Source organism: Canis lupus, chromosome 18, assembly GCF_003254725.2.
Source record: "Canis lupus dingo isolate Sandy chromosome 18, ASM325472v2, whole genome shotgun sequence".
Classification (NCBI taxonomy): Eukaryota; Metazoa; Chordata; class Mammalia; order Carnivora; family Canidae; genus Canis; species Canis lupus.
The window spans coordinates 4,343,750-4,487,928 of NC_064260.1; the positions used below are offsets into that span (position 1 = coordinate 4,343,750).

A 144,179-nucleotide genomic window follows, 5' to 3' on the forward strand; every position below is an offset into this window, starting at 1 on the left:
TGGAAGAGGAAAAGAGACCTGGCAAAGCTGAAGGATAAAGCACCAGAACAAACTAAATAAAGGTGATGCTGGATAAATCCATATGGAAAGTAGACATTGCCAAAAATAAAATCAGATACAGGAAAAGTAGGCCTTGTTAAAATCAGGAATAGGAAATAGAAAAGAAAAAGAAGCAACAGAGTAATTAGAGTAAACATGGAGGATATGAAAGGTGGACACAAATGATTCGTTTATCCTAAAGAGAAAGCAACAAAAGGGGAAAAAAAATCTAGTATCGTAAGTAAAACAAACAAAAAAATAGTGTTTTAAAAAAAATTCTGTAATTAATGTGTACACTCGTTTCTGATGTATCAATATTGAGGGATAAATTAGTGAAATTAGTATTAACAAATTTAAAAAAATAAATTAAAAGGAAAGAAAAATTCACTAAAATAAAAGCTTTGAGGAAAAAAATTAGACCTTTATCAAATTTCTTTAAAATAATATTCTATTTTAAATTATAATATAGCAATATCTACCCAATTCACTAGGTAAGAGAGTATGTTCCTTGTTAAACAAACAGCTTTGATAGGATATCTTTGGGGGAAAAATAAAAGTCTAAACTCAGAAGTTTATAAAACAAGCAACAATTTATGTTGGAAATAATATTGAAAGGGTCAAAATTCTATAAACAAGAGAAAGATGGCAGCAGAGTAAAAGGACCCGAGACTCACCTCATCCCACGAAGACAATTAGAGAAATATCACATCATCCTAAATACCCCTGAAATCAACCTGAAGGTTGGCAGAGAAAACTCCAAAACTAAAGGGAGAGAGGAGGCCACATTGAAGATGGTAGGAAGTGCAGAGACATGGTCTATGGAAGAAACCGATCCAGACTGCTATGGAGGGAAGGGAGCTGTGATTGCAGAGAGAGGTGAGAGAGAGAGGAGCATACAGGGGAATGCACAAGGAGAATGTTTCCCCATGGCCATTGGCTTAGAAATGGAAAGAATTCCATGAGTTCCTGTAACCAGCAGGGCTTAAAGTCTTTAAAGGTCAGTGGACTGGGTTGAGAGAGCCCTGAGGATGCTACACTATTCCTGGAGAAAAGGCAGGCAAACAACCCAGGAGCAGACAGCCTGAAAAATGCATGGGGCACACAGCAAGAGAGATCATTCACTTTTCTCAAAGCTTGTCCCTGAGAGACTTTCACTGCTTTCACAGAGACTACTCTACCTATAAAGAGGGAGCTGGCTAGTACGATTTCCCTCCCCCCCTTCAGCATAAACATAGAGCCACCTGTGGGAAGCAGCACCATGCCAACACTCTCTAACTTGCTTACACCAAGCCCCACGCCCCCGCACTCTGGCAGGATGGCCCTTCTCAGTCATGCTTGCCTCATCCCAGTGTGGCATGCCCCTACCCTAGAAGACCAGTACAAACCCCGACCCACACCAGGTTTCCTAACCAGAGATTTCTGCCGGGCCTCAATTCTGGTGGAGTTGGTATCAGGTCTCATATCACAAGCAGAAACATGGCACACTTGGCTAAAACTTGCACATTCAGGCCAGGGGCCAAACAGTGCCCATGGCAGGAAAGGAGACACTGCAGATGTCTGTCCTGAAGGATAAAATAGCCAAAACATAACAGCAGAGAGCACATAGCACACACCAGAGACTCCCTGAAGTGCCTCCCCCTGGGCAGTACATGACCTCTTCTTCAAAAGACCATTACTATAAGAAGGAGGGGACATAATAGGCTTTTACAACAAAGAGAAGAAGACAGAGACAAAGACTGTAATGAGAGACTTATATAAAAATGCCAAGGTGGAAGAATCATCCCAAATGAAAGAACAAGATAAGGTCATGGCCAGAGATCTAAGTGAAACAGATATAAGTGACATGCCTGATGGCAAATATAAATCAAAAATCATAAAGATACTGCTCACTGGGTGTGAGAAAAGAAGACATCTGTGAGACCCTTACCACAGAGATAAAAGAATTAAAAAGGATCAATGAGAGATGAAGGGTGCAATTAATTCAATTGGAAACAGGCTTGATGCAATGAACAGTAGGCTTGAAGATGGAGAGGAATGAATTAGTGATCTAGAAGACAAAATAATGTGACTGAACAAAAGAAAGAAAAAAAAATCACCCAACATGAGAAGAGACTTAGGGAACTCAGTGATTCTGTCAAATGTAATAACACTCAGATTATAGCAGTTCCAGAAGGAAAATGGGCAGAAAATTTATTTGAAGAAATAATAGCTGAAGACTTTCTAATCTGGGGAAGGAAACAGACATCCGGACTTAGGAGGCACAGAGAACTCCCATCAGAATAAAAAAAAAAAAAAAGCAGCCCAACACCAGGACATGATGCAATTACAGTCACAAAATATAATAACAAAGAAAAACCCTTAAAAGTAGAAAGGCAAAAGGAGTCAGTAACTAGCAAAGGAAAACCAATTAAGCTACCAGGAGACTTTTCCATAGAAACTTGGCAAGACAGAGGGAGTGGCATGATATATTCAAACTGCTGAATGGAAAAAAACCTACAGCAACAGATCACATATTAGCCCACACAGGCCTCAAAAAATTCAAGAATATCAGAGTCATACCATGAAACTTTTTAGATCACAATACTATGAAACTAGATATCAACCACAGGAAAGAAAAATCTGGAAAGAACACAAATACCTGGAGGTTAAATAACTTGCTACCAAATGATGAATGGGTTAACCATGAAGTAAAAGAAGAATTAAAAGAAAAAAAAAGTGGGGCAACCCCGGGGGCGCAGTGGTTGGCGGCTGGGGTGTGATCTTGGAGACCCGGGATTGAGTCCCGCTTCAGGCTCCCTGCATGGAGCCTGCTTCTCTCTCTGCCTGTGTCTCTGCCTCTCTTTCACTCTCTCTGAATGAATAAATAAATAAATATTTTTAAAAAAAGATTAAAAGAATAAAAAATTAAAAAAAGGTGCCTAGAAACAAATGAAAATGGAAACACAACTGTCCAAATCCTTTGGGATTCAGCAAAAGCAGTTCTAAGAAGGAAGCATATAGCAATACAGGACTACCTCAAGAAGCAAGAGAAATTTCAAATAAACAACCTGACGTTACACCTAAAGAAGCTAGAAAAAGGAAACAAATGAAGCCTAATGAAGGAAGAAAATAATAGATATTAAAGCAGAAAAAATGATACAGAAGCGAAAACAAAACAAACAAACAAAAAACAATAGAGCAGATCAGTGAATCTAGGACCTGACTCTGAAAAAATCAACCAAAGTGATAAACCTCTAGTCCATCTTATTTTTTTTAAAAGGGGAGAGAGAGAGAGAGAGAGATGGAGAAATGACTGAAATAAATAAAAATCACGAATTAGAGAGGAGGAATAGCAACTAACACCACAAAAAAAGCAAACAATTATAGAAAGATATGATGAGAAATAATATTCCAATTAATTGGACAATGTAGAAGAAATACATTCCTAGAAACATCAATTACTAAAATGGAAACATGAAGAAATAAAAAATTTGAACAGACCTATAACCAGCAAAGAAATTGAATCAGGGGATCCCTGGGTGGCGCAGCAGTTTAGCGCCTGCCTTTGGCCCAGGGCGCGCGATCCTGGAGCCCCGGGATCGAGTCCCAGGTCGGGATCCCAGTGCGTGGAGCCTGCTTCTCCCTCCTCCTGTGTCTCTGCCTCTCTCTCTCTCTGTTTCTCTCTCTCTCTCTCTCTCTCTCTATATATATATATATATATATATGTCTATCATAAATAAATAAATAAATAAATAAATAAATAAATAAATAAATAAATCTTAAAAAAAAGAAAAAAAAAAGAAATTGAATCAGTAGGAAAAAAAAAAAAAAAAAAAAAAAAAAACTCCCAAAAAACCAAAGTCCAGGGCCAGATGTCTTCAAAGACAGATTCTACCAAACACTTAAAAAAGAATTAGTATCGGGGATCCCTGGGTGGCGCAGCGGTTTAGCGCCTGCCTTTGGCCCAGGGCGCGATCCTGGAGACCTGGGATCGAATCCCATGTCGGGCTCCCGGTGCATGGAGCCTGCTTCTCTCTCTGCCTATGTCTCTGCCTCTCTCTCTCTCTCTCTCTCTCTCTCTCTCTCTCTCTGTGTGTGTGACTATCATAAATAAAATAAAATTAAAAAAAAAAAGAATTAGTATCATTAGTATCTACTCTTCTCAAACTATTGTAAAAAATAGAAAAAGAAGGAAAACTTTTAAATTCATTCTATGAGACCAGCATTACCCTGATACCAAAACCAGATAAATACATGGGGAAAAAAAAAAAAAAAAGACGAATATAGGCCAATATCCCTGATGTACATGGATGCAAAAATTCTCAACAAAATAATAGCAAATTGAATCCAACAATAAATTTAAAAAGTCATCCACAATGATAAAATGGGATTCATTACTGGGCTTCAAGGATGGTTCAGTATGGGCAAATCAGTCCTCATAATACATCAAATTAATAAAAGAAAAGATAAGAACCACATCTCATTTCATTAGATCAAAAAAAAAAAAGCATTTGACAAAGTACAACATCCATTCATGATAAAAACCATCAACAGAGTAGGTTTAGAAGGAGTATACTTCAACATATAAAAAAAAAAAATTCACAGCTAATATCATCTTCAAGGAGAAAAAACTGAGGGCTTTTCCTCAATGGTTAGGAAAAAGACGAGGATGCCCATTCTCACCACTTTCACTGAACTTAGTACTGGGAGTCTTAGCCACAGCATTCAGAACACAAAAAGAAATGAAGGCATCCAAGTAGGTAAAGAAGAACTAAAATTTTTACTATTTGCAGATATCATGATACTCTATGTAGAAAACCCAAAAGACTCCATGTAAAAACTGCTATAACTGATAGATTTCAGTAAAGTCACTGGATACAGAATCAACATACAGAAATCTGTGGCATTTCTACACACAGATAATGAAGCAGCAGAAAAATAAATTAAGGAATCAATCCCATTTACAATTGCACCAAAAACAATTAAATACCTAAGAATAAAATAACCAAGGAGGTTAAAGACATGTACTCTGAAAACTATAGATGGCCAACAGTCACATGAAAAGAGATGCTAGTCATCACTTACTATCAGGGAAATGCAAATCAAAGCTATAATGAGATGATGAAATATTCCTCACACCTGCCAGAATGGCTAAAGTGAACAACAGAGGAAACAACAGGCATTGGTGGAAATGTGGAGAAAAGGGAACCCTCTTGCACTGTTTGTAGGAATGCAAACTGGGTGCAGGCACTGTGGAAACTAGTATGGAGATTCCTCAAAAATTGGAAATAGAAATACCTTACAATCCAGCAATTGCACTGCTAGATATTTACCCAAAGAATACAAAAAGGTTCACTCAAAGGGGTACATACATCTTGATGTTTATAGCAGCATTATTTACAATAGCCAAATTATGGAAACAGCCCAAGTGTCCTTTGACCAATGAATAGATAAAGAAGATAATGGAACTATAACTATAAATGGAATTTTATATTTTTAATTTTAATTTTAATTTTATATTTTTATATTTTATATTTTTATAAAATTTTAATTTTAATTTTATATTTTTAACTATAAATGGAACTATAACTATAAATGGAATTTTAACTTAGCCATAAAACAGAATGAAATCTTGTCATTTGCAATAACATGGATGGAACTAGAGAGTATTTAGCTAAGTGAAATACAGAAAGACAAATATCATATGTGTTCACTCAGATATGGAATTTAAGAAAAAAAAATGATCAAAGAGAAAAAAAAAAAGGAGAAAAAAGCAAACCAAGAAATAAACTCAAGTATAGAGAACAAACTTGATGGTCACAGCAAAGGAGGAAGGTCAAAAAATGGCTTAAATAGATGATGGGAATTAATACTCTGTGATGAGCATTGGGTGATGTATGGAAATGTTGTATCACTCTATTGTGCATTTTAAAGTAATATTACACTCTGTATGTTAATAAACTCGAATTTAAATAAAAATGTAAAAAAAATAACATAGGAACAAATCATAGTACCTAAGTTGTAATTGTCCATAATGATTGAATTTAAGTACATACTTTTTTAAAAATGCTAAAGATTCTTTTAAGCAAAATAACTTTTAGATAATCATGAATTCAGATATATTTTATTGGATGCAAAATTGTCATTGTAAATACAGATTTTTTTTTGGTACAAAGACTTAACATGGCAGAGCTGGCATATCTCTCCAAATAAATCTAAAAAATTGATTATGCTTCAGGAAAATGACAGCAGATGCTTTTAATCTTGATAATTTTTTTCTAAAAGTCATATGAAAAATTAAGTGGTTGATACTGGCCAAGAACTTTCTGGAAAAAAATGATGACAGGATACTAACATCAATTATTGATATATATTAAAAATTACTAAAAGAACAACCAACACATTATGACTGGCATATTATTAGAGAAGCTGATCCTAGGAATATTATAGATATAAGAAATATAATAATTTAGTGTGCAATAAAAAAATCATCAGTGTCAAATATGTCATTAAGGAAACTAAATTTATTTTTTAAATTGATATAATTTTCAAACAGTAAAATTATTCTTTTTATTGTATAGTTCCATGAGTTTTAATGAATAGATACTGTCATGTAACCACAAACACAATTAAGACACAGACCAGACCCATCATCCTTTGTGCAATCAAACCCTCTTCCCATTCCCAGTTCCTGGCACCACTGACCTGTTTTTCATATCAATAGTTCTGACTTCCTCAGAGAATTCCCGTCTGTGAATAAAGCTTTATTTCTTCCTTTCTTTTTTTTTTTAATTTTTATTTATTTATGATAATCACAGAGAGAGAGAGAGAGAGAGAGAGAGAGGGGCAGAGACACAGGCAGAGGGAGAAGCAGGCTCCATGCACCGGGAGCCTGACGTGGGATTCGATCCCGAGTCTCCAGGATCGCACCCTGGGCCAAAGGCAGGCGCCAAACCGCTGCGCCACCCAGGGATCCCCTATTTCTTCCTTTCTAATCTATACATTCCTTATATTTCTTCTTTGCCTTTTTGTACTGGCTGGAATGTTGAATTCAATAAGGATGGTGATTGTGCACACACAACCCTGACTTGTCTCTCCTCTAGAGTTAATTCAGTCTCTCACCATTAGAGGCATTAATTGTAGGTTTTGCTAGTTTCCCTTTTCTAGTTGAGGGAATTCCCGGGGCTCCTGGGTACCTTGGTAGGTTAAACATCCGACTCTTGATTTTGTTTCATTCAGGTCATGATCTCAGGGCCATGAGTTGGGGCCTGGTTCAGGCTCCTAGTTCAGTGTCGAACTACTTTTCCCTGCCCTCCCTGCACTTGTGTGCATGTACTCACTTTCCCTAAAACAAACAAACAAACAAACAAACAAACAAACATACAAATATCTAGTTAAGGACATTGCCTCTGGTTCCAGTTTCCTGATAGTTTTTATCAAGACAAGATAGTGAATTTGGTAAAATATTTTATCTGTATCTAGTGAGATGATACTATGGATTTCTTTATTTTCATGGACAATTGCAATGATGAACTTTTAAAGTCTAATTGTACTTGCATTCCTGGAATATATTCCAGTTGGTCATATGTATTATCCTTTTTATATACTGCTGGAAGTAGTTTGCTAATATATTGCTATGGAGCATTTGTGTTTATTCATGAGGGGTATTTGTGTCTGGATTTATTTTCTTTTTTGAAAATAATCTTTTTTGGTGTTGGTTGCATAGGAATGTTATCCCTATAAAACAAATTGGGATATGTCTCCTCTCCTTTAATCTTCTGAAAGATTTTTTTTTTTTTTTTAGTTGGGATTCTTTCATTTTTTAAATATTTGATTGAATTTACCAAAAAATAAATCCAGTAATGGTGCTTTCTTTGTTGGAAGTAATTTAACTACAAATTCAAGTTATTTAAGAAAGATAGAAGTATTTAAATTATATAAATATTTCTTAAGTGATATTGGTAACTTGGGCCTTTAAAAAATTCATTTACTTACTAAGAGCTTATAAAAGGAAAGGAAATAATCAGAATATCTTATTCCTTACTTTTAATAGAAAATTATACTGTTAATATACTAGGTTCAAACCAGAAATGACTCAGAAAATTTGAGCTATTGTCAATATAGAAAACTTTAGTATATATGTATAAGACATGTAATTCATATCAACTTTATAAGTTGAAAGTATATTACATATTAATGGAATGCAAATAACATAAATTCTTGACACTTTAACAAAATTATAATTTGCTTATATCTAAAGAACTTTCCAAACCATTAAGAAATAGAGCAGAGCAATAGGGAATAGAAATAAGACACTAATATGAGTAGGAAAATGACTTAAAGAAAAGCATTGAATTCTACAAATATATGAAAAAGTGTTTAGTTTCTCTCTAAATTGAATAAAACATGTCGTATTAGTAAAGAGAAATTACTTTTCATATACCAGATAGGTAAAGTTTTTGTATCAGGTTTATTATTTTTACTTTGAAGATAATACACAATTCATGCCAGATTACAGGTACTATTCAATGTTATACATTATTCTTATACCACAATCAATTTGTACAAGTTGTACAATTTCTGTGTATGAAATTTAAATGACATATACTCTCTATATTAGTATAAATGACAAACTTCTGGAAGAATAAATGTACATTTTAATAGTGTATTATAGTTCAAAAAAGTAGGAAGTACTTTTGAAAAGTTTTATGTTTTATAGTTTTTTTCTATGGACATGCATAATATTCACAATAAAGAAACAATCCGTTGACATTAAGAAAATATATGCTCATTATAAAAGAACTAGAAGATAAAAAGACAGAGAAGAAAATGTAAATCATTCACAATTCAACTGGCTGGAACAGATCATAATCAATATTTCATTTTACTTTAACCAATCTTAACTCAAATTTTAAATTTTTATTTATTTAAAAAAATGTATTTCTTATATAGTTTAGAGATAGAGAGGAAAAGTAGGGGGAAGAGGTAGAGGGAGAGGGAGAGGGAAAGAATCTTAAGCAAGCTCCATGCCCAGCACAGAGCCAATGCAGAGCTAGAGCTCACAACTCTAAAATCATGACCTGAGCTGAAATCAAGTGTCAGATGCTTAACCAACTGAGCTGCTCACGTGCCCCTTTCATGGGCTTCGTATTCATAAATTTGCCTACCTGCTAATAATATTTATCTGTAATCCCAAAATCAATACTCTTGGAAACACTCTGAGTGGTGAAAAATTTGTCTCCAGACGCACACATTTCCAGCTGAGGTTGAACCTTGTGATTCTCTGCCTTCTTCTTCTTCTTCTTTTTTTTAGATTTATTTATTTATTTGAAAGAGATGAGAGAGAGAGAGAGAGAGAGAATGAGCACAAGCAGGGGGAAGGGCAGAGGGAGAGGGAGAGAAATCCTCAAGCAGACTCCCTGCTGATCATGAAGCCCAACATTGGCTCCATCCCAGGATCATGGCAGGGAGTGGAAATTTAGACCATCAACTGGGCTACCCAGGTGCCCTTTGACACTCTGCTTCTCATCTCAGCTTCTATACTGCAAACAAATGGTTTATTTAGTGTTATATTTTTTTGCATATTTTTGCTTTTCATTGCATATTTCATTGTTTAAAATGTCCTCGTTCCCCACCTAAGCATTGTGCTGAAGTGCTGTCCAGTATTCCTAAGTATGATAAGGCTAATGGGTACTTTTCAGAGAAAATATGTCTGTTAGAAAAGCTCTATTTATGCAAGAGTTATAGTGTTATAGGCCATGAGTTCCATGTTATTGAATCAACTATGAGTGTGTCCAAATAGTTTATGCATATGCATATATGTATATATATATATATATATATAGGGTATCTTTAAACAGATACACATAAAACATGGTTACACACAGCACACAGTTATATGCTGATCTATTGACAAAAATGTTGTGATTAGAGGCTTTTAGGAATCTAACTTTGTATTTTGTCTAGGAGCAATGATGTGGTACTCACTAATTCATTGTTTAGTATGACTTTATAGAACATAAAAACAAGAATTGACTATATGTTAAAGTTATATCTTGGAAGTGTCCATATACTGTTCCATATCGTTAAAAATAACATTTGTCTAAATAAAAATTCATGCTTGAAATACACTTGTTCAGATGTTTGCACAATGAGGTTGAACAATTTAGTGCTGCATCTTATTTTATTGTGTTTCTGTTGACACACTCAAGTATATGTATCCCCTTTAAAATATTCAAGGTGAATGAGTAACTAATAGAAAGGTCCAAAAAAAATGATTTAGAGGTTATGGCAGTTGTATTTTCAGTGTATTATCTCTGGCACTGGGTAATACTTTTTAATTATGAGATACCTTGTAGTGATGATAAGAATTTTGGCAAGAGACAAAATAGTTCAATATAAGAAAACTTTTAATGGTAAAAACATGTTGGCATTGGAGTCACAGCGAGCCTCAGTCTAGGTGGGTAGAGAATATCTACAGATGCTCTGTGTTGTATCCCCAACAACCTCAGGGTGAATGATTCACTAGAAGGACTCACAGGACTCAGAAATTGTGATACTAATGGTCACGGTTTATTACAGCAAAGGGACGCAGAGTGAAGTTAGCAAAGGGAAAAGGTTCATGGTATGACAACACAGACAAGATGTTGCCAATCAGGGGAACTTTCTTGAACCTTGATGTGTAAGGTTTTTACTAGGCAGGATTATAGCACCTCTGTGACCTCAGTTATTCAGTCTCGATACTTCCAGATTAAAACCAGATATTCATCACAAACTATTTGGACACTCTCATTTGGTATGGTTCAAACTGTCAGGCACTCAACCCTTAGCCAAAGAGCTCAGCCAACAGCCAGTTCTGAAAACAGACCTTTCTCATAAATGTTCAGCATTCGAGCAACCCTGGCCTGCAGAATTAACTTCCTCCTAAAATCGAGGTTCCCATGTTTCACTCTGAGTCTTCACCTACAAAGCACAAAGTTTCTCTTCTTTCCTTCTACTACTTCTCATATCATATTGTGTATCTCGCCACTGGCTTACCTGACAAGACATACATTCAAAAAGCTTGGGCATTGCACAAGCAGCCCTACACTTACACTTTTTAGAAATCTCCTACATTTTTCCATATGAATTAACATTTTGCATCAGACATATCACCTTGGAATAGTAAAAACTGTACTCACCAGAAAATATATTGTAAAAAACACTTGATCATCACCAGGATTGACCAAAGATGTGACTTAAAAGAGCAAGCCAGAGAATGAATACAAGATAGAGCAGGAGAAAATGAGTTTGTACACAGTCTTCTCCCATCTCCAGCTGCCTCTCTGCATAATTTTTCCTATTTGAAAACTTGTCTTTATAATTTGGATTATTTTATGTGAATGCTGCTTTTAAGTTTGGCACAAAACTATGCTGTGAAGTGAGCTGTAGGTATTGTATTTGGACTTAGGGACCTATGATTTAAAAATTATATTGATAATTTAATGTCTTCATTTTCAGCTCATATTTAATTACATATCCATGTTCAAAATCATTGAAAAATATATTTTTTAAATATAAAAATTTATAGGAACTTCTCATTTAAGTAAGAAACATAATTATTTTTCAGTGTCCATATAGAACTGAGATGGGCATTGCATTTGTAAATGTGTGGAAATATGTGTCTGATAATCTATTCATAACCTAAATTATCTGACATTTTCTAGAGAATAAATATAATTTTACTCTACATTAAAGTTCTCACAAAACTAGAACAAGTGCTATTCAAGATAGTTAATTCATAGCTAAATGAGCAACCATAGTTTGAAATAACTTTAATTAGGCTACAAGTTTTAATCAGAATGAAGTCTTTCATGATTCAAAATATATAAACCTTTCTGTAGTACTAATTCTGAATTCTGTAATATATATATATATTTATGTCTATATACATGCATATGTGTACATGCACCTATTAAGCATATATATATATATATTTTTTTTTCTTCTGGATTGCTCCTACCATTACTCAACAGTGGAGTCTTTTTCAATAGTCGCTAACTTCGTATTTTAAATTTTAATTCATTAATGCCGTGGTGCTTGTTTTTCAACAGTGAAGAAAATTATATAAAATTATAATAAGTAGACCAAATGAAGTACTAGTATTTTAACAATAGCAACAATCAGCATCTATTTATTAGAATTTAAAATATGTTTACCATCTTTAAGGAACATTCACAATTTCTCATAAAACAGAAGAGAGAATGTTTCCCCAAGTCACTCTACACTCTCTAGTGTTCTTATGGTAATTCAGGCATTCAGTTCCTTTTTAACTAGGAGAAAAGAAAAAGGCAAATTTGTTTCATGGCATATAAGAGAGAGTCATCTGTGTTCCCATCAATCAGTTGTACTCAATTTCTTCCAGAGACACTCACGTCTTCTCCCAGCCCAGGAGGAGGTGGAGGGAACGGCACAGCAGAATTACCATTCAGCTGTAGAGAATCAAAAACTAATAAATTTCCACCAATGCTCCTCTCAGTGCATCTTTTCCTCAACTGTTTTCCCTGTGGTATTAACTCTGAAATGAGCTGGCCTCACCTTAGACCCAAAAGTAAAGTGAGGGAGTTACAGCAACTTAAAGTGTCTGAAGAAAATATGATTTTTTTTTTTTTTTTTTTTTTTAGTATAGAAGGAGGTATAATGTGACTGTGAATGGGCAAATGCAGTATCCCATGCGAACATGAATTTTTTAAGAATGTAACTTTTCTTAAGGGAAATCACAACACAGGCATATCGACTTATATACTTTTTTTAAGTGTTGGGGTTTTTTGGTCAACACTACAGAAATATGTATACACGTACCCGTAGGCAGCACACACGGACTTTACCTTCTCTTCTGGGTAAGGGGTTAGTGTGTTCTGGTTCTACTCAGGATAGGCTTATGATCTTACTATATTCTTTAACTGGATTAACTTTATATATGTTATATGTTAACATATATGTTAACTTGACTTGGTCATAAGATGCTACACATATATGTGCAAAAAAATAGCCTGACTTTAGATTTAATGATCATTTTCCCTAGTTTCTGGTTTATTACACATCTCTGTGAAAGAATAGTCTGTTGGGGCACCTGGGTGGCTCAGTTGGTTCAGAATCTGCCTTGAACTCAAGTCATGATCTCAGGGTCCAGGGATCCAACCTCGTGTTAGGGAAACAAAGGGGAGCGGTGTTCCCATTCAGTGGGGAGTCTGCTTCTCCCTATCCCTGCCCCCTATAGGTGCTCTCTTTATCTCTCTCTTGCTATCTTTCAAATAAATAAATAAATAAAATCTTAAAAAAAAAAAAAGAATAGGCTGTTAAAGTCCCATGAAGAACTAGCATGTGCCCATTACCAACAATAACATGAGTCTAGTTTATTGTAGAAATATATTCATGGAATTGTATTTGTGATAATAATGTCTCAAAAGAAAAAAAAAAAAGGTGTCTCAAAAGAGATGTCTAGTACAGTCTCATTTTACCAAATTGCGTATGTGTGAATGCTTACAAAAGAGGAAAACAGTAAAAAGTTAACACTGAAATTGTTCTTCACTTGTAAGGGTTTATATAATCCTTTTGGACGGTATTTTGTTAATCTGTTATCTTATAAGAACATGTTGTTTCTCAGATTACTGAGTATTATAATCTGAAAGTAAAGGTTAACCATTTTTAAAGAAGCTGTTAAAAGATAAAATGAGGCATGCTAAATTTTTCAAAGGTTTACTTGGGTGTTCACTGATTTAAATCAGGAAGTGCCAACTAGCAGGCAGTTAGGACTGCTCCAACAACAGGGGCTCAGGGAGAGGAGATTATAGAGAAACCACCCAAGCAAGGTTCGGAAATAGTTTGGCTGTAGCCTAAAAAAATTACTTAGTTAGCCTAGTTTGTGATAGGTATTTCTTCCTAACTTCCAGACATTTTTTAAAAAAGATTTTATTTATTTATTTGATATAAACACGAGCAGGGGAAAGGGCAAAAGGAGAGAGAGAGAGAGAGAGAGAGAGATGCAGACTCCCGATGAGCAGGGACCTTGATGGGGGCTCGATCCCAGGACCCATGAACTGAGTGGAAAGCAGATGTTTAACCAACTGAGCCATCCAGGTGCTCTAACCTTCAGGTATGACAAGAGTGGACCCTGGTTTAGGTTTGAGTTGGCCTCCAGAGGCTAAGAAGGCATCAGAGCCACCACAGCCTGTTGGCCTCCTTGTTTAATTACATCGACAAGGGGAAAAGGCATCACACAAACGGAGGTCAAAGAATGAGTGTCATATTTATAGGTATGATTATATTATTTGTATATAAAGTATAAAATCCATCTCTTTATCTATGTACCGAGCTCTGATTTTTTTGGCCAGCATTGACAGAATGCATATTATTTTAAGTGTGCAGGAGACACTATTAAATTGACCCCAAATATGTCTCATATAAAGCCAAGTCTCTACAAACTTCAAAGAATGGAATTAATTCATTGTATTTTATTTGACCAGAGAGGGATTAAGCTAGAAATCAATAATCAGGGTAACTAGACAATCCTAGAACATTTCAATACTATTCAATATATTTATATTTTAAAATAACTCACAGGATGATTTTCAAAGTGCTGCTTGTCCAATCTCAGAACCAAAATAAAGTGCACTACATACTTGCTTTTGCTAAAAGACTTGAGAATGAGTAGATACAGTGGCCGGAAAAGATTTGCATCAAAGCAAAAGGGCACATTATTACTTTTTGTATAGTCAGGAGAAAGGTTCCATTCAAACTTAAAATTAATATTAAATAAAGAGAAAAAAAAACTTATTGTACCCAGATTTTTGTCCTCTTAATTTCTGTTTCTCAATGTTTAGAATCCTTGTTTCTGTTCCGGCCAAAATGGTTTCTGGAAAATGATAGTCTTCTTTTTTTTTTTTTAATTTTTATTTATTTATGATAGTAACAGAGAGACAGAGAGAGAGAGAGGCAGAGACACAGGCAGAGGGAGAAGCAGGCTCCATGTACCGGGAGCCCGACGTGGGATTCGATTCCGGGTCTCCAGGATCGCGCCCTGGGCCAAAGGCAGGCGCCAAACCGCTGCGCCACCCAGGGATCCCAATGATAGTCTTGTATACAATATACAGATATATATGCTTGGGTGTGTGTTTAAGGGCACATGAATGACACCCGGCTATTTATTTCACCCACACCAGATGAAATCATGGAATCACCCGAAACAGCAGTAGGTGAAACAACGTGCATATTTATGGAAATGTAATGGACCTTGAAATTAGGTATACAAATGAAGAAATATCTAAACATTTTAGAAGATTATTTGTGTTTATTTGTATGCTTGAATTGAGTTTCACAATGAGTCTCACTATTAATTATAGTAAAATATAGTATGTTTGTTATATAAAATACCCATACTTGACATATAAACACATGCATGCATATAAATACCTATGTGTGTGTATACATAATTCAAGAGAGCCAAAGGGTCATAGAATTTCATAGAATTTTAGTTCCAAAAGGGGAAGGAACATCTGACACGTAGACATGTGATTTAACTCATACCTTGGGAAGTATATGGTCTATACAACAAATACCTCACCAACGTCTCGTATTTACTATGTTTTTAAATAAAGCCCTCACTAAAAATGCATTGCTATGTTCAGTTAGATATTTAGAGAAAGCCTATTCTTAGGCTCTCTGTGATAGTTATTCCGTGTTTAGAGTCAGCATGCAAAGCATCATCTGTAGTTGTAACATCGATATGATATGTTTCAACTTATTTTTAAAAAGGATATGGCGATTCACCAGTCAGTAGTATAAAAAATTGGCCTACCAATTAAATTCAAGATAGCTTTAAGTCTATTTAATAGACACAATATAAATGAATTACTACCCAAATCTTAGAATATTATACCTTAAGTATGTGCTGACTAACCTTGCCAGGCAAAATTAATTCTTATGTAATTGAAGCCAACAGGAGTAAAACATTGGCTAAAAGTCAATTTCTGTGATAAAGAGGAAGCTAGGCAGTCCCAAGTGCTTTTAGTAAATCCTTTCTCACTTTTTTCTATCATTGCTGAAGCTAAATGAGCAAGAGATAAAAGTCAAATACATGCAAACTGTACTCTCCATGCCATTCTCTTATTTTGCAGAAACTAATAAATAGGACAGTGAGGAGTGCTTCTGAGGTGGCATCTCTACTTCTGAGAGTAAATGAAATAAAGAGATAGAAAGCCTCAAAGTTCACGCCAAGTTCCTCAGACAAGTAAGTGGCATTTTACTGATATTAATGTTTACCCAATGATTCAAATCTCCTGACCTGATCAATTTATTTATTAACATTATAGAAATTCATCTATCAAATTCACAACAAGTTGTGAATTGAAATGGCAATATATTGGGATAATTGAAAATTACTACTGGGGACACTTTGGGTCTGAAAATTCCCCATTGTAGGGGGCCGTCCTGCTCATCATAGAGGTGTAGACCCACTTCTGGTGTCTACCCACCAGATATCGAGAGCATCCCCCCCCCGCCCCACCCAAGTTGTGATGGTCCGAAACATCTCCAGATATTTTTGAGACGTCAACTGACATATTGTCAAATATGTCATGCCAATTTGACAGACTGTCAAATGTCCCTAAAGGGAAGATGCAAAATTGCTTCTGGTTGAAAACCACTGCTCCAGATGCGACCTTTGTCTGACTCACTATAAGCCTGGTCTTGTAATATTTTGAGGTGTGCCATTCCAGGATGGTGAAAGCACAATGGGCAGGACTTACAATGCCCATTCAACACAGTTCTCAGATGGTTTCCCCTAATTCCTTATGCACCCACCACTCCCAACCCCAGGCAATTTAATGTTGTTTGACACTTGGCACTCTTCTGGGAGGAAGGATACCTAATCTTCAGTGTCCAAGGACCTTCCTGACTATAACTGTTTGCCCCCATAATCATCAATGGTGCTGATAGAACCAGAAAATTTCTAAGGGATACCATGTATTAGAAGTACATTCTGTTCCAGTATCCATCAGAGTAATCACCTTTTGTTTACTTCTGGAGGACCAGTGAATAGTGAGCACAGCCTGAGACTTCTAGTCAGCTACAATGGTGCTCACCTGGAGGCAGCTTTGGCCTTCATCCTACCCCCAGGGCATGAGAGGCATACTCCCCAAATAGGACTGTGTCCAAGAGGCCTCTGCTGGAACTGGCAGGCTTCAGGCATGGTAGGGACAGATGCGACAGGTCTGAACTGTTGTTCAGGCTGTATGGGTTTCCACGGGCTGCCCAAGATCAACACAGCATGCGGTTGTCAGTATCTTTGTTTAAGTGAGTCCCTACAGCAGTAAGGTCAAACCACATTCATTTCAGGGTTATTCTTACAGTTGAATGGAACAGTCTTTTGGCTTTCCCAGCCCCCTTTGTGTCTTGAGTCTTTCCCACAGCCTATACTCATTCCTGGAATGAGTTTTCTCCAGCTCAGGAATGGTTTGCCCAACATCATAAATGTGTTGTGTCACACCTGTGTCAGCATGAGTACCAGCATCTCATACCAGGTTCTGGGGGAAGAACTGGGGAATCTTAACTTTCATTCTTGTAGTGAATATGGCTCCAATCAGGGCCTTTAAAAACAGGAGTCTGTCTCTTTCCCAGCTCCCTAAGAATTTATTGTTCTTCCTTTATGGATTTCCAGGGTCCCAAACATGAGGAGGTGCCCCTCATTAGGTGACATCTCCCTGCTGGATATAATAATAATCTATAAGGGAGTAATGCCATGCAGGCCTGCTGGCGGGAAGGTGGGTGGTGATGCAGCTTATTTTCTCTGCCTCCTATAGGGACAGAGAAAATTCACACACACCCACCCCCATGTGCCTTCATCATAATAACCACACCTGGATGCTTTTGCTGGAACTCGGCAGCTGTATCATGAGTATTTCTAGAACTGGTGTTGCCCCACTGGCTGAGGTTGCTGTGGTTGTGCTTTTGCTTTCCTTTGCAGTAGGGGGCAGGGGCCCAGGGATCTGCCTGTTTTACTCTTTCTTAGTCACTATGTGCCCTCTTCTTAGCTCTCCTCACTTTCACAGGGCTTCTTTCTTACCGTGCACTCAGGTCATCCTTTAAACAAGGGCACCAGAACACCCAGCATTTTCAGTATGTCTCCATACTCACACAAGGCTCTCCAAGCATCTACCACATGGGCCAGGCCACCTCTCCCCACCCAGAGGTCAACAGCCCCACTTGAGACTTCCCTGAAGACAACTCCTTTCCAAAGCCCATTTCTTTGGTCCCCTGACTGACTCATCAAGAATTGGTTCTCAACCTTGGGAGCTTCCCGGGTAAGATATGAAACTGGTCCCTAAGCAGAAGGCAGGGAGAGACAGGAGGAAAGGACAGAGCTCTTCAGACAGGCAGGTGACAGGTATAATAAACAATATAATACATATAGTATTATGTTACATAGAGTATTGTTGTAGGCACTGCAAGGTGAGCAGATCTCAGTCCCCATCCCTAAATCTTAAAGTTTCTATAGAAACCTTAATGGGGTTCAGTCACATGAGCCATCCAGATGGTCTCAGCACCATGCCACTAGTTCAAGAGACTGGGGGATCCCCAGTCCATTTCCATGGACTCAGGAAAAGCAGTGGGATACATATTGTAAGGATAAGGGAACGGCTGAGGAGCCCCTCATAGTTGCAGTCAGACTGGAGGGTCAGCAGGCAGTCACCTCCCCTCGATGGCCTTCCCCAGAATGAGGTTAGGGTTATCTCAGTTTTATGGCTTCATTTCATGCCTGGCCCGGCCTGTGACCAAACCTCACTTTGCCCTGCATAGTTTTTCTGCAGCCTACTGCCAAAGTCAGAATATTCATGCTCCTCGATTCCCCCTTCAGAGCCCTAATTTCTCCAGTATTTCACAGATCCTGTGAGCCTGCACTGATTGGGCTCTGCCGAGGACATGCATCCTGGTATGTCACGTGCATAGAGCATTTACCTGTGCCAAGCCCCAGAGTTCCTGTGGAGCCATCCATTTGTTCTTCTTCCATGTCTTGCAGCAGTAGGGCATGAAGTTTAGGCCTGAGTTTTACAAATTTTAGATTGTATCCACATCAGCAAGAGGGCTTATTGAAATACAGATTCCTGGACCTCAAGCCCAAATTTTCCAATTCGGTCTTGAGTGGGACTGAAAATGTGCATTTCTATTAAATGCTTAGGTAGTGTCCAGGGACCACCCTTTGAGAACCACTGGTTTAATCAAACCCTTGTGAAGAAGGTGGATGGCTTATTGCTCTTGATAGAGACCCACATGTCACTTTTGATAGATAGATCCTTCAATGACTAACCCTAGAGTAGAAGTTAAGTCTGAAATGGTACAGCTCCACTAATCTTGGTGAGGCTACCCAGATGCATATTTAAAGGAAAGTCCTTTCTTTAAAGAATCATAAAAGTTATATATTAGGCATTATATTAGCAATTACTATAAATTCCTTAATCTGAAGTTTGGGGACTCAAGTCTAGGCCTGGAAATGGCAGATACTACTCAGGGTGTCTCCTTGTGAAGTGGCATTTCCTGTGTCCACCGTGGAATTAGCATGCGTTTCAAAGTGCTGGGTCTGGTTGCTCCTGCTACTGTGACTGCACTTCTTACTGCTCAGGGGCACCGTAGAACTAATACTGTCAATATAACTTATTAACTATTTAAGAATAGTTACTGGGGGATCCCCCTGGTGGCTCAGCGGTTAGTGCTGCCTGCAGCCCAGGGCGTGATCCTGGAGACCCAGGATCGAGTCCCATGTGGGGCTCCCAGCATGGAGCCTGCTCCTCCCTCTGCCTGTGTCTCTGTCTCTCTCTCTGTGTCTCTCATGAATGAATAAATAAAATCTTCAAAAAAATCTTAAAAAAAAAAAGAATAGTTACTGCATGCCAGGAGCTTTGCACTTAGCTATTTTAACCACAAAATGTGGGAGACACATTGTCTAATAAATACTATTTTATTTGGAGGAAAAATAAATTTAGTTTAGAGAGGTTAGTCTGCACATACGCAACTCTGGTTATTGACTTAATTTCTAAAGAGGGATTTTTCTGTTTGTTTTTTGGTTTTTTTTGTAAATGATAATATTCTTTAGGAGACTATTCTGTTTAGAAACTGGCACTTTCAGGTTGCTAAAGGTCAGATAAAGTGTGAGGATAGGAGCTATCAGTGTTCTCTATGCTTATCTTATATTTCATGAAGTCTATGTAAAAATCAGTAAAATGAGGGTAACATTTTCGCAGAATATTCTAAATCACCCACTTTCCCAGCATCTTTGTAACCAAACATTTAGAGAGGAAATGAACTAAAAGGTTTCCCTCCAAACAATTTTCAAGTGTCTTTCCATATTGAAAGAGAGAGAAAAAAAAAGAGAAAACAAAAGTCAAGAGTGTGAGCAGCACCCAGAGAAAAAAAGAAAAAAACAAAAGTCAAGAGTGTGAGCAGCACCCACAGTTAGTCTGGTCACCTCGCTGTCCTCCCAGATAACACAGAAGACACACCTATTATATTCTTTTGACTCCCTTCCATGAGAGTGGCCCCAGTGGCATTTGGTTTACTGCCCCTTCTTCTTACCACCCATAACAGAACCCAAATCCTGTTTATTCCTCCTCAAGTCACAAAAGGAACCATGTATAGTTCATCTGTGTGAAATCTTAAGTTAAATATTCAGCACTATGGCAAGAATGGGGATGTGCGGGGTGAATGGTCTTTTGACCTTTGTGATATTTAACTCTGGTTATGGTGTCCTGACAAAGAAGTGAGTTGCAAACGCTTCTTCTTCTTCTCCTTCTCTCTCCTCCTCCTCCTCCTCCTCCTTCTCCTCCTCCTCCTCTTCCTCCTTCTTCTTCTTCTTCTTCTTCTTCTTCTTCTTCTTCTTCTTCTTCTTCTTCTTCTTCTTCTCCTTCTTCTTCTTCTTCTTCTTCGGCTATTATTTCACTCTATGTGTTGCTGATCATCTATGAAATAAACTCACATTGCCTTCCATAGCCAGGTGAATGTATCAGAGGAAAGAAACCAAGGAAATTGTTATGTTCATTCTGAAAACAAAGCTACTTAGTCATCCAGACAGATCATTGACAGGAAGGAAGTTTGAGACTAATCTGAAGTTCCGCACCCTGACACATTCTGAGCAGTGCAAAGATGATAAGCCAGATGGGAGAAATGCTGTGTGGGTGGCCTCACAGCATGTCACGCCAGAAAATATCTGAGCAGTCTGGAATCCCATTTCTACTTCTAATGTCCTTTTATTCTTCCTTTTCTTACTCCTGTCTATCTCACATGGATTCTATCTGGAAGGAGATTACAGTTTGGCAAGGCTGCAAGTGCAAGTGTGCAAGTGCAAGTGTGCAGCATTCAGAACAGAGCCAGCAGACTACCTGTGGACCCTGTTTGTGCCTCTACCTGACCAGCTTTAGGAGTTCTTGGGGGAAGCTGAGGCCTCCGGGAAATTCACCAGAAGTCTGCTAAGGCAAAACTATTTTCAGAATAATAAGATTTTATTTTTTTCTTTCTCTCACTCCCTTATAAGTGGGCAGTGGAATTTACCAGCGGTTAAAATAAATGACACTGAAACAGATTCACTTCTGACAAATGAGAGAATCAAATTATTGTTGAGGAAGCCAGATTTGCAAAGTATAAAGCAATGCTATTCTTCTCAATATATATATATTTTTTACTATGGACATATAGTTAATTTTCATAGTTTTGTTATTTTTGCTATCCTTTACTGACTTTATTATTATTTTAAAATGAATCATTTCAGGGATACTGTTGAAATTTCTCATTTTAATTTCTGATGTGGTTGACACTGATGGCTTTATCCATCTTTTCTGAGAGCAAAGGTTTTTTGACACCAAAATGTTTAAGTAAAACTGACATCTATGGCTTATGATTTAACTTCAAATTTTCATTATTATTTTTCCTCTTTTTTATTGAAGTATAATTAACATAGTTATATTAGTTTCAGGTGTACAGTATTTCAACAATTCTACATATTACTCAGTGATCATCAAGTTAAGTATGCTCTTAATCACCTTTATGTATTTCACTCATCCCCGCCTCATGTGCCCTCTGGCAACCGCCAGTTTGTTCTGTGTATTTAAGTCTGGTTTGTTTGCTTGTCTATTTTTTCTTTCTTAATTTTCACATGAGTGAAATATTAGTATTTGTTCTTCTCTGACTGACATATTTCACTTAGCATTATACCCTTTAGGTCTCTCTGTGTTGTTGGAAATGACAAAATCTCATTCTTTTTACGGCTGACTAAAATTCCATTGTGCGTGTGTGTGTGTGTGTCTGTGTGTGTGTGTGTGTGTGTGTGTGTATCTCACATCTTTATTCATTTATCTATGGATGGACACTTGGATTATTATAAATATCTTGGATATTATAAATAATGCTGCAAAAAACATAGAGTTATTCATATCTTTTCAAATTAGTGTTTTCATTTTCTTTGGGTAAATGCCTATAGTGGAATTACTTGGTAATTGTAGTTTTAATTTTTTGAGTAAATTTTATACTCTTCCACAGTGGCTGCACCAGTTTGCCTCCCCTCCAAAAGGGGTTCCCTTGTCTCCACCACATCCTTGCCCATACTTACTATAACTTGTATTTTTTATTTTAGCCATTCTGACAGATAATAGTAGGCTATTATCCCATTTCTAACATTCGCTGACATTGAGAATCTAGACAGTTGCATCTCAAAGGGTTAATCAGAAGGATGTATTACTTCCTAAACAGGTAAATGAGAACCTGTTACTCATCTGGAACTTTGAATGATGCTTGCAGAGACATCTCCCATCTGCTATTTCTTACACACAAATTTCTTGTTGGATATCTGACTCAGTTCCTTGATTTACGATTACCTGTAATTCCTTTTAAGAAATCCTCTGCACCTTGATATCAAGTTTCCATCCAACTTCTGTCCAACCTCACAATAGCAGAAAGCAGCTGTTGTCACAGGAAAAGCAATAAGCTCAGATGATGCCTTACCTCATACCTGCTAAAAAGTACTCTTGGCTTTCACAATGTACGGGGATTTCAGAGATGTCTTCAATGTCAAATACAGGAATAGAAGAAGTACACTCTTACTTGCTACCACAGATTGCTATGTTACAGAGTCTTGTTGAAATCTCAGAACACTTCTAAATCTTGGGTATTGTTACTGTTGTTGTTGTTGTTTTTGATCCCTAGTTTGAGACAAAATAAATTATGAAGCTCTGAAAGATGAAATAACTGAACTAAATTTTCTATCCTGGTAAGTGGTGAAATTAGAATTTGCATCTAGTTCTGATTCACTCCCAAATTTGTCTTCTTTCCATTATGCAAAGCTGTGATTATATTCAGAAATGAAACCAACTAATCAATGAGTAAATATCTCTCTAATAGTAGCTAAACAAATATTGTTTTGTATTAGTACAGAACATACAGGGTTTGTTGAATAATTCATTGTAAAGTGATTATCCATGTAACTACCATGGAGAGATCAAGAAATAGAATATTGCCATAGCCAAAAAGCTTTGTACATGCCTGACCCTTGTTAAGCTTTTCCTCAGATTAATGGCTACTCTACCTGCCTTTTTCATGATCATATTATTTATCTTTATAATTTCATCATCTATAAAACTATATTAAATGTGTTTATATCTTGCTTTTTTCACTTGAAATATAGCATTTTTAAAAAGATTTTATTTATTTATTCATAAGAAACACAGAGAGAAGCAGAGACATAGGAAGAGGGAGAAGCAGGCTCCATGCAGGGAGCCCAACGTGGCACTCGATCCCAGGTCTCCAGGATCACACACTGGGCTGAACTGCTGAGCCACTGGGGCTGCCCAAAATATAGCATTTTTCGTTGACATTGTTCTATTCTATTTTTATGAATAGACTGCAACTTATTCTCCTGCTGTGTTGATGGACATTGAATTGTATAACATTTCCAGTATTACAAAGAATATTGCTATAAATATGTATGTTAATGTTTTGCTATGAATATGTATCTTGTTGCACAGCTACATGAGTTTATCTAAGATGGCAGTTTTCAAACATTTTGGTCTTTGTACCCTTTTATGATTTAAAAATTATTAAAGACCTTGAATAGTTTCTGTTTACATAAGTTGTATAATCAACATTTGAATATTATAAATTAAAAATGATAATTTGAAATATTTATAAACTCACTTAAAATAATAATAATGAATTCATTATATGTTGATATACTATGATTATATTTTGCAGAGGAACAATCTAATTATTGAAAAATTGAAATTGTTTTACATTTTTGAAAATCTCTTTAATATAATTTTTTAAGATTTTTTTTTTTTTTATTCATGAGAGAGAGAGAGGCAGAGACACAGGCAGAGGGAGAAGTAGGCTCCTTGCAGGGAGTCCATTGCAGGACTTGGTTCCAGGACCCCAGGATCACACCCTGAGCAGAAGACAGATGCTTGACCACTGAACCACCCAGGCTTCCCTCTTTAATATTTGACATAATAAAAGATAGCTATATTCTGCTGTCTACTTTTAGATTAAATTTGTTATATTATGCTAATTGGTCAAAGGGAAAGAAAACATTTCTCACAGATCTGTAGCTGGCAAATGGAGAACTTTTTTACATACAATTATGGATACTATTCTTTGATATTACACTAAACTCAGCAAGTGGTAACTTACTGAAATTTGGTTGCAATGTAGAATTAGTGAATATTTCAGTCTTTGTCACATCAAAGTCCATCGATCTATCTTGAACCCGAATGGACTTATTACCCATTTATGGTCTTATAATTTCATACATTGGTCATTTGGAAAATATTGGTTCACCAAGTTATGCAGATCTCCCAAGTGTCATCCTTTATTGAAAAATATTTTTAAAAATAAAAAATTTTAATACTCCTACTATCTCATAACAAAAGTTTTTAAACATAGGGAAGTCATTAAACTCATGATGAGAGATCCATGAATTTAAAAATTCTAAGTATTACTTGAAAGCTCTCATTTTATCATGGCAACAAATACCATTAAATCCTTTCCTTGAAATGATTGGCTAACTGTATTAAGTTTTATGAAATATCTGCTAGGGCATTAATTTTCCTGTCAGTCATTCTTGAAAGTAAAAGTAATGTTCCATAAAAACATGGCTAGTTCAGCTTGCAACTCAAATAATCCCATTTTACACACAGGACATTAAAGGAACATAGTTAAAAGCTGAGATTTAATAGAATTAACTTTTTTTTTTTTTCTTTTTATCTTGGAAATTCTAAGTGAAATGGATTTTTTTCCAACTACTGTGTGGTGGTGAATAATATAACTACTAGTATAGATTGGTGACATTCCCTTCATTTTTGCTAAGGTACCAGCTGTGTTAATTATATTGCTTTTGCACCATCAAAGCAAATGTCAGCACAGAAAAAAAAAAAAAAAAAGTAAAATTAAATATCTTAGTACTAGTGTGGAAATAGCTCTGAAATCACTAACGCCATAAAAAAGTCTTAGGGTACATAAACCACAGAATGAAAACAAGTCCTTTAGAATTAGACTTGTAATTGTCCCTGATATTAAATAGGGAATGTATAATTTCAGATTTACAAAATTGTGCCAAATTGATTTTTTTCAGGGGTTATATTCCAATTTATTTAAACTTTGTTGTCCACATTTGTGATCATTTACAAGATAATAAACACTTAATTAGATGGTTTTGCAGTTCAAAAAAAAAAAACACATCCTTTTATATAGTTTTTTAAATGTTGCCAATCTTGGAAAATTGCAGTTCCAATATAAAGTTTTACCAGTAGTTTATGAAAGACTGATTCTCCGCATCCTCCCCATTACTATCTGTAATTAATCTTTTAAAAAATGTTCTGATTAAATAAGCAAAGAAGACCCTGATTTGTCTTTAACTTGTATTGCCTTGATCAGTGGAGAGGTGATGCAATTTATCTCACTTTGTCCATTGTGGTTTTTTCATGTGAATCGAATGACCCTTGTCCAATTTTCTTCTCCCTGAGGTTGTTTTTTTTTAATTATTATTACTAATTTCTAGGGCCTTTTAAAATATTATGGATGGTAATAGTTCCCATGTGTTTTTTTTTTCTACTGAAATACTTTCTTCTAATCTTTAAAATTTGTTCATAATTTCTTACTTCTAACATAAATTTAAAATTGCCACTAATTCTATTTCTCTTCCACCCTGTCTCTGGCTTCAGAAAACTCTGTTCATGCATGGTTTAAAACACAGGCCTCATATTTTTGCCTAACGCTGTCTGAAAATGACTTAGTCAATTTGAAATGCTAAATCTATGTTTTCTTATACCAAGAAAGAAAGGAAACACATAGGATAATTTCACAGATAGACAAAGAATATGAAAGAACCCAGTTGATTCAATAGCAAAAGCTTCCTTTTAGTGGATAATAAGATTTAGAAATTAAGAAATAGAGGCCTTAGGCATGTTGAATACTATGATATCTGATCTTATAGGTCCTTTAGATTAGCAGTGCAGGAAAATATATTTTTTAAAATCATAATTTGGTATTGATTTTGAAATTCAAATTTAATCATACAACTTTTCTAAAACTTGTGATTTTACATTTTCTAGATTTTTCTCTTATAGTGAGACCTTGATTTCTAACATCAGTAATACATTTACTTATGTGCTTTATCCTTTGAAGTACATAATTTGTAATACTAATATAACTCTTACCAATAGACCTTCTGAGTGAAATTTAAGGTTCTTTTGCAGCTCTTTTTATACTTGAAGCATATCTTCTAAGAATAGGCATTCCATTTCCTTGGGGTTATTCTTTTCTTTGGATAGGTATGTTGCCTATTTGATATACCATTAGACTCACTTGTTTCTGTTTTATTTTAGGATTTGCTCTTTCATATTTTTGAATGTGTCATTTATTTAATTTACAAGTTTAAAAGGCAAAAATCTATATAACTGGTCTTTATAATTCTAAATTAATTGCTATATTCAGAGTTGTGCTTATGTATCTTTTACCTCAATTCTATCCCAAGTATGTAATCATATCCCTCAGTTTTTTATAAAACTTCCAACATCTTTGACAAAAGTAAGAAAGATATGACTATTTTAATTTCCCATTGTTTCCTTTATTTAAAAAAATATATTTATTTATTTTAGAGATTGAGGGAGAAGGTGAGAGAGCAAGCAGTGGGGAGGAGCAGACTGAGAGGGAGAAGCAGACTCCCCTTTGAGTGAGGAGCCTGCCACAGGGCTTGATCCCAGGATCCTGATATTATGACCTGAGTCAAAATCAGAGTTAGTTGCTTAACCTACTAAGCCAACCAGGCATCCTGGTTTCCCATTGTTGTCTAATATAATTGTAAAATATTATCTACCCTTATTACATTATGCTTTTTGTATAATCCATTTAGTGATATATTTTGCATAGAAATATTTGTCATGCTTTTGAAGACTGCAAAGTACTCCATTGTAGAGATATGCATGCTTCATTCAATAGTCCCTTCTGGTTGGCCTTTGGCTTATTTTCAAATATTTGGTGTTACAAATAAACTTTGTCTCACAGTTGAATAGTATCCTAAGAATCCCTGATTCTTTTGCTCATCCCTGAGTCCCCATGTGACACCACTGAGAAGTCTCCCATGTTCTGTGTCACTTTCCAGCAGAAGTTTCTACCCCCCTTCTAAAGTAGGAGTCTGGCCTTATGACTAAAAACTTAATTTTAATCATCTCCAATGTAACTTGGTTTATCATAACTAAAGAGCTAGAATACAAAATAGACACTAGATATTACTATATCTTCTTAATTCTAACTTAAAATGTAAACACCTTCCTGACTCATATGAACACTTTTGGGTTGAGTTCAATTGGAAGTTACAAATCTCTGTTCCTTTATTAAAATAATCTAATCACACATTAGAAAATATCCTTATTAGATTTTATAGTAATAAGTCAACATCAGTTATTACTATAGCTTTCTCAGATTGTTTATATATGCATCCATTGTTCATTTACTCTTTAAAATGTGTTTACCCTCATTCATTTGAAATGGAATTACTCTGGGCTCGGATATGTTTACTGACCTATTCAACCTTGCCAATTCTATGAAAATGTAAATGTCTTCCTGATTATGAGAATTGTGCTCTATTCTCTTGCTATTTTCACTGCAGATTCATTTAAAAATATTTTTTGTGATTAGTGTGTGTCTCAAAAATGTGGCACATTTTAAAATACTTTTGTAGAGTTTTTCCTCATTTGTAAATATTAAGAATTATCCTAAGAGTTTGGAAGATAGACTATGAGAACTCGGGCTGTCAGCGAAAATTTCATTTTGTGGCTGTCTTTTGTTCAGTTTAGCTTTTATATATGAACAATTTTATATATGAACAATATATATATTCCAAGGATAAAGCATTATCGCTTTTTTCCATAGACTAGACAATGTTTGTAAAAAATGGAAAAAAAAAAGAAAATTTTTTGATAGTTGCTTTCTCAGAGTCCAGTTTTACAAATTCCCAAAGCAAGTGTTGCTCAAAATGATATTCCAAGAACTAAGTAAATAGCTCTAAAAAAAAGTCTGTTTTCAGAAGTTTGTGAAATGTTGCTGTTAATTCCAAGCATTCTCCAGTAAAGGCCTCTGCTTAACGTTGTTTAGCATTTCCTGCTTAAAACTGTGTGAGCAGAGTGCTTTCCTGCAAAACACCACTACTTAGATGCTTTATTTATTTATTTGAAATATACTTACAGTTATTATGTACACATTGTCTACCAGTGCTCTGGAAAATCAAAAGCAAACTGAAAATGAGTTTCATCTCTCAACCATACAGGACTTTCATTTCCTTCTTTCTCTCTTTGTCTTCAAATACAGACTTTTATTTATGTCAGTGTGGTATTTCATAGGAGAGCTAATAATAAAAGCAATAATAAACATACATATAGAAAATGGAATGCTTCCCAAATATTTGACCTTAAAAATTAGTTCAAAATATTTAACGTTTTAAAATTTTAATTATTGTAAGTTTAAAGTTAATCTTAGGATTTTCGTCAATGAAGAAGTTGTCTTTCCTCAACTCTTATATTAAAAGAAAAAAAACGACATTTTGTTTAGCTGATCATGAGGTTCAGTTTTATAATGGTAATGTTACTTTTCCAAGGGCTGTATATATTTCCTTCAGCTTCTGTGAAATCAAATATTGGCTAAGAGTTGAAGGGATTCTTTTCCTTGGCTTCCAGAAATCAGATTTTCCTCTTCTGCATTGCAAGAGAAAAAATATTGAAATATTCAAAGATTCTCCATGCTTCAAAGCTTTGAAAGGGTGAGATATTCCAAGCTGGTAGCTGTAAATTACCATATCAAAAATATTCAAAAACAAATTGTAGAGTCACTTTCTTCTTTCTTGCCTAAAGATAAAGAAGGAATTTTAAAGTAAAACTTAGATATTGTGATTTTTTATCCATTATTATTGATATTTCCCATTATGACCCAACTTTAGCCAGAGTTTCAAGAAAATAAATGAAAGAAAAAGAAATAATAATAGTGGAAGGATGGATATAGATTTCATAGTTAGAAACTCCTCTATGCAACAATGTGCCTTTTCTTCCTTATAACTAGATTGGGTGTCATAAGCTTCTTTTCTTTCTTACTTTTCTTTTTCTATTCTTTCTGAGTATCAAAATTGTGCTTGGTCTTCTCTAAGGATAGTCACTCAAATTCTGAGAATGCTCAGCTCTTCTAATCATCTGAGGGTATTCTTCCCATCTTTCATCTCTCTGGTGTTTAGCCACACATCACTTGACTACTTTTGGGAAGTCTCATCACTGCCTATTTAAGAGGTTTTAATCCTCTGCTACCTTACTTCTCTATATGGAAGCTATCCTGTATGGTCCTTACATGTATCACCCGTATCTATTGAGAGATACTTCAGGCATTGGAATAATGCATAATATCCCTCCTGGTTCAATGTCCCTTTGTCCAGGACAACAGACCATGTAAACAGTTCTGCCTCTGCTAATCTCTGAGCTGAAGTCAAGGGAGGGGATCTTCCAGTACCTTCTTGTATGAACTCATGACCACAAGTAATGAATGCCTCATAGGATAAGCCCTTTGGGGGAACTGCAAGTTAAAACAAGGAGATACCTTGTTTACCACTACACATGTATCAAGATTGTCAAAATCCCAAGCACTGATAACACTCAATGCTGCCAAGGATGTGGAACAATAGGAACTCTACTTCACTGCTGGTAGGAAAGCAAAATGTAGACACTTTGGAAGATCTAGATCACCATTTCTGCAATGTGTCTACACTGTTGTGAATAGGAGGGACATCTCTTTTTGAATTTCCATCTCCTGGGCCAAACCAATAAGTAAAACCTTCTCACACATTCCCAAACCCAAACACAGAGTGAGCTCTATGGCATGTATTTCCCTAGGAAGGACAAATGCCCAAGATTTCACTTTGTATGTACTTTTAGCTGCTTTTACATGTTCTCCTTGGTCTCTTCCCTAGCAGATACACTCATTTAGTTTAAAATTTTTGAAAGACAGTAATTATCTTTTATCATATGGTATCACAACTAGTCCTTAAGTTATTTTATTACACTAATATAGCCAAAGATTTAAGCCTCAAATATTCACATGCATTGCCTTTGTTTCCTGGGCACATTCTGTTATTTCCTATTGTGAGGTAAATGGTGACCCAGGGTTCCATGACCCAAGCTGGGTCCACATGAGGTGAAACAGTGCAGGTAGAAGGAAATAAAGTGCTTACCCACAAAATACAGCTTGGTCATCTACCTTCATTAGAATTTGATATTATGGAATTCTGTATTTTATTCTCGATTCTTCTATCTTCTAATGACATTTGGTGATTTATATGATATCAGCTTTAGATTTATTATGTATAATAGTAAGATTGTTCTTATGTACTAAGTATTTCGTCTTCTTCATGTCATTTAATACTGTCAAAAGCACATGATGGCTGCAATTGTCCTTATTTTGTAGGATTTACAAAATAATTCATATTAAGTGCTTTTGTTGCCACATACATAATAAAAGGGATAGATGTTAACGATTCAAAGATAGTGAGAAATAAAACTTGACTGGAGGTCAACCTCTTAAAGCACATTTATTTGGACAATGTTTATTTGCCTTGATAAATTCTAAGAGGATGATCTCTATTAAATTTATTTCTGAGTATCACTCTATAAATGAGCTATAACTTGCTCTTTCTTTTTTATTCTGTCTTCGTTCCTTCTTTTTAGGTGGTTGCAATTAAGAATTCATTAGTACAGAATTATATAATATACAGAATAGAAGGTAAATTCTTTAGGATTTCTCATTATTGGATTTCTTTTTTTTTTCATCATTGGATTTTTGCAATTTATTTTGGGAAACTTATATTTCCTAAGACCTCTTGGTGCAAAAGAAACTTATTTCTATATTTTCAACATATCTTCTCAAGCCTGAAGCCATAGACATTTGATGATCTATACCAGCATTCCCTTATTCACCTGTGTTAAGACTAATATAAATATTTAAGGTAGGCCCACATACAATATTCTAAAACCAGATGCAGATTTTTCTAGCGAATGAACCATTAACAGTGCCATGGTCAAGTTATGGAAGAAATGAGTAGGATATTGGAGTAGAGAACAGAGAAGCTACCTTCTAACTGAATGTATCCAAAATGTCATGAGAGCTGAAGGAGATGTAGTATCTGTAATTATGCATTAAATCAATGCCATATGGTGTGTCGGAAAACTGGAATATTCAGTGGAAACCAAAGAGGTCTGAAAGAAGTGACACCATCATTTGTGTGTTTAGAAGGAGTTTCCATGCTTCTCTCAAGGGTTCCTTCCTGATTACTGAAACAGCCAGTACAATGTGTAGAAGAGGTTAAGGAAATCCAGTTTAGGAAAGGGAGGAATCTGACAGAACCTTCACTTTTTGCTTTTTTTTTTTCTTCTTTTGGTGGGGAGGGGCAGAAGGAGAGGGTAAGAGAATCCCATGAAGGCTCTACATGGGGCTCAATCCCACAACTCTGAGATTATAACCAGAACCAAAATCAAGAATCCAATGCTTAAACCAACTGAGCCACCCAGGTGGCCCCCTCCTTTTTGGATTTTGTGAACGAATGAGCTTGAGGAAATAAGAATATAAGAGAAAGTTACAGTTTTTGATATTTCAAGTCTTTTTATTGCTATGTTTTTAGTCTCTCTGCTTCCTCTTAGAGACGATGCACTTGCAAACCTCATTGAGCAGCTGCATTTTGCCAGCTACCACCATCTATAGATGGAAAAAAGTAATTTCTTATTATCCTGGCATGATAATGTTGAAAGGTTGCATGGAAATAAAGTTAATTAGGCTGAGCCCCTTGTGCAGGTGCCTTGTAATGATTTCATTAGAATCCATACAAAAAAATCCAGCAAGTAATATTTCCAATATGAATTCCCAGTGCAGTGTCTTGAAAACTGACAGCACTAAGAGAAAAATATCAGCATATCATCCCAGTTTCAAAGTTTGGCTGAACTGGAGACATGGTTTTACTTTTCTTCTCTTTTCTCACACATGAATATAGACTTAATATTCCTGGCATCAACACAAACTCATAAAAGATAGTTGGGCAGCTAGTGATATTTCTAAATGTTTCAGTATGCACATGATATGCCCATATAAAGATTATATTCTATTTTTCAGATTCAAGATGTGAACTTTTTTTTTGGATTCTGATTTACTGGGAGACAATACTATTTGCTTATCAGTTGCATAAGGATAACATCAAATAATAACACCATTTTTATTATTTTTAGTTTGGAAATGGAACAAGTAAGCAAGAAGCAGCTACTATATGACTGAAGTCGGTTTCAAGTGAAGAAAATTAGTGAAGGATGCGGTTGAGTGTTAAATGGCTGATATTTTATTGGCAGCTCTAACTGAAAGTTCTACTTACATAAACAAGACTGCTTTGCTTCAGGTAGGAGAAGATGTTAGAAGAAGGCTAGCATTATGTAGACTATACCTCATTTCACTATTGTCACTCTACGGGTAGAAGAAAAAAAAAAGAAAAGATGAAAAACAATCCAAGAAATGATCAGGCAAAAAGTTTTTGAAAGAAAGGCATTGGATACCATTGTCTAGCCATAAGCCTAAGGTTTTCAAAAAATAGGTTGGTTCTTTCAAGATAATAGCAAAGCCAATAAATGAAGTAAAAAGCACTAGAATCTTGGAAAATGATCAAGCCAATGACCTTATGGATGAAAACAATAAATAATACATTTATTAGAGTTTCTGTTCAAGTCAAAACTTTGATGACAGGTAAAGGACAAACTATCTTAAATCTGAAATACTTGGATGTTCATACTTTTATAAACTGAAAATCTTTATCCACTCATAAAGCCAGGACATGACATGACATAAAGGCAGCTCGGGGGCTTGGCACATAGATAAGAGCGAAAATGACCTTGTCTGTCAAGAAAGAAGAATCAACAAGCAAACAAGTGGATAGGCATGATAGATATAATTTAAAAACCACTATTGTATCATTATAAGTGACTAAAGGGAATTGTTATTGATTTCAAAAGCATTATTTTAATTTTACATATGAAAAATAATTTACTTTATCTCCAAGAAGACTAATGGTAACTAATGCCGTACATTATTATATTCAAACTCCAAATTGCAAAATAAGCTATCTTGCCATTAAATTTGAAAAAAAAAATATATATGACCTCTAAACAGAATTTGATATGCCATACATACAAATCTAGATATATGAAATATATTAAAAAATATAAATGAAATTTAATTACATAGTATATGTTTCAATGGAGATAGATGTGATATCATAATTAATTGTATTTTATAATCTCTTTCTAGTGAAAGAACCAATGCATTAATGCATTTTTATATCACTGGGTTTTCCAATTTATAGATGATTTTTGTAGAGTATATATGAATGTTTATTGAGCTGTAAATATATTTTTCACATTAAATAGTTAACCTGTCACATAATGATCAATCAAAATAATTTGAAATTAATGCATATTACCATAATAAATGCTTACATTAAGATTAAGATCAGGTAATGTTCCCCAATTACTCTTAATTTATTTTGTAATGCAATATTTCTAAAAGGAGAGCAGTGATTTTTATTAAATCTACTTTTATCTTTGTTTACAGAGGGTGTCTAAAACGTAGAATAGCATGTCAACATTATCAAGTCGACTAGCTGGTGTTCTCATCCATCATTTTCAGTTCTGAGTAATAATGAGCACATTTTGAAAACAAAGCACACATATTGCAATGTAACTCTTCGGGAGGGGGATTAAGATTTTAAGAAATGCACAAGTCGTCCCAGAAATGAGGCTTAGCAAAGAGACTTTAAAAGTGTGGCCTAGGAGAACATTTACAGCATTGGTTCATCAAGCAGGGTGCAACAGAGATCACCGCCATGTCTGATTTTCTCATTTTTCATTAATATATTGGCTGAAGAGTTAGAAACATATTAATAAAACATGTCAGCACTTTACAAATTGATAAGAGACATGATATCACCCAGTCGTGGATTATGGAGAATTGATGTGCTCACCGTGGACCCGAGTGGCAAACACAAGTGGAAGAAGTCTCCACTTTTTCTGTGAAAATGCTCCCTACAGCTTGCAGCAACACAACTTTAAAAAGGTTCGTGACTTTCAACTTTCATAAGCCTGATGAATCTGAGAATCTAAAGCCCTGTCAATTTGATCTTTGCTCCTGTATTTTCCCACAGGAACATTTGATTTTCTCTGCCGCTGTTTATTCTTTTGATATTTTTGACCTGAGCAGGTTAATCAAAGGTTGTCCTGAAGTGAACACTTCCCTCAAGGGGCAAGTCCTAATCCATTAGTGTGGCTGCAGAAGACCAGGCTGAGCCCAGAAGTCACTCCTTAGAGCCAAAGGCCTCACTGATATTTGTCTGCTACATTTTTGCAGTAAACTGAATTTAACTTTTATATATACACACAAAAATTTTAGGTTCCACAAAGCTTATTCAACACTCCCCAAACAAGTTTAATACTTGTTTCTGAAAATATATTTTCTCATCTCCCCACCAGTTGAAGTAATTCTTTATAAGGTTCTCATTTTAGCCCTCTATTGAGCAGAAGCCCACTAAGAATATTTTAAAAATCCTGACTCTGAATTAGAATATCATATTTTAGTAACAAATAGCCCCCTTATTGCTGTTCAGTTATAGCAGGGACTCCAGAATTTTAAAATAAACAAAAGAATTTCAAAGATATCCTATAATGTGACTATTTAATAAAAACCAGGATCATGAATGGTTGCTAGAAAAAATCAATCACTCAAATTCAGGCAGAAAAACTCTGATATTCAAATTTCATGAGGAAAAATTTCCATTTCTTTAAATGTACTACCTGAAATTATTCATTTCAAAATGTTTAAATACTGATATAATTCAAAACTCTTTTTTAACCCATTCTAGGGTCACTGTTTATAGTTGTAATGGAGAAATATGCCATTTTTACTGAACTTGATTTTTAATATCACAATATATCTTATCAGTGCAAACAATTTCTCAGTGACAGTCACATGGAATTGTGTGTTTGTGTGTGTGCGCAGTTTGCTCTTTTACTTGGTCATTCACAAGCTCTACGACCTTGATCAAGACAAATGTTTCTTACTTTCTTAACTATGCAGTATGTTTACATTTATAAGCATAGAATATTTGAGTTAGTAATGACTGTACAGATATCTAGATATTTTATCTCTAATTTCTTTTAAAATTCTCATTTCTTCTCCAAATTCTTAAACTTACAGTATTACAAGACAGGTAATATGTGTAATATATGGACTTATTCGATACATTCTTTGGAGAACTGAATAGAAATTATGAAAACCATGAAGTTGTTACTTTCTTTTCCATTTTAAGCCAAAATAAACTGGAAATAAATAACTGGGTTGGATTTGTAAATAAAGAAAACAGAGAAACTCTAAGTTATTAAATGTTTTACTTAAGACATATAGAGTCTATCTCTTGTCATGAAAGGGAGCGGACATTAGGACTATGACTTACAGATTTTAATAATAAAAAATAAAATTTTATCTTTCTAAACTATAAACAAATTTAAAAGGCAAGGTCCCTAATTTTGTGGATATTGAAAAACTATTACTAAAGTTGATATGGAATAAAAATAGTCAGTGTTAAAAAAGAAGAAATATAAAGGAATTACACACTACTTATTGATACTTAATTGAAATTGAAAGTAGTTAAGACAGTGAAGTATAGGTACAGAACAGATAAGTGGAAATATGGAATAAGATATAAATTTTAGAAATAATCTTTCACATACACCTTTGTTACTGATGGACTGGGGAGACCTCTGGGCCCAAAGGCCCCTGCCCAGCCCATGCTCATATGTCACTGGAGGCTTTTAGTCTCATCTCAAGAAAGAATTAGAGGACGGACAATACACTAGTTGGGTGGTGCAGGTAAGGTGTTTATCAAAGAGAAAGAGGACACTCTTGAGATGTGAGAGTGGGTGAGCTTAAGGGAGAGCTCTACCTTGAGTTTGGGTCTCTATCTTTTATTGACAGTTGTTAACTAAGGGGTGAAATATTGTTTGAGGAGGGGATTTCTTTGGGAGCAGGCTCTCACACTTCTTCTTCCTTACTTGATCAGGGTCCCCAGCCTTATCTTGGGCCTGTTTGGTTTGATCAAACCAAACAACCAAACCTGTTTGGTTTCTTGTGGCTTTGTTTGTGAAATGCTTCCAGGCTGGTTACTAACTTTCCTAATAGCAGGCCTACTCTTCCCCTCTGCTGGTCTCCAGGCATCCTGTTAAAGCCTAATTGCATACTCTAACACCTATACCTAGTCTATCAAATAACAACTACAAAAATATAGAGAGTATCACTGCAATACAATAAGAAAGGTGGTCTTCTTAGTAAATACGCTGGACCAATGAATACTGACCCTTACTTCCCACCGTAAGTGAAATCACCTGGGCGGGCTCAGTTAGTTAAGTGTCTGCCCTCAGCTCAGGTCATGGTCCCATGGTCCTGGAATCCATCCCTGTGTTGGGCTCTCTGCTCAGCAGGAAGTCTGCTTCTCCCTCTGGCTATCCCCCCTGCTCATGCTCTGTCTCTATGAAATAAATAAGTAAAATATTTTTTAAAAAATCAATTTAGTGAAAAATATAAAATAAAATAAATAAATCAATTTAAGATGGATGGATCACAGAACTAAATGTAAAAGTTTCAAGGCATAGAATTGAAGATATTCGTAATGTATAAAATTTTCAAAGAACCATATTCAGAATGTATAACACCCTTTCCACGTGACAAAGAAAAAAGCAGAAAATCTAACAGGAAAAGAAGAGAGATTCGTGCATCTGATAAACATGCAAACGTGCTCAATGGCACACGTCCTGCAAGGAAATGCAAATTAAACTTAGCAGTCATTAGACTATATATCCATACTAGAAGTCTAAAAAATTATAGTTACAAATTGAGTGTCATATGGACAAAGAGACTTTATTCATTGCTGGCAGGAGTTTAAACTGATACAACTCCCTTGAAAAACTGTGTATAGCATCTACTAATGTTGAATATGCATAAATGCTCTTTAGCCCAGAAATCACACTCCTGGACACAAACCCTAAGAAAATGCATATGCATATTCACCAGAAAACATGTAGAGAAATCAAAATAGCATCACGGTAACAGCCATAAACTAGAAACAATTCTAGTGCATTCAAGATGCCTCTAATACCCACTCAACTATGATGTCTATTTTTACATATCTACTTTGCCCACACAGAGCAGGATTTTACATGCTCCATCAAGCACTTACAGCTTTGCCCCAACATTTCCTTCACCCTTCCCTGGTCTTACTTCTTGTTACATAAACTACAAAGTCTTATTCTTTCAAAATCTCATAAAAATGTAGTGAAATACATTTTGAGCAGTATCACATCTATTTAAACTCCTCTTTCTTTAAATGTAAGGCTTTATTCCACCTTGCAGTTCTCAAAGAAAATCTCACAGAGGGACCTTCTCAATACAGATTCTTTGTAGTAGAAACAAACACACTTGCTTAGTTACTTCTCAAGGAGATAGCTAGTTTACTGTTCCCCAAGCCTTTGAAAAGACTGGAAGCCCAGTCTACCAGCTCTTATTTCTATAAATGAAGACAGTGCAAGAGCACATCACTTTTTTCTGTTAAAATTAATTTACAAGAGAAAGCAGATAATTATCGTATATGCACTTTTAAGATTAAGAGTATTATTCTATATGTTGGCAAATTGAACACCAATAAAAAATAAATTTATAAAAATAAAAAAAGAGTATATTTGAACATGGTTTGATGCAAATTATTTACTAATTCCTGAGTTAATTTCATGCTCATAAGACACATATTTTCTATTGAAATAGTTACCTATATGAATGAGATATATGTACAATACATATCCTAAAAACATGTGAATATTACTGCAGCTATCTTCCCAATGAACCTTTTTGCTTTCGTTCAAGTCTGATTATTTCTCTGCTCCTTCTCTTAGTTTTGCCTTGTCTATGTTGGCCTATTCTAGTTATGAAGTAGGTTAGTTTAAATGCTTATTCATTGTACTATATAGGTGATGGTTTTGAAATTCTTAGTGGCATTAACATAATGAGCAGACAAATCAGAGTAAGCTGATATGTTTCTTACCATTTAATAAGGAACATAATGAAAGGGAGGCAGCAAAACTAGGAAAGAAGAAAATAAAATCCTTTAGCTTGGTTCCATCATTTAATCTGGAAAAATGTCCCAACTCATTTTGTGTTACCTAACTGAATTAATCAGTATTTATTGTTTTTCCATAGCATTAGCCTCAGAGAGCTAATTGTAGCATTAATGGATATGGGGACTGGTAACTGGGTAGTTTCATTCATCAGATACCATCTGTGGCAGCAAATTGCAAGAGAAAGTGAGCAAGGAAATTGGAAGAGGGCAAGGAAGGCAATGCCTGTGGTCTCCGCCCTGTGCCACAGTCAAATCTAAGAGGCATGGAAAATCTGCAGAGCTTAGCACTAGTGAGCATGACCAGATGTGATTCCCTCAGATGGCACCCGTGTCTGTCTGGCTAATTGCCTTGACCCAGGTCATGATGTGAATTACAGCTAGAATGGAAAGATACCATTTCTAATTCCATCATCAATGGAGCTTTTAAAATTTCTGTGTGTGTTTGTTTGCTTCCACAAGATCACTCTAAAAGTAATTCAACTGTCCTGGGAGGAAAAAAAAAAAAAGAGAAATTCAAGTAAATATCACAGATCCTCATTGTTTTGAGGCTGAAATCATTATCCTCTAGAAAACACCATAGGAGTTTTCAAGTGTTAGTTTACATAAATTGCCTAATTTTGCAGTCATTTTGGATTTCTTCATTACTACTTTATTTACAAGCATTTAATTGAATAAAGCAAATATTAAATAATATTTAGCCTGGACTAATACACTAGGGTATTAAACATCTATGGTCTCAAAGAAATCAACCCCTCATGATTTTCAATAGCGAAGGCCTGCCAAGAACGATGACAAAAAAAAAAGTCCTAATTCCTGCCTTCTCAGGCTGAGATCACAAAACACCTGAAAACACATCTGTAGTTCCAAAGCCATACTTTAACTTTTCCTTGGCTTCATGATTTACTTTGTTTTTCTTTTCTTTATTTTCTGAAACCTAACATCCCTGAATTTCATCTTGAATTCAAATTCTCCTAGCTTCTAACTGGTAAAATGAGACGTTTTGAAATCTATTAAACAGGCCAAGTGGACCATGTTAACCTTAAAGGCACCAGGTCATTTTATCAGTAAAATGGATTTATTCAAGACTACCAGGCAATTCTGATCTGGGACACGCGAATTACAGCAAAACCATGGGCAAGTCCACAGAACAAAAGAAAGAAACCCCCTGTTATACAGGGAAGGGGGAGCTGTGAGGGGCGGTGTGTAAACTAAAAGCCCTTCGGAATAAACTGGGAGTTGAGTTCTAGCAGCTTCTCCTTGGCTAAGCTGTGACTATCTCTCATTGGCAGGGCTGTTGCCAGCGAGAAGAGAAGGCCTTTCTTCATCCTGCTGGGATAGAAAAATACGGATTTGCAAGGTGGGTCTCTCCCTATTGCCTTCTCCCTGCTGTCTTCCCAACTTTATTCTAAATGAGGTTTCTTTTTATTAATTTTCAAAACTGCAAGTGAGAAAGAAAGTGATGTAGGCCTGAAATCACCACCAGGCTAGTAGTGATATGAAATCAGCTGAATGTGACCTCATGCTCAGAGTCTAGCAATCCAAACTTGTCCAAGCAGAGCCATTGATTTCATTCACACTTTTGTACATTGAAATGACTTCAAGCACTCACACACAGTAGAAAGAAGAGCAACTTTAGATTTTGAGGGATGTTAGTTCAATTCAGAGAATGGACACTTACTGGATAGACATTTTTTGTTTTTTTACTTGCATATCACAATGGAGCACATGTTTGAGTTCTGGAATTTGCCTCCCTGGGATGAAGCCACCCTTCACGTTCCATGACTTGCTATGGGGTGTGCTCCTCTGTGAAATGGGGGTAAAAAAATAGGACCTGAACATGGGGAGATGGTCTTGGATTTTTCTGTGGAAGCCTTGTTGGTTGTTGTGTCGGAGTAGAGAGTAGAATGTGGAAGGTGGGGGATCCCTGGGTGGTTCAGCAGTTTAGCGCCTGCCTTTGGCCCAGGGCGCGATCCTGGAGACCCAGGATCGAATCCCACGTCGGGCTCCTGGTGCATGGAGCCTGCTTCTCCCTCTTCCTGTGTCTCTGCCTCTCTCTCTATCTCTTTGTGTGTGACTATCATAAAAAAAAAAAAAAAGAATGTGGAAGGTGCTGCATGGAAGGTGACAGCACCGAGAGCAGCTACAATGGGAAAAAGTACAAAGTGCATACCAGAAAAGCGTCCAACATTTTCCTTATTATGCTTTAGACAAAGTAACCAAAGTCTCAAAAGATTAATTAACTGTGAATTAGGCAAATGAGGGCAGATTAAGATGTTGGCCTACCAATCAAAATCCTTTCAATGATAAAGTGGTAATTTATTATTTCATTATGTACAGACTAACATCTTTTGTCTCAGGCTGGATGGAATATTCCTAGGTATGTGTAATGTTGGGCCTTACTTTCAAACGTACTAAATATCCTCCTGAAGTGCCCACTGCACTCCATGGAAAATTATTATATTAAAGCAAACACAGTTATATGGTAGAGTTGTAAACAATTGCTGGCGCATTTAAGATAAGTCAAAAGTCTTGAAAGCTATTTTTCTCTCGAGAATGCCAGTAGGTATTTTAAAATTACTGTCTGCCTTATTAACAGAAGTTTCAGTAAGGAAAAGAAAAAAATGATGAAAATTACTGTTCTCACTCCTACATAAATGGACTTGAGATGTATACTGCATTGAAGCCAGGTGTTAGATTCACTCACAGCCTTAGTTTAACTGTGAACCTGGCCTTCTTAGGTACGACACATATTAAGAAACATTTAGGTTGCTTCAAATGTTTCTTCCATTCTGGATTTAAGTACCTTCTAGGGAGAAAATAATTTTTTATTAGTGCATTCTTTTTTCTTTTTTTGAAAAAAAAGTGAATGGAATCTTCCTATAGCCTTTGTGTATGTTTGACATGCATTATGGTAGCTCCTTGAATAGATCCTTTTTATATTCTGTTATTTTTCTACTCAAACATGCATGAGCCATGATTCTGGGTTCTAGCTCTCTAGACATTGTTTGTACCAATATTTTATATCTCTCGAGGTATCCATCTATATTCCTTATGTTTTTTCTTCTATTTTTTTTTTTTTTGGTCATTTATCTGAGCCATCTTTCTCTTCCCTATTTTTCTGTCTCACTCTCTCCCTAACACACACACACACACACACACACACACACGCACACCCCTTTCTCTCTCCTTTTAACCTTTCCACTAAGTATTTCTCACATTTTACTCTTTATTTAATCATTGCCCAGAAGGAAAGTCAACATATTTATCAGATGGTACTATGATTTAGTGCTAACACTTCACACTTGATGAGTTCCTGAAGTTTTATAGAGATTTGGGCTGTGGTGGGTCAAGATTAAAGGATTGCTCTGGAAACCTGCTAGTTGCCTTCCAGGTATCAGCACATAATTCCTCCTATCTCCCTGGCTCCTGGTCCAGCTACTACCTTCAGAATATTTGATCTTTTGATATCATGTACATTGTGTGAAAGATGCTCTCCCATTGCCCCCATAAACACCTGTAATGGCAACCCAGCTTTGTAAAGATTTAATTTCCCTCATCCTTGCTTCTCAGCCATTTCATAGGAATCCATTACCTTGTGACCCTAAATAGGGTTGGCATAGAAACACTTGTTTCAGACTAATTCAGTAAGGCAACGACCACATAATTTTATTCTTGACTATCCTTCTGCTGATGTAGAGATTGTAGAAATCAGGAGATAGATGTGCAAATCACAGGACTGGACCTGGCTCAATCTTCTTCATGGAAGCTGATTTACTCAGGCCAAAACAAAATCATCTGTGCTGTGATATAATTGTATTGAGATAGAAAAAAATGTTTAAGCCTTTTTAAAATTTCTGGTGTGTATTCTTTTCATTTCACAGTTTTTTCATCCTGCAGACTGCTTAACAGATTGTATTGAGCCACATGTTGAGTACTATATTTATTACATTGGAACACTGAGAAACCTTACTGGATTTCAGTGAGGAAAAGAGTATATATAATTCACTGAAACACTAGAATAAAAATGACATTTTTTAACTAAAGCTTATTTTGCACAAAAGCAAACACCATCAAAATGATACATTTCTTGAATTCATCATATTAGAATATAAAAGCTATATATTCATTTGCAATTTTTATTGTTGTTATTCAGTTACAAATCCTGAAAATGTTAATCTGTTATACAAGTGGAAAACCTCTTAACATTTAACAGCCACTGGGATAATATAATTACATATATAAATCTACAGTCAATATTTTGCTTAATCCCCTTCTCATGTAGACAAAACTCTGAATTTTGATGTTGAAATATTTTAAGTATAAAATGGGATATGCTCTGATTCATTAAAGAATGACATCTGCTTGAGTACACACGGTCTACAGGTTGATTCAGAGAAAATATATCTGAATGAACAGAGGAAATAGGGATAGAGAACTTCCTAAACTGGAACAGATTTTTCTCCTCAGTGACTGTGTTGAAAGGGGAGATACCCAGCAGCTGATGGGATCATGCAGCTTCTAAGTTTGAAAAATTAAAAAAAAAAAAAAAGGCGTTATTGATCCTAACTTCATTTCTCTTTGTATCATCTGGTAATCTCTGAGTGGCTTGTTTGCTTATTTTGTCACAGTGCTATACGTTTTAATGGTAATTTCCTATTGTGTAAACTCCTCCTTACAGATGCTGCAGATGCAGGAAATGTTATCTTCCAGGGAGAAATTCTGGCAACATATATGTCCATTTGTGTTAAAAATGGAAGGAATTTAAGGAAGATTCTTTAGGCAGCAAAAGATTAAATGTTTTACATTTCTCAGTACTTCAGAAAATGCAGGCACTTGATTCTTTTCTATATAGTTTCTATAGACCCTTATTCCATTAATTGACTTCCTTCATCAGTATTCTAGAAATTAGCTATTTCTCTTGGTCCCAGATGCTTAAGACCCAAACCTGAAGCATAAAAACAAACACACAAAAGTGTGAATATCATCTTTTCATTGGTTTTACATCATTTCCTTTGTCATGTTGCATTCAGAAATATTGGAGCGAAAGTATAAACGTACATGATCAATGTTGTCTTTCCTTTGAAATGGCCCTTCTCACAGGAAGCGGGGGGACCACTGGGGGATGAACAAAAAAGCCTACGATTGATTCCAATTAATTTTGTCATTGATTTATTTTGTCACTATGTATTTAGCAAATATGGATGAAACTCTCTAAAGGAAATAAATGTTGCCAGAAGGCAGGAGATTAGCAGGCCCAGGAGCATTAATATTCTTCCCCATTTATCATTTTTAGAATGCACATGGAGGAGGTTGTGGGGAAATTTAATGAGTTAAAAATGGAAAGACATGAAGAAAATTAGTTCTGAAAATAGAAGTCATTAACCCTTTACTGTCTGTTTCTAGAAATAGTCAAAATCAGCACAAACCAACACATCATACTAACTTGGCTTTTTAGGTTAATTTTAGCATCATTTTCTTCATTCAACAGAAATGAATCAAGTACCTGTTACGTTCCAGACCCAAAGATAAGTATGCAGGATATACAGAAACTCAAGTTATAATTTTGTTAGTCTCATACTTAAACAAAAAGGATTTTGGCTATGAAACTATGAGCAACAAGCTTATTTTGCTTAGGGCCACAATGGGAAAAGCAATGTGTCTGTACTTTAATTAGGCAATAGAAATCCATGAGGCTGCCTTCATTTGACTTTCAGCTGTTTATTTTGCATCAGTAAAATCCATAGACTCTGAAGGAGAGCTCAACCATAATTAAAAGTGTTATTGAACTAAACACAATTACCAGTGTTTACCTCATTATATAATGCTGTTGGCACCAGAAGCAGAGTTCAAACTAGCTTTCTTTCTTGCATTCCTGTTAGACATAGTTTAAGAAATGTCTAATTCAATTTAGTAATGATAAGTACCAAAATCAAGTTTGGAAAAATTGCTGATGTGCAAATCCAGGCACGAGGACTGCTTCACTGCTTAGGTGCCATGCCAAGTTCCCTGGAAACCAGGAAAACACTTAGTTCAACTGAAATATGAAATATCCTTACATAACATTTTTTTTGTTTTTATTTTAATTCTAGTGTAGTTAACATACAGTGTTATGTTTGTCTCAGATGTACAATGCAGTGATTTCAGCAATCCCATATATTACTTAGTGCTCATCAAGAGGAGTGTATGTTTAATCCCCATCACTCTTCATCCATCCCCCCACCCATCACCCCTCTGGTAACCTTCAGTTTGTTGTTGTATAATTAAGAGTCTGTTTCTTGATTGTCTCTTTCTCTTTTTTTTTCCACTTTGCTTGCTTTGTTTTGTTTCTTAAATTCCACATATGAATGAAATTGTATGGTACGTGTCTACCTCTGACTGACTTATTTCACTTAGCATAATACTTTCTAGCTCCATCCATGTCATTGCAAATGGCAAGATTTCATTCTTTTTTGTCTGAATAATAGTCTATATATATATATTTTATTACATATATGTAGATGTAGGCATAGATACAGATATACACCGCATGTTCTTTTTTCATTCAACAATCAGTGTGCTTCCATAATTTGACTATTGTAGATTATGCTGCTATAAACATATGGGAGCATGTATCCTGTGAATTACTGTTTTTGTATCATTGCATAAATACCCAATAGTACAATTGCTGGATGACAGAGTAGTTGTATTTTTAATTTCTCAAGGAACCTCCATACTATTTTCCAGACTGGTTCCAGACTGGTTGCACCAGTTTGCATTCCCACCAACAGTGCAAGAGGGTTCCCCTTTCTCTGCATCCTCTTCAACATCTTTTGCTTCTTGTGTTATTGATTTTAGTCACTCTGACAGGAGTGAGATGATATTTCATGGTTGTTTTGATTTGCATTGCCCTGACGGTGAGTGATGTTGAAAGACTTTCCATGTATTGATCATCTGCATGTCTTCTTTGGGAAAATCTCTGTTCATATCTTCTGCCCAGTTTTAATTGAATTACTTGCTTTTTGTGTGTTGAATTTTACACGTTTTTATACATCTTAGATACTATCCCTTTATTAGATATTTCATTTGCAAATAAAATATCTCACATTCAGTAGGTTCCCTTTTAGTTTTGTTGATTGCTCCCTGAACTGAGCGGAAGCTTTTTTTATTTTGATGTAGTCCCAATGGTTTATTTTTGCCTTTGTTTCCCATGTATAAGGAGAACTGTCCACAAAAAATGTTATGGGAAATGTCAGAGAAGTTACTACCTGTGCCCTCCTCTAGGATTTTTATGGTTTCCGGTCTCACTTTTAGGTCTTTCACCAATTTTGGCTTTATTTTTCTGTATGGTGTAAGAGAGTGGTCCAGTTTCATTCTTTTGCATGCTGCTGTCCAGTTTTTTCAATACCGTTTGTTGAAGGCACTGTCTTTTTCCCATTGGATATTCTTTCCGGCTTTGTTAAAAATTAATTGGCCATGTACTTGTGGGTTTATTTCTGGACTCTCTATTCTATTCTATTGATCTATGTGTCTATTTTTGTGCCAGTACCATACTCTCTTGATTAATACAACTTCATAATATAACTTGAAGTCCAGAATTGTTTTAACTCCAGCTTTGCTTTTCTCTTTTTTTTTTTTTTTTTTTTTTTTTCAGCTTTGCTTTTCTTTTCAAGGTTGCTTGGCTATTGGAGGCCTTTTGTGGTTCCATATAAATTTTAGGATTGTTTATTCTAGTTCTGTGAAAAATGCCATTGGTATTTTGATAGGGATTTCACCAATGTGTAGATCCCTTTAGGTAGTCTAGACATTTTAATAATATCTGTTCTTCCATTCCATGAGCACAGGATGTCTTCCCACTTCTTTTTCTCATCTTCAAATTTTCAACAAAGTTCTACAGTTTTTAGATTATAATCTTTCAGCTCTTTCTTGAAGTTTCTTCTAGGTATGTTACTGTTTTCTGGTGCAATTATAAATGAGATTGTTTTCTTATTTTCTCTTTCTGCTGCTTCATTATCGTATAGAAATGCAATAGATTTCTGTACATTGATTTTGTATCTTGTTACTTTACTGAATTTATCAGTTCTAGCAGTTTCTTGGTGGAATCTTTTAGATTTTTTTATATAGTATCATTTCATCTGTGCATAGTGAAAGTTTTACTTCTTTCTTGCTGATTTGGTTTCCTTTTATTTCATTTTGTTGTCTGAATTCCCTGGGTAGGACTTCTAGTACTATGATGAATAGAAGTGGTGAGGGTGGACATCCTTATCTCGTTCCTGGTCTTAGGAGAAAAACTCAGTTTTTCCCCATTAAGGATAATGTTAGCTGTAGATTTTTATACGTGGTCTTTATTATGTGGTGATATGTTCCCTCTAAACCTTTGTTGAGAGTTTTTCCATGAATGGATGCTGTACTTCGTTGAATGGTTTTTCTGCATCTATTGAAGTGCCCGTACGGTTTTATCCTCTCTCTTATTGACATGATAAATCATGTGATTGATTTGTCAATAGTGAATCACCTTGCAGTCAAGGAATAAATCCCACTGGAGTCTGGTGAGTGATTTTTATTATTGAATTTCATTTGCAAATATTTTATTGAGAATTTTTGTGTCTATGTCACCAGGGATATTAGCCTTTTATAGTGGTATCTTATCTGGCTTGGGCATCAGGGTAATGGTGGCCTCATAGATAAGTTTGAAAGTTTTCTTTCTATTTCTATTTTTAGGGAATAATTTTAGAAGAATAGGTATTGCTACTTCATTAAATGGTGGAGTTTTCTTGTGAAGCCATCTGGTCTGGATTTTGTTTGCTGGGAGTTCTTTAATTACTGATTCAATTTATTTGCTGGTAATTAGTCTGTTCAAGTTTTCTATTTCTTCCTGTTTCAGTTTTGGTAGTTTATATATTTTATGTCTCTAGGAATTTATCCGTTTCTTCTAGCTTTTCTAATTGGTTGGCATGTAGTTATTTAATATATGTGCTGCTGAAGCAAACACTGGCATATAGTTTTTCATAATATTCTCTTATAATTATTTGTATTTCTGTGGTTCTGGCTATTATTTCTTCTCTCTGTGTGGTTTTTTTTTATTATTTATATCTTTTCTCTTTGTTATTGTTATGTCTAGCTAGAGGTTTAGCTAGATCAAATTTGTTGATCTGTTCTCAATTCATTAGTATGTTCTATTTTTTGTTTGTTTCTGTATCACTTATTTCTATTCCAATCTTTATTATTTCCTTCCATCTGGTGGTTTTAGGTTTTGTTTGTTATGCTTCTTCAAGCTTCCTAAGGTATAACTTTGATTTGTTTATTTCAGATTTTTCTTGCTTCTTGAGGTAAGTTTGTAATGGTATAAACTTCTCTCTTAGAACCACTTCTGCTGCATCTCAAAGATTTTGAGCTGTTGTTTTCATTTTCATTTGTTTCTATGTAGTTTTTTTTTTTTAATTTATTCTTTTATTTCCTGGTTGATCCATTCATTGCTTAGTAGCATGTTATTTAATCTCCACGTATTTGTGATCTTTCCAAATTTATTCTCATGGGGTACTTCTAATTTCATAGCATTCTGATCAGGAAAGTTTCATAGTATGGCATCAGTCTTCATGAATGTATTGAGACTTGTTTTGTGGCCTAATACATGATCTATTCTGGTGAATGTTTCAATGCACTCAAAAGGAAGGTGTGTTCTGCTGTTTTAAGATGGGATATTCTGAATATATATTTAAATCCATCTGTTTATGTGTGTTATTCAAAGCCATTGCCTCCTTATTGATTTTCTGTTTAGGTAATCTGTCCATTGATGTAAGTGGATTGTTAAAGTTCTCTACTATTATTGCATTATTATCAATTAGTTCCTTTATGTTTGTTGTTTTACATATTTGAGTGTTTTCATATTGGATACACAAATATTTATAATTATTATATCACCTTGTTGAATTGTCCCCTTTATGATTAGATAGTCTCCTTTTCTCTTATTAGAGTCTGTTTAAAGTCTATTTTGTATTAAAGTCTACCATATCTAATATAAGAACTGTTAGTGTAGCTTTCTTTTGTCATCCATTTACACGATAGATGTTTCTCTATTGCCTTACTTTCAATCCGTAATTGTCTCAGGTCTAAAATGAGTCTCCTGTAAGAAGCATAGGGATGCTTTTATTATTATTATTATTATTATTATTATTATTAATTATTTATTTTTTTAATCCATTATGTCACCAACCCATTCTAGGTCTATTGATTGGACCATTTGATCAATTTACATTCAAAGCAATTTTTGATGGATGCATATTTATTGTGATTTTATTATTTGTTTTGTGGTTGTTCCTGAAGGTTTTCTCTGATACCTTCTTGTCTTTCTTTCATGGTTTACTGATCTTCTTTAGTGATATATTTCAATTTTTTTTCTTTATTCCTTGTATATTTATTAGTGGTTCATGTTTTGTGGTTATAATTAAGTTTATATAATAACATCATTTGCATATAGGGGTCTATATTGATGGGCATTTCAGTTTCAACCCATTCCTTACTCCTCTCCTACCCATGTTTTAGATATATGTTGTCATATCTTACATCCTGTTATTTGTGAAGTCTTTTTTTTTAATAGAAATACTCATTTTTATAGTTTTGTGTTTTCTACTTTGATGCTGTCACTTTTTGGTCTTTCCACTCAAAAAGTCCCATTTACTTGCTAAAGACTATGGTTGGGGGCAGCCCGGGTGGCTCAGCCCAGGGCCTGATCCTGGAGACCCGGGATTGAGTCCCCAACAGGCTCCCTGAATGGAGCCTGCTTCCCCCTCTGCCTGTGTCTCTGCCTCTCTCTTTCTGTGTCTCTCATGAATAAATAAATAAAATCTTAAAAAAAAAAAAAAAGAAAAGAAACTAGTTGGCTTAATGATCATGAACTGCTTGACTTCATCTTTATTATTTTTTTTTCTTTTTGGTCTGGGAAATTATCACCTCCCCGCCACCCCATCTTTATCTATCTATCTATCTATCTATCTATCTATCTATCTATCTTTTTCTCTTCTATTTGAGTGTAGATTATTCTTAGCTGCAGATTTTCCCATTCAGCACTTTGGATATACCATACTACTCTTTTCTGAATGGAAAGTTTCTGCTGAAAAATTCCTTGCAAGACCTAATGAGATCTCCCTTGTATGTTACTATGATCTTTTTCTCTTGCTGCTTTAAATTTTTTTCTTTATTAATATATTTTGTCAATGTAATTTCAACGTCTTGGCATAGATCTACTTTTCTTGATTTTGTTAAAAGTTATCTGTGCCTTCTGGATTTGGATATCTGCTACATTCCCTAGATTAAGGGAGTTTTCAGCTATTATTTCTTCATATAAATTCTCAACCCCTTTTCTCTCTTCTTTGGAACTCCAGTAATACAAATGTTATTTCCCTTGATGAAGTCACTGAGTTCCCTAAATCTAATCTCATTTTGCATAATTTTTTTTTTATCTCTATTATTCAGCTTGTTTACTTTCCATTACTCTGTCTTCTGGATCCTTAATTTCTTCCTCTGCATTTCCAACCTGCTGTTCATCCCGTTAATTGTGTCTTTCATTTCATTTATTGAGTCCTTTATCTATATCTGTGTTAAAGGTCTCACTCTTCTAAGGTCCAGCAAGTATCCTTATGATCATTACCTTAAATAATCAATCAGGCATATTATTTATATCTGTTTCACTTACATCTCTGGCCATGCCTTGTCCTATTCTTTAATTTGGGACAATTTTTTCTGTCTTCTCATTTTGTGTAAGTCTTTGTTCTCGTGTCTGTGAAGCCAAGCTATTTTTCCTGTTTTTGAGGGTAATGAACCTGTAGCACCCTGCATGTAGTGACTCCTTTTTCTCAGGGTCTGGTGCTTCAACGAGTGTCTCCAATGTTTGCTCTGTGAACTCTGCTTTTGCATCCTAGCCACTTTATCCTTCAGCCCAGTCATCTGCAGAAGCTCTTTTTGTCTGCTCTGGAAAGTTTTTGGTTCTTGGCTTGCATGTGGTACATGTTAACTATGTGTGCTCTGGTCTGCTTGTGCAATAAGAACTTCACCTCTGATGCCAGAACTGAGGCTCTGCAAAACTCCTGAGTCAGGAGATGCACTATTGGTAAGGGTTTTGACCAGTCGTCTATGAAAGAGGGCCCGCTATGCTGGGACTGGGACAAGTGTGACTGGGAAGGGCAGTTCACCAAAATGTGGGGGGATCAGGGTTTGGTGTAAGCAAGTTAGATAGTGAATGTTGGCACTGTTCTGGTTCCTGCAGGTAGGTCTGTGTTTGTGCTGAGGGTTGAGGGAATGAAATAACACCTCCCAGGTCCTTTGTTTCCAGGGAGGTATCTCCTTGAATGCTGCTTATCTGGGATATCCTATGAGATGAGCAAATAGCCTCCTAACTGTGCTCATCAGGCATTCTTCAGATCACTGTTGACACAGAGTATGTCCACGGGCTGTTTTCCCTGACTTCTCTCCAAAAGTAGCTGCAATACCTCTGGGTTCTCCCTGAGTCAAGCGCCCCATCCTTTAAAACTCCAGGCTTTAAGTCCTGTTGGTTGCAAGAAATCATGAAATTCGGCCCCTCTCATTTTCAATACCTATTGCTATGGGGATTCATCTTCTCTGTGTGGGCCCTGTGCTAGTCTGTCTCTTACTCTTTTCCATGTACCACAGGTCCCAGTGATCTCTTTCAGAAGCCATGCTCTCTTTCTCTCCCAAGCCACATCTCTGCCCTTTCTACTCTCTTTGATGTAGCTTCTTCTCTACAGTTGTGGAGTTTCCCTTCACTCTTCAGGTTGTGGAGTTTCCCTTCACTCTTCAGGTTGTTTTCTAAGGTATTTAGAATGAATTGATAGTTATTTAGTTGTATTTATGAGATGGGGCAAGCCTAAGGTCCTGTACTGTGCCACTTCTTCTAGATAATATTTTAATTAGGGGTTATCACTCCTGAAGGCTTATATTTGCACTGCAATTTTCCTATGATACACAAAGAGATTTATCACTAATAGTAAAGTAAGGCACATAATATAAGTCCCTCATTTTGTTAATATAATTATAAGGCAAATATGAATTTCATCAAAAGGAAAATATCTGAGTAAAATGAACACGATAGAAAAGATAAGAGTTGCTTATTTTTCTTAATCAAATTAAATAAAAATGTAAAGTTGTATTTAACGTATCGGGTATCACATATGTCGAATGGTAATAGCAAAGTATTTAGTGAGGATGGAATAATAATGTTCTGATTAAGTATTTTGTGGATTCTTAGAAAAAAGTAATAAAATTTATGTATAAATTAAGTTCATTTTATTAGGACATCTTCCATATTCTTTTAACTGCTCTAACACTTTACAGTGTTGCATTTCTCTACCTGCTGTGGCCCATTTGGAGTCATGGAATGCCCCACCACTTCCCTATTATGAGCCAGGTAAATACCTACTGAAAGTTATCTTTACTACATATAGCTCTAAAAGAATCTCCTCTATAAAGAATATTTTCTCCCCCTTAACAATGTTAATCATTCCTTCCTTCAGACAAAATTAAGTTTTTTACTTAATTTTGGTAATTTTACCTGTAGAATTTTAATTCAATTATTATTATTACTATTATTATTATTATTATTATTATTATTATTATGTCTTCCACTAGTTGTAAAACCCTTGAATTCCAAGAATATATGTTTTCTTTGTACTGTGGCACCTACTGCTTTTAGGCATATAACTTAATACATTTCAGTGAATGAATAAATTAGGCTATATTCAGTTAAGATTATTAAACTATAATAAGTTATTAAATACTAAGTTAAAGGTTGACATTTAAAAACTTAGAATTTTGGGGCAGCCCTGGTGGCTTAGTGGTTTAGCGCCACCTTCAGCCCTGATCCTGGAGGCCCGAAGTTCCACGTCAAGCTCCTTGCATGGAGCCTGCTTCTCCCTCTGCCTCTCTCTCTCTCTCTCTCTCTCTCTCTGTGTCTCTCGTGAATAAATAAATAAAATATCTAAAAAATAAATAAAAATAAATAAAATCTTAGAATTTTTTGGGGACGACTAAGGCAGCTGAGTACTGAGGTAAAATTATTATATAATATGAAAAGTACATAATTACACAAAAATCTCCCTCTACCTCAAAGTAAGCAAACAAACAAAACAAGTGATAATATCTTTTACTGTGTGTCTGTAAATTTCACACTGTGCCTTGAAAAATTATTTGGGACTTTTTGTTATAAAAAACACCATGAAAATGGCTATTTCTTCAAGGTCGGCTTCATTTTCAATAGCTCAGTCATTATAAAGATGAGACCTGGGGTACTTTTCATTTTAGAGAATTAGAAGTAATCTAGGAAATAATCCCCACTCATATGCTTAATTTTGGTTGTTGGAACTATTTCTGTAATTATAATAAAACTTTTGTAACTCTCCCTTTTCCTACCTGAAACCTACATATAAATCATCCCTAAACTTGATCAGTCTTTTCCCTTCATTTATCTTGAATCTAATCTATTCATTTTTTGTCCCAAGACTGATTGCTTCCACCCAGACCAGCATCCTTTCTTGCCTGAGTCATTTCAATAGTATCTTCACTGTTATATCTGCCTCCATATTCTGCTCCACAAGGTCAAGGTCTGAACCATCACCAGCATTCTCATGAGTTTTATACAACCCCAATCTGGCCATGCCTCTTCAGTGTCAGGAACCTCAAGAGCAGATCTCATGTGGTTCCTTAAACAATCAATTCTTGCTTGAATGAACCATTCATCTTCACTGTTCCTCCTCTCAATACATAATTTATCCATTTTTTAAAAGATTTTATTTATTTATTAATGAAACAGAGAGAGAGAGAGACAGACAGACAGAGATAGAGACATAGGCAGAGAGAGAAGCAGGCTCCATGCAGGGAGCCTGATGTGGGACTCGATCCCAAAGCTCTAGGTTCATGCCCTGGGCCAATTGCTGAGCCACCTAGGTACCCCAACATAATTTATCCTTGTCTTCTTTTCTTTCCCTCAATGTGCATTTCAGTTGTTTCCTCCCCAAATAATACTTCCCAGCACCTCTCACAAAATTGAGCATATCATTTTCTCCAATATTAATGCATTATAATCTCCCCACTTAATTTGGAATTCCCTGAGGGTAGATAAGGCATGGGTATCTGTCTCATCATTAGTGCTGGACATACTTTCTTGCACATCGTAGTCACAATCAGTTAGTGCAATATGAATAAATGCTCATGCACACGCAAACACAATTACGTAATTTAAATAATTTTATTCAACAACTAACAACTATTATGTATCTGTCAGTTTTTTAGGTACTGGCAAAGCAGTAATGGACAAAATAGACAACGATCCCTGCTCTTACATAAAAATGGTACTTACATAAAAATGAAATTCAAAAGTGATATATACAATATTAGCAATATATATGATTAATATAAGTATAAGCTCTAAGATCTCCATAGATATTTTAGAAACAGCAACTAAGTATCGATGATTCCATTAATAAATATATATTAATTTAAGAATTATGCCTGCAGTAATGTTCTATGAGTGCTTAAAAAGGTATGTTAGAAAGTTATTCCTGTACTGTGGGATTGCTTTACCTACATTAGGGCTTATGCTTTTCATGTTGGCTCCAGAATACAGTTTAACAATCTATTGAATCAAAACTTGATTTATATATGGAAATATTTTATTACCTGATATATGTCTCCATGGAGTGTAAGCATATGAAATTCAGGGTTTGGATACTCCATGGATTTTCTAAGATTTTTCAAGCTGTTTCAATGTCATTGGACGTTATTAATAAGGACTGAGCAGTCCTTCATGCATGACTATAATTTGTTTCATGTGCAGGTAAATCATACTCTTGAATATGTTAGGCCAGAAATCAAAATGGATTTGACTTCCCTGGCTCCCAAAAGAATCAATATTTCTTCAGACATTTTATCATTTCTGTGCTTTTGATTCATCTTACCATTGTTTATACCTCCAACCATATTTACTAAATATCTTCTAGATGGCTGTCCCTGTGATAATTGCTCTATCTGATAAAGAAAATAAAAAAGTTTATGAACAAAAGAAGAAGACAGTAAACAAATCCACAAGATATTGGGTTTACTATATTGTAAGTGGATAGCTATATATTGAGATAAGATCTATAAAGTATAAACAGAATTCTAATCAGTTTAATGGATGTTTCAGGGGTGGTTTAATTAAGTGATAGGAACTAAGATATAAAAAGATTTATTAGAGGATAAAATGGTATTGTTAGAAAAGAGGAGGAAGTATAAATAACATTTGCTATGGACAGAGAAAGCAACTGGCAGAGTGCACATGTTACTTTTAAAGAACAAAAAAAGAGACATAGATATATTTATGGAGTTTAGTTAAAGATATAGTCATGGCTAAGTGTACAGAACCTGAAGCCTTCTATAAACTACTTTGACCTTATACTTAATCAAATGATAAACCACCAAGAGGTCCTAAGAAAGATGGGGATATGTGTCTTGCTTCAAGCTCTCTCTCACTTTAAATAAATTAAAAGAATAAAAAGGGACACAGCTGAAAAACAATTGAAAGGTCATTGCAGTATTCCAGGCTGGAGATAAAAGTAGATTGGACAAAGATGGCATCATTATATATGGAAGGAAGCAAATATAACTAGGAAAATGTAGTAGATAAAATCTGGAGAACTCACTTAAATATGGGGATACCAAGTGAAGGAGAGAGATAACTCCCAGAGACTTGCTTAACCCAACGGATAGATGATGGTACCATTCACTGAGATGTCAGTCATATTCACTTTATGTGTTAATAACTATTATAACATAACTATTATGTCTAACATATTATAACTAATATGTTAGACATATTCACTTTCATATTGTTGAATAAACAATCACTGATATGTATTGGTAACACAGAAAACTTTGCTGGAGATACAAATTTCGGTGTCATGTGCATAAAGTTGAATGTATGTGTATATATACATATACATGCATATATATTTTTTCAAGCATGCTAATTGGGTTTAAGACTAAACAATATTACATTGCCAAAATGAAAAGCTGTGTGCAGAGATAATTCCCCAAATCCTAGCCTCATGGCAACCAGTGAAGCTAACAAACCAATAACTTGAGGAAATAGGCACAAGAAATCTTTCTGGGTACATTAAAAATATGAATAAACTATATTTTCAGCTTGATGCTTCACTGCTCAAAAATGCCATCTGTTCTGCAAAGCCTGTGATATAAAATCATAACCCTTTACACTGTCAGTGAAAGCCCTGTACAACCTGGTACTGGCTGAATTCCAATAATATTGAGCACTGCCTAATGCTCCCTCTCAGGTCTTGACGCAATTCATATTACCTCCTTTCTGTTTTCCAACACCAAGTCTCTGGCTTTAGTGTATTTCTTATTCCTCTCCATCAACAGAAAGGCTGAATTTTAAGAGAACAGCTTCAGTACTACCTTTTTCAAGGTATTTTTTTTCCCTTAAACTCCCACACATCTCTACCCACCCCTAACCTACATAGATCACAGTCATCTCCAAATTCCCAGGAGTCATATTGATTTTGCTACTTTTTTAGTTGTTAGAAATATTTTCTCAACATAATTTTTAAATTATTTTATAAAATGTATATTAATAGGTTATCACGAGCAGATATTCACAAAAATTTGTAATACTTTTTCATTATTTTATACACAACCCTCATTTTATAGTCCACAACTGTATAAAACATTTATAATCTAAAAATTAAGACACTAAATAGAACCAGAGAGAGTAAAACAGAAATTAGGAGAAAGCACAATTCATCCTTTCATAGAATCTCTGTAACTCATAGCACAACCCATGAACAGAGCAGGTTATACACATAGCCATCTACTCAGAATATGCACTGGGACTTGTGAGGTGTTTTAAACAGCCCAGACATCTCTACTTCAGTAGTTTTCATGACTATGGAAGTAATTGCCTTTTCCTCTTTGGTTACAAGATGACATAGCTGATGAAGTAGAGCGGATATTTGATACCAAATGGTTCTATAGGTGATTTTTCTTATGTTTATGTAGTTGTCAATTCCCTTAGAGGGAAATCCTCAGAGGTAATACAAAGGGGTTTTGATAGTTGGCCCATAATCATTGTAGAAATATTTGTCACATGCCCTACAGACTTGTTTAGAGTAATAAAAATGCTTCTGGTTCTACTTCACAGATTCTAGGAAAGAGCAAACCTTATAGTGCACCAGGGATTTACCATCAAGATTGCCAAATATGATGTAAATTTTGCTGACCATTTCTGGATGAAATTCTAACATTTTGAATGTCCTGAACTCCTAAAACACCCTTTCACTAAAATGAATCTTCATGAAATAATCCATATCTTTGAATAAAATTTTAATTAAAGTTAGGCAGAAATGTGACTGAAATGATCAGCTGTACAAGATGCTAGCAGTTACTTTCTTTAAAACACAGGAAGTCAAAGCTCTCTGCACGCATATAGGACACAAAATATGTTTCAAGCTTTTTTTTAAGCCCTGCATTACAACTAATGGTTCTGTATTTTTAAAAATCCATCAACAACATGAAAGCCATAAGTACTATGTGAATGTGAAGATAGAAAACGATCCTGTTGTGTGTGATATATATGGACTCTAATGATGATGTAGATTAAAATAAAAATTTTTTTTTCCAGGATTCAAAAATTTATGTTTTTTTTTTCCTCCAAGTTCAATTAATGTACTTTTTCTCATTCACTACTCCACTGGGTTTCTCTCTACCAAACACCCATCACCAAGGCCCTCAAAGCAGTTACAATATTTAAATAATCCCTTACTAAACAACGGTTCATTGAAATTTTCCTCAGATATTTTGCTAGGACCACCCTGAATCTTCCAAAAATGCAGTAATTCAAAGATTCACATGGTGTGTTTCTCAGCCAGGAGCCTCCAAAGACTTGCTTCTACATTCAGGTCCTGCATCCCTTCTGATTTAGAAGTGTCCCTGCCATTCCAAGTAGCATTTCAAATATCAACACTCTTCCTCCAACTGCTGCTGGAATTATATTTCAAAATGGCAGCTTTAATCTGTTTGTCTTGCTCAATCACCTGAATATATTCAAAGGTATTTTGAATAGCAATTCAATTTAAATGGTATAATAACTGAAAAAGTGTCAAACATAAAATGTGCCCTTACTCTCACTAATTCTAAGTTAAAGGGATACATTTTTTTTCAGGAACTTAAAAAGGAGGAAAAGATGATTACCCTCCTGTATTAAAATGCAAATTTAAAACAATGTAAATTAGTGGACAAAAATGAAAGAAAAAAAACACCGTGAAAGATTAAATAATTCAGAAGATACTACAAATTGAGTACATTAATAATGTACTCATGTACATATCTAAGGTAAGAATATATGCATCAGAAATATGGGAGATTTGTAATCTTTAGAGCTATGAACAAACAAAATTTTTGAAAAAATTATGTCCAAGAGAAATAAATTTTAGTGAAGTTCAAATATTTACCTCTTGAAAGAAAAGAGAAAGAAAAGAAATATATTTATTTGCATTGTTAGAACTGGATGTATTTATTTATTTTTAAAGATTTTCTTTACTTATTTGACAGAGAGAGAAAGCACAAGCAGGGGCAGCAGTAGAGGGAGAAGGAGAAGCAGACTCCCTGATGAGCAGGAGCTCAACGCAGGACTCTATCCCAAGGACCCTGAGATCATGACCTGAGCAGATGCTTAAGTGACTGACCCACCCGGTACCCCAGAACTGGATGTCTTTACACAATCAAATTCAAATTATTTCATAACTATATTTCATTGTCCTCAACAAATATGCATATTACATAAAATATAAATTATATTAATATATAATTATATGGTCATATAAAATATTATCTATCATATATATGCATCAGGATATTTTTCTAATTATAACTATTTCAGCTTCTCATAAGAGGAGAGAATTCACTGGCCACTCAAGTTTGGCAGCCATTTCTCATTGGAAATTAAAAAGTTGTTATGCAACTTGCCCTATATGTTGGCTATAGCAAGAGAATGAACTGATCTTGATAATGTGAGTATTCTGGCTCTTTGACAGATAAATTATTCATTATGAATTAATGTCAGAACAGTGGGTCAGACAGCTTTTTAGTGATCCAAACTCAAATTGCTGACAAATGAAGTTCCTTGTTCTTTCAAGCCTGAAGTTCAAAGTTTTGAAAACATAATGAGCATTTCTACGTGTGGTCACTTTGGAAGCAGCTTTTTAACTTTCCTTGGAGGGCACACCCAGCTCTACCAGAAAAGCAAAAATTTTCTTCTCCATTATAAAATAGCACATTATAAATATGACCACCTATTTGTTTCAACCTCATCAGGCTTGATGGTTCCTTGGGCATTCAGGCACTCAGAAGTTTCTTCGCTCAGTAGTGGGTAATCATTGGCCCTAAAATAAATGCCTAAACAAACCCACCTGTCAAATATCAAAAGCCAACCCTAAGGGATCAAACTGCTTCCAACAAATTTAACTGTGCTGTATGAAAAAAACGCAAGAATATTACAAGAAGACAAATTGTACAGCATCAAAAAAGTAAAATGCACAATGCCTGCCATCAAATCAAACATTACCAGACATGCATAGAAGGAAAACCATATCACACATTAAGAGAGGAAAGCCAATCAATCTGAGCTGATCCAAAACTGACACAAATGTGAGATTTAGCAGAAAGAAACATTAAAATGGTTGTTATAAATCTATTGCTTGTGTTCAAATATTACAAAGAAACAGAAAAAATATTTTAAAGATGAGCCTGATAGTACTTCTAGACAAGAAAACTACAATGTCTGAGAGGTGAAAATTATAGTGCACAAGATTAATGTCAGATTAATGGCAGCTGTAGAAGAGAATAATCATAAACTTAAAGATATATCAACAGAAACTATCCAACATAAAGCAGAGAGAGGAAATCAAATTCAAACAAGTGAAAAGATTTTCCATGAGCTGTAAAAATGATTAAAGGGCCTTATAAATGAATAATTTGAATCTCAAGAATGGGAGTTGGGACAGAAAATATAAAGAAATGTTTGGGCAAACCTTCCAAATTTGTTAAAAAAAATTAACCTCAGATTCAAGAAGTTCCACAGAGCCCAAGCACAAAAAATATGAATAGAACTGCACTAAAGGCACATATGCTCAAAATAATAAGATAATAATCTCAAAATTGTGGAGGGGCCATCACACAGAGAGGAACAAAGATGTGGATGAGAAAAGAAATGTCTTACTGGAGGCAATGTTAGTGAGAAAGTGAGTAGAATCCTAAAAATATTGAGAAAAAAACAAAAACAAACTGTAAATCTAGTACTTGATATACAAAGATAATATCTCTCAAAAATGATGATAAAATAATTTTTCAGACTTACTAGCCCAAGAGAATATATATTACCAGTACAAATGCTCCATAAGGAATGTTCTAAAAAATTATTTCAGGGAAAAGAAAATTATACCACGTGAAAATCAAGAACTATATTAAGGAATAGATATATATATAAAAAATATTTCCTCTGGAATTTAAATATTTTAAAATATAATTGACTAATTAAAAACATAACAATGTGTAGGAGGTTTGTAACATATAAATAAGTAAATCACATGGAAATAGCAGCACAAAGTGTGAAAGGAGAGAGATGGAAGTACAGTTTTAAAGGTTTTTATACTATATGTGAAACACACATAGAGGTGGACAGGATAAACCTTTTATTAAAAGAGCTAAAGACAGATGCGTGGGTGGCTCAGTGGTTGAGCGTCTGCCTTTGACTCAAGGCGTGATCCTGGGGGATCCAGTCCCACATCAGGCTCCCCGAAGGGAGCCTGCATCTGCCTTTGCTTGTGCCTCTGCCTCTCTCTCTATGTGTCTCATGAATAAATAAATAAAATCTTAAAAAAAAAGAGCTAAAGGTAATTATCCAATAAGAGAAATAAAATGAAAAAATCAAATAGGCTCATTAATTAAAAAAAGAAAGAACTGGGGACAAAGAACAGATAGGAAAAAGAAAACTAGTAAAACAATAATAGACACACTTAATCATTTAATTACTCACCTTAAATACAAAGAATAATATTTCTCCAATTAGAAGATAGATGGAATAAATAGCAATGTTCAAATATACTCTGCTTATAAGAGACACATGTTAAATTTAAAGACATAAACAGGTTAAAAGTAAGAGCTATTACTCTGTTGTACACCTGAAACTAATGTCACCTTGTATGTCAACTATAATTTGATAATAAATACAAAAAGTAGCAGCTTAGAAAATATTCATTGGTAACACTAATTAAAAGGTAGTGGGACATATATATTAGGGTGACCATCACCGAAAAATAAAACAAACAAAAACAGATGATAATGTTAACAAGGTTGTGGAAAAACAGGAACCTTGTACATTGCTGGTTAGGAATGTAAAATACTGCAGCCACTATGGGATACAGTTTATTTCTCAAATAAATAAGCATAGAATTACCATATGATCCAGCAATTCTCCACTTCTGGGTAGATGTCCAAAGAATTAAAAGCAGGGACTTTAACAGATATTTGTACATTCATGTTCTTAACAATATTATTCAAAATAACCAAAATTGTAGAAGGAATACATGTGTCATCCACAGAATAATGGATAAACAAAATGTGTAACACACATAAAATAGAAAGTTATAAAAAAAATAGAAAGTTATTCAACCTTATAGAAGAAGGGTAATTTTGACACATGCTACAAAAGAGATGAAACTTGAGGACATTCTGTTAAGTGAAATAAGCCAATAACAAAAAAACAAACACTGTATCATTCTACCTATGATTTTCCTAGAGTAGTCCCAAACCTAGAGAGAGAAAGTAGAACTGTGTTTGCCAGGGGCTGGAGGAGGAGGAATGGGAAATTATTGCTAAAGGGGCCAGAGTTCTAGTAGGGAAAGATTAATAAATTTCTGAAGATGAATGGAGGTGATGGTTGCACAACAATGTGGATGTGATTAATGCCACTTAACCATACACTTAAGAATGGTTAAAATGGTAAATTATATCATATGTATATTTTCACACAGTAAAAAATAAATCAGGGTGGCTATGATAATATTGAACAAAGTACATTCAGGAGCACAGAAAATTATCAAGAATAAAGAAGGACATTCCATGAAGGTAATAAATCAATTCATCAAGAAGATGTAGTTTGGATACCTTGCACCAAAATGTCAATATTTATGAGACAAAAACTGAAAAAATAACTAGAAAAATCTGGGGATCCCTGGGTGGTGCAGCGGTTTGGCGCTTGCCTTTGGCCCAGGGTGCGATCCTGGAGACCCGGGATCGAATCCCACATCGGGCTCCCGGTGCTTGGAGCCTGCTTCTCCCTCTGCCTGTGTCTCTGCCTCTCTCTCTCTCTATCTGTGACTATCATAAATAAATAAAAAAAAAATTAAAAATAACTAGAAAAATCTGCAAGTGTAACTGCGATTTCAACAACAATTTCTCAATAATCAATAGGTTACAGAGACACAAGAAATATTTTATGTAATTGACATAAATCATCCCACTCTAACATAATTTTTCAATGAGGATGAATATGAGTTATTTACCAAGATACATCAAATCCTCTGCTATAAATCAAATATTAATAAATTTAAATACATTTAGGTAAATAAAATGTATTTGTTGACCACTATTAATTCTCTGACCACAATTAATTTAATTTAGTAATAGAAATTTAACTAACTTAAATTTAGTAATTTAACTTAGTAATAGAAAGATATCTGTAAAATCCCTAAATGTTTAAAACTAAATAGCACACTCCTAAATAATGTTGGGTTAAAGAAGAATAATAGATTAGAAATAATTAAATAATTGGAATAGAATTAGAATAGATAAAATAAATAGGATACAATAATTAGAATAATAATTTCTAATTAAACCAAAATGTTTTAAAAATTACCATAAAAAAATTACCATAACATGTGGAATGCTGTTAAAGTAGCATTTGGGAAAAAGAATAGCATTGGATATGTAATTCAAAGGAAGACAGCTCAAGTCAACTCAGATTTTACCTGAAAACAAATATTTTAGAAAAAAAATAAAACCACTAAATCCAAAATAAGGAGAAACAATGAAGGAAAATTAAGATGGGTGCGAAAGGTCAGGATTGCTAAGTTCTCTATGTGTGTCATGACCTACACTCTTCCTTGTTTGGTTTTAAAACTTTCCATCTGATGTCAAATAACCCTCCATCAGCCACAATAACTAAACATTTTGGTTTAATTAGAAATTATTATTCTAATTATTGTATCCTATTTATTTTATCTATTCTAATTCTATTCCAATAATAATAACTCACAACCTGCAATAGTTTTGATGCCCATTTTCACCAGCAAACCTTAGCTATTTTTTCAAGGAAAAGAGTATATTTTGTTATAGTATTTATGTATTAAACACTTAACATGCACAAAACTGTGTATTTAACATGCATAAACATCTCTTTAAATTGTACTAATTACATATTGTTTTAATGTGTCCATGATTCATCTCTGTCTTTTTTTTTTTTTTTTTGAGTTGAGAGAAACTAACACCATTCATTTCATTAACAATGTAGATTGGATCGCACAATTTTTCATAACATGGTAAATTTTACGGAAACATATAGTGCATTATGGCAGGATCTGCTATAGATCCATAGAAGCAGAGCACTCCCTTGTCAAAACTAGAAAGAATGAACTATTAGTATGTGAAGTCATTACTACTCAGACCATGGGTAGCAAAAAGATAATAAAAGACTGTTATGTACAACTCCATGCCCACAAATTTGATAACATCGATAACTCCAGCTTTATTTTTGTTAAAATTAATAAGGTCTATATCCCTTTACTTTTCATATCTAGGTATTTACATTCAATGTGGATTTCTTGGAGGCAGTGTAAAGTTGTCTTGTAGTTTTATATACTGTAAATCTTTTAATTGGTGTATTTCAACATTCACATTCAAATTATTACTAAGTTGGATTGATATTTACCAAGTTTATATCTGTTATCTGTTTGCTGAAGCTGTTTTTGGTTCTTTTTAAGAATTTCTCTCTTACTCTCCTTACTTGCTTATTTTTAATTGTGTTATATGTTAACATATAATTTGCCGTCTTGACCATTCCTTTTAAATTTTTTTCTATTTTTTAAAAGATTTTATTTATTAAGTATGTATGTATGTATTTATTTAAGAGAGAGAGAGAGAGAGAATGTGCAAGCAGGGAGGAGGGACAGAGACGTAGAATCTCAAGCAGACTCTGCACTGAGCATGGAGCCCAACTCAGGGCTCAATCTCACAACCCTGAGATGAAGCATGAGTCGGCTGCTCACCTAACTGAGCCACCCAGGCACCCCCCATCTTGACCATTCCTGAGGGTACAGTTCAGGGGTATTAAGCACATTCACACTGTTGTGTAGCCATCAGCACTATCCATCTTTAAAACTCTTTCATCTTGCAGTGATGAAACTTTGAACCTATTAAATGACAACTCCACGCTCCTCATTCCCCGTTAGCTCCTGGCCCGCAGCATTCTACTTTCTGACTATAGATTTGATAACTCCACATATGTCATATAAGTGGAATCATGCAGCACTTGTCTGTTTGTGACTGGCTCCTTTCATTTAGCATAATGTCTCCAAGATCAATCCATATCATAGTATGTGTAAAATTTCTTTCCTTTTTCAGGTTGAATAATATTCATTTTATGTATATATGCTTTATCTGGTTTTATTTTATTTTATTTATTTATTTTTTTATCTGGTTTTAATTGAGCATTTTATAAGATCCAGTTTTCTCTCCCTATACACTGTTTTTCTTAACAGAAACAGTGGTTGCTAAGACTTGTCAAGTCACATTTACAACTAATATAAATCCACTTTCAAAAAAATCATACCACTTCTTGTTTATTACAAATACCATGTCACAGGGGATCCCTGGATGGCTCAGTGGTTTAGTGCCTGCCTTTGGCCCAGGGTGTGCTACTGGAGACCCGGGTTTGAGTTCTGCATTGGGCTCCTGCATGGAGCCTGCTTCTTCCTCTGCCTGTGTCTCTGCCCCTCTCTCTCTGTCTCTCATGAATGAATAAATAAAATCTTAAAAAAAAAAATACCATGTCACAGAATATCCCCAATCCTTCCTCCTATTCCTTATGATATTGCTGTCATTCATTTCACTTAGCTGTATGTAATCACCCAATACATTGCTATAATTATTTATTTTCATCTATTTCATGAACTATGATATTTTATTTTATGTTTATTTATAATACTCTGATGGTCTTCTTTTTTTTTTTTTAATGTGGGTCCAATTTATGTCCTATTATCATCGTCCTTCTCTGTGAAGAGCTTATTTTAACATTTCTTGAAATGGGGGTCTACTGACAACAAATTTCCTCAGTTTTTGCTTGTTTGAGGAATGTTTATGTCTACCTTTGAAAGATAATTTCACTGTACACATATCTGTTTTCCTTTTTTTTTCTCTTTGCTTTCTTTCAACACTTTAAATACTTTCCACTTTCATCCATTTTCCATGGTTCTTAAAGACCAGTGTAGAATCCAAAGTAATTATTCTTATCCTTATTACTTCATAGGTAAGAGTTTTGTTTTGTTTTCTGGCTTCCTTCAAGACTTTCTCATTCATCGTCTTTGGCTTTCTGCAGTTTGAAAGAAAAATATAACTAGGTGGATTTTTTTTTATTGTGCTTAGTGTGCTCCATGTACCTTAATCACTGCTTATATTATCCATTTGTTCTTGCATGTTGTCTATTTTTTTCTATTAGAGTCATTAACATATTAATTTAATTATGTTAAATTTCATATCTTAATAATTCAAAATATATATTATATTGCATCTGGTTATGATGTTTGTTTGTTTTTTCAGACTTTTTCTCTTGTCTCTGGCATCCCTTATAATTTTTGCTAAAAACTAGATATGAGGTATCAAGAAATAGGATCAATGGTATTTAGGCTTTCAGTGTCAGGTTTTATGCTAATCTGGCTAAGAATTGTCCTATGTTTAGCATTTGTTTTAGCTCTTGGTGTCAGAGTCTTCAGTTTCCCCTAGTTTCCTTGTTTTCATATTTTTTTCCATTTCTGTCTTTGGATTTTTCTTAAGTACTCCCAGTAAGACTCAGAGTAGTTTGTGGAGAGGATGGAACTTTGTTACAGAGAAAGCTCTACAACATTCCAAATGGTTACTTTTTCCCTCCCTCTGCCCAGAAAAGGAGCAGATTTTTCCTCTGATCTTTACCATGAAATCCATATGGATATCCTGGAGACAAAACCTATGTATGTGGGCACCTCTTCAACACTATATCCTCAGGAGTTTTCAAGGTAAGCCATACTCATCCTTCAGCAATTCATCAAAATTATCATTTCAGAGTTCTTCCCAGTTGTTGGCTGCAGCCACTTCTGCTCTTGGTTAGCTTATCTCAACTGTGAGTCTCCATATTTGCCTATATCTTGAGTTTTGGGGCTGGTGATTTGCCCAGTGATTTCATTCTCCGATGGAGCTAAATTGTTGATTTTCAGTTTTTTTCAGTTTTTTTTTTTTTTCTTGTAAGGATGGATAACAACTTTCAAACTCTTTATATGCCAAAACTAAAAAGTGCTTCTCTTTGATTTCATCTTCATTGTATACACAAAGTATTACTATTCTTGGCTGCCCATCTCTCTTGGCCTTATGTACACCATGTTTAATTAACCATCTCTGTACGTTTCTCCAAGTCAGAAACCTCTGGCTGTCACTCAGAATTTGATGCTCATTAGGATAATTGTGTCCATTTGCTTCCTACAGTTAAGCTCTGCACACATATCATTACGGCATTCCCTCATACCTCATGCTACAGACTGCTCATCTTCCTCGGTCATCCCAACCTGAAGAGGTCAGCAACCATGAAACCTCTCAATGATTATGCTATTACGCCACGAGAGTGGTCTTCATTTTTTAGTAAACAGTGCATTCTCTGTGGTCTGCCATGGAAGGGTAGCCAACTGGTGGGCTTGTCAGTCATATGTAATAAAACTCTGCTGGCATGGCAACTTCCCTAAGTGTTTTGATTATTTTCCTCTGCTCTATATCCTTCCTGGAAGCACTTATATTCTCATTTCATTTAATAATTTTCTACAAGACTCCAAGAATATTCTGTAACAGGTTTTATAGCCATATCTTCTAAGGTTCTTTTTAAAGATATACTCATCTTTGTCCTCCTTCTACTTTGGTAAAATCTTTCTTATCTAGATTAGTATTCCCATTCTCATTGCATAATCCAGTTGCATGCTTAGCTGATGACTGTCAGTGCATGTTAGCTAGCTAGGTCTTGTGTCTCCAGTTGTGTGTGGTCCTTTTTTATTCCCAGTAGATACAGCACATCTCTGGCTGAATTAGTTATTGGTCTTTTGGGCAGAAGCCCAGTAGCCTTTGCTCCTGTCTGGGGAGCTTGATGTCTTGAAAGGCAGAGTTCTTTTCATTGTCTACAAGGAAACATCAAGCATTCCCTTTAAACAGAAAAGAGTGAGCTATTTCAATGGTCTAATGATTGAGAGCACATCTGGAATCTCAAGGTTCTCAAGTGCTTCAATCTAGATATTATGGTTGTAGTCTTCAGGTCCCAATTCTTCCAAAAAATTAGATCCTTGAACTGGAATTAGGGACTTACTGGGATTCATAACTCTTTTGGAACTCACCTACCCCATAATTAAGTCCTGGTCCTGATACTCTGTATTCTTCACTCATGCTATGGAAAATAATTATTCCTTTTTAAGCCATAAATTGGTAATTATTTTTATTATTTTTTACCAAAATATCAAGGGCACCCAAGAACAAATATTTAATTCCATAATATTTATAAGAATTACTTCCTCATATTTCAAACCTGACATATTACCAGCTATAGACATCCTACCGCATTTTTCATTAGTAAAAATTTTATCAATTGCTCTATGGCATCATCCCAAGGGCTATTTGTATTTTATCTACCACCAGCAGTGGGAGCCAATTAGTCAGTAGGTGATTCAACATTGAAATCCTATTTTGGAGTTTTTTCCTATGGCTACTTGCAAGGAAAAAAAAAAGAAAGTTTTAGAACAACTGCCTGGAAGTAGATTTTGACTGAGAATGATTTTTAAGGGATTTACTGGGGAAGCAACACCTGTACAGAATGGGGGAAGCAGGATTGCATATAAAGATACATAGAACTGTCATGGAGTTCAAAGATGGACAAGAACTGCTATTTTGTTTAAGATTTTATTTATTATTTATTTATTATTATTATTTTATTTATTTATTCATGAGAGACATGGAGAGAGAAAGGCAGAGACACGGGCAGAGGGAGAAGCAGGCTCTATGCAGGGAGCCCAGTGTTGGACTCAATCCCCATACTCTGGGATCAGGCCCTGAACCAAAGGCAGATTCTCAACCATTGAGCCACCCAGGCATCCCAAGACCTGCTATTATGGGGAATTCCAGAGTGGCATCAAAGTTTGACTATGTTCTGAATTGAGGTGAAAGGACCAGAACTTGTACTTCATATTGACTATTCACTTAAGAGGAATTGACCCTGGAGCAAGTCAACCTCTCTGGCCAATTCCCAGAGAGCAACTGCAAGCTTGGAGTCAGCCCTCCTGGGAAGAACAGGACAAAGAACTTGGGTCTTTCAAATGGCATTGGGTGGCATGACCCAGTATCCATTTACTAATTACTATCAAGAGAATGTGCTCTTATTCTGAAACTGCACTTTGCAAACTCAAATTAATTAGTCATGCCACCCTATTTTAACAACATATGACAATTGTATAATGATTCATATTTGTCAAGATCTTTTTCCCTATCACATTGCAGTGACTTTCTTACCAGTTGTACCAGTATTAAGTTCCCTCAAAGATGCCCCTGAGCCCACTATGGAGGGTGTAAGAAAGGTCCAAGAGGTAAGGTTCTATGTCCTCAGCCTTGTTTCAACAATGCAGCTCTGCATTTTTTTTTTATGCCCTGAAAATATTCTTAACACTTCGCTTAATGCATTATTTGCTACTAAATATGCTAAACAGATTTTAATATACTGTATTATTGAATTTTATAAATAATCCACATTGACAGAGGACCAGATAGATACAAAGAGAAAGATATATTTGCTCAAATATACCAGACTAAGAGGCCACAGGATAGACTTTGAAACCCAGTTAGTCTAAATCTAAATATAGTATTGCTCTTTTCATACAACCTTTAGAACTGTTGGAGGAAGTCATTTATTTAAATTCTGTTATTAAGAAAAGTAATTAATTATCTGAGTTATTTTGAGTGTCGATCATTATAATCCCATCAGCTTCTATATTGGTTCAAAAAATCTAAATATCCACATTACTTGTTTAATATGGAGTTGAGGTTTCCTGAAGTACCCGTACTGTTCCTTTGATTAGTTCTATGTTTTTTTTCCTAAATCACTTTATTTTTATAGAACACACTGTATAATATTATAATTAAATATGAAATTTACATATGTATTGAGATATTTTTGACCAGCATGGATGTATATACCACTTTGCTTTCTGGATAAGTGCCTATAGAAAACCATTCTTGTCAACTTTAATTTCAAGCTGCTTCAATGGAAAAAGGAAGTGAGATCCTGAGCAGATGGTCGTCATCACATAATCCAGTTTAAAACCCTACAAAGGGACACAGAACTTACTATAGTACTTAAAATCTATGAATGCATTTTGGACAAATGGAAATAAAATAAGGATAAGTAGAAAAAATGCTTTGCTAATTTGTTGTTAAAGATTGAAAGATAAGACTAGGAATATAAAAAATGTAAATTCATAAAGAAAAGAATCTAAGGCTCTAGAAAAATTAGAGTGCTCTAAATTTATGTAATCTTTTTCGTGGCTACTTGGTTAAACACTGGAGGACATGGGTTAATACAACTGGGAATATGTACACCCAAAATATTGTCAATCAAGTCTATTTATTCATAAGTTCCATTCATATCTGTACTATTGTGCTACAAATAAAAGCTAATGGACGTATTCACACTCAGAAGACCATGCCTGTCATCTATAGAAATTTCAAAAATTGCAGTTTATAGCTTAATTCTGTTCAGAAAATCTGCTTTTATTAAGTAATTATTTTATAAATATAATATCCTTCTATTTTATCCACACATACACCCTAGATTCCTAAGAATTGTGTTGACAGTTACCTTAAAATATAATTTTTGGGGCACTTGGGTGGTTCAGTCAGTTGGGCATCTGTCTTTGGCTCACATCATGATCCCAGGGTCCTGGGATTGGGCCCCTTGTAGGGCTCTCTAGTCCATAGGGAGCGTGCTTCTTCCTCTCCTCTCCCCTTCCTTCTCCATTCATGCTTGCTGTCTCTCAAATAAATAAAATCTTTTTAAAAAACATAATTGCTATTAACAAAAATGATGGTAATAAAATTGTCTCATTCTCTCCAGATATCCCACATAAAAAAGTCTAATACACTGCTAATAAATTCATAGATTTAAGGACCCTACAGAAGCAGTTTCATCTGTGGTGTTAATTCTCCAAACTTACTTGTTATTTTCTCCAGGTTTACTTCCTCCTCTCTCCCCCTCCTCCTTCCCACTCCTCTTCCTCCGACTTCTTCCTCTTTTTTCTTCTTCTCTTTCTCCAAATCCACAGGGAATAGAAACTCCTGTACACAGGCCCCTCCCAGATTTCTCCCTATGTATCTCATCTGGCCATTCATCTGTATTCTTTATTATATCCTTTAATAAACTGGTAAATATGAGTAAATGTTTCCCAGAGTTCTGTGAGCCACTCTAGCAAATTAATCAAACTCAGGGAGGGGATCTTTGGAACCTCTGAGGTATAGCTGATTGGTAGGAAGCGCAGGTGCAATCTGGGTTGGTTCCTTGTGTCTGAAATGTGTGTATGGTGTTGTAGTTTCATGAGACTGAGCCCTTAATATGTGAAATATAATCACATCTCTGGATAGATAGTGTGAAAATTAAATTGTAGGATCCCACTTGATATTGCAGAGAATTGCATGTTGTGGGGGAAAAAAACTCCATGCATTTCATGACTAGAAGAGTTCTTTGTGAGCAGTAAAGGAGACTACTCATGGGGAAGGAACACACAGTATGGAAGAACTGGGGTTTTTCCTACACAGGAAAGCAAAATCTGAGGTTTGGTTTTGTTATACAGTGTGACATGAGTATATGTCACTATATCTGTATATCTGACCGGGGAGGAGAGACAGGGGTGTAGCTGCCATTGCTAGTTGGCTTGACTCCAAGTGCCAGCAATTTGGAGATAGCACCTTACTCCCAGGACAGGTCCTATCTCTCTATAGTTACAGCAGAAGCTGACAAACCTCGGTCTTTGTTAGCTCAACAACCAAACTAAGGTAAGTTAGGATAGCCTGTTTGCTGTCAACCATATGCAAATAGATGACCTCTTTTTGTGTGTTGTGGAGGGGAACCTGCCTGCAAGAATCATTCGCTGCTGGTAAAGAAAATGCATCTCTGAATGTACCTCTGTTCAGCCAGCTTCAGTTTGTCTTCTCTATGATAGATGCTCTTCTACTTGATGTATCTTGTACTATTTTTCCTTAAACTCCCACATGGGTGGAAGGTCATGAGCTAGGAAGATACCAATATCCAACGGGATTGGAAAGGTAGAAGTTGCCCATATGCAGGGATTCTAAGTTTTTCTTAAAATGTTACAATTTCATTCTGGTGTAGAGAAAAACAGTTTTTGAAATATCTTGAATGGATATGACATGACACATTCACTTTTAGAGACCATTCTTGTGACTGCATGGAGAGGAGCGAAGGAGTAGGAATCAGAAGATCAGCAGCCTCAAAAACTGCATGTGTACTAATAAAGTGGCAACATATATGGGGAGAAAACATAACACTTGTCATATTTTATAGTTAGAATTGATTCAAGAGAAGATTTATTGAAAAAAGGAATCTGAGAGAGAGGCATCAAATATGTCTATACAGATTGGTACCATTTAATGAGATGGTGTGACTGGTTGTGGAGACTTGTGGGTTGAGAGTTGAAGTTTAGTATGTGAAATCAGGGGCATGCCATCTAATGACATAACTCCAGCAACTCTCTCCTAATGGCTCATCAAATACTTGAAAAAAACATAAATTCATCAAGGGGCAAGGCAAATATTCAGCTATCCTAGAGTCAAGATTGAGTCTTATAAGGTGAGTGTTACTAGTTTTATGAGCACTATCAATGTTAAAATACTCCAGGCTTTTCAATTCACCTGCTATTTTCTTTCATTTAAATAATCTCACACATATTTTTATTTAAGTGAAATTTTGGAAAATGTAGATACAGAGAGAAACAAAATATTACATATTCATACCAACAAAAGGCACAGCTGATATAATTTGATTTATATTTTTAATATGTTTCTCCATATCTTTACATGACTAATCTAAAATTGTGCATACAACGCTACAAACTTTTTTTCATTACAAAGCATCACAATTTTATAGGTAATCATAAGGCATCACTTTGTACTTCTGCATTGTAAGTATATTTCTTACCAATGTGTTAAGGCTGAACCGTTCTATCAAGGGTCATTGGAGATCTATTCATAATAGAATAGGTAAAATGTGATTTCCTTCTACTTCATGATTTATTTATGTTATTAGCTTCTACACATGGAAAAAGTGGTCCAGGTTCACATTAGCATCTCTGTTGAGCAGACAGCAGTGATCAATAAATGCTCAAGTGCCTAATAAGGCCCCAGTGAACTCCCCTCCCCCCACCCTGACATCTTAGTGAGATGGACCCAATTGCCTAAAACATTCCATTCTCTTCATTTAGGCCGGAGAACTGTTTTTCAATGATGACCTTGAGTGAACAATTATTACTCAGTTATTAACCATGGAAATGATCTTCCAAAAATCCTATCACTAAAATATTTACAATATTATCATTGCTTTGCACCTTAGGGAATAATAATAAAGGAAAAAAAAATGACTGAAACTATAAGAACAACTAGTTCATAAAGGAGATACAGCTCAGTAACTTTACAATAACCTTGAATTTAAAAAGTGTGTTTATTTCTTTCTGTAGATATACAAACAAATACGCAGTACTTAAGTACGTGCAGAAAAAAGCCTGACACAGAGAAGCAATCTAAGAAAGAACAACAACAACAACAACAAAAAATGCAGCAAAATCAAAACTGTGCCTTTTGTATATTAGGATATTGATGTTATTATTAGAAAACATATATCATTTTTCACCCAAGCCTTTGTTGTATTTTATGACTTTTTATACATGAAATACATAATTGTTTATAGTTATTTGATCATTTAAATATTGCATGCTATTCATACAACACATTGAAGTTTGAAAATCAACAAAAAAGTACAAACTCCTCAGCTGTCACTTTGGGTTCACATACATATATCCACATAAATAGTTCATTTAATTTTTGTGAGCAGGGCAAAAGCTAGAACAATATCAGACTAGTCAGGACTTTATCTCCAATACACAAAGTAAACAGAAGTCACGGTGTCAAAGAGTAACTTGCTGGTGTTGAATCTAAACTTAGGTAGTTTATTATGTAGTTTGTAAGCACGATGACACTGGGCTTTGATAACTAACCCTCTTTGTTCATCTTCAAAAAAGGGAAATCACAATCAACACAACTGGAACTCACTGGCCTGGCAAGGCTGCTTTTCCCATTTTCAACACCCAAACAAAAATAGAATCTTTGCATTTGAATTTCAAAAGTCTAGGCTTATCTCCCTTCTCTATACCTACACTTTCTCAAACAATTTGGCATACTTGATTAAACTTGTGGCTCCTAATTTCAAATGCATTCTAGTTCATCTTTCTCATTTTATTCCCAGATCAATTTAATTGAATTTCTTGATGTTAGTGTTAGTGAGAAAGAATTTTCTCTGCCCTTCAAGGTCCTTCTGGCTGAGCTAAGAATCAAATTGACATGAGATAGATTAACAGGAGAAAATTAAATTTAATAGTGGATGTATGGGGAATGCACATAGAGTAACATTCTGAAAGCAGTGGGGCAATGTGACACACTCAGGCTAAGGAGAGCATCAGGGGCCTGAAGATACAGAAGAAGAAAAGGCTGTTAGCAAGAAGATGAAAGGAAATGTTTGGAAGAAAAACATTGCCCTATTTAGGTTGATAAGATTTTTTAGGTAAAGATGAGTATTTGTTAATAGCTATCTTCCTTGTAGAATCGGATTGTTGAGGGAGAGATAAAGAGCTTTTCCTGAAACTATTCAGTTTTGATTTTTTTGAACTCAAAATAATATTCAGGCAAAAATGCCCTGTCTTGGGACTACCTTCCTTTGGCCTCTACACTAGCACTCACAATGTTCCAAAATAGCTCTTGGATTACCTGATAGTGCATATAATATCGATGTGACAAATGTTTAGCAAATCTTTATCTTGGTCTCTTTACTTTCATTCCTTGGGGAGCCACCTTTGCTCACATCCCATGAACTCACTGTGTTTTACCTGCAGTGAGGCAGGTAAAGAGGACAGAGCACAATGACTTCTGTATGTGTTTAAATACCTTATTTGCCATCTCTATTGCTATTGTTTTACAGTCTCTACCAGTTTCTGCAGGTCAACAGGCTAGAATATTGGGATTCCATATAACTAGGAGGACATATGAATGCATAGCAGGATCAAAAAGAGAAATGCATAATAATTTTTTTTTTAATTTAGCTCATGTGGTAAACTGAAAAATGTCTTCCAAACATGTCCAAGTTCCAAAGCCTGGAGCCTGTAAGTGTAACGTATGGCAAAAAAGAACTTTGCAGATGTTAATACATTAGGGATCTCTGGGTTGGGAGATTATACTGCATTATCCCCTAGAGACAGAATCACAAGTGTCTTCATAGCACGGAGAAAGTACAATTGCCAGAGAAGTAGGAGGTATGAGGACAAACTAAGAGGTTGGAGAGATGCAGAGAAAGGATATAAACCAAGAAATATGGGCAGCCTCCAGACCATCTCTTAGAGCTTCAAGAAGGAATGAAGCCTTGGCAACACCTTGCATTTAGTCTGATAAAACTGAGTTCAGACTTTTGGCCTCCTTAAGCTAATTAAAAGAATTAATATGTGTTGTTTTCAGCCACTCAGTTTGTGCTAATTTGTTAAAGTAGTCACAGAAACCTAGGACAACCAACTTTGGGTCAAAAAATTAACACAGAAGAGGAATAATCTACAAACTATAAAACGTAAATGTCATGATAAACAGAGGTGGTTGATGTATATATCACACCTAGATGGTATATTATATATCCTGGGGCTGCCATGATGTATTGCCACAAACTTAGTGACTTAAAAACATCAGAAATTTACTCTTGCACAGTTTCAGAGGCTAGAAGTTGGCAATCAAAGTATCAGCAGGGTCATGCTCTCCCTAAAGGCTGTAGGGAAGAAATCTTGCCTCTTGCAGCTTCTGCTGGCTCCAGGACATTCTTGGCTTGTAGTAAATTATTCTAACCTCTATCTCCTCTTCACATTCCTTCTTCCCTGTGTATCACTGCATCTTCCCCTCTTCTCATAAGGATGCCACTCATTAGAGTTAGGTCATGTCATCTGAAGATCCTTAACTAATTACATCTGCAAAGTTCTTCTTTCCAAATGAAGTCACATTTCAAGGTTCCATGTGTACATGAATTTGGGGGGATCCTCATCAGAGTGTATTTATTTTGTTTTATGTTGTTCAAAAATCCCCTACGATATTGAATATAAGAAGGACAAGCAATGCTGAAGTTTGGAGAATATATTAAACATTTTGCATATCATATACAGTTTTGTCCTCACTTCAGAATTCAAAGAGGTCATGCCCCTCTTTGTTCCAGATTAAAAACGGAAGCTAAAGATCTTATAGATATAGGACCAAGGAAAGCATAAAATAATGAAGAGGTGCCAAACTGTAAATCCTGTTTTCCTAACAGTTGGTTGAGTCTGAAATATCAGTAAAGTTCTTTAAAAAATTGTGTTGTTATTGTGTCACCTAGGTGGCTAAATAACAGTTGGTTAAACATCTTTCATGATCTCAGGATCCTGGGATAGAGCCCCACATCAGGCTCCCTACTCAGTGGAGGGAAAGGGAGAAGCTCAGCTTTCCCCTGCCTCCACTTATACTCTTTCTCTCTCTCTTTTTCTGTCTCTCTCAAATACATAAATACAATCTTTTTTAAAAAATATATTAAGTTATCAATAAAAAATCTTATAGAGATGAGCCCTCAACATGAAGACATACCTAACTGAAAAAGAATCTTTTAAAATACTCATTTGCCTCCAGTCAATTAGTCAAAGCAAATGTGTGCTTCATCTTGTCCTCTTCCTCTTCTTTTCCTTCTTGTTTTTATTCCTTGTTTTTATTCCTCCATTTTCCTCTTCCGTTCATCTTCTTTCTGTCTGGATTTCAGACAGTATGTGAATATATTCATTTTTAACACCCCCTCTTGTATTAATAATTAGGAGAACAACAGAAGCAGGTAAAGCTAGAACGATGGTCAACCATGATCTCTGGATCCAAAGTCACCATTTTCTTTGAATATTCACTCCAATAATAACAACAAAACAAATGATGCTTCTCTGACTAAAATTTCAGAGACATTTTTATAATTTTAAAACAGTGCTCTAAAATGTGGTCTCCTGACCAGTGAGGTCAGCCTCACCTGGGGACTTGTTAGAAATGGAGTTATTGCGCCCTATTACGTGCCTCCTGAATTATGCCTCCAACAAGATATATAAAGCTCTGCAGGTGATCCCAATACATGTGAAAGTTTATGAACTACCAGTTTAAAAATGTATTGTGATCTCTTGGGAACCTCAGACAATTTCCTATAAAAGTTCTTCCACCATGCCTTAGAAACAGGATTTAGTACCTCAAGAATGGGAATAAAAATATATCACACGGTTACAACAGATAAAACCTTAATAAAAGGAACGAAAATATGATTGTAAATGTAGCTTCTCTCCTTTGGAATGTTTTTTCTTGTTTAATCCCTTTGTTTCTTTTCATCATTAGAGTAGGAAGTGGGCTACGCAGCCTATTTTTACACCATATCTTATTCTATGCCTCTAATCTAGAATAAAAGAAACTTTATAGACACACCTCAGTAGGATATCCATATTGTGATATAAACCCAATTTCAAGTACTCATGAGAAAGATACATGTTCCTCCTCTCTTATCAGGAGATATGCTAATTGTTCACTCTGCTCCTATTCTTTCTTCCTACAAATTGCTTTTCTTTCCCTAGGAACCAAAGTAATCTATTAATAAAGTCCTGTTCCAATCTGTTACAAAATTTATTTAGGAAAGCCTTTCCATCTTTCCTACTTTCCATAAGACCCTTCTGGATTCTGTCTTTTCTGCATTGACATCAAGACACTTCTAGTTGGTAAGGATGCACCAGTCACAGTGGTTTCCTTTTCTTGTTCCTGCATAAATCAAGGTTACTTAGAAATTTAGAAACTTAGAAATTGATATGCTCTCTGCCAGAATGTTCTTGGCTTTACAATTTAAGGATATCATTTAGAATGCATATTATAATGAATATTCCCCCTGTTTTCATGGATTTCCGGTGCTAAAGGCAATATCTGTCACATAGAAAGCATCAGATGAGTATCTGTTAAATGAATGTATCAATGCTTGAGCAAATACATCTCACTTAAGAATAAGTGATTGTATCAGGGGTCTGTGTACAATGTGAGGATGTTATGTTTCGGTCAAATATTAAATTCATGACTCATATCCTTCTCTTTTCATGAAAGAATATGTAGGAGAATGAATTAGTTCTGGAAGAAATCATAAATGCTTTCATATGATTATATAAGAATGAACACATAAAGTTTATAAGTTTGAATTTCTTATAAAACAGATTGGTTAACGTATCAGGATGAAACAGAGAACAGTGTCCATTATTTTAATGCCTTTCTCACTAATGAAATATTCATTTAAGTGTGTATGAGAATAAAAGACTAATTGTCACTAAAGTAATATCCCAAATAGTATAAACAATACACAGAATACTTACATTTTACATTTTTCCTATAAAGTTATTTTTTGTGGGTTCTTGAGGTCATTTTAGATCATCAGCCTTTCTCCTAAACTTAAAATATCACTCTTACCATTTACAAAATGGCCATTATCTGATAGAGACATTTATATTACTAATAAATCAGCAGAACTCATAAAAAAATTCCTCTAGGAAGCCTACAGACTATTACCATAGGCAACAATTTACCACTCTGTAAATGAACTACATGTGCCCTGTATAACAGGCTATATATAGCATCATATTAACTTCTGTCTCCTAAATAAAATGTCTGCAATATCCAAAAATATTAAAAATCACAGAACAGGATTTCTGGAGACATTATATGGTTGGATATATTGCTGTAGAAGTCATTCACATGAAAAACACAATTAAGCATAGGAATGAGTGGAATGAGTAAATCAGGAAATTTAGAGAAGAAACTCACAAGAAGGACAAGAAAATGGGAACCCCATGTTTTGAAGGAGCAGGATAGCCTCACTTCAGCTCTGAAATAGAACAAGAGATTTTTTGTTTTGTTTTTAAGACACAGTGTTTCAGGTGTACAATATAGTGATTCAGTAATTCCATACGTCACCATCAGGGCATAACGAGCAATACCCAACGCTTATAATGACGAGTGCCCTCCTTAATCCCCATCACCTATTTTGCCCATTACTGCACCCCCTCCCCTCTGGTAACCATCAGTTTGTTCTCTGTAATTGAGCCTATTTCTTATTTCCCTCTCTCTCCTGCCCTCTCTATTACCCCTTTGTTCATTTTTTGTTGTTGTTGTTTATTAAACTCCACATATAGTGAAGTCATATGATATCTGTCTTTCTATGGCTGACTTATTTTGCTTAGCATAATACTGTGTAACTCCATCCATGTCATTGAAAATGGCAAAATTTCCTTCTATTTTATGGCTGAATAATATTCCATCATATATATATATATATATATATATATATATATATATATATATATATAAATCTATAGAACAAAAAATCTCTTGCTCTATTTCAGAGCTGAAGTGAGGCTATATATATATATATATGGTGTGTATGTATATATATATATAGATAGATAGATAGATAGATAGATAGATATAGATATACTCCACTATATATGTAATAGTATATCACATATATAAATATATATATAAAGATCACATCAATCAATGGACATGACATATCTTCACTATTATAAACATAGGGACGCATGTATCCCTTTGAATTAATGCTCTTGCATTCTTTGAGTAAATACTCAGTAATGTGATTGCAGGTTCATAAAGCAGTTCTATTTTTAAGTTTTTGAGGAACTTCATACTGTTTTCCACAGGGGATGAGCTAGTTTGCATTCCCACTAACAGTGTATGAGGGTTTCTTTTTCTCCACATCCTTACCAACATCCCTTGTTTCTTGTGTTCTTGATTTTAACCATTCTGACAAGTGTGAGGTGGTATCTAATGGTAGTTTTGATTTGCATTGCCCTGATGATGAGTGATGTTGGGCAACTTTCCATGTGTCTTTAGAAAAATATGTTCATATCTTCTGCCTATTTTTAATTGGATTATTCGTTTTCTGTGTTATTTATTACTAGATATCTTATTTTTGGTGTGATTGTAAATGGGACTCTTTTCATTCCTTTTTGTTTTCTTTTTTTTTTTTAATTTCCCTTTTATTTTTATTTTTATTTTATTTTTCCAGAGAGAGAAAGAGAGAGAGAGCATTTACATGAGAAGAGGGGGGTTAGGGCAGATGGAGAGACAGACAATCATAAACAGGCTCCATGCTAAGTGCAGAGCCCAGCACAGGGCTCAATCTCACAACCCTGAGGTCATTACCTGAACTGAAATCAAGACTTGGAGGTTTAACTGACTGAGCCACCCAAGTGCCCCAATGAGATTATTACCTTAATTTATTTTTCTTCTGCTTTATTATTGGTGTATAGAAACGCAGTAGATTTCTGCACATTGATTTTGTATCCTGAGGCTTTACTGAATTCCTTCATCAGTTTTAGTAGTTTTTGGTGGAGTCTTTTGTGTTTTCTATACATATCACGTTATCTGCAATAGTGAGAGTTTTACTTCTTCCTTATTAATTTGTATGCCTTTTATTTCTTTTTGTTGTCTGATTTCTGGGACCAGCACTTCCAATACTATGTTGAATAAAAGTGGTGAGAGTGGACATCCGTGTCTTGTTCCTGACCCTAGGGAAAAAGGTCTCAGTTTTTCCCCATTAAGCGTGATGTAGTTATGAGTTTTTTGTATATGGACTTTATCATGTTGAGGGTTTTGATCATGAATGGGTGTTGTACTTTGTCAGATGTTTTCTTCTGCATCTGTTGAGAGGATCATATTCTAAACCTTTTTCTTTTTGATGTGTTGCATCACGTTGATTGATTTAGGAATATTGAATCACCCTGGTAACCCAGGAATAAATCCCACTTGATCATGGTGAATGAATTTTTTTAATGTATTGTTGAATTCAGTTTACTCGTATTTTGTTGAGATTTGCATCTATGTTCATCAACGAAATTAGCTTGTACTTCTTTTTCTTAGGGGTGTCTTTATCTGTTTTCAGGATCAGAATAATGCTGGCCTCATTTTGAAGTTTTCCTTCCTTTTCTATTTTTTAGAATAGTTTGAGAAGAATGAGTGTTGACTCTTCTTTAAGTGTTTGGCAGAATTTGCCTGTGAAGCCATCTGTTCCTGGACTTGATTTTTGTGAGTTTTTGATTACTGATTCAATTTTTTTGCTGGCTAACAATCTGTGCAAATATTCTATTTCTTCTTACTTCAGTTTTGGTAACTTACATTTTCTTAGGAATGTATCCATTTCTTCTAGGTTGTACAATTGGTTGGCATATATTTTTTCATAATATTCTAATTGTTTTGTAATACTCTGGTGTTGATAGTTATTTCTCCTCCTCATTTGTGATTTTATTTATTTTAGTCAATTTTTTTCTTGATAAATCTGGTGAGACAATTTTCAATTATATTGAGTTTTTAAAGAACTAGTCCCTGGTTTCCTTGATCTGTCCTATTACTTTATTTTTTAAAATTATATATCATGCATTTCTGCTTTAATCTTTATTATTTCCTCTTTTTCTGCTGGTTTTGTTTTGTTTATTACTCTTTTCCTAGCTTTTTGTTTATTTGAGATTTTTCTTTCTTCTTGAGAAAGGCTTGTATTGCTATAAACTTTCCTCTTAATACTGCTTTTGCTGCATCTCAGAGATTTTGGACTGTTGTGTCCTCATTTTCGTTTGTTTCTGTGCAATTTTTTATTTCTTCCTTTATTTCCCAGTCAACCCATTCACTGTTTAGTAGTGTGCTGTTTAACCTGTGTATATTTGTGGCCTTTCTAGGTATTTTCTTGTGGTTGACCTGTAGTTTCATAGCATTGTGATCAGAAAAAGATGATGCATGGTATGATTTCAATCTTCTTGAATTCATTGAAGCTTGTTTTGTGGCCTAATATATGATTTATTCTGAGGAATGTTCCCTGTGCACTTAAAAAGAAGATGTATTCTGCTGTTTTAAGATAGAATGTTCTGAATATATCTGTTAAATCCATCTGTTTCAGCATGTCATTCAAAGCTATTGTACCTTGTTGATTTTTGGTTTAGATGATATACCCGTTGATATGGGAGTTTGGTTCTTGTCTCATGGAGCTGAAGAATGAATCTCACCAGCAAAGCAGAGTGAGTAAAGTGATAGAAGTTTATTAAGTGAGGATACAGAAAAAACTCTCAGAAATGAGAGGGGCCCTGACAGGGCTGCCACTGGGGGCTTTTATTGAAAGCCAACCAGGGAACCTAAATCCTTTTAAGGCATCTATTGATATCAGCATTGAGTAAGGACTAGTGATAACATCTTTAATGGCTTACTTCTTTGGGGTCAAGGTGTTCTTTGTTGGTCATAGATAACTATCATAAAAAAGATACCCCCCCTGCTCACACCTAGGGCAGGGTGGTCTGGCTTGTTCCTTTAGCTGGTTTCCTTACACCTCAGCATTTTTGGGATTTTTGTGAGCCTGATTCTGTGGCCCCTTACCTATCTTTCCCTACCTAGCCCTCTTTGTCCCTAACTCACCATTGATATAAGTAGGGTGTTAAAATTCCCTTTTATGTTTTCCTTTATGTTTATTACTGTTTTATGTATTTGAGTGCTAAGTTGGAGATGTATTTATAATTGCTATATCTTCTTGTTGCATTGGCCCCTTCATTATTATATAGTGTCCTTCTTTGTCTCTTTTACTACAGTCTTTGTTTTAAAGCCTATTTTGTCTGATACAAGTATTGCTGCCCTGGCTTTCTTTTGGCATCCATTAGCATAATACATGTTTTGCTCCATTGCTTCAATTTCAATATGCAGGTGTCTTTAGGTCTAAAGTGAATGCCTTGTAGGTTGCATATAGATGAGTCTTTTTTTTTTTTTTAAATCCATTATATCACTTAGGTCTTTTGATTGGAATATTTAGTCAATTTATATTCAAAGTAATTATTGATATGTATTTATTGCCATTTTATTACTTTTTTGTGATTGTTTCTGAAGATTTTCTCAGATCCTTTGTCTTTCTCTCTTCAATGGTTTACCAATTTTCTTTAGTGATGTATTTGGATTTTTTCCTCTTTATTTTTTGCATGTTTAAGGAGTGGTTTTTGATATATAGTTACTATTACAATTGTATATAACATCTTTGGCATATAGCACTCTATATTAAGTTGATAGTTGTTTACATTTAAACTCATTCTTTAATCCTTTCCTCCCTGTGTTTTAGATATATGTTGTCAAATTTTATATCCTTCTATTATGTGAGTTCTTTGATTTATTTATTTTTTTTACAGAAATAATCATTGTCACTGCTTTTGTGTTTCCTACCTTTATACTGTCATTTCTGTTCTCTCCTTTCCATTCAGAATTTCCTTTAATATTTCCTGCAGAGATAGTTTAGAGGTCATGAGCCCTGTTAGATTTTGTTTGCCTAGGAAACTATCTCTCCTTATATTTTGAATGATAGCCTTGCTGGATAGAGTATTCTTGACTGCAAATTTTTCCCTCTCATCACTTTGAATATACCATGTCATTTTCTTCTGGCTTGAAAAGTTTCTGCAAAAAAACAAACACAAACAAACAGACAAAAACCCACAAGGACTTATGGGGCTTCCCTAGTATGTTACTGTCTTCTTTTGTCCTGCTGCTTTTGATTTTTGTATTACCATATTTTGCCAGCTTAGTTATTAATATGTTTTGGTATGGATCTGCTTTTGTTGATTTTGTTGGAAGTTCTCTATGCCTCCTGGATTTGGATTCTGATTCCCTTTCCCAGATTAGTGAAGTTTTTAGCTATTATTTCTTCAAATAAATTGTCTACCACCTTTTCTCTTCTTCTTTTGAGACTGCTATAATATGAACGTTATTATGCTTGATGGAGTCACTGACTTCTCTAAGCCTATTCTCATTTTGCATAATTCTTTTTTATCTCTTTTGTTCAGCTTGATTACTTTCCATTACTCTACCTTCTAGGTTATTAATTTGTTCCTCTGCTTCTTCTAGCCTGCTGTTCTTTCCATCAAGTATGTTCCTCATTTCATTTATTGAGTCCTTTATCTCTGTAATGTCATTCCTTATCTCTGTGTTAAAGGTCTTATTCATGTTTTCCACTCTTTTCTCAAGTCCAATGAGTATCCTTATTCATTGCCTTAAATACTCCATCAGGCATGTTAGTTATATATGTTTCACTTATATTTCTGGCCATGGCCTTGTCCTGTTCTTTCATTTGGGACAAATTTCTCTGTCTTCTCATTTTGTCTGAGCCTTTGTGCCTGTTTCTCTCTGTTAGGAAATTCAGCTATGTCTCCTGTTCTTGAGGGAATGAACTTATGAAGAAGAGTTCTAATAGTGCCCAGAAATACAGTGTCCCCTGTTCCTTAGGGCCTGGTACTTTTGGAGGTGTCTCCAATGGGCACTGTGTGTGCTCTGCTGTATTTTTCCTGGCCACTTTATCCTTCAGGGAAATCATGTGCAGAGGCTTTCTTTGTATGTTGTGGGCCATGTTTGTTCCCTTGCCTAAGTGTTCTGTGTTTTACTAGGTACACTCTGGTCTACTTTATGCAATGAGACCTGTTACCACTGCCACTGGAATTGAGGTCCTGCAAGACTCCTGAGTCAGGAGAGAGGGTGTGAGCAGGGGAGGAGAACAGATTTGGTGTGACGCTGAGACAAATGTGACTGGGAAGGGTAGTTTCACCAGAGCATATGAATGGGGCTTAGATTAAGCAAGCTGGTAACAAGTGTTGGTTCTATACTGGTTCTCACAGCTGCTGTGTGCTTCTGCAGAAGTGTGAGGGAGGGAAATGGCTTCTGCTAGTTTCTTCGTTCCCAGAAGGATCTCTCCATAAATGCTATTTCTCTAGGACATACTCTGAGCTGAGATGAGAAAATGACCTCCCCACTGTGTGCACTCTTCAGATCACTGTTTCCACACTGTATGTCCATGGACTGTTCTCCCTGCCTTCTCTCCAACAGCAGCTGCAATGACTCTGTGCGCTCACTGAGCCAAGTGCCTTGTCCTTTAATACTCCATTCTTGGGGATCCCTGGGCGGCTCAGCAGTTTAGCACCTGCCTTCAGCCCAGGGTATGATCCTGGAGCCCTGGGATCAAGTCCCACATCCAGCTCCCTACATGGAGCCTGCTTCTCCCTCTGTCTATGTCTCTGCCTCTCTCTCTCTCTCTCTCTCTCTCTGTGTGTGTGTCTCTCATGAATAAATAGATAAAATCTAAAAAATAATAAATAAATAAATAAATAAATAAATAAATAAATAAATCTCCTGTCTTTAAGCCCCTGTGGTTGTGAAAACTCACACAACTTGACCCTTTTCGCTTTCCATGCCAACTGCTATGAGGATTTATCTTCCTTGTGAGGGTTCCCCTGTGTGCTAGTCCATCTCTAACCTTTCTACGTGAACTGTAGGTCTCTCCCCCGCTATGATTTGTTTCTCTCCCAAGCTGTATCTCCACACTTCCTACCTTCCTCAGTGTGGCCTCTTCTCTACCTTTAGATGTGGAGCTTGTTCTGTCAGTCTCAGGTTGGTTTCTGGGTATTCAAGCTGATTTGACTGTTGTCTAGTTCTTCTCATGAGCAAAAGTGAGCCTAGGTTCTTAATACTGTCATCCCAATTCCATCCCCAAAGTTTGAATGAAGGCTTATGCAAAAGATGGGGAGTAAATTACTGCCTCCATAAAAGCAATAATGCTAACTCATAACAAGACAAGATAGATGAATCATCTATACAGAAATAGGATGGTTAAGACTTTACACAAGGTTGGAGAAATTTATAACTAAACAGAGAACAGAATATTTAGCCATAAATTCATGTCACACAAAAAATACTCAAATATGTGGGGAAAGGATGTGAAAAAGGCACTTCATAAAATAATAAATTTGTAGTGTACTTTAACTTCAAAATTCCATAATGGTGTACCTTTCTTGTCCATGTATCTGTGTGGTTGCTCAAAGGTTTGCATTGTTCAGAACTCTCACTGATAATATACTCTTTATCCATTCTTTAAAATTAGAAGAATCAAATTCCAACAAGGAGAATGTATGCTTTTCATACTCTTCCATTCTTCTCTTCTGTCAGGTGGATAAAAATAAATGAAGGGAAGAAGAATAAAAACTTATAGGTGCAAAACCATTGGCTTTTGTAATAGTTCATGTTTATGTAGACTACAGACAAAATTTTGTTCACAAAGAAAAATAAACATACTTTAGTTGATATTTTAAAATTGAAATGAAGGACTGTGTTCCAAGATGTGATCTACTTATTCAAGTTCTGCTGAAATTTCAAGTCATAAGTTGATAGAGAAAATAGAGAAGGATATAGAAATCCGAAACATTAAGAATATTTTCAAGAGAATGGTGTGTAGTAGGAAAGCCAAATTGCACAGGTAATTGAAGGAATGACTAGTGAGTCCAAAAATGTAATGACTGTCAGTCACTGCTTCCAAAAAATAGAGGAATTCATATGTAGAGGTCTATAGGCATGAGAAGAAAATTTAGTATATTTTTTTCAAAGAATCACCTCGTTTTAGAGTAAGAAAAGTTAGAAGTAATAAACATTGAAGATATTTTTTGTTGGATTATGAAGATGAGTCTCAAAGAAAGTGAAAAAAATTAATTGAGATTACAGACTTGGAGTTTCAAGTCTAGATATATTATCAGGTGAGAAGGGAAAATAGTAGACATTTAGAAGGGATAGAATTAAGCATTAATCTACTTAAATAATATACCATTAATACCTATTTAGTGTATAGATCTTATCAAGGAACATTAAGTTACATAAACTTAAGCTTCCCGCAGATCATAGATTTATCAGAATTTATCTAGAAGGGTCATAATATATCAAAAGATTAAATAATAACACATCAGCAAGACGGTCATACCAAACCACTGTATTAGTAATAATAGGCTAGGCTCTGTTATAACACATCAGTTCAGACTTTCAAGTGTTTAATATGAAAAGCAAATATAGCCTGGGAAATTCCCCTCTGTCAGAATAATTAAGAAATTGCTACACTAGGGGAAAAGAGGGAGGGAGTAGATACACAGTCTTTCAGTGGCCTTGGTTGAAAAAAAAACTATACACTACACAGCTACTCAAAGTTCTGCAAGGGAGAATGGGAAATAAGAAAGTAAAAGACTGTTTGGTGGACCCTGATTGTCCCTGCAACATAACAATACACAATTTTTTTCCAAAAGTAAAATCTCCATATGTAAATGTATATGTTTATTAAATACAAAAGTAAATGGGTATGTATGTGTGTGCACATACATTTATATGTATCAGGTACATAAAAACACTGTGTACATGTCAGTTAACTTAAACAAATACTAAGGATGTTAGGAATTTAGAGAAAAGATAACATGCTCTCAGTTTTAATTAAGAATCTTCTATTGAAGGCACATTTGTTGGTTCTGGAGATACAGCAGTTAATAAAACAAAATAAAACCCTTCCTTCCTTAATAAAGCTTATGTTACTGCAAATAAGCTGTTCATTGCATAGGACCTTTAAAAAGGCATGAAATCAGCCCCAAATTACTAGAATTATATTCTAGTAATAATCAAAGCTGATGATAAAGATTCAGTAAACTGTGGCTGGGTTTTCATTTTGTTTTCTTTGTTTTTGTTTAATTGCTTTGTTTTTTTCTTTCTCACTTATTTATTTTGTTAAACATGACTCTTGATTTTTTTCTCTAATAGATACAATAAAACTTTTAATTAGGTTATTAAACTCAACATGCTGTTAGCATATGAATAGATTCATTTTTATACACTCTGTAGAGTGAATACAATGTTTATTCTATTGCTCTGGACATACTAATACTTTTTTGAAAAATATTAAGATAATATTGGATGATATTCTGTATGCCTTTACATGTTTATGACCCATTGTGTAACTCTGAATATTACAGCCCACAACTGCTTCCACATCTTCACAATGTACTTTTCTCAAAACTATTGACTATGGGAAAAAGCAAAACTCATAATGATGAATACTTTGCACAGCTCCAAATTTGATGTTTGCTAAATAAATAAGTTGTATATCAGCCAAATAATTATCCATGATAAAGATATAGTGAGGATGTTGAAGAAAGAATAAAGATATGTGGAATCTTTATAACAGAAAGATATAAAGAATGCAATATTGCTAAGAAACGTGATTTCTCAGTTTTATGTGTGTACATGATCACTATTTCTATCACTTCTACATCTTTACTTTTTAACATTTTCTTTGATGTAGTCATTTTTTCTAAGACTTTGTGTGCTGATAATCTGAAAATTAATGTTTGATGACTAGTAAAACAAATCAACCTGCCTTGATATGAAACAAATATTAACAAGTAATTTAAGAACTTTAGTTAATACCTGAGGGAAAAATACAAAAGAGGTTTTAATCACTCATTCACAAATGGTTCTCAGAAAATCTCCAGTAAAATGCACTAAACTATCCCTTGCATGAAGACAGCATAAAAAATAATTTTTAAAAAACTTCCACAGCTGTAAATTTTGGAGAAAATTTTTACATTTTAGGGACAATTGAGCTGTCTTTAAGTAGAACTTAACCTACTGTCATATTTGAAAAACACTATCCTCTATGCAAACCATGTATCAATAGGAACCCACTTCTTACATTGAAATATGCACTGCTTTCAAAATGCAATATAAAGGTATATTACTTAGAATCCTAATAAGAATGCCCAACAAATTATAGTGCTCAAAAAAGTACAAATCTACATTAATGGTTTGTAAATAATTGTGTGTGCTTATTCCCTACTATATCACACCAATAATTTTATATGTGGTAATATAAAGAAAGAGGCATTTTTACATGACTAGAAGTCTACATGAATACAGTCTAAGGTACAATATGAATGCAAAGACCATTTCTACATTTATACCATCTTCCAGTGATGACATTGTGTTCATTGATCCTGGGCCAAACTCTCTATAGTAGTGTTTCTTTTTTTTTTTTTTTAACTAATTAATTTATTTGAGAGAAAGAGAGCAAGAGAGCACAAGCAAGGGGAGCAGTGGAGGGAGAGGGAGAAGCAGACTTCCCATAGGGAAGCCCTCAGTTACTGACTATTTACAAGGCACCTGGGAAAACTAGAAACTACAGTAAATACCAAAATGAATAGATTACATTTACAGATCATACCCTTTAGAAAAGAGAAATAAGACAAATAAAATGGAGGGTGGGTAGTCCAAGATGGTGGAGGAGTAGGAGTTTCATCTGGTCCCAGGAATTCAGCTAAATAGCTATCATATCATTCTGAACATTTGAGAACTCAAGTGGAGGTCTAAGAAAAGAAAAGCTGCAAATCTACAAATAGAAAAGTGTCAGCCAGCCCCAGAGAGTGATATAGTAGTAGGGTGCAAAATCAGAACTTTTAAAAATCTGCTCCAGTGATGGATGCCCCTACTCAAGTAGTGAAATGAGGTGAAATCCTAGGTGGGACAGTGTGGTCTGGGGAAGGCTGAAGGTGCCTCATGTGGCAGAGTTCCCAGGCATCAGTTGGAACCCAGGGCCAATCAGTGAGCTCAGGAGTGGGCTCTCAGCTTAGGGCTGCCATATACTGCAAACTGTGGCATAGTCAGGTGACTGATCTCCAAGCCAGGGACCAACAAGTGGGAGAACCACCTCAAGAACCCCCTTCCTACCCCCAGGAGGAGAGGTGTGGGTGCATGCCACAAGAATTTGCAGGGTTTGGAAACCCGAAAAGGGGACACATGCCAGAAATAGAAATGCTGGATCACAGGTGAGCACAGACTGCGGCCAGAGAACAGGGAGACAAGAAAGATAGATTCTTTTTTCCTGAGGGTACACTGAGTAATGGGGCCCTGAGCTTTCAGCTGTGGCACTGGAGATTGGGAGGCGGCCATTCTCATTCTCACTCTTTTGTCCTGAAGGTGAAGAAAGCCTTCAGGGATCGAAAGCCACATAGAGTACTCTGGAGCATCTTACTTAACCTGGCCTCCTGATAAGTGTGGTGCAATTCCACCTGGGGCAAAGATACTCTAGAATCAGCACAACAGGTCCCTCTCTCAGAAGATCAACAAGAACATCCAACCAAGACCAAGTTTACTGATCACACATAACTGCAAACTCCAGCACTAGGAGAAAATAGTGATCTAGAATTCATATTTTTTCCCCCACGATTCTTCAGTCTTTCAGTTTTCATTTTTTTCTCATTCTTTTTTCAACCAATTTTTAATTTTATCAACTCTTTTTAAAAGATCTTCTATAATTTTCTTTTTTGTACACTTACATTCTATTCTTTCATTGTATTTAATTCTATTTTTGTAAACATGTTTTTTTTTCTTTTTGACAATTTTAAGATGCAGTTTCTTGTAATAAACAACCAAAATACATCCAGAAACTAGTGTATTGCTCTATTTTCTTCACATGTATGATAATCTCTCTTTTTTGTCTTTTTCTATTATTTTGTTAAAAACTTTTTTTACATTTTCATTTCTACAGTTATATTCTATCTTTTCAATGTATTTAATTTTATTTTTGTATATAGATATATATAAGATGTATATATATAAGATTTATATATCTTATCTTATATAAGATTTATATATCATATATATATATATAAGATTTTCTTTCTTTATGATTTTGGGATGTAGGTTCTTCTAACAGACCAAAATGCAGTCAGGATGTAGTATATTGCTCTATTCCCCTTTTTTTTTAGATTTCTTCTTCTTCTTCTTCTTCTTCTTCTTCTTCTTCTTCTTCTTCTTCTTCTTAATTTGGTCTGTTCCTTTTCATTTTTACAGTTACAACCTGTCCTATCAATGTGCTTAATTTTTTGCACATATATATGTTTTTCTTTCTTTATGATTTTAGATCTAGTTTTTTAATAAACAGCAAAATGCACACAGGGTCCAGTGTATTGCTCTGTTCTGTTCATCTGTTGGACTATATTCTCTTTTTTTCTTGGTATTTTTTAAATTGATTTTTTTCCTTTTTTTGGTCTCTTCTGATTGGTTTAGTGTATATTTCTCAGAGGTCATTATTGCTATTTTAGTATTTTGTTCTCTTTTTCATCTATTCTTTCCTGGACAGGATGACAGAATGGAAAAACTCACCTAAAAAAAGAGAGAACAAAAGGCACTAATGACTGCAGGGACCTAAGCCATATGGATATAAGTAAGATGTCAGAACTAGAGTTCAAACTAATGATTATAAAGATAATATGTGAACTTGAAAAAAAAAAAGTATAGGAGACACTAGAGAATCCCTTTCTGGATAAAAAAGCTTGTTAGTGAGATGCAATAAGAAATAGAGGCTCTAACTGCTGGGAAAAAAATGAGGCAGAAGAGAGAAGTAGTAATAAGGAAGACAAAATGAAGAATAAAGAAGCTTAGGAAAATGAGAGATAAACAACTACTGGATCATGAAAGGAGAATTTGAGAGATAACTGATACCATAAAGAGAAACAACATTAAAAAGAGAGAGAGAAACAACATTAGAATAATTGGGATCCCCAAAGAAGAGGAAACAGAGAGAGGGAGAGAGACAGAAGGCATATTGGAGCAAATGATAGCAGTGAACTTCCCTAATCTGGAGAAGAAAACAGGCATTTGAGTCCAGGAGGCACAGGGAACCCCCTTCAAAATCAATACAGGTCAACACCTTGGCATATAATATTGAAGCTTGCAAATCTCAGAGACAAAGAGAAAATCCTGAAAGCAGCATGAGACAAGACAAGGGGTCTTTAACCTACAAAGGTATAAACATTAGACTGACAGTAGACCTATCAGCAGAGACCTGGCAGGCCAGAAAGGGTACTGAATGAGAAAAATAACAGCCAAGAATACTTTAATCAGCAAAAATGTCATTCAAAATAGGAAGAGAGATAAAAAGCTTACAAGACAAACAGAAACTGAAAGAATTTGTAATCACTAAAGCAGCCCTGCAAAAAATACTAAAGGAATTTTTTTTTTTTTTTTAAACAAAGAGAGCCGAAAAGTAACCAGAAACCAGGAAGGAACAGAGACAATCTACAGAAACAATGATTTCACAGGTAATACAATGGCACTAAATTCAGATTTTTCAATAGTTACTCTGAATGAAAATGGACTAAAGGCCCCAATCAAAAGACACAGGGTATCAGATCAGATTAAAATCATGACCCATCCATATGCTTCCTCCAAGAGACTCACTGGAGACCCAGACACCTCCAGATGGAAACTGAAGGGGCAGAAACCACTTATCATACTAATGGACATCAAAACAAAGCTGGGGTAGCAATCTTTATATCAGACAATCTAGATTTTAAACCAAACACTATAATAAAAGAAGAAGGACATTATATCATAATTAAAGAGTCTATCCAACAAGATCTAACAACTGTAAATATTTATACCCATAACATGGGGCAGCAATTGTATAAACCAATTAATAACAAAATTAAAGAAACACCTTGATAATAATACAATAATAGTAGGGTACTTTAACACCCCCCTCACAACAATGGACAGACATCTAAGCAGAAGATCAACAAGGAAACAAGGACTTTTGATGACACACTGGACCAGATGGACTTCACAGATATAATCAGAGCATTTCATCCTAAAGCAACAGACTACACATTCTTCTTGAGGTCATATGAAACATTCTCCAGAATAGATCACATATGAGGTCATAAATCATGTTTGAACTGGCACCAAAGGACTAGGGTCGTTCCCTGCATATTTTCAGAGCACAGTGCTTTGAAACTTGAACTCAATCACAATAAGGAGATTTGGAAGGAACTCAAATACTTGGAGGTTAAAGTACATTCTACTAAATAATGAGTGGGTCAACCAGGAAATTAAAGAATTTTAAAAATTCATGGAAATAAATAAAAATGAGTATACAACTGTTCAAAACCCTTGTGATACAGCAAAGGCAGTCCTAAGAGGGAAGTAAAAGCCTCTCACAAGAATAAGAAAAGTCTCAAATACACAACCTAAACATCTACCTAAAGGAGCTGGGAAAAGAATAGCAAATAAAGCCTAAACCAAGCAGGAGATTAAAATTAATAAATATTAGAGCAGAACTCAATGAAATAGGATGAAAAGAACAGTAGAACAGATCAACAAAACTAGGACCTGGTTCTTTGGAAGAATTAATAAGATGATAAAACCATAGCCAGACTTTTCAAAAAGAAAAGAGAAAGGACTCAAATCAATAAAATCATTAATGAAAGAGGAGAGATTACAACCAACATCAAAGAAATACAATTATGAGAACATATTATGAACAACTATAATCCAACAGATAAGGCAATCTGGAAAAAATAGATGCATTTCTAGAGGTGTATAAACTACCAAAAATGAAACAGGAAGAAATATTAAACCTGAACAGACCCAAAACCAGCAAAGAAATTAAATTAGTAATCAAAAATCTCCCAACAAATAAGAATCCAAGGCTGATGGCTTCCCAGGGGAATTCTACTAAACATTTAAAGAAATGATACAGGGACACTTGGATGGCTCAGTGGTTGAGTGTCTGCCTTTGGTTCAGGGCATGATCCCAGGATCCAGGATGGAGTTCCACACTGGGCTCCCTGTGAGGAGCCTGATTCTCCCTCTGCCTGTGTCTCTGCCTCTCTCTGTGTCTCAAATAAATAAATAAATAAATAAATCTTTAAAAAAATAAAATAAAGGAATAATATTTATTCATTTGAAGTGGTTTAAAAAATAGAAATGAAAGAAAAACTTACCAACTCTTTCTTTGAGGCCAGCATTACCTTAATCCCAAAACCAGACAAAGACCCCATCAAAAAGAAGAATTACAAACCAATAACCCGGATGAATATGGACGCCAAAATTTTCCCCAAATTCCAGCCAATACTATTCAACAGTACATGAAAAGAGTTATTCATCATGACCAAGAGGAATTTATTCCTGGGCTGCAAAGTTGGTTTAACATCCACTAATCAATGTGATAGAGTACATTACTATAAGGAAGGATAAGAACCATATGATCTTCTCAATGTATGCAGAAAAAGCATTTGACAAATTATAGCATCATTTCTAGATTAAAACTCTTCATAGTGTAGGGATAGAGGGACCATGCCTCAATATCATAGAAGCCATAAACAAAAAGCCCACAGCAAATATCATTTTCTTAGAGATTTTCCCCTAATGTAAGGAACATAGCAGGGATGTCCTCTACCACCACTGTTGTTCAACATGGTAGTAGAGGGGGGCCTGGGTGGCTCAGTAGTTGAACATCTGCCTCTGGCTCTGGCAGTGATCCCAGAGTCCTGGGATTGAGTGTCACATCAAGCTTCCTGCATGGAGCCTGCTTCTCCCTCTGCCTGTGTCTTTGTGTCTGTCTCTCTCTTTCTCATAAATAAATAAAATCTTAAAAAACCAAACAAACACATGGTAGTAGAGGTTCTAGTCTCAGCGGTCATACAGCAAAAATAAATAAAAGATATCTGAATAGGCAAAAAATAAGTCAAACTTTCACTCTTCACAGATGACATGATACTGTATGTGGAAAATCCAAAAGACTTTACTCCAAAATTACTAGAGTTCATACGGGAATTCATCAAAGTGGCAGGTTATAAAATCAATACACAGAAATCATTTGCATCCCTGTATACTACCAATGAGATAGAAGAAAGAGAAATTAAGGAGTCAATCTCATTTACAATTGCACAAAAACTATAAGATACATAGGAATAAACCTAATAAAATAGGCAAAGGATCTGTACTCAGAAAAATATAGAACACTCATGAAATAGATTGAGGCAAACACAAAGAAATGGAAAAATTTCCCATGCTCACAAATATTGCTAAAATGTCTATGTTACCTAGAGCAATATATACACTCAGTGTAATCCCTATCAAAATATCACCAACTTTTTTTAGCTGAGCTGCAACAAATAATCCTAAAATTTGTATGGAACCAGAAAAGACCCCAAATAGCCAAAGGAATGTTGAAAAAGAAAACCAAAGCTAGGGGCATCACAATTCTGGACTTTAAGCTCTATTGCAAAGCTTTGATAATCAAGACAGTATGATACGGGCACAAAAACAGACCCCACAGATCAATGGAACAGAAGAGAGAACCCTAAAATAGATCCTCGACTCTATGGTCAACTAATCTTCAACAAAGCAGGAAAGAAGATCCAATGGAAAAAAGGCAGTGTTCTAAACAAATGGTGTTGGGAAAATTGGACAGTCACATGCAGAAGCATTAAGCTGGATCATTCTCTTACATCATACACAAAAATGGACTCAAAATGGATGGAAGACCTAAATGTGAGACAGAAATTCATTAAACCCTAGAAGAGAACTGAGGCAGTAACCTCTGTGACTTTGGCCACAGCAACGTCTTGATAGACACATCTCCAAAGACAAGGGAAACAAAAGCAAAAATGAACTACTGAGACATCAAAATAAAAAGCTTTTGTAAGGCAAAGGAAACAGTCAACAAAACCAAAAACAACTGACAGAATGGGAGAAGATATTTGCAGATGTTATATCATATAAAAGGCTAAAGGCTAGTATCCAATTCTGTAAGGAACTTACCAAATTCAACATCCAATGAACAAATCTTCCAATGAAGAAATAGGCAGAAGACATGAAGAAATATTTCTCCAAAGAAAACCTACAAATAGTCAACAGACACCTGAAAAAATGCTCAACATCACTTGACATCAGGAAAATACAAATCAAAACAACAATGATATAATACCTCACACCAGTCAGAATGGCTAAAATTAACAAGTCAGGAAATGATAGATGTTGATCAGGATGCAGAGAAAGGAAAAACCTGTAACTGTTGGTGGGAATGCAAGATGCTGTAGTCATTCTGGAAAACAGTACGGAGGTTCCTCAAAAAGTTAAAAATAGAGACACTCTATGAACCAGCAATTGCACTACTAGGTATTTACCCTAAAGATACAAATACGGTGATCTCGAGGGGCACCTGCACCCCAATATTTTTAGCAGCAATGTCCACAATAGCCAAAATATAGAAAGAGCCCAGATATCCATTGACAGGTGAATGGATAAAGAAATATGGTATAAATATACAATGGAATACTGCTCAGCCATCAAAAAAAATGAAACCTTCCCATTTGCAAAGACTTGGATGTAACTAGAGAATACTATGATAACTGAAATAAGTCAATCAGAGAAAGACAATTATCATATGATATGACTCACATGGGGAATTCAAGAAATAAAAAAAGAGGATCATAGGGGAAAGGGGGGGAATAAAACGAGATGAAATAAGAGAAAGACAAACCATAAGAGACTGTTAATCATAGGAAGCAAAGTGAGGATTGCTGGAGGGGAATGGGTTAGGGAATGGGGTAACTGGGTGATGGAAATTAAGGAGGACATATCATGTAATGAACAGTGGGTGTTATATAAGACTGGTGAATCACTGACCTGTACTTCTGAAACTTATAATACACTGTATGTTAACTAATTGAATTTAATTTAAAAATACTTTTTTAAAAAGAAATAAAATGAAGTAGTAAAATAAAAGGTACAACAAAGTTCATAAAATAGACATATTTTAGTAACCACTGGTAAGAAGATGAGAGGAAAAAAAGACTAATTTCTCTCCAGAGATATAAGAAAAGGCACTGGGAATTGAGATATTACCTGAGACGAGCATGCTAAAAAGTATAATTTTGGTCTGTAAGTCAATGAGACAGAGTTAGAATGTCCCTGCAGAGGAAATTGTGGGTGAAAGGCAAAAATGTGATTAACTACAATTATTGCAAAATATGGACAGTAGAGTTCTGAAATAATGGGTCAGTGCTTTAGTGAACAATAGAGGTTGGCAAACTTTTTCAGTTAAGACAGAATATTTTGGATAAACTCTCTCTATTCCAATAGAATAAACTTTCTCTATTCCAATGATTCAACTCTGTAGTTACATCATGAATATTACAGTTGAGAGTATGAAATTAATGAGAATTCTGTGCTCTAATAAAATATTATTTACAAAAACTGCAATATGAATTTGACTTATGGGTCATAATTTGATAAATCTTGATGTATAGCACCAAAAAAAGAAAACTGATTCATTAGGCATTAAGGATCTTTTGAACATTTGTGATCAGGAACATAATACACATTAAAGATGCATGTAGTCAGTAATCCTTAAGATTAGGAATACAGACACGTAGTTCGATGCTATTTTACCTTGTTTCACACAGAAGTGTGTGCATAAATTAGTTTAATCACACTAAGACAGGATGTAATTTGGTGTAATTAACAGTTGTTGACAATACAATGAGTGTTATAGGTGTTCAGAAAAGAGAAAAACTGCTGTGATGATTAATATCATTTGTCTACTTGGCCAGACTATGGTGCCCAGTTGATCAAACACTAGTCTGGATGTTGCTGTGAAGTTATTTTTTAGATGTTATTAACATTTAAACCAGCAGATTCTGAGTGAAAGCAGATTATCCTCCATAATACAGGGAAGCCTCATCCAATCAGTTGAAGGTCTTAAAAGAAAGACAGAGATTTTCCAAAGGACAAGAAATTTAGCCTCAAGACTACAGTATCGAAATCCTATGAGATTCATATCCTTTCAAATCTGGATTCGAGAACTCCTTTGACATCTCAGTCTGCCAGCTTGCCCTGAATTTCAGATTTGCCAGATGCTACATAAATTCCATGATCCATTTCCTTAAAAATAAATCTCTCGAGGGGCACCTGAGTGCTCAGGCAATTAAGTCTCTGACTACTGATTTTGTTTCAGGTCGTGATCTCAGGGTCATGGGATCAAGCTCCATATCAGTCTCCATACTCAGCACGGAGTCTGCTTGTCGCTAGCATCTCGCTTTCTCTATCCCACACTGTCTCAAATTAATTAATTAATTAATTAATGATAAATAAATAAATCTCTTGTTGGATAGATAAATAGATGATAGATATGAATGGATGGATAGATGTAGGTATACAAATAGGTAAAGGTAGAAATAGTATCAAAGACATGGATGTAGGTATCAATGTACCCTATTGTTTCTGTTTCTCTGGAGAATGCTGACTAACTGATAAAATCACCATGCATTGAATTAAGACCCAAAGATGGAAGGAAGCTCAGGCATGTAAGGTAGGTATTAAACTTGAAAACTTATTGATAGAAATAAAGCTGACAATGTAATGGATTTAATTTTTAGATTTTTCTCAAAAATGTCCTTGCCTTAAAAACCACCAAAAGTACTCATGTTACTCATCTAAAAGGTCAGTATTAATCATATATAAAAACCAAATACATCATAAGATAATAATACTACAGAATAACTTCTTATGAATTTGAATGCAAAAATGTTTAGCAAAGTATTTGCAAACCAAATTAGTCAAGATGTAAAAATAATTATACGCCTTGGTTAGGTGTGATTTATACCAGGATGCAAGGTTGGCTTAACATCCAAATATAAATTAATTCAACATACCATGTCATTAGAATAAAAAACCAAAAATAAAATAATAATCTAACTTATGCAGAAAGAGCATTTGAAATGCCATTATATCCTTTCATGATAAAAGCATGCAATATACATACCTATTACAAATAGGAGGAAGAAATTTAACCTAATAGAGTATCTATGACAAACCTAACATCACATGTAATGGTGAAAGGTTGTTTGCTTTCAAACGAAGAACAAGACAAAAATGTTGTTCTTGCTATTTTTATTCACCTGTACTGGAAGTTCTTGACAAAGTTATAGGGAAGAAAAATAAATAAAAAGGCTTCAGTTTGGAAAAGAAAGTCAAAGAATCTCAATTTACAGACGACATGTCCTTATATATAGAAATCTTAAGAAACCAACTAAAAAGCTGTTACAACTAAGCAACATGTCCATCAAGGTTGCAGAATACAATGTCAATAAAAAAAATCTATGCAGTCTCTATATAATAATAATGAACAATATGAAACGGAAGTAAGAAAACAATCTTATTTGCAATTACTTTGAAAAAGAATAAAATACTTAGGAATAAATGAAACAAAAAAGTACAAAGCATAGGGGAAACTATAAAATGTCATTGAAAGTAAAGATGATCTAAATAAATGGAAAAACATCCCATGCATCAGAAGAATTGATATTAAGACAGCAATACTCTCAAGCTGATCTATAGACTTAACTCAATCTCTATTAGAATTCTGACTTTTTGTAAAAAATTGCTCAATATTATAAAAGTCCATATGGAATTGCAAGGGACTCAGGAGAGTTAAAACAATCCTGGGAAAGAACAACATAAAGGAGGACTCAAATTTCTTGATTTCCAAACCAATAATGGGAATCAAGACAGAGTGGTACAGATACTAGGATAGACCTATATATTAATGTAATTGAATTGAAGGTCTGGAAATAAAACTGTACATCTATGATTAACTTATTTTTTAACAGTGGTGCCAGGATCTTTGAACGGACAAAGAATAGTCTTTTCAACATATTGTACTGGGTCAAGTGGATTAACACATGCAAAAGAAAAAGGTGGATCCCTTTCTAATAGCATACAAAAAAATTAACTTGAAATTTATCAAAAACTTAAATGTGAAAGGTAAAACAATAAAACTATTTAAAAAATAAATAGATAAATCCTTATGACTTTGGACTTTAGCAACTGATTGGGTATGGCAACAATCCAAGATCAACAAAAGAAAAAATTGCTGAATTTGACTCATCAAAATTAAAAAAAAAAACAAAACTTTCTGCTTTAAAGGGCACTACTAAAAAAGTAAAAGTTCACAGAATCAGAGAAAATAATTGCTAATCATATACCTGATAAAGGACTTACCTACAATTTATTTTATTATTATAATTATTATTTTTTTTTTACCTACAATTTAAAAAGAGCTAACACAACTCAAATAAAAAGACACCTGATTCAAATATGGGCAACGAATCTGAATGCTCGTGTCTCCAAAAAGAGAAAAAAAATGACTGAAAAACATGAAAAGATGCCCCAAATCATTAATCATTAAGAATCTGCACATCAAAAGCACAATATGATACTATTTTGGAACTTCAAGGATGACTAGACTAAAAAATCCAGTAAATCACAGTGAATAGGAAGAGGCTTATAGGTGACAACTGCTTATATTCCAACTCCCCTCAAATTTAAACACAGGGGAACAAAATTATTGTCACTTTCTGCTGCAAGAACTAGAAACCAACATATCCAGCTATTACCTGAGTTAAAATCTGAGGGAAAAAATAATCACACAATTAGAATCTGTGCCAAGTTACTCAGTGACTTAGGAGCAGAACTATTTGTACCTCCATCATCTGGGTTTTATGCTTCAGGGTAGGCCAGGGGTAGAATTAGGAATGTTGGCATAGAGAAGGTCAGGGAAGTCTGAGCCTAGATAGAAAAAGTGTGAAAAATCCATCACACACACACACACACACACACACACACACACACACACAGAAAGGAAGATCCTAAGCAAGAGGAAATTATAAACTAAGGGACACCTGAGTGGCTCAGTGGTTGAGCATCTGCTTTTGGCTCGGGTTGTGATTGATCCTGGGGTCCTGGGGTCCTGGAATCCAGTCCCACATCATGCTGCCCGCAAGGCACCTGCTTCTCCCCCTTCTCCTGCCTCTGCCTCTCTCTGTGTCTCTCATGAATAAATAAATAAAATATATATTTTTAAAATTGTAAACTAAAATTTCAAAATGTTAGGAAGTTACATTGTGAAAAGTAAGTAAATTCAACAAAGAATACATGTTATGCTGAAGGAATTTAAGAAAAATACTTTAAAGCACATATATTTAAAATGCTCAGATATGTCCGCCAACCTTTTTTTCCCTCTGTCCAGTGGTCCAGTAGCAGATGCAACCTTTCAAGCTCACAGACCTTCCTGAGGATTCTAGAAGGATTCTAGAGTGGAATGATATAATCCATATTCCGCACTGTGGCCGCAGTTATCCAACACAATGAAGAGACCTCTACAGACCAGACATGGGCTTTTGTCAGCCAACAGTTTTGTGACTGACTTCTCCCCTTGGTGAATTACAGGTAGAGACTACACCAGGTGATGTCCTCACACAAAGGAAACCTTATTTGCCGTAAATAAGGAGATCATAGGATCACTTCCAAAGCCCTGACTTCCTGGAGCAGGAATGAATGACTTACTTTTATTTAGGATTATGATAAATATTCAGAAAGAGAAGCTTTGTCATCACAGGTAAACAGAGGCATAAAGTTGCACAGATACTTAGAAAATATGTCTGTACGTGCATCTTGTTATGGCAATGATACTTGTGTTCCTCCCAGGGCAACTTTAATATTATATTGAAAGAGAGGTAACTGCCCAACCAGGAGAGGATATGGGCATGCTCCAGTACGAACTGGAGGGGTCCTGGCCTCCTCATCTCAGCTAAGGGCCCTCCTCACTTTTGAAACAGCACCGGGAGTTCTGCAACAAGAGTTTTATCACTGATTTTTTTGTCTCTGATATTCTTAGGCTAGAGACTTGTTAGCTGCTGCATTCCCTTTGTTCTCTTAAAATCCTTAACTCCTGAGGTTTTTGCATTTCTTTGTCATTCTGACACCTCCTAGGGAGTTCTGCTAGAAGTGTGCTCTGAAAGTCCAACAAAGATCACAGAAAATAGCTGGGGACCTGAAAGGACTTCTCTTGGGCCAGAGAGCTACATCCTATCTTTCTCTTTTCCAGGGAGCCCTAACTCTTGCTACAGGTGGAGGCTTGGCACCACTCTTACAGTCTACAGCTTCCAGAGAGAGTCGGCCCTGTATTTAGTGTCACATCAAACGATCCTTTTCAGAAAGCCCTCTCTCCTGCCATTTTGCCTAGACACATGTTGGTGACAGGTGATTTGCCCCAACGTCACACACCTCTGTACTCATACCCACCCCCAAATGCTATCAAAAGATGGGTCTTCAAACTAACATTCCCATACCCCCCCCAAAAGAAACACTCATGAAATAAGTAAGGACCCTCTTTACATCTGCTTTATTTGCATATCAAGAAGTGACCTAATTCCTGTGCCCAAGCAACCTCAACGGTTTTCCAGGAGTTGGCTGGGAAGAGTCCTCAAAGACACAGAGCAATGGCAAAAAAAATAAAATAAATAAATAAATAAAAATAAAAAAATAAAAAAATCATAAAACCAAATACAGGGGGATATAAATGAACAACCGAAGAATTTAAACAGAAAAGCAAAAAGGCATACAGGAAATTGAAAGTGTTTTCATTTATTATGTTTTCAAAGATTTTATTTATTTGAGAGAAAGAGAGAGAGAGAGAGAGAGAGAGAGAGAGGGCATGAGTAGGAGGAAGAAGCATGCTCCTTGCTGAGCAGGGAAAATAACATGGGGCTTGATCCCAGGCCCCTGGGGTCATGACCTGAGCAGAAGGCAGATGCTTAATTGACAGCCAGCCAGGTGGCCCCAAAAAGTTGTCATTTAAATTAAAACTCATTAAATTGATAAATCAGGGGATGCTTAGAAAAGTCCATGTGTGAACCTAAAACTCGATCCACTGCCAACCATACAAGGCCATGCAGTGGCAAAGAGTTTGTTCTAGTTCTCTTACAGAATTTACATGATGCCTACAAAAAGGAATACATGAAAGTATGAGATACTTCAAAGATCTTAGACTTCATGCTGCCTCATGAAAATATCACATGTGTTCTCTCTCGTACTATCTTTTTTTAAAGGACAGGGGAAACATGCTTTTCACTATTCTCAATGTTAAAATACAAAGTACACTACATGCCCCTCCTGCCTATCATCCCAGCAGTTTGTGGCAAAAACAATGAAGATTGTCCTCACAGAGCTGGATTGGAGACAATGTGTTTACACATGCAATAAAAAAGCAGGATGATGGCAGGGTGCCTGGGATAAGAGGATGGGGTAAAATGAATTTTCTAGTTCTGCTCAAATGTTTCAGGCACTTGAAAGAGAAAGATCTCAGATCTCAGTACTAGAAATCCAGTTAGTGGCAGTATATCATTAAATAGAGCTTGAATATAAGATAAAGGGTTTGTCATAGAAAATCCTTTGACAAATGTTTGTCTCATAGAATTCTGAAATGTTTGCTCACTTGTTTTAAATAAGAAGAATCTATTGTTTTTAAATTATTAAGATTAATATATTAATCTATTCAGTCTTAGCTTATGGGCTTCACAAATATCAAATTTTTGATATTTAGCCAAAGATGTCCAAAAGATTCAAGTATTCTGGTCCATTCCCCTACATGGTATGCATGCCCTCACCTACTCCTTTGATCTCCATCCCTGGGTGTTTATGCTTCTATATTCTTCCCTCCTCTTGAGTGTTCGAGGGATCTCTAACTTGCTTCTAATGAATAAAATATGGCAAAGAAATGAGATTTCACTTCCATGATTATGTTACATCATAGGCCTGTCAGAAAGCTGACACACTCTACGGAACCTTTCCCTCACTGATTTTGGAAAACTTTGACTACACTGGAAGACCTACACGACAAACAGCTGAGGCAGGCAACTACGAACTGGAGGCCATCTCCAGCTGACATTGTAACCAAACTAATGTGAGTTTGCCCCTGGGTGAGTCACAGATAGAAACTATACCAGGTGGAGTTGTTCCATAAAGGGAATTTTTTTTTTTTTTGTAGCAAATAGGAGATCATGGGGAATAATATCCAAAGTCGTGCATGACACCTCAAGCAAGGGTGAATGGGTTCCTTTTGGAGCCTTATCATTGTATGTAGAGGTGAGAATAAAGTTGTGCAGGTGCTTTAGGAAAACATGCTTATACATACATTGCATTTTATGTAAATGAACTTGTGCTCCTCCTTGGGTGCAGATTTTAGCAATACAGTGAGGTAAAGTTAATTGTCGGCCATTTGAGAGATCACTTCACATCTGTGCAAGCCAGAGTCGGAGTTAATCTCTAATTGGTCTGGGTGGTCTGGGCTGCCAGAGCTCTTTGTCCAGGCAGTTATTGCTTGAGGGATAGTTTCTGTTTCCATCATGGGATGCTATGCCCTTCATATCTTGTGCTTGAGTTAAGAGAAAAGCCAGAAAGAGGAGCTTAAAGGTACGAAGGTCAGTGAGTACAAGCAGGTGAGCAGTAAAGTTCAGGTCTGGGGGTCCAGCCAGTGACAACAACCAGCAGGGAACTGGTGCTTTTGGTGAACTACCACTGTCAGGAAGCAAATTCCACCCACAGGCTAGAGAATGTGGAAGGGGGGTTTCCCCAGTGGAGCCTTGAGATAAGATGCAGCCTGGCTGACACCTTGGTTGCTGCTTTCTGATGCCCTACACGGAAGATCCAGCCAAGCTATGACCAGACTTCTGACACAGTGCTGTGAGATAAAAAATATGTGTTGTTTTTAAACCACCAAATTTGGGGAAATTTGTTCTGCAGCAATGATAATTAATACAATAGGATAGTGAGAGAATCCAGGATCCTAATAGGCTTTTGCCAAAATGTGAATTGCCTTCTTATGAATAAAAAGTGTTTCTTTCGAAGGTAATTGATAATAACTTAGTTCTCACTTTTTTTCTCCTTTTCTCTGTGTGTTGTTTTATTGTTTTTAAAATGTACTGTGTTCCAAAAGTTCTTTTGAATTCCAAAAATCCAAAGAAATTGTTCAATTTTCCCTTATAGAAGAAAACTTCAAAGAGAAATATTTAAATAAAATGTACTTAACTTGGGATCCCTGGGTGGCGCAGCGGTTTGGCACCTGCCTTTGGCCCAGGGCACGATCCTGGAGACCCGGGATCGAATCCCATGTCGGGCTCCCGGTGCATGGAGCCTGCTTCTCCCTCTGCCTATGTCTCTGCCTCTCTCTCTTTCTCTCTCTGTGACTATCATAAATAAATAAAAATTTAAAAAAAAATGTACTTAACTTTCTATTAGTCAACTATGGAGTCACACTCAGAACTTTTAAAAATGTTGTAAATAAAAAGCTCAATATTTCACATGCTGGGGCTTGGGGTTGAGATCACAACATACACATGCAGCATCACACAGGTTCCAAGGAAGCTGAGCTACGTGAAAGAACTTGGCAACACTTGAAAAGATCTGTAAAATGTGGCCATGAAAAAAACTGTCTAATTGCCTTGTCATTACAGAACCAGTCATATTTAAACATAAAAAGAGAGTTGAGAATGCAAAATAATATGTAAGCAATTTTTGCATCTTTGAAGGGAAGAAGATAAAAAAATCTAGGCTATGCTTTTATCATGTGAGTGAATCCCAACAGATGATGGATGATGTACATGAGAACTGGAACACACATTTAGAGGTCTTTCCTCCCTGGGAATTAGAGTTGATGTCGGGTAAGACAGAGAGGTCAGGTTCTGCTCCTTCTTTCCTTTTAGGTCTTTGGACAGATGTATTTAAACTTTCTTTAAGAATCACATAAAAAGAATCACATTATACTGTCCAAATATGTATGCCATGATGGATGAGAAACTTAGAAGAAAGGCTACCACAGATAACTCATAAATAACAGAAAAAAAAATTGAACCTTATTGAAGAATCCCCATTCTGGTTTCAAAGTAAAATTAAATATGATTGAAAAACTTGATTGTACAAAGAGACATGAGTGAAAGGAAGAAGACAACTTAGACTGAAATGGTAGCAAGAAAACTTAATGAGAACATTGCCCAAGAGATTAATTAACACTATTTTTATGAGTAAGAAGCATGGAAGTTGGTTCCAAATTGAGTAAGGAAGAAAACTCTCATCATGGAAAACCATAAAGATGAGATTAGGGAAGTTAGAACAAATGATTTCATGCACTTATTTCCAGGTCACAACAGTGCTCCAACTTTACACTGAAATTATTTCTTGATACTTCTCCCTTAAATTAACTTAGTTTCTAAAAGAGAATGCTATTTTGATGGCTAATAGGAAAATAAAGACTTAAAAACCACTCTCTGTGTTCAGCAAATGTTCAGGATAGTGATGCTATTTGAATGAGTAGAGTCACATTTTGTGAAGCACTTAAGGAATGGACTTTGCCAAATGGCAAACAGTAGGGCTCTTCTACTGTATCACACAAGAATGTGAAACATTATTAGATTCCAGAAATCCACAAAATCATAGAAGGGTATTGGGTAGGAGTGAATGAGGGTGCTCTGTTTCATATTTTATGAAATATCTTTTCCCAGTCATATTAGCCAGTCTATATGGTAGATAAGACATGGATGCTCTTCAACCGGTCTAACATAGTTTTATAAATTCTGCAATGTATAGATGTGTGGTAGTCGGGGATTGTTTTTCCTGTTGGGACCCAAAATTTTCCCTTCACTCTTCTGCTAGAGACATGATATCAATTGTATTGTGTCCCCCCTGAAAAGATATGTTGAAATCCTCCCCCACTTATCTCAGAATGTGACTCTGTTTATAGATAAGGTTGTTGCATAGGTAATTAGTTAAATTAAGATGAAGTGATGAGGCCATATGAAGACACAGACATGTGTGTGGAAGTTGGCATGTGAAGAGGAAGCTGATATGGGAGTTAAGCAGCTGCTAGTCAAAGAACATCAAATGCTACTGGTAACATCAGAAGCTGAGGGAAAACATGAAACAGATTCCCTCCTTAAAGCCTTTGAGAAATCATAGACCTGTCAGCACCTGGAATTTGAATTTCTAGCCTCCAGCAATATGAGACAATAAGTTTCAATTGTTCTAACCCCTTAGTTTATGGTCCTTTGCTACAGAGCCCTAAGAAATTAATACAAATTGTCATGCAGGGAGCATGGTGATGCTGTAACAAGTAGCTGAAAATATGGAAGTAGTTTGGAATTGGGTAATGAGTAGAGGTTGGAAGAATTTTGAAGTGTGTGATAAAGTCTACACTGCATTGAAAAGTATATTGGTAGAAATATGGATATTACAGTCAATCCTGGAGAAGAGTCAAGAAGAAAAGAAGAGAGCTGCACAGAATGCTTCTCTTGTCATAGACAGTGGATATATCATCATGAACAGAATGTTGCTAGAAATGAATGTTAAAGCTGCTTCTGTTGAGGTCTCAAGGAGAAATAAGGACTATGTTATTGGAACCTGAATTAAAGATGATACTTATTATAAAGTGACAAAGAACTTGGCTAGATTATGTTCTGCTATTCAGTGGTGGAAAGTGGGACTTTTAAATGATCAACATGGATATTTAGCTGAGGAAATTCTCAAGAAAAATGTGGAAAGTGTTGCCTGGTTTCTCCTTTCTGCTTATAGTATACTGTGAGAAGAAAGAGAGAAATTGAAGAAGGAATTACAGAGTAAGAGGAAACTAGCACTTAATGATTTGGAAAATTCTCAGCCGTCCAGAATACTTCCTCTGGAAATAGGCTCAAGGTGTGGCTGGAGAAGCTAGAAATGTTGCTACCCTGCATAAAGAACTGAGATAAGTCTTACTGAAGAAGGAAGACTCTCTGGGCAGAGAGCCACAGATGCCAAGGTCCAGACTGACAGGAAATCCTTGGCTCCAGAGGTTGTGGTGATGTGCTTTATTCCAGAGCCTACCCACTGCCCAGAGCTGAGGAGGCAGGGCTGCCTCTTCAGGCCAGAGATAGACGATCAAGCTACAGAGAACCATTCTCAGGTTTTGAAACATATGGGATTTGCTCTGCTGAGTTGTGAACTTGCATTGGACAAGTGACCCTTTTTTGTCATTTCAAATTCTCCTTTTTTGGAATTGGAGCATGCCCATTCCATGCCTCCCCTACCATTTTATCTTGGAAGCAGATAACTTGTTTTTTAAGTCTCACAGATTTATGGATAGAAAGGAATTGTTGCTCAGGATAAGCCAGACAAGTCTGATTTAGATGACTTAGAAAACAAAATGTGGTATTTTTCAAAGTGATTATATTTAGATAGGATCTTGGATGTGGAGTTGAGCCAGGGATGGTTACATGAATCTTGGAATAAGAGAATGAGGTGGATGCATTATGCACATGGGAAAGGACAAAGAGAAGACTATAATGGGTTGAATTGTGTCCTCTAAAAAAGACGTGTTTAAATCCTAATCCTTACACCTCAAAATGTAATTTTATTGAGAATGAGGAGCATTGTGTGTGTGATTAATAACTAGAATAGTATTGGCCACTGATCCACCATGACTAGGATCCTTCTAGAAAGGCATTCTAAGGGACACCAGGGTGGCTCAGTTGTTGAGCATCTGCCTTTGGCTCAGGTTATTTGAACATAGTTTTATAAGTTCTGTAAATTCTATATAAACATAGAAAATTTTATAAACATATAAAATTCTATAAAACATAGCTTTATAAATATAGGCTGGGGTTGAGTCCCGCATTGCGCTCCTTGCGGGGAGCCTGCTTCTCCCTCTGCCTATGTCTCTGCCCCTCTCTCTCTGTGTCTCTCATGAATAAATAAGTAAATAAAAATCCTTAAAAAAAAGAAAGAAAGGCATTCTGTAATGACATGGCAACAATGGGGAATGCTATGTGATGACAGAGATAGGGAGAGGATCATGCAGCTGCAAGTGAAGAAATAGAAAGATTAAACACCAGAAACTAAGAGAAAGTCATGAATCCAATTCTTGCCCAGAGATTCAAGAGAGTCTGAAACTGTTTAAACCTTGACTTCTTATTTTTGCTGCTGTTTTAAGCCACTCATACTTTGCTGTGGTAAATCCAAGGAAACTTAAAAGGAACGTTAATATTTTTTTTCCTAATTATTGTAATTTAGTTTCAACAAAATTCATAAAAGACCCTGACAGTGCATGTTAGAAGCCAGACAGGCTCAGAAAAGACTGGCTGTGAAAAGAATAAGACCACTCAGTTGCTCGAATTTGAGAAATTTTACTTAGTTTTATTTTCTAATATGGTCCTCTAATCCTATCCTTTCTGATGGTGGCTACTAATGCTTCTAGTGGCATGAATTTAACTTTTTTCCTGACTGACTCTAACCAATGAATGTGTGTGATTTGAAATTCATAAGTTATGGTAAAAACACAACTTGCTGGGTATCAAATAAAGTTGTATCTGTCTGGAACAATGGGTGTCTCTCAGGACAGGAGAAACTTGATTAGGAGACAGCTCATGTTCACTTTTATTCCTCCAAATAATTCAATTAAGTTAGTAATAATAATATTGAAGAAATAATTATATATAACATATAATGGGTTCCTAATAGCCAGTCACTTTTAGAATGCTTTATGTGACTTGCTTGAATACACTTACAACTTATGATGGTATTATGAGGCATGGTCTATTACACCATTTTTGAAATTAAGAAACTGAGGCACAGGAAGTTTTGATAAGTTGTCCAACCTCATTGATAAAGCAGCAGACCTGGGAATTGTTCCAAGTATGATAACTCCAGACCCAGATTTTCAACCATTAAATTTTACTCTGTAATGACGCTGCTCTGTGTGTCAGTACATAAGATATATATAGTGGGTTCACTTTCATTGCTTAACCCAGGAGCCTTAGACTTCTGTACATAGCAGGTCCTACAAAATTATCTGGCTTTGCCTTACGAAATAATGAACGTCATGTTGGCTCCCTACACTGATGTGAGTAAATAATGAACAATTCTAACACTGGGTCAAATGTGTTTTGTCATTTTAATTAAACCCACTATACTTAACTATTAATTTTTCTGAAAGGACTGTGGCCTACAAAGTTATAGAGATTCTATAACCGTCTTTATTTATTTGTTTAATAAAATAGTCTTTCATAAAGGTGAGAGTGTGGACCTGTGGCTGAATGAGAATGATGAGTTTAGTATCCAGATCACATTACTCTGAAACCACCTGACATGGCATCTCTTATTTTGTGCTCTAGGATATGCAAATATAAGGGGAGACCATAGAATTGGATATTCTATGAACCTACCAACAATGTAAATACCAAATAACAACAAATTTAATAATGTGAATATCAGGCTCTGAGTTGTAAACAAAAAAACACCCATTCCCAGAAACATAGTCCTTCATACTCAGAATCAGTGTCAGTAGTTTCCTGAAATATGTGGTTGCTGAACCTGGAGGAAACATCTACTTTCATTTTATCTTTTATAATGAAATGACAGAATGGTTTCTATAACTTAAAGAAAATCTCAGGGGTGCCTGGGTGGCTCAGTCAGTTAAGCATCTACCTTCAGCTCAGGTCATGATTCCTGGGTCCTGGGACTGAGCCCCACATTGGGCTTCCTGCTCACTGAGAGCCTCCTTTTCCTGCTCCCTCTACTGTTCCCTTCACTTGTGCTCTCTGATACTCTCTGTCAAATAAACAAAATCTGAAAAAGAAAAAGAAAATCTCTATAACCCCTAAAGAGAAGTGTTTCCATAACATTTGTTCCCAATTGGGAGGAAAAAATTAAAGAGTGAAATTTTCCACCTGTGAACAACTCTCCAATAGAAGAACAAATCCTCATCTATTTGACATATGGAAATGGTAACAGACAGTGGGACTTGCTTAAGTCCTAATCACATGAGATAATTTATGCACATTTAAGAAAGGAAGGAAGCTAAAATATGAGTTCTTCTATAGTCTGTCTTATATTAACTATTAAGAAATCTTTTGTCTTGTGTGTCATGTTCTAATATCTCACTTAGGTTTGCCTCACCTTGCACTGAATGAAAACTAAGAGTTTCTACTGAATATTATACTTCCAAGGAATCTCTGTTATCTTCTGCTGCATTCCATAACATTTCAAAACTTAGTGGCACATGATAGCAATGATCTATCATTTCTTGAAATCTAGGGTGTTGACTGTGATCAGGTGAACAGTGCTTCCACTCCATGTGGAATGGCCAAATGCATTCACATTCAGCGAGGTGCCCAGTGGAGGGTAGAACTTTTAAGAAAATATTTAAAATCCAAGATTTGTCTATACATAGTCTCATTATGTAGTAACTGAGTTCAAGTTTCTTTACAAGACACAGGAAGGAATCTCCTAAGAGAACAAACCTCAGTTCACAAACACCCATCAATTTTGTGCTTACTTACATCATTCTTGCTAATATCAAATTTGCCAAAATAAGACTCATACCCAAGCCCACAGTCAAGGTGCCAGGGGCACATATATAGGAAAGTATGGTTCATTGGGGGTCACCAACATAGTGGTCTACCCCAAGGAGGGAAGCAAAGACCTGATCATATACAGACTGACAAGTAACCAACTTTTCTTGACTTCTCTTCTCTTGGAGGAGGTGGTTCTCTCAGTTCTACTTGGACTTTGAAAATAGTTGAGGAAGAACTTAGCAGTAAGTAGTCACAAAATAGTATGAGTTTATCTAATTATGTTTTAATGCAATTTTAAATAAAAATAAATGAACTTTGTCAAAAATGTGTCAACTGCTTTGTGACACTTGGTGTTTTACGTCTTTCCTTAAAAGGCATACAATAAAGAAAAAGAAAAGAAAGAGGAAAGAAGAAAGAAAGAAAAGAAAGAAAGAAAGAAAGAAAGAAAGAAAGAAAGAAAGAAAGAAAGAAGAAAGAAAAAAAAGAAAAAAAAATTATTTGTAGTCTTTCAAAAAGGCATGATTCTTACCTGATAATGTTCAATAATCCCTCTGACAGTAAGAGTAATGTTTCCCCCAAAGGGGGAATCCAGTTAACCAATTCCCTTACCTGGCAAAAGATAAAGTTCACAGATGTGATTAAATTAAAGATCTTGACATTGGAAGATGATCAGGCTGGTTCTTATGTAATCACATAAGGGAATGAGGGAAGAGAAGGCAGGGAAATGAGAGACAGAGATGTGACAATGGAAACAGAGGGCTGGGTGATACAATTTCTACTTTTGAATATAGAAGAAAAGCCATGAACCAAAAGAAATTCAAGTGATTTCTGGAGGCAAGGAGAAGAAATGGAACAGAATCTTCCCTGGAATCTCCAGAAGAACCAGCTTTGCATATACTTTGACTTTAACTCTCTGAAACTGCATTTGGACTTCTGTCCCTCAGAAGTTTTATTTTATTTTATTCTTTAAAAGATTTATATATTTATTTTAGAGATAGGGAGGGGAAGAGATAGAGGGAGAGAGAAAATCTCAAGCAGACTCTCTGCTGGGTTTGGATTCTCATAGCTTTGTGAATTATCATTCCATGGAAATAGTCCTTGGGAAAAAAAAATCACATTAAAATAATCAGACTCGTATATATCACCACATGCTAAACCAAGATTTTTTAAAAATTGCCTTATCAAATCCTCTTATTTCCATTAAAAATAATTAAAGTAATATCTTAGTGTCAAAGTGTTTATACCATTATTAAATTAAAAAAATAAATTAAAAAATTAAATAAATTGAAATATACTTTTGTTTGAAATAGGTTTTGCATGTTTTAGAATAATTTATTAAATGAGAACAGTGTGATATTTCCATGGAACATGGAAAAATGAGGTCAGTAGATTTTACATAATTTCTGTTATCATGCTTACAGATATACTCCGAGAAACCGAACCCACTAAACTATGGCAGGGATATTCTCTTTGGGAGAATTGAAAATGAATCTGCTTTGCCTTTCAGTTTCAGAGATATTGGGAAGTGTTCCTCTTCTGTGGGCTGTAACTCTCATGGCCATGCTGGAGGTTCTGATGTGTTTCACTTCACCTGGCTCTCTGCAGGAGCACTGCCAAGGACTCTATTTGCCCCCCAGCCATATGTTTCAGTATGTCTCTATTGCTGTTGAAGCCAAACTCTGATGTGGTTCATAAATTTTTGGATGAACTTGCAGAATGTGAATTTAAAAATTAATGAGCATGGATTAACACTCTCCCTGGGCAGTCTTTGTTTATGTGCTTAACACATTAGACCTATGACCCATTCAAATCATTTTCATTGCATTATTGCAAACCTATGATCCAGACAGGTGCAGTGCAATTGGATAACGTACCATAATAAATAACACCATTGTCCTAGAGATTTCATTTCACCCCTTTAAAATATGTGAAACTCTGAAGCTATATATAATAGAAGCTGACCAAATTTTATCAGGGAAAAACTAAGTAAGTCAGTGCAAATTTTGTTATAACATCAGCTACAGCATTATATTTAAATTGATTACAAAATATAGAAAATGTGTACTTTAACATTTTCAATTAATGCATCAAAATGACACTGGATGGAAAGTAGGCAAACTTTTTAAGTGGGATGTTGATATGATACATTTTTTTTCTCCCTTGGTGTTTAGGGATTAGGAGGAGAAGGCAAAAAATATATATAGCTGCAGAGTAAGAAAACTTGGAAAAGGACACATAGCTGGATTTAGACAATTATGCAGAAGTGATTATATGAAGGCAGTGGCCTTCATATGCAAGCCATGGAATTGGATGACTGCACAGGTCTTATCTAAATCTTGCAAAAGAAAGCTGCAGCCTGAACCCTGTGGTTAGTTTTGTATCTCTATTCCAAGAAATGTGCAATAAGTCCACAATTTCATCCACAAACTATTGTGATATGTAGTTTATTTGAATTTTAACGAGATAAATTTTCAAGATCCCTAGGGATTTATTGTGGTCATACTGATACTGATGATAATAAAGAATGGGTTGAGCAATCACAGTGATGAGCAGGGAACAAAGTAAACATCTAACTAATGGAATTCTCTAAGGAATGATTTATGTTATTGTCTTTAGTTTTATTCTGTTCACCATGTTTATCAAATTACAGATGGCAGAAATGACATGCTTATCCAATTATAGGAGGCCCTACTGGAAGGTACAGCTTAACATACCTAAACACTGTGCAGTGGTGCTTTAAATGAACAAGCTCTTAATTTTTAGCAGAATATTCCTTCCTTCCTCCAAAAATAACTATACAATTCTAAATGTCATCCAAGTCTTACAGACAGAAAATAGAGATATTGATAAGATCTGAGTGGAACAAAATCATAACTCTTTGATCTTACATGGCATTAATTGCACTGTAGATTTTTTAAAAAAATATTATTTATTACAACACTTGTAAATGAAAAGGTAGAAGACAATTCATGCTGTTAAATCATATGTTTAAGACCACAAACAGACAAACACGTGTGAGTTCAATCACTGAAACCTTCTCATTGATTATTATTCTTCAAACTCCTCACTCTTAGTAAATATTTGTTTCTATGTTTGCATTGTTTATAGTATTGAGATGATGAATCTTCTAATTCAGTGCCCTGAGAGCATGATTTTTAAGTAAATGCAACTGTTCTCTTGTTAAGTTTGGTTGTTTTGTAGATAAGCATTTCTAACAGTAGACCCTTGAAATAAAGTCTGCCTCTAGGGCTCCTTATTTTCCTATATATTCCTCTCCGTATTTAAATTTCTCCCTACATGAGTGTTCAGTTTTGAGCCACCTATTTTAAGATGTCACAGTGAAAATAACATTTTTAATTTTCCTAAGAAGTTACCTAACTTTTCCAATGCTTGGCTGAATATCAAAATACAGAACTCCCTTTAACTGGTAACATAAAATAATTGCTTTCTAATCTTTTTTATAAAAGGGAATATCAAAGTTGCTAACACTTGTGTTTTTCTTTCAGGATAAATGGAAGAGGAGAAGCATGCTAGTTTTCTATTGTTGTGTAACAAATTACTACAAAGTTGATTGGTAAAACACCCATTTATTATCTAATAGTTTCTGTAGGTCTGAAGCCAGGCATAGTGTGGTTAGGATTTCAAAAGTTTGAAAGCAAGGTGTCTGCCAGCCTGTGTTCTCATTGGGAGCATGATGGCCATTTCTTGGTTCAGTCAAGTTGTGGGAAAAACTCAGTTCCTTGAAGTTGTAGAAATGAGATTTTTGTTTTCTTGCTGCCTAAACTACCTCCTAGAGGCTCCCCTCAGGTCAGCTTACTTCTTGAAAGTCAACAGGAATGCCCCACTCTATTCTGCTAAATGCAGTCTTATGCTATATAATGGGAGTAACTATCCCATCACCTTTTCTAATCAAAGGAGCTATCTTGTCCTACATGCAGTCTTACCACACTCAAAGTGGATGACACATACACTAGTGGACTGAAATCTTGGTGACCACCTTAGAAATCTGCCTACCACAAGAAAACAAAAATAATATATTTAATATATGTATGCTAAAATAAAAGTAAAATGAATAAAAATTACATAAAATATAAGTGCATATTAAAATTAAATACATATAAAATAAAATAATTTAAAGGTTTTATTTATTTATTTGTGAGAAAGAGAGAGGGGAGGGGCAGCAGGAGAAGGAGAGAGAATTTCAAGCAGAATTGGCACTAAGCATGGAGCCTGACACAGGGGTTGATCTCATGACCCTGAGATCATGCATGACCTGACCCAAAATCAAGTCAGATGCTAAACTAGTGGATCCCTGGGTGGCTCAGCGGTTTAGCGCCTGCCTTTGGCTCAGGGTGCCATCCTGGAGTCCTGGGATCGAGTCCCACATCAGGCTCCTGGTGCATGGAGCCTGCTTCTCCCTCTGCCTGTGTCTCTGCCTCTCTCTCTCTCTCTCTGTCTATCATAAATAAATTAAAATGAAATAAAATTTAAAAAAAAGATGCTAAACTAACTGAGCCATTAGAAATGACAAATACCCACCATTTGCTTCAACATGGATGGAACTGGAGGGTATTATGCTAAGTGAACTAAGTCAATCGGAGAAGGACAAACATTATATGGTCTCATTTATTTGGGGAATATAAAAAATAGTGAAAGGGAATAAAGGGGGAAGGAGAGAAAATGAGTGGGAAATATAAGTGAGGGTGATAGCACATGAGAGACCCATAACTCTGGGAAACGAACAAGGGATGGTGGAAAGGGAGGTGGGTGGGGGGTGGGGGTGACTGGGTGATGGGCACTGAGGGGAGCACTTGTCAGGATGAGCACTGGGTGATATGCTATATATTGGCAAATTGAACTCCAATAAAAATAATTTAAAAATATATTCCCAAAATAAAATTAAATATATATAAAGAGGGAGGGAGTTTCTTTAAAGATTTTCATTCCCCATAGAGGCTCTGCTTTTCAATCCATTCATTTCTTCAGCAACAACTTTAAAGTGTCTCTGCAATACTACAGTGCAATTCTGACATTAACTACCTAGAATTAGCACAGACTCCACAGATTAACAGCACAGTCACCAACAAGGCTGCACTCACTATAAACACTAGCCACATTTGGGGGATCTCTAGGCCACCTTCTTTCCTGACAACAGGCTACAAATTCTGGGAGTTCATGACTACATTAGGTTTGAAAAATTGTTAGAATGACAGAACATGGGAAAACACTATATTTATTATCACAATTTTATTATAAAGGATACCAATCAGGACCAAACAATGAGATACATAGGGCAAGGTCTGGGAAGATCTCACCCTGGAGTTCTTGAGTCCTCTTTCCATTGGGATCAAGGCACATCATTCTCCTAGCATATGTATGTGTCATCAACCAGGAAGTTCACATAAGCCTTGATGTTTTAAATTTGAGTTTCATTTTGTAGGCATGATAGATTGAATCTTTAGCCCCATGAGTGAACTCAATCTTAGACCCTTCTCTTCTCAGGAGGTTAGGCCAATATTGTGTGATTCAGAGTTTCAAACCTATAAGCACACAATTAGTCTTTCTGGCATGATCAGCCCCCATCTTGAGTCATTGCCTAAGCATAAATTCAGGTGTATTTCACCTACCATTAACAACAAAGACACTCCTACAACTTTGGCAATGTAAGAGCTTAATCTCCCTCCAAAAAACTCAGGATGAATATCATTTTTTAAATTATTAATTATTATACAATAGCTTCTTGGTATTAACTGACCTAGGCTTGATGACGACTATGGTGAACATGGTGGATAAAGATTTGCCCTTACAAGGCTAACATCTGATGGGAGAATAACAACAAAAATTAAACAAGTCCTTAAAAAGAGAAGTAATAGAAGTAGATGGAATGAATATAAAGGGAAACTATGAAAAGATACATTAAGGGAGGCTGAGCTCTTTAAGAGGACAGCAATAGCTCTCCTTGAGAAGTCATATGTAAGCCAGGTTAAGGAGTAATGAAGAGTGGGAAAGAATAAGGTAAAATAGGAATGTTCCAGTAAATGAATCACCATATATAAAGTTTCACACAAAGTAAAGCATGGAGAGAAAGAGGAACTGAAAACCAACGCCTAATTAAAAATATGCTTTGAAGGTCAGAGTTGTTAGATGTAGCTTAGATAGTTAAGAAAGCAAAACACCATGGAGAACCTCATGGAGTCATTAGAGGAGTTAGGAATGCAACCAGAAAATAAGATATCACTGAAAGGTTTTCAGCTGCAGTCTGCCCTTGATCACCAGTGTGGTTTTTGGAAACTCTTCTAGTTTTCAAAGTGAAACTGGAATGGAGCAGAGAAAGACTTTGAGGCTCATTAGTCTGTTGTAATTCCAGTGAGAGTGGATGTGGACCTTGCTGTCTGTCATTCCAAAAGAGGAGACTGTATCAGAAAGGTATGTAAAAATAAAATTAGCAGCTATGTTGAATAAAATTAAATGTATGGAAGGAAAAGGAAGAAACAAGTCCCACTTTTCTAAGTACTAGAAAGAAAGGGGGCTACTAAGTACTAGAAAGAAAGTAGGAGAAAGAATGCTGTTCTCCGTCGCCTTCACAGGTAGACAATGAACCATAGTGGAGCTTCTTCTCTGTATAACCTTCCTCTCCATCTGAACACTACACTGAATGTATTAGAGGTTTATTAACTTCTCAAAATGAAGAATGCTTGGATTTCAATTCCTGTCTTTGTTTACATATTGGCATGTCGCTGCTACATAACCCCTTTCGACTTTTAAATGATTATATGCACCTGATTAATAATCCATAATAACTAGCTTGCCTAATAGTGTTTTAACCAAAAGAAAGTGAAATAAAGAGATATATTGTCTCAAAAAGATACCACAACTTATATTCTGTAAGCTCCCCTCATGTTAGTTTATCTCAAGGAGAAAGGACATTTTATAGGACAGTGAATGCTCTAGCATGATTGTTACCACTGGAAGAAAATCAGTAAATGGGATGTGGGCACCTATACTGAATGCCGCAAGCCCATCAACCTCTTCTTGCCATGTTTTATTTCTTAAGAATTTGTAAAAACTATTTTCTTTGTTCTTCTGTGCTCATATTATAAACATGTCATGTGTAAGTGACTTGGCTATGTAAACTTTCTTCAGAATATATATTAACCTCAATCACAAACTTTACTGGGCATTATGGTAATGTGTCTGGCAACTCATTCTTATTGCTTCCCATCTATTTTAATGAAAAAGCAGAAATGACAAATGATAATACACGAGGAATTGAAGTTAAGTGTGTCAAAACTTGTCACCAGCATGGAGATTGGCTTCGTAATTTGGGGAAAGCAATAATAACAAATTCTATATACAGAGATCTTTTTGCTCAATATCTTTTCTTTAAAATGTATTAATTAAAAAAATCTTTATATATAGACATAAAATATTCGGCCTAAAAAATGTCATTGATCTAATATGTCTACATGCCCTTTATAAATGATTCAACACAGTGCTGATTATCCTAAAGGCAGCTAGGAAGATGAGGGGCTTCTCTTATCTCCATGGGATAGAATTTATAGCTATGATATCCTGAAACTGTCAGAGTGGTTCTGTTGAGAGATGCAACAAATAAGATAGATAGCATCACTGGCATTTTTCCATAATATGTATAAAATTATTAATTTATCTCTCAAAATCCAAAATTTAGATTTATATGACTGATAACAAAGAAATCGACAGTTGAAGGAATAAACTGTATAGAAAACATTTATTCTAGGCAACTCTTGGTTTTGTAATTAATCTGATCAGAGATACTCAATAACTTAGTATTTTCATAAGCTTCCTTTTTACATGGAAAACATCTGGGTAGTTCCACTGACTTGTGTTTATCCAAAGCTTTTCTTTGGACACTGTTTTGACCATCTGTGCACAATGCTCTAACATTATTATTTTATTTTCATGATATTTGATGCTGCTTAACAGCTTATAGCTAACATCTGGAAAACAACTGCATTTGACTTCAGCCAATTTGAAGCATCGACAGAGGGAGGAATTGAAAGGTTCTGGAACATGTTTCACGCCATACAAGAAAGTATTTACCTTAGCTTAGTCAGACTTATCTTTCATTTAAGCAACTCCATCTAAGAATTACTAATGCCAAACAGTAAAGCAAATTGGTAAACTGTCCATCTCCAAAGACATTTGAACAGAAGCAGAATGGCTGCACAAACTATAAGAGATGCTGTAGGGGCAACTCCCTTCCCTTGAGCAATTGTTCAAATAAGTATTCTTCTAGTGTCAATTTCAGGTATAGCTTGAAATAATTGTTATTTTAAACTGTGGTGAGATAAATAAAAAACATTAATTGATTATCGAAGCAATATGCTAGAATGGAAGCTAATGCTATTTCTTATTTTATTTTAAATTAGCTATGTTAGATAAGAAAAATAATTTTTAACTTACTCTTAGAAAATGGAATACCGAGTCATTAAATGACACTAATAATTAAAAGCAATCTTATAATGGAAATTTTGGGAGATAAACACATTTTTAGCAATTATGAAAAAATTATGTTTCTATAAATAATGAATTCAAAGACACTTATATGGAAATATTAGTGCCCTGATCATTTCAACTGTGCATATTTCAAAATTTGCTTGTGCTACTACAAAAAGAATGTTTATATGATACGCAATACAAGTAAGAGTCTGGCCCATGAACCATCCAATTCTTATTCAGAGATTTCTTCCTGAACTTTACTTTTGAGTTAACTCATCACACAGACCCTGAGTTAGTTTCTTGGGTTAAGGACTTCACTATTACCTTAAAATGTAATCTCTATCAGTCTAAGGTGTCCTATCAGTAGGCTGTGAAATAAAGGTGAACTGCAAAAAGATTATCTAGGAAGTGCAAATAGCACCATTTGGAAAATAAAAGGAGAAGCAATAATACAGTATTTTTTTTTTAAGATTTTATTTATTTATTCATGAGAGACACAGAAAGAGGCAGAGACACAGGCAGAGGGAGAGGCAGGCTCCACACAGGGAGCCTGATGTGGGACTTGATCCCTGGGCTCCAGCATCAGGCCCTGGGCTGAAGGCGGCGCTAAACCGCTGAGCCACCTGGGCTGCTCAAGTATTCCAGATAAAACACGAAAAGGATTTTGGGGAAAAAAAATACCCATTTTAACTATATCTTCTCTACTTTGCTATCTGTAAAATAGTATATACTGCCTGCTATGGCAGTGAAGGAAATCATTCTCACTTCACATTTTACTTGCTTAAAATTGACCTTTTGTAACTTTTTATTTTATGTACTTCTTTAACTTATAGTTTATAATTCAGGCCATACACACAAAGACACACATGCACACACATATATACGACTTTCAAACATAATTGAATATGATTTAAAACATAAGATTTCAAAACATTTTCTGAAAGGAAAAAAAATGTATTTCAAGTTTAATTACCAGAAAATAGTGAGCAAGAGAAGTAGTTTGTTAACTACTGAAATAACTTTTTTACTTGATCATTTAAGATGATAAAATAAACATTCCTAAGACAAAAATTTTTTTATTTTTTGACAAAATTTCATTGTGAAAAAGATCAATTTCCCAGAGACTAAACATGTTTCTGGAACTAAATAATGGATATGAATCTTTCTATCTTTAAAACTGAATACTGACAAATGAATCATCTTGGACATAATTCAATTATTAAAATTACACACTATTATGATAATTTATCTAAAAATATTTATCCTCTACTGTATTTTCACTAAAAGAATATTGATTATGATATTTCTATATTTCTAAACCTAACCACTATTTATCTTAAAATCAGAACTTAAGAAATGATTATAAAATAATCATTTATTATAGAAATCAGATGCATAATTTGGGTTAGTGCTAAGCATTTATTCAAGAAAATCTGCAATGTTTTTAGTGTATTTGCACTTATTTCTTTCCCTTCTTTGTTTTTCTTATTTTTGACTTCTTCAATTTCTTTCATCACTGTTTTATAGTTTTCAGTGCACTGCATTTCAGGGCAGATGTTTCAGCTCCTTGGCTAACTTTATTCCTAAGTATCTTATTTTACCTGATAATATTTTAAATGGGATCATTTTCTTGATTTCCTTTTCAGATAGATTATTGCTTGTGTAAAGAAATGCTACTGATTTTTGTATGTTGAATTTTGACTTTGTATCCTACAGCTTCACTAATTTATTAATTCTAATAGATTTTTAGTGGACTATTTAAGTTTTTCTACATGTAGAATAATGTCTTCTGCAAACAGAGATTTTATTTTTTCCTTTCCTAATTGGATGACTTTTGTTTCTTTTTGTTGACTGATTACTTCTGCTGGATTTTTAACACTATGTGAATAGAATTAGTCAGAGTGGGTATCTTTGACTTGTGCTAGATGTTAAAGGAAGCTTCTCAATTTTTCTTCACTGATTATGGTATTATCTGTGGACTCTTCATCCATGGTCTTTATTATGTTGAAGTAAGTTCCTTCTATACCTATTTTTTGAGGAAATTTTTTAAAAAGTTGCCTTATATATGTATGGACAAGAAACATTTATGTTGTAAGAAGTCTTTAACTTAACAATTGTAATGGATAGATTTTGTGTAAATAAGCAAGAAGACTTGACACCTGGAATCTAACAATAAAGGCAAAGAGGAGATTTAGATTAATCAAAATACAAGTGTAGTAATGGTGAATTTATTCAGAATTGGAAGCAAGGAAGTAAGTCTGAGTTTATATCTACCCAAACTTTGTTTGACTGTAAAGATATTTTTTATTCTCATTTAAAAATAAGACATATTTTGCCTTTCTTACATCTCTTATATATTTATTATAGGATCTAGGAAGCTACCAAAAATATGAGTTTATATTGGTTTTACTTTTGCAACCAAAAATTACTTTCTATTCTTACTCTCCTGATAAAGATAGAAGTGTATGCTACATGTTACCTAACATATTTTATATACGAGTATTTGCTATTGTTTTAAAGAGTAGAAATTACTTGTTTATGCTTATTATTCTGGTAAGAATAGAAATATATTATATCACATAAAAATTTAAATTAATTCTGCAGGATTAGAGATCACTTTCCAATGGACATATGGTAAAGGGTTTATCAAGACCCTATTTCCTGTTGAGTGGCCATGCTGATAGCATTATGGTTAAACAGGCAAGAGAAATGGTCTCAGCCTCACAGGGTGGCAAGCCTTATGGATTATTAACAGGCCCATCCTGAAACCAATAAAAAGACCCTCCATCTGTTCATTGCAATAATAACTGGTATAGCATTCCTTAAAATGCCCAAATGTCCAACAATAAAAGAATGGTTTAATATTGCAGTCTGTGTATTAGATGAGATAATATTCTAACTTTAAGCAGACTGAGCAAGAAATAATTTAAAAACGTGGAAAACATATTTTATCACATTATGTGAAGAAGTAGAGTTATAAGAAGTGGTTATAAACTTTATCAGAGTAGATGAGATTTGGGTAGTTGTTAAGCTTGCAGCCACTCCACCAAGGCCATGGCTGGGCCAAGTCAATTAAAATTACATTTATGTGCACACAGTCTCATTAGTAAACACCTCCACAGTGAGAACCTTAACTAAAACAGACGTCAGATGTCTCTTCCAGATGGCATAGATGGACTTGCAGACACCAGAGGGACTTGGAGACACCAGAGGCAGGCGTGGGGTGTTGAATGTTGGTTACAATAGGTTAAAGATTATGTCAGATTAATGGTGATATCTTAGAAAAAAGGAATATTATCTCTTCCTACTAAGACTCCTGGAGAGATTTATTTATTCATTTGTTTGTTTTCCTTTAGTTGAATTGACCATCTCTATATATTCCCTAGTTTTCTTGATCTACAACAATATTCCCAGATATCCTACAAACTATATTAGCTTGCTAAGGCTGGCATAAGAGAGCAGCACTATGAGTGACCTAAACCACAGAAATTCATTTTCTCACAGTTTCAGACCATGAAGTTGGAGTTAAGATGTAGGCAAATTTCAACTCTTCTGAAGCCCCTCTCAGGCTGTCTTTTTTTCCCCAGGTCTTCATGTGGTCTTCCTTCTGTGATATAATCTCTTCTTATAGGGCCACCAGTCAGACTGGGGATCACTCTAGTATCCTCATCTTAATTTAATTACCTCTGTAAAGACTATATATTGAAATACTGTCACATTCCAAGATCCTGAGGTTAAGACCTCAATGTATAAATGTGATAGAGGGAGGCACAGTTCAATCCATAACACAAAACAGTCTTTTAATTTAAAAATTGAAAAAAAAATAAAAAATAAAAATTAATAAGCATGTAATAGCCAAAAGGAAAATATAGTTTTGTTTTAAGAAAAATCTCAGTATCAAGGGAGTATTCTAGATAAGCAACAGAACAATAAATAGCATGTAACATGATCTTTACATCCAAGAGGAGCAATGTAAGAAGCAGGAATATGTGAGGGCTATATTCAAATATGTTCTCAAAACATGTGCACACACACATACACACAGCACTCTTAATTAAATTGGATCAGTACACAAAGTGGCACAGACAAAGGTGTCTGCAAAAGTTAATATACATACATTGGAGACTGGAGAAGTTTTTTTTTTTTTTTTTTCTTTTCTCTAAGGCATTATCTTAATAACCTTACTCCAATGTATTTTCATATTACAATCCTTGATTTTCAAAGAAAATCAATTTATGGATTTCAGACTATATGCCTGGAAAATAGAGAAAACTCATTATAGATAAAATCATATACTGTATCTACTTCTCCTTTTTTCATAAGATTAATGCATATCACTGATATTCAAAGTTCCCTGAGTCCTCTGGGTGATGCTTTAAAAATTTGATAATCTCAATCTTCTATTGCATTGGTTATAAGCATGTTATATCAGCTGGATATTCCCATCGCAATTATGTAATGTAAATACATAAGAATAGAGAAAATAATATCAATTAAAGGTATGCACTCCCCTATTTAATATCCTCTTCTTGAGAGAAATAAAATTTTCCAACAAACACATGAGGATATTAATGGTATACAATGAGATATCTTTTTTTAAAGATGTATTTATTTATTCTGAGAGAGAGAGAGAGCAAAAGTAGGAGGAACAGATGGAGAGGGAGATAGAATTTCAAGCAGATGGAGCTGAGCACAGAACCCTACTTGGAGCTCCATCTCATGACCCCAACCTGAGCTGAAACCAAGAGTCTGAAATTCAAAAGACTGTGCCATCTAGGCACCCTCTGAGATATCTTTTACAAATGCTATAGCACATAGGTATAATGTAGCTGTACATAGACACAGGCACAGATATAGATGCAGATATAGATGCAGATACAGACGTAGACATATCTGTACTCATATTATCTCTAATGTCTGTAATTTATTTATATGATAAACAATTGAAGTAAGCATTTTTGATAGTTATTACTTGCTCATAATATAAAATTCACAAGCAACTCCTATCTAATATAAAACAGATACTTTAGATTTGTGGTTTGAACATGGTGTCTTAGATTCAGCATTTCCTCTTCCAAGTCCTGATAGTTCTTTCAGAACAAAGCAGAAAAGAAACAGCTCTACTTCTAGAAAATGTGAGAAATTAAAACTCCTTACATATCAGAGGAGGCATAACTGTGTACAGGTGATGCCCTGTACCTGAGGAGGTGAGAGGATGCATGTCAGAAATAGGTGGTGAGGGAACCCTGGGTGGCGCAGCGGTTTGGCGCCTGCCTTTGGCCCAGGGCGCGATCCTGGAGACCCGGGATCGAATCCCACGTCGGGCTCCCGGTGCATGGAGCCTGCTTCTCCCTCTGCCTGTGTCTCTGCCTCTCTCTCTCTCTGTGTGATTATCATAAATAAATAAAAATTAAAAAAAAAAAAAAAAAGAAATAGGTGGTGAGAATACCAAGAAACAGCACCAGCAGAAACACATTCTTTGATGCTACAAGACCCAATAAGATGAAATGTCTGCTTACAAAATGATTTGTCAAAGTTCATGGATGAAAATAGAAGTAAATAATAATAAAAGTCCATGGCTTGATAGAACACTAGCACCAGGATTCATTTTATTCCAACTGAAGGGAGTCAAGTGACATTTTCACAAAACAAAATAAAGAATGGGAGAGTTTGCTTTGTGAAAAATGGACAATCTGCAGTACTAGTCTGACCTTGTCCTCATCCTCATAGATATCCTCCAAAAAGCTGGACCAGGAAAAATCCACGTGCCTTAAAAATAGGTTATTATTTAAAGAAATTTCTTGAAAAGCATGCATATAGCAAAACCACAAAAAAAAAAAAAAGAGACAGGAAAGAGATATAGGAAAACCTACTAAGAATATAGTCAAGAAAGATTTTACAATGGATGAAAATTTAAAACAATGAGTCTCAAGTATCATAATGGTGAATCAATCTTATCCGTAAATAAGAAGCAGCGCAGATAAGCTATTAGGAAACCAATCGTAAAAATACAGGTATATATACAATATAAGGTGGTAGAACTAAGAAAAGAATAGGGAAATTGATCACTTAATGAATTCAGGAAAAATATATATGAAAATAATCATTATGAAATAATAAAGATAGTAAGGAATGGACATGAGAAAAACATTTTTTTTTAAATTAGGAATCTAAAATGTCCATGGAGAAAGGGAAGACAAGTAAATTAGACAACATAGGGGGCGTTTTGGAATTTGTAATGAAAAAGAAAAAATGGAACAAATATTTAGATAATTCATGATTTTTTAAAAAATTAAAGATTCAAATTTATATATTGAAAGACACAACATATGTGGTGAAAACTGCCCTAGATTAGGGCACTCTGAGATTCTTACCTGAAAAAAGTATAACAGATACAGAAAATTTCCAAAGACATGAATATACAGATTCATGAATTATCAAAGAGTTTTCACTTACAAAATCATCCCCTGACTGTAATCAAAATACAGCCAGTATCTTCGATCTCTTTCCAATCCTGAACTCCTTTCTGTCTCTCCAATAAAACATTTACTTTAATTGTAATACCTGAGTTTAGTTCTGCCTATTTAAAAAAAGTGTATAAATGGATTCACATGGCATATATGTATTATAGTGAGTCTGGCATCCTCATCTGAATAATATGACAGTGAGACTCATACTAATTGTTATAAGGTGTTCAAATTAATTTTTATTACTGTACAATATTAATATATCAATATCAATAAATCTATAGTAATTTATTTATCCACTCCTTAACATTGGCAGTATTTGGTTAGTTTTTATTACATGCTACTATAAGTGAACATAATAGGTCTGAACATTCCTGTACATATCTCCCGTTGAACAAATACCATTTATTTAAAGATTTAATTAAAAATGCAATTGCTGAGTAATGATGTGTGTCTATTTAAAGATACATCCAGCACTTTATATTCACCTATTTTTCCAAAGTGTTTTGAATCAATCACACTTTATGAGAGTTCCATTTATTCCAGGAGTGTACAAATGTGTGGTACCATCAATAGTGCAATAAAATTTTAACCATTCTATTAGTTTTATGTTGTTTTGACTTGTATTTTCCTGATGGTTGAGATTAGGTTAATTTTCATATATTTTCTGGCCATGTGGATATGCTCTTTCCTGACGCGTCAGATCAAGTGTCTAGCTTAATTTTTTCCATTGAGTTGTGTTTTACTTTAACACTACTATTTGTAAATACAAGAAATCTTCCCCTGCATCAAACTAAATAATTGTAATTATTATTATTTTTTAAAGATTTTATTTATTTATTCATGAGAGACACAGAGAGAGAGAGGCAGAGGCAGAAGCATAGGCAGAGGGAGAAGCAGGCTCCATGCAGGGACCCCGATGTGGACCTCGGGATCATGCCCTGAGCCAAAAGCAGATGCTCAACTGCTGAGCTACCCAGCATCCCTAATTATTTGTTATTTTAACATGATAAAATATAATACTCAGCCAAAAATCCATTATTAGGTATAATGACATAATAGCTGTCCTTTTGTGTGATAGTTAAAAACACTAAATCATTTTCATTATCCTTATCAAACATTGTCTAGAGGTATTACTCAAACAAGTGGACACAACAATAAAATTAATATATACAAAGGAAAAAAGAAGTTAATGTGTGATTATTTACACAAGATATGATGGTTTATTGGGAGAACTAAGAGAAAGAAACCTGAAGAATTTTTTTAAGGAATGAATAAATGAGAAAACAATTTAAAAACTTAATGAAAATTAATACCATTTATATATACCACTAACATGTGAAATCTTTAACAAGAGAAATATTTACATAAGAAAATTTATATAATAATATAAATAAAATAATTATGAAATGTCAACATATAAACTTAATGAGCTGTGAAAAGTTTAACATGCTCAGGAAGACACTAAAGAAGGTCATTATAGTACTTGCATATGGGCAAAGATAAAAGATCATAAATAAACAGAAATAAATATAAACAGAATTCAATAAAGGTAGCATCTGAATCAATGCAAAAAATAATGAATTTTAATACAAATATGTTTGAATAATTGAGGATCATTGAGGACAAGAAATAATAATTGAGGACAAGAAACCTTGATGAAACTCAGCTATATTTGTTTTAAAAAATAAAAAAATGAATATTTTAAAATAAAAATAAAACCATAAAAATACTATTTTATAACTTCAGATTGAGCAATAGTTTTACAATTATATCTAAAAACCTATAATTGAAAGATTGAATAACTTGCATTATAATATTAAATCTGTATGAAGAAAAGTATCATGAAGCAAGCAGAAAAATAAAAAGCTAATCCAGAAAAACTAGGCAATTCCTATTACAGAGAAGGAATGGCCTTCTCTAGTTCACAGTGTGCTTCAGCAAATTAATTTTTTTCTTCAAATTAATTTTAAAAATGGCCATCTGAAAAATGGGTATTTAGGAAAATAAGTTATCCTGATATAGTATTTTTTTTTTCAATTAGGTAGACAGAGACCCTAAAGCTTAGCAATAGACTATATTGAGATGTGCAGGAAAAAGGATGTGGAGTAAACATTATCTGTTCCTGGTAGGAATATACTTTGGTAAAATTTCTGTGGAGAACTATTTGTTAAAAGGTACAAAAATAGCAGTAATTATATTTTTAAAATTTATTTCATGCACACATAATACACATTTGTAAAATGATTTATTGTAAAAGTAATTCATTATAGCATTGTTTATAATAACAAAATTATGGTCTCAAATGTCTTTGAACAGGAGTTCAGTAATATTAGTATATATGATATTTTATGTTTAAGTCAAAATAAGGAATCTCATTACTGATAAAAATACAGCCAAAATGTTAATCATTGACAAAAAAAGGCAAAGTGCAAAGTATTGTGTATAGCATGCTATCACTTGTAAGAAGGAGAAAAAAAATGCTATCTCTGTGAATTTGGTATTACTTGCAGGATATAGATCTGCAAAAATAAATACATAAATTGTAACTGCTTATTTGTGCAAAAGGAAAATGATGAATGACAGATGCGTTGTCTTTATACTTTTTATACTTTTGAATCATATGATATTAAAAATTAATTAAAAATCTAAAAGAACTATGTATACCAGGTTATAATTCTTATAGATAAGTAGCCTGAAAAATGATTTTTCTTAGGATCAGTAGTTTACTCATTAGGATACATAAGGCTATCCATTCAGCTATAGAATTCTATTATTTCATCTATGATTCCATGAATCTATTCTATTAAAAAACTCTATATTAATAAATATTTAAATATATATTTTATATATTAATTACACACTATTAAAATATATCTACACAGAATTATTTCAATAATAATAATAATAATAATAATAATAATAATAATAATAGTAATGGAGTTATGACATCAAACATGAATCATTCCAGAATAGAAGAAAGCAGGAAACATTGAATAAAATCAATTTAACTTCATAAAAGCACTTGGATGATTCAGAACTGAAAGGTCATTCTGCTAAAATTATGATGGCCTTTAGTTTACCACCTGCTCCCACATACATTCTCTCACCATCTTATTTGATCATGTATAAAAGTGGGAAGACAGATAGCAAACCCAAAAGAACTCCAAAATGTGCATAAGACTAGCAGAAAAGAAAAAAAAAAAAAAAAGACTGACAAGACTGACAATTCTGAATTGAGATAAAACTCAGAAAGATAAAATTATAAAGGAAACTGTTCTAGTAAGAAAAAAATGCATGGATTAATTATAAATAATTCAAGAAACATAGAAATATAAAGAAGAAAAATAGCATTCCTGCATTTATCATCAATGAATAATAAGTAAATAGTATATATAAGAACCATAAATTGATCAATCGTGGTAATATATGTTACTTTATTATTTTTTAAAAGATATTATTTGTTTATTCATGAGAGACACAGAGAGAGGCAGAGACCCAGGCAGAGGGAGAAGCAGGTTCCCTGCAGGGAGCCCGATGTGGGACTCAATCCCAGGATCCTGGGATCATGACCTGAGCCGAAGGCAGATGTTCAACCATGAGGCACCTAGGCATCCTTATATATTATATAACAAATATTTTCTAGTTTAACTGTTTTTAAATTATAATGTCAATATTATTTTGCTCTATGTGTATAATTGTAATTGAAATAACCAATGCTCTATTTAAAGCACTCACATACTTTTTCGTTTTCCCTATCATAAATAAAGATATGATGATCACTCTTCAAAACTGCATTCATAGGAATCAAATTGTTACGCTAATAATATAAATCTTTCTGCAAATTTTTACATAATCAGATATGGTAGTTTTTAAATAATTATTTTAATATAGACTCTAATATGAAGAACAGTTTTAGGTTCACAGCAAAATTCAGCCAGACACTATAGAGTTATAATATGTTCCTGCCTCCATACATGTTCCTGACACTCTCCTCACTGTCAGCATCCTGCACTATTGGGGTACTTTTGTTAAAATTAAAGAGCCAATATTGACACTTAAATATCACCCAAAGTTCAAAATGTACACTAGAGTTTATTCTTGGTGCTGTATATTCATTCTGTGGGTCATGACAAATGTATAATCTCATGTATCCATCATTATAATATTATTCAAAATAGTCTAATTTCTCTATAATTTCTCTGTGCTCTTGAAAGTATCTTTTTCAGGAGGTATTAATTTTAATGAACTGAAACATCAATTATTTATTTTTGTGAATTGTATTTTTGATATCATACCTAAAAAATTATCACCAAATCTAAGGTTATTTAGATGTTCTCTTATGTGATATTCTTGGATTTTTATAGTTTGCTTTTACATTTATGACTGTATTTTGAGTTAAATTTGAATAATTTTGGTGAAGGGTGTAAAGTCTGTATCTGGATTCATTTACTTCTATGTGGATATCCAGTTGTTCAACCACCATTTGTTGAAAAGGCTATCAGTTGTCCACCAAATTACCTTTTTTAGTCAGTGATCAGTTGGCTATTTGTATGGGACTATCCTAGACACTATTCTGTTCCATTGATCTATTTGTCATTTTTTCACCAATACCACACTATTTTGATATCCAAAGCTTTAAAATAAATCTTGAAATAATATAGTATCAGTTTTCAACTATTGTGTTGGATACCCTGTTTTTTTGTTGTTGTTGTTTGTTTGTTTGTTTGTTTGTTTGTTTTTGCCTATCCATATAAACTTGAGAACAAGTTTGTGTATATTCACCCAATAATGGACCTTGGTTGGGATTGCATTAAATATATAGATCTATTTGGGAAAAACTGACATCTTGACAATATTTAATCTTCTTTTTTATGTTTTTATTTATTTTTAAAATTTATTTACTTATTTAAGAGTGATAACAAGCAAAGGGAGGGACAGAAAAGGTGGGAGAGGGAGAGGAAAAGAGAGAGAACATTAAGCAGACTCCATGTTGAGCATGGAGCCCAACATGGAGCTCAGTCTCACAACTCTGAGATCATGACCTGAGACAAAACCAAGAATCAGAAGCTGAATCTCTGAGCCACCTCGGTGCCCCTATATCTTTATTTAAATTCCAGTTAGTTAGCCTACAGTGTAATATTAGTTTCAGGTGTATGATATAGTGATTCAACACTTCCATGCAACATACAGTGCTCATCACAAGACATGCATCCCTTAATCCACATTACCTATTTAATCCGTTCTCTTACTCACCTCCTTTCTACTAACCATCAGCTTATTATCTATAGTTAAGTCTTTTTGGTTTGATCTTTCTCTTTTCTCTTTTTCTCTTTGCTCATTTGCTTTCTTTCTTAAATTTCACATATGAGTGTAATCATATATTTATCTTCTTCTGATTGACTTATGTTGCTTACCAGGATACTCTCTAGCTCCATGTATGTTGTTACAAGTGGCAAGAATTCATTCTTTTTTTTGTGTTCGGTAATATTCCATTGTATTGAGTCTTCTTATTTAAGAACATGGAATAATTCTTCATTTTAGTTTTAATTTGGTTCTTTCATTAGCGTTTTAAAGTTTTACCCAAAAGGATCTTGTACATATTTTGCTAGATTTATAACTGTCTTTCATTTAGGGGATGCTAGTGTAAATGATATTGGTATATCAATATCAAATTCCATTTGTTATAGGATATATGCGTATAGGATATAGGATTTTCTATGTACATTATAGTATGGGAAAGTGAGTTTTTTAATACTAACTTCATATCCTGCAACCTTGCTATAATTGCTTATTAGTTCTGGAAATTGTCAATTCTTTTGAATTTTTTGTATAGACTCTCACATCATCTATAAAGAAAGTTTTATTTTTATCCTACCCCATCTTTGTACCTCTTACTTCCTTTTCTTGTCTTATTGCATTAACTAGGACTTCCAGCATGATATTGAAAATAATTAATGAGAGTCTCCTTGCTGTGTTCCTAAGCCAAAGGCAATGCTGCTTTTAATTTCTCCAAATGCTTGCTTACATTTAATATTATTTTAATCTCTAGTTAGAAACACGAAACTACATTTTAATCCATTTTTATTTCCTGAGTTAACAATGAAGTTAGATATTACCATATATTTATATTTCTAATTTATATTATACTGTGTATAGTAGCTACAGCCATTGGACTTTTTAGAGAGCAAAAAAAAATTGTGAAAACAAATATAAATTCAAATATATAAAGCAAACATATAAAGCATAATCTTAGTAAATATAGGCATTTTTAAGTAAGTAAACCACAATTTTACTCCTCAGAGTAACCATCATTTCTAGTAGGCTTTGAATTAATACACCCATACATATATACATCCACATATATAACATTACACAATATTTATATCATATTATACATATTTAATATAACTAATGTATATACAAATATGGGACACCTAAACAACCTCACATATCTATATGTCATTTAATTTTAAATCAAGCAGAGAGACTCCAGTAATATGACAAATAATAATAACATGAGGATATTTCAACATTTAATATTAATTTGGTATAATTACATAATTAAGTTGAAGGAAATAATCCATCATGAATCATCCTTATTGATGCCCAAACATAATAATCACTATTTTTAATTAAAAAAATCCATGATAGATAAGAAATAGAAGTGCCCTTCATCAATCCCATAAAAAATAACAATTTCTAAGAAAGATCCAATAATGATTCTCAGAATCTGATATAATGTTTGACACAAAGCAGACATTTGACAAATTCACAAGCATTTGGGTAAGCAATATATTAATTGATAGAAATCTGATATATTCTCATTAAAATCCAGGCATGACTGCTCTTTATCACTACACTAATTAACTTTATTCTGATATTCTTCAAATAGAATAAGTTGAGAAAAAAGGTGAGAAATAAAAATCAGATATTATGAGTTAGTATCAATTTCTCACATTGAAATTCTTACTGAAAAAACAAAAGAACTGATAAAGTATCATATTAATTATGTATGTATAAACATACTGTATTAATTATATATATAATTATAATCACAGATTTATTTATATTATAGTATTATGGAATTCAGTATATTGTCTGCTTATGTAAATGAATCAATAAATAAGAAATTAACCAAATGTAAATTTTAATTAACAAGAAAACAAATAATTAAAATTATTTATAAAAATATAAATTACTTTAGAAATATGACAAAGAACAGTTACAGGCAAGATGAGTCTTAAGAGATAACTTATAGAAATGTAGACTCATATGAAGTCCTGCCTAAATATATAGAGAAAAATATTTTGCTGTGTCTACGGATTAGAATCCATTGTGTGCTCTGATCATCTACTAATTCTGTGCTGTTACTTCTCCCTTATTTCCTAAGATATAATCAACATGGATAACAAGGTCACAAAAATACTCTATATTTTGAGACTTTTACTCAGAAAACAAAGTGGGCTTCTTTGAAGCCTGAACAAAACACTTTTTGTATATAAGAAGTGGACATAAATATTAGATATTAATAAATGAAGTCAGGGAAACATTTCTACCCATCTTTTGCTACCAAACTCATAGCTCACACCTACCATGGTATTCCATTGGCCAGAAAAAAAAAAAAAAAAAAAAAGTGTATTTTTACAGATGCAGGCCTTTTTTGGGAGAGAGGGAAGGATGAGATTAGCTTTGCTGAAACCTTAGAACATTAGCAACATACATAAAGAACATTTCATGCTTCATATACCATTTATTTAAAAATATATTTTGTCCTCTTCATTCCCCTAATTATAACATTTGAGCTATTATACCAGTCTTTAATTGTTTTTCTGTGCCACCACTTGGAGTGATCACAAAGGGCTGTCTCTAAATTGGAATCACAGAAAAAAAAAAAAAGGTAGTAGTAATATTTTCACTTTCCTTGCACCTACAGAAAGAAAGTATTATTCTTTGTGATAAAATTAATTCAGAGCATCTTAGATCACATGTTAACTCCATAAGAGTACACAGCACAGGTTCACTATACGTATAATGACATAAAATGGCACACTGGGAACATTCACAAGAAACATTCATATTTGCTTCTCTAGATTAGACAACTGTGTAAAAACAGGACACCTAGCAATGTCATTTTGAAAATTAGGACACTAACAGTACCTGCCTTCTATCATTGTTATAAAGATTAAAGCAGTTAACTGTATCATTATCAAGGGGAGGGATTGATCTACTCCTCCACAAGACACTTGCTTCTTTTTATTCCCTGTAAAGGAAGAGCAACATCAAAAAGAGAAGGGACATTCAACTGTCAGTATAAAGAAAGATAAAAGCATTGCTAACGAAGTAAAACAAAGACCTTCAAACAATTTGAATTAAGACTCTGCTCAGGGGTTGAGCGTCTGCCTTTGGTGATCCCGGGAGGGATGGAGTCCCGCATCATGCTCCCTGCAGTGAGCCTACTTCTCCCTCTGCCTGTGTCTCTGCCTCTCTCTCCTGTATCTCTCATGAATAAATAAATATATATATATTATATACATATATATATATTTTGTTTTGTTTTGTTTAAAAAAGGGCTCCAACAAAGAGATGTTTTTTATACCTCCATGCATAGAGACAGTAGAGAAAAAAAAAAAACGAAAAAGCAACTATACACACACACACATATATATATGTATATAATTTTAAAGATAAAGATATGTCAAATAGTCTTGCATTATCAGAATAGCATTATCAAACAAAATAACCAATCTGTAAATATTTTATTTATTTATTCATGATACACATAAAGACATAGGCAGAGCCTGATGTGAGACTCCATCCCAGGACCCTGGAATCACCACCTGAACCAAAGGCAGATGCTCAACCACTGAGCCACCCAGATGCCCCCCCAAATTTATATATAGAAGCCTTTCACATTTCTTATTAAATTTCTTTCTGATAATTTTCCACTCTGTGATAAAAAGTATTTTTTCTTTTATTTTCTTACTATTTCTACTTAATCTTGCCAGTTATAGATAAGCTATTGGCTTTTGTATATTAACTTTTCATTTGGCCCTAAACTATAAAAGCTTTTTACATGTTTTATTGCTACTTAAAATAATCACTTAGAGATTATAAAAGGATAACACTAGACAAATCCACAGAATAAAAATGGGTATTCCTTTGATAGGAACCCTGATTCAATAAAGGCTTGTTATTTTTTAAAATGGGTATCTTTGAAAAAGGATCACTGCATTATTTGTTTTTGTTTTAATATATTATATTCTAGTTTCAGAGCAAGCTTGTTTCACTAAATCAGTTACAATATATTTTATTTTTTCAGCTCTTAAATATTTTCATAAAACTTATCTGTATCTTCCAATTCTAATGAAATCATGAGATAAATTTTTAGAAACTTTAAAAATGTCTCATGACTATTGATCATTTATAATTTCTAACATCATCGATACAGGCTGAATTATGTCCCAATTAAATTCATATGTTGAAATTTGCAAATTTGTTACATCAGAATGTGACTATATTTAGATATAAAGCCTTTAATGAGGTTATTAAGTTAAAATGGTTTGAGTGGAACACAAATTCAGAGTAACTGGTGTCCTTATATGAGGAAGAAGAGACACCAGTGATGTGCCCACACAGAAGAAAAGCCGTGCGAGAAAATAGATGAAGGTGGCCATCTGCAAGCCAAGGAGAGAGGTCTCAGCAGAGAATAATCTTGAGCTTCTAGCCTGAGAAAATCTATTTCTCTGGCTTAAGTCATTGAGTCACTGGTAGCAAAATAATATAATCATTATGTGTTCTCTTAGAGATACATATCTTACTACTTTAAAAAAAAATTATTTCTTAGAGACCACAAGCACATGAGTGGGAGCAGGAAGGGGCAGAGGAAAGGGAGAGAGAATCTTAAAATGCTCCATATCCAGCATGGAGCCCTATGCAAAGCTTGATCTCATGACCCTGAGATCATGACCTGAGCTGAAATAGTTGGACACTTAACCAAGTGAACTGCTCAAGCACCCCTTGCATTACCTGTTAAATAGTTATTCCCGTATTTGTTGTTAATCCCATATCCTCGTATCAAGACTTGAATAAAAGGTAAATTCCGAGAATGAGGAGCCTGACAGGATTCATATTCACTGAATGATTTCATAATGATCACATTAGAAACTTCCCCTGTTCACCTATTTTGGTAATGTGAATTACCAAATTCACATTCAAAAAAATTATGAATATATTAGTAATGGGTTCTCTGAGTTGATTGTCTAGGGTTCGTCTTGGAGGCCAATCCATGATCACTAATCATCTGCTTCCTAGGATAGACTCTGTATCATGAACACACTCCAAATATGCTTCTTATCATAGAGAGGTCCAGAAGCTACAGATTTATGATTCTAAGACAGACCCCACTTGATGGGCCTCCACCCAGATCCTAAGTCATTACATCCAGTTGCTAAAATCTTAATTACTGTATTTCAGTGGGGGCATCAGACAACTCCCTTCTGGTTATCTCCTGGGCTAGCATTTATTTTCCAGACATATTATCATTGACTTTCACTATTGATATATATTTTTTCTATCCATAAAATTTATTTTCCCTTTATTTTATTTTTTTTTTAAGATTTTTGCTTATTTATTTATGACAGACAGAGAGAGGCAGAGACATAGGCAGGGGGAAAAGTAGGCTTCCTGTAGGGAGCTTGATGTAGGACTGGATCCCTAGATCAATGATCCATAGATCATTCCTAGGATCATGATCTGAGCCAATGGAAGACACTCAACCACTGAGCCACCCAGGTGTCCCTATTTTTCCCTATAAATGAAAAGTAAGAAAACAGTGAACCAGAGCCTAGGATTAAATTATAACATGTAAACATGTAAGGTCATTATTTCAGATTATTTTTTTCTAAACAAAATACTAATAGTCCCTAATGCTGTTAAGAACAATGACAGAAAAAAAAAAAAGGAAAATGAAAAGAAAAAGAAAGAACTATGACTTTAAAATCTATATCAGAGTTTTATTTTTATTTTATGTATTCTAATATTATAAAATCTTTGTCCATACCATTTTGCTACTTCATTTGCTTCATGTCTGGTTTATTTCTAAAATTACTTATTTTGATTTTTCTATAGCAGTTCTCCAAAAGAAATAATCATGATAAATTTTCGTACAATATAATTTAACGATAAAATTTGTCATTAGTCATACATAACAAAATAAGATTCAAGTTATATATTTTGGCAAAACAAAATATATTTTATGCTAAGTTTTAGTATGAGCTTTTATCATCATCCTCTTCTATCTCATTTAAGTGATAGTGTGTTATGTCACGTGTAAGATTTTATTTTTAATATGATTACTTCTTTAATAAAAAGGATAAAAGCAATGATTTGGAACTATATAAGGAGAGAGATGGAGGTGATGGTGGTGTTCTCTAAGGGAAACCCTGATTGTGGATATTAGCTCTGAACAAACACGTCTTCTTGCTTATGCTAGATTATCAGAGTCAGAGTCTTCAAAGCTATTAACATGACTCTTTAGCATGCATCTGAAGCTGGGATTGACATCAGTATGACAGACTTGTTGATTTACAACAATCAAAATCTGACTTAGGAATCTATATATGTGAAGTCAGTGTTATGTTTGTATTATTTTCTGTAAGAACTGGTTATAAAATCACTCCCATCGGAAAAATGTGTTTTGAAAATCGTTTCAAAGCCAAGATACTTGGATGTCCCAAATATTTAATGGCTTTTCATTGTATCCATCTCATAGTACAGATGGCCTGGATAATAGTCCATTCACCTTTTCTCTATAGGAAAATTTTACTTTGAAGCTGGAATTATGTCTTATCTGTGTGTGTGTGTGTGTGTGTGTGCATGTCTGTATAATATGTGTTGACTTGTAACTCATTACAGTTAATTTCAAAGAGATTATTTATGCTGAGTTAGTTTTATTTGAATAACAGTCCAAAATACTAAATTATAGTAAATTATTAAGGCAATTCAAAATTATACTATTTTTAGTTGAATACATAGTGTTCAGCCTTGTGGAAGTCCTTCCTTTCACTATTTTCCATCAGGTAGATGTTCCAGTTAATCAAACAAACAAACAAAAATGACCTAGGTGTTAGAACAGTTTGCCTATAGGTGTACATAACCAGGGCTATAGGGCTAATAATGAAGGTTCCATGTGAAATTGTCTTCAAATCAGAGGCTTATATAGACTCAGTTGTTGTTATGACAATTACCTGTTTTAGCATAACAAAACCTACTTGAAGATTCTAATTTGGTTCTTTTAAATCTCTGATTATATCAAGTGCCTTTCTCCCAATATAAATTTAGTGGATCTGATTACAAAGCTTCAGCTTATAATGGTGCAGCTTTCTAAAATGTAATACAATATGTGGGTTGCAAACATACCTACATCTATTCTAGTATTCATTTCATTCCTCCGTGGTTCTTATATCCTAATCCTATGTATTCTAAGTAGCATTATTAATTTAAATATTATATTATCTATTAAATAATAACAACGCTAAAAGTAAGCGAGAGTATATATTAATTTTATAGGTGAGTGTATATTTTGTTATATTAAGTATACGATAATCATGTGCATAAACACATATGTGTATGTATATTATATTCTTGTTTAAAAATTATATGAAAAACTTATGACTTAAATTCTAGTACTAACATTGACATCTATTTACATATATTAATATCTAAGTTTTAATTTCTTAGTTTTTGAGATGAACATAGTTGCATCTGCCTTATATTTTTTTCTGTGCTTATGAGGTTATTATTGAAAATGTGTTTAAAAAGTATAAAGTATTATCCAAATGCAAGTAGCATAATAAAATATTGCAATATTATTAGTTGAATACCACAGATGATACTGATGAGATTGAAGGGCATGCTGTGAATTACATAGCTAGTTCATAGTATAGTAGATTTTCTCTTCCCTTTCTCAGCAAATATGCACAGGAAAGATGGTAGTATGATGTATATATTTGTGATTCAAACTATATGTTATAAACATTTTGAATAAATAAGATAAACCATTTTTTTAAACCTAATGGAGAAAACATATTTCAAACTATGCTTTAAGTGTAATGCCAAGATGGTCATCTGTAATATGTTTACTGAATTGAAGTATAAAATGATATATTTATATTTGGGTTTACTGAAAATTTTGAATACGGCAATCACTGAATTTCACAATACAGTCATATACAGATGGAGAAAGAGACAGAGATAGATGCATATTATAACTCCTGGGATTTGTAAGACACCAACAGAGTTAAGAAATCTTTAAAATGCTTCATGTGGAGTCTAACCCTTAATTAGCCAGTAATGTTATTGCAGCTTATCTAAAATTAATCAGCAAAATCCTCACTGATGCCTGCTGATTCCTTTATAAGTTCCACCCAGTAATATGGTTCTTCGGATAAAAAGAAAATTAAAAAAAAAAAAAAGAACCTGTAAACACCTTGAAAATGTGACAATTCTGGATAATTTGAACATTGATTTTTACTGATATATATTCAGGAGAAAATTATTTTTCTGACTAAACTAAAATTGCATTTTGTTTTAATTATTCCATTGTTCATCTCACTCCTATCATTCAACGTTGATGTGAAATTGAACTAGAGGTTTCCCTATTCTTCAAATTTCTTTACATGGTGTCATGCTAACACGCAAGTACAATCAAAAGAGCAAAAATCAATATTCTTTCATGTCACAAGCTTTTCTTTTTTGGGAAGTAGAAGTCATTAACACTGGAGGTATGGGGCACTATTAAAACATAAACTTTGAAGAGTAAATCCTAACTTCCACACTTGCTATCTGCACTAAATCACAAAAATTTGTAATCTCTTGTCAGCCTTCATTGTCTCATGTCCTCTAGGATGACCCTTACTTCTAGTGAACACAGTAAGGACTAATGTCTATCAATAAATAACAACACAATGTCTAGTTTTGTAAAGTAAGAACTCAGTAAATGATAACTAGTATTATTTCTATTACATTTCATAATATTTAGGTTGTCAATGCTAAAAACAAAATCAGTTATACACTAGACTACTAATTATCAGCTGAATTCATTAAAGTGAATTAAATTGTTAACCAATAATTTTAGTCTTATCCAAGTGGCTTTTTCTGTGAATGATTACAAAAAAAATGAGGTATACATAGATGCAGAGCCTACAATATAATTGATTAGAGGATAATAAAAGAAAATCTTAAATTGGTTAACATAAAGTAAGAGAATCTATAGATAATACTTTATTATTAGAACTGAATATTTAACAAAACATTGCATAATATAGAATTTATGTACAATATACTACATGAAAAGAAAAAAAGATGTTACCTTAAGCATAATATATATTCTTAGATGAATATAGGTATATATAATTTCTCAAAGATATTAAAAATAAAATATATATCACACCTAGAAATTAAATAAAAAGAATGCCAACAAAGCAAAAATTAATATGTAGCTTATATAGCATAAAATAATGGAATGAGTCAAATCATACTTTACCTATTTGATATCATACAAAATATATTTTAATATATTTAAGAAATAAAAAATGCAATTGACAGAAGCAAAGGGACTACAAAAAATACCCTCACAGGAGCCATTTCTAGAGCCATTTAATAAGGACATTCAAAATCCATTCCTCCATAAAGGCAATGAAAACACTGGCAAGCACTGTCAGAATCAAAATTTTAAAACTCTTGAAATTAACCAAAAGCTTGTATCAGTCCAAGAAGTGTGTATTCAAGAAAAAAATGGCTCTCTTGGCAAGAAAGATGAGTTTTGTGATGTTATCTTATTGCCTCCTATCTTTCCCAGTTGTGTTGTAGCTTTGAGAACCAACACGGTAGTAAAAAAGCCAACCACTTAGCAACCACTGGATGGATGGAATGGATTTGGAGGCACTGAAAAGCCTATTTGCAAATAATTTTCACCATTTCACCTGACAGTTGCCCAAAAACTCTTTTCTCAGACATTACCTTTACTCAACTTGACCCTCAGGTCCTTGAAAGTGAACTACCTTTATCTCGGGGTATTTGTTCAAAAACTCAGTTGCAATTGTCCAACATGACAGCTATCTCAGGAGATGATAGAAGTTGGGGTAAACATGATGCTAGTTTAAACAAACAAACAAAAATAAATAAAAGCTAAAGTTAGAGTCTTTGATTCAAAGAACATAGAAAGAACAAAGAACAAGAATGATTAGATTTTGAGAACCTCTGAAATATTGTGGGACTATAGAAGACTTCTAACACATACAAGGATTTGTGCATGAACAGAGAAGACTTGGCCTGGACATTTGACTGATGCTGGGGCTCACTACAAACAGGAAGTAAAGTTCAGGTAGAGTAAGAAATGCCTACAGAAGCATTAAAGATGTGTCCCAGACATGCCCAGCTCCTAGGCACACACTGGGAGACTTACTGGTTTCAGACATTTAGGAAAACTCTATCCAATCATTAACTGACCAGTATGCTAAGCAAGAAGAGGAGGTGGTGACAGTATATTTAAAAAGAGTACAAAAAAAAAAAAAAAAAAAAAAAAAGAGTACAAAATTTACAGAATTATATCAGCAAACTCACTATAAAACAACTACTACAACATAAAACTCCAAAGCATTAAGAGAAAGAACAGCGACAACAATGAATGCTGTGGGGATGGCAGGGATCTTGTTCCAAAATTGCCATTTTGTACTGTTTTATTGTCCAGTTTTCAATGTATGAACAACAAAAATATGAGAATTTGTGAAAAAACAGGAAAATTATGACCCATAAAAAGAGGGAAAAACAGTTAATAAAAACTGTTCATGAAGAAACCCAAAGATCAGAATTGCCAACCAAAGGTTTTTAATCATATATTAATCATATATTAGAATAAGTATGCTCAAAACTAAAGGAAACCATGTCTAAAAACTAAAGGAAAGTTTGAAAATGAAATATCTCTAAATAAAGTATGGATAATGATTCAAAAATTATAAAAATCATCAAAGAATATTCTTGAGTTGGGAAGAACAAAACTTTTTTAGATCACTATACGAGATAAATAGATTTGAAATAATAGAAGAATCGACAAACTTGAAGATGGGTGAGTTGAAATTATGTAGTCTGAAAATGAGGAAAAAATCAAGAAATATTAATAGACCCTTAAAAACTCATGAGAAATGATAAGGCATAATAACTTGCTTAAAATTGGTGTCCCAGAGAGGATAAAGAAAGAGGACAGAAATAATATTTAAATAAATAATTTTCTAAGTTAATGAAAAATAGCAATCTATCCTTGAAACTCAACATACTCTAAATAGGGGAATCCCGAGATTCATGCCTAGAAACATAATAAAACTACTTAGAGCCAAAGACTAAGAATATTTAAGCAAAAAGAGTGAAGGATACTCAGTAAGAATATTAGCTGAGTTATGTAATCAGTAATTATTCCCAAAATTTGTGGGAAGATATATTCAAATGGCTAAAATTAAAGACTGTCAAGGAATTGTATATCCAGTAAAATATCCTTCAAAAATGAAGGTGAATTAAGATGTTAACTAAAAAAAATCAATTGCTAGTAGACATACCTTATAAGAAATATGGAAGAGTCCTTCAGTTCTCAATGAAAGTACATTGTATTTAATCCATTCTGTACAAAAACTCAAATCCACATGGACAAAATAAAAATCACTGGTAATCATAAGTACATAGTTAAATATAAAAGACATAGTGTGTACTTATTTGTGATTGTTTTCTTCTATCTAAATTTTAAAAGCTGTATAATACAATAATGGCTTTGTGTTTGTGAGCTTATGATATATAAAGAAGTGAGAGTGTGAGGATATTGTCAGAAAGAAAAGGGGTAGGAAGAAAGCTATTATACTGAAGAAATATTCTCTTATACTTTTGAAATTAAATTGGTATTAATCTGAATTATACTGGTTTAGTTTAAAATGTTGATTATAATCCCAATGGTCACACTAAAAAAATATGTTAAAAGTATAGAAAAAGAAGCAAAAAAGGAATTAAAATGTACAGTAGAAAATACCTATTTAACACAAAAACAGGGAGTAGTAGAGTACGAAGTATATAGAAAGAGATGACATAATAAAAATAAATTGCAAGTGGCAGATATAAGTCCTCCCTTGTCAGTAATTAAATTAAATGAAAATAAATTCAACCGCAATGAGATGCCACTTTATATCTACCACTAAGGCTATAATTGAAAAAGAAAAAAAAAAAGGAAAACAACATGTGTTGGTAAGGATGCAGGGAATTTAGAATCCACATTCATTATTGATGGGAATGTAAAGTAATATAGCCACTGTGGGAAACAATTTATAGGTTCCTGAAAAACTTAAATAGAATTTCCACGTGATCAACCAATTATACTTCCAATTAAACTCAGGAGAATTAAAATCATATATCCTAACATAAACTAATGCGTGAGTGTTCACAGTAGCACTATTAACAATAGTTTAAAGTGGAAATAACCAAATGTCCATCACCAGATGAATGAATAAATAAATGTGGTACATCCACACAATGGATGTACAATGTATTCAACCCAAAAATAAGAATGATCCATTGCTATGTGCTAGCTTTTAAAAAATAGCATAGATGAAAATTGAAAACATCTGTTAAGTGGAAAAAAAATCATGTATTGTAAGACTCCATTTACATGAAATACTAAGAATAGTCAAATCAAGGAAGATAGAAAGCAAATAATGGTTGGCAGCACCTATGGAGGAATGAATGGTGAGTAACTACTTAATGGGCATGAATTTCCTTTCTTTGGTGATAACAACATTATGGAACTAAGTAGCTATTAATCTTATAAATACCCTTGAGATGTATACTTCAAAACAATCAAAATGGTGAATTTTATATGTATTTTATAACAATAAAAATAATGTATATGGATTAAACACTCCAACCAAAAGACAGAGATTATCAGAGTGGATTAAACAATATGATACAATAGTATGCTGTTAAATTCAAAGAAAAATTGGTTGAAATTTTAAAAAAACAAGAAATGTATACTATCCTAACAGTAACTAAAAGTAGCCACATGTCTATACTAAATATTGGACAAAATAAAGTTTAAGACAAATGTTATTAGCAAGAAAAAAAAAACATTTTATAATAATGAAAAATAACCCATCAAGGAAAAATAGTAAGTGTAAGCAAAAGGTACCTAACAGAGTTTTAAAATACATGTAGCAAAAATTGACAAGTTAAGGGAGAAATATACAGTAAAACAATAATATTGAATAAATAAATAGCTAACTTTCAATAATGGCTAGAAAAACTAGGTAAGGGCCACCTGATTGGTTCAGTCAGTTAAGCATCTGCCTTCAGCTCAGGATATGATCCAGAGGTCCAGGTATTAAGCCCCATGTTGGGGTCCTTCCTCAAGGGGTCTCTGCTTCTGCCCTCCCCCTGCTTGTGCTCACTCTCTCTCAAATAAATAAAATCTTAAAAAAAAAAAAAACTAGGTAAAATTATCAGTAAAGTAATAGAAGACTTGACTAATAACACCAGACCAACTAGACCTGAGATTTCCAGGAAACACTTACTCAAGGACAGCAGGATATATATTCTTCATAAGCACACATAGACCATGGCTGGACAAACCATATATTAGGCCATAAAATATGTTTCTATAAATTGAACAGGATTATAATTTTGCAAAATATGTATCTTGCCACAATAGAATGAGATAGCATAAAAGGTCAACAAAATAAAATTTGGGAAATTAAAAAATAGTGGAAACTAACACACACATTACTAAATATCCATTGGTTCAAG

General features: G+C 34.5%; 2 long non-coding RNA genes across 4 annotated transcripts; one reads left to right on the forward strand and one right to left on the reverse strand.

The window, feature by feature from the left end:
- Positions 1–28,542: 28,542 nt before the first annotated feature.
- Positions 28,543–100,316, reverse strand: LOC112661461 (uncharacterized). Its single transcript, XR_003137726.3, has 3 exons — positions 100,249–100,316; positions 85,379–85,530; positions 28,543–29,426 (listed from the first exon to the last, which is right to left on the reverse strand). It is a non-coding gene; the product is annotated as an uncharacterized LOC112661461 (long non-coding RNA).
- An 8-nt stretch (positions 100,317–100,324) lies between these two features.
- LOC112661462 (uncharacterized) lies at positions 100,325–110,815 on the forward strand. Of its 3 annotated transcripts, none has more exons than XR_003137730.3 (3): positions 100,325–100,468; positions 102,834–102,983; positions 110,772–110,815. It is a non-coding gene; the product is annotated as an uncharacterized LOC112661462 (long non-coding RNA). The 3 variants fall into 3 exon arrangements; XR_003137729.3 differs by lacking the exon at positions 110,772–110,815 and adding an exon at positions 110,583–110,640 and having other exon boundaries at positions 100,340–100,637; XR_003137728.3 differs by having other exon boundaries at positions 100,341–100,637.
- The last annotated feature ends 33,364 nt before the right edge of the window (positions 110,816–144,179 follow it).